Source organism: Papio anubis, chromosome 5 (genome assembly GCF_008728515.1).
Source record: "Papio anubis isolate 15944 chromosome 5, Panubis1.0, whole genome shotgun sequence".
Lineage (NCBI taxonomy): Eukaryota > Metazoa > Chordata > Mammalia > Primates > Cercopithecidae > Papio > Papio anubis.
In genome coordinates this window covers 31567443-31688749 of record NC_044980.1, presented here as the reverse complement: position 1 = coordinate 31688749, position 121307 = coordinate 31567443, and the positions used below count along the sequence as shown (strand labels likewise).

The 121307-nt window shown below is 40.2% G+C and overlaps 1 protein-coding gene across 6 annotated transcripts; it reads left to right on the top strand.

Annotated features, from left to right (window-relative positions):
- Positions 1 to 724: 724 nt before the first annotated feature.
- On the top strand, positions 725 to 89261 carry ZFR (zinc finger RNA binding protein). 6 transcript variants are annotated; one of them, XM_021939260.2, is made up of 21 exons: positions 990 to 1125; positions 1417 to 1516; positions 24386 to 24409; positions 25905 to 26187; positions 28206 to 28350; positions 30491 to 30709; positions 38197 to 38444; positions 41129 to 41320; positions 41832 to 42123; positions 45244 to 45440; positions 47788 to 47907; positions 49782 to 49927; positions 55361 to 55523; positions 57113 to 57318; positions 58090 to 58240; positions 60447 to 60588; positions 65962 to 66059; positions 66918 to 67013; positions 79720 to 79831; positions 79949 to 80046; positions 87653 to 89261. In XM_021939260.2, exons 1-21 carry the CDS (start codon positions 1089 to 1091, stop codon positions 87830 to 87832), a joined length of 3249 nt encoding a protein of 1082 aa, XP_021794952.2. In that variant the 5' UTR covers positions 990 to 1088; the 3' UTR covers positions 87833 to 89261. The 6 variants fall into 6 exon arrangements, 4 of the variants coding, with proteins under 4 accessions (XP_031521960.1, XP_021794952.2, XP_021794955.2 ...); XR_002522470.2 differs by lacking the exon at positions 65962 to 66059; XM_021939263.2 differs by lacking the exon at positions 41129 to 41320.
- Positions 89262 to 121307: the final 32046 nt, after the last annotated feature.

Below are 121307 nucleotides of genomic sequence, written 5' to 3'. Positions count from 1 at the left end.
TGGGAGCAAGTACTGTTATGTCCTTACCACGAAAGATCTGGCACGTGATCTGGTCTCGCTCTCACTTGACTCCAGCCAGACTGATCTCGCTCTTGAACATTCCTGCATCTGGACCCTTCTAGTTGCCGCTCTTCCTGCAGGCATCTCCCAGGCCTGTCCTTCTTCCTTCAAGTAGTCTCCTTAACCACACTCTACGTGAAATAGCACCTCCCTTATCCTTATTTTCCTTACTCTGCTTTATTTATGCTTGAAGCTCCAGTCACCATCAGACAGACTTTCTGTGTTTTGGCTACTGGCTGTTGTCTGACATATACCCGCTCCTAGAACGTAAACTCCACGGGAACAGGGACTTTGTTTTATTCCCTGCGGTATCTCCAGCACCTACAACAGTGAATGACACCCTGTTGGGTGACCGATATACGCCGGATGGCTCAGGGCGTGGGTGCAGGTCGGGGAAAGGGTATAGCAAGAGGTGTGTCCGGGAGGGATGTTTGGGGTGTGCTTTTAGTCCAACAAAAAAGCACTTTCTATCCTTTTTCTATTTCTCTCCTCTCCTTCTCCCTCCCTCCGCACTTCAGAGGTTGGAGAAAAGCTGCGGGAAAGCAGGAAATAAGGAAAAATCCTAAATTCTCCAGCTCGAATTCCAATGAAAAATTCATGAGCGAGGAAGACAGGGAGACAGAGAATAAATGCACACGCAAAAGTGAAGGAAACCAGTGGAAAGCAAGGAAAAAGGCGACAGACGTCACTCTCTCTGGTCACGCTCCCCGACTCCCCCGAGGCCGGGCGAGGCGCTCCTGGCACGCGCCCCAGTCGCCCGGCGGCCGCGCGGCGTCAGCACCACTTCAGAGAGGGCCAGGCCCCTCTTCCCCCGCGGGCTTACCCGCACCCGCACCGCCGAGGCCCCAGCAGCACGCGCCCAGGGCAGCCGCGAAGTCGGCGGGGACTACAGCTCCCAGGATGCCGAGCACGGGCGCGCCTGCGCAGTGCGGCCGGAGGCGGCGGTCTGTTCTCCGCTGAGGAGGAGCGGGGCAGAGGAGGGAGGCAGCGGGTGAGAGTTCAGAGTTCAGCAGCAGCAGCCCGAGCCCATGATTCCCATATGCCCTGTAGTTTCTTTTACCTATGGTGAGTCTAATGTGGCCCGCGAGGCCTCTGCCCGGCCCCCTCCCTGGCCCCGGGCAGCGGGGAGGCGCGGGGGTTGGGGCAGGCTCCGGGGAGGAGGCGGCGGCCGCCACCCGGGCGTGCGAGTGAGTGAGGGAGTGCGAGGCGGGAGGGGGAGGCGGCGCGGCCGCGGCCCAGGCCCCGCCAGGGCTGCTCTCACGGCGCCTCTCTCTCTCTCCCTGCGCTCCCTCGGCGTCTCGGCTTCTCTGCGTCTCTCCTCCCGCCATGGGACCCGACTCTCTGTGCCCGCCGCAGTGCCCAGCCGGCTGGGGGAAGATGCCAAAATGGCGACCGGCAACTACTTTGGATTCACCCACAGCGGGGCGGCGGCGGCGGCGGCTGCGGCCCAATATAGGTAACGGCACCCTGCCTTCTCCCTGCTCGCCCCTTGCTCGCCCCTCGGCCCGGATCCGGTCGACGCGACGCCCCCGCGTCCGCCCCCGGCCAGCCCAGAGCTCCGGCCCGCTGCAGGCCTGGCCCGGCCCAGCCCAGCCCCGCGGCCTCTCCCGCCCAGCCCCGCCTTGCCCGACCCGGCCCGCGGCGGGGAGCGGCCCCCAGTAGGGGGGAGGTAGAGACGGCGGAGGTGTAAGGACGTGGAGGCCGCAGGGCCCTTCGGCGGCCCCTTAACTAAAATGGCCTCCTGCGGCCGCCGAGCGGAGCCGCCACCGCCGCCCGGCAGGCCCCCCGGTCCCCGCCTCCGCGCGTCCAGCCCCCACCTCCCATCTTCTTCCCACTTGGAGAATGGAGAGGGTGGCCGAAGGGACCTCACGGGGAGTGCCGTGTCGCAGGTCCACTGGCTTCTCCTGCGACGCTTCTCTGCGTCGTCGCCTGGTGCTTCAACCCCCGGAGCCCAGATAACGTGTCGTTGTCTCGGGTACCTTCTCCTCCGTCTTGGGGCTTCTTCCCCAGACGCTCCATTGCTAGCGAGTCCTGCTGACAAACTGCGGGTGTCACTGCTTTCATCCGGTTCCTTTAGTTTTTCCTGCAACGAGAGAGGTTCACATACCAACCACCTGTACATTGTGTAGTTCTTAGACTGGAAAAGATGTGCGAAGTTTCTAGTGCTGGTAAATGAGTGCACAGCCTTGTTTGAGCTATGGAGTTTAGGCCCCAGGTGGGCCTGTCATTCTCCTTGCGGGGGTCTTTCCCCTGCGGGGAATGATGGGGAGGGAAGAAGATGAAAGTGAGATTGTACTGAGTCATTGTAATGCACCGGATGAAATCCCTACCTTAAGGGAAGCTCTCATTTCTGAAGTCTGTAGTTCGTTATACATCTTATCAAAGACAAACACATACACAACGCTGGATTTTTAAATTGTTACTTTTGAGTCAGTCTGAGACTTTCGGTTCAGGCCATAAGCGCACACGGCTCCTGCGTGATGTGCTTTTTATGTATATTAGATGTTGGTTAAACCCAGGCAGTTTTTTTCATCTGATTTTCTTCAGGAGGCACATTGTTTAATGGAAAGGGCATCATTGGGAGCCAGAAGACCCGAGTTCAGTCTCTTTTGCTCTTGATTTGTTGTTGTTGTTGTTGTTGTTGTCTCTTTTGCTCTTGATTTGTTGTTGTTGTTGTTGTTGAATAAATAATTTTTCTTACAGAGAAAGGGTATATCTCGAACTCTTGGGCTCAAGTCCTGCCTCAGTCTCCCAAAGTGCTAGGATTATAGGCATGAGCCACCACACCTGGCCTCTTTTGTTCTTGATTTTATGACATTGGGAACATCATATAGTTGGGTTTTCATTTCCATCATCTGTAAAACGAGATGCTGGGCAAACTGTCTTTTTGGGCTGAAACTTGTGGTTTTGAGAAACCAAGTTACTGTATTCCATGGCATCCTAAGATGCCATTTGTTGTAAAAGGTACCATTATTGTATGTAGTACTAAAAAAAAATGCTGCCACTTAAGACACTGCTTGAGACTCCATTAAGAGATGTCAAAATGTATAAATGTGCATCATATTGGTGAAACTAGCTTTTACTAATTGTTTAATGCTATGTGGCATTTTACAAGTGTTTTTTCATGAGGCCTGCATTCCAGAAAAAGCACCGAGATGACAAATTATAGCAAAATCTTGGAGCATTTCAAGTATTAGCAGATCTTTTGCTTATAGTTTTTGATAATTAAACAACTGAAAAAGTTTCAGCTACTTTGATGAAACTTTTTAGGGCTTTTAAAAAATTCAACAGCTTTTGGGGTACAAGTGGTTTTTGGTTACATGGATGAATTATATAGTGGTGAATTCTGAGATTTTAGTAGGGCTAATAATTTTCAAGGAGAGAAAAAAACTATCTTTTTCTGAGAAGAGATAGCTAATCAGCATCTGTGCCATAAATCTGCTGGCAAGTACTAGTGTTCCACCTAGAAAATATTGTATTTAACCATTAAAATTTTACTTGTTTTACTCAGGTTTTTTCTGTTTTCCTAATATGGGCTGAGTGATAAGATTTGTTGGATTACTAACTTTATTTACTGTAAAGTGGTGGGTTCTTTGTGGCACTTCTGAAATTTTTTTTTTCCTAAATGTAGACCTACAGATAGAAATGAAGGAAGGAAATGCTGATTTAAAGATAATAATTTTCTGATAAAATATGTGATTGTTTTATCCCAATATAGGGAACGGTGACAGAATTTGTTTCTAATAATTTTTTTTTTTTGGCCTTGAAACTCAAAGTTTAACAACAGTCCAGGTTACTAAATAGATTAAATGTACATCTGATGAGAAAAGACTAGTCTTTTGACATTACTTATATTGCTAAAACTTGGACACTCTTGTACATAAGGCCTTCTGTATAAACATAGTACATGAAAATATCGTTTGCATTTAATGGCAAGAAACCAGGCCCAATAATACTGGGAATTTTGGCAAGGAAGATGAATAACATTAATAACAAAAGCACATGCACAAAGTATGGTGGTGATGCTAATATTTCTTCCTGGCTGGAAATAATTATAATGGAACTTTTAGAGATGGAAGACCGAGGTCTGCTGTACTAATATTTTTTCAAATTTGAAAGATCTCAAACTCAGGAAAACCTTAAGTACAGTTCACGCCTGAAAACATATGAAGTTTTTTTTTTTTTTTTTCCCAGTCAAATTTGGATAGAAAATAGAGTATTCATGAAGGGCCAACTTTTTGTATTCGCAGGTTCCACAGGGCCTACTGTGGGACTTTATGTATGGAGTTTTGTATACATAGCGGTCCTGGAACCAATGCCCTGCTTATATTGAGGGATGACTGTATTTATGTGTGAATGATGTGATTTAATTGCTTCACCTATCACTGAATACAGATAAAGTAAGCATCCTACACCTAAATGTAATTCCAGAGGCCAGGCGCAGTGGCTCACGCTCATAATCCCAGCACATTGGGAGGCTAAGGCGGGTGGATCACCAAAGGTCAGGAGTACGAGACCAGCCTGACCAACATGGCGAAACCTGGTCTCTACTACTAAAAATACGAAAGTTAGCTGGGTATGGTGGCAGATGCCTGTAATCCCAGCTACGCCAGAGGTTGAGGCAGGAGAATCGCTTGAACCCAGGAGGTGGAGGTTGCAGTGAGCCGAGATTGCCGCCATTACACTCTGGCTGGGTGACAGAGACAGACTCCATCTCACAATAAAATAAAGTAATTCCAGCTCTTAGTTTTCTTGATTACAGCTCTGTAAGGTATTTGATTAAATTTATTTCAGATTTAGACTTTTTAGCTTGTTAATATTTGAAATTCATAATGGCACACTAAAGATCAGGTTCTTGAAGATGTTATAAAGAACTGTAATAGTGAATTTGTCAAGTATGGCTACTGGTAACTTGTAGATTAGTTACCATGTTTTTAATTTGTGTTAATGCACATTAGACAATTTTGTGGTAAGCATTTCTCAGTCTTTGTGTTCTAAGTCCCATAAACTATGGAATGTTTTTTTTTCCTATTCCGTATTTTTTGGTTTTTTTGTTTTTGTTTTTGAGACAGAGCCTCATTCTGTCACCCAGGCTGGAGTGCAATGGCGCGATCTTGGCTCACTGCAACCTCTGCCTCTCAGATTCAAGTGATTCTCCTGCCTCAGCCTCCTGAGTAGCTGGGATTACAGGCATGCGCCACCACGCCTCACTAGTTTATGTATTTTTAGTAGAGACAGAGTTTCACCATGTTGGCCAGGCTGGTCTCAAACTCCCAACCTCAGGTGCTCTGCCTGCCTCGGCCTCCCAAAGTGCTGGTATTACAGGCATGAGCCACCGCGCCTAGCCTTGTTTTGTATTTTTTTAAGTCAAGTAAATACGCCAGTTAAGTATTTTTATGTGTTTACATGTTTACGTTTCTGATAGTGTATTAATTTGAGGGTGCACAGGAGAAAGCAGATTTCAGACGTGGTGAAAATGTAAGGATGGCTTCATGGCCAGAAGGGTTAGGTAAATAACCTGTTAGAGTAGAGTACCTTTTTTGTTTGAGGAAATGTACTTACATAAATCTAGTTTTATTTTAAAATAAATCTTGGGGAAAGAACTATTATGACAGTTCTAAGGACTTTAGGGTAGCAAAGAATATGAGGAAAGATAATTCTCAGCAGAAAAAACTTCCTAATAATTTCATAGGATCAAAAATCATTTTTTCAAGTTCTTCATTGACAATGATAGAGAAGTTCTGATAGGAATTCTTCAGTTTTTGAGGAGAATTTGTGGCATATACATTTATAATAGCGTATGTAATAAACATTATAAAATAATCCATTATATCCCACAATTAATGGTACATTAACCCATTTCTTTGAGGGTGTTTTGTTTTGTTTTTTTAAAGACATGGTCTTGCTCTCTCACCTAGGCTGCAGTGTAGTGGTGATAATAGCTCACTGCAGTTTGGAACCCCTGAGCTCAAATGATCCTCCTGCGATGGGCTTCCAAGGTGCTGGAATTACAGGTGTGAGCCACTGTGCCCAGCCTCGTTGAGATTTGTAAACAGCCACTTTTTCTTTACTTATACTTTAGAAAAACCTTGGACATAGCAGTAAGTAGATTTTGACTATTGCTGGACCTTAAGCATCTGCCAGTCAAAAGAAGGCATCTCATCTAAGGATTTTGAGATGTCTTAGGGACTTCTGTTCCTAAAGGATGTGATAACTTGGGTAGGCTAACAGTAGCTTGGATAGGTTGATAAGCTAATGAGTTTTCCTTTTTTCCTTTTTCTTTTTTCCTTTTTATTTGAATGTAGTGTTAAGAATATTGTGTCTTGAATTTAGGAAAGAGTAAAAGTAACACTAGTAAGGCAGAAAAGGATTAAACACTGAGAAAGTAAAAAAACCAGGTGAACAGGTTTTTGAAACCAACCTTGGTGATGGAAATTTACTGGCTTTACAAAAAAAAGAAATACTGCAACGGCTAATAACATCAATCCTTCCATTGTTGAATCAGAGACCTTAGGATGTATACTGCATGGATAAGCTAGAAATAAGATAATTTTCTTTCCAAAAGGATTGTTACTATTACACTGATGATATAATGGCTATTACTCTTAATAGAGTAGGGTGAGCCAGAATATCCGTGTATAGAATAGGTATCTGCTTGAGTATGCTTTTGTAAACTGCCTTATAGTACACTATGAACAAAAGGACATAACTTTGGAACTAGATAGTTCGAATCCCCAGCTCCATCCCTTCAGGCACCCTCAACTTCTCTAAGACTTGGTTTCCTCACCTAACTTGACTTAAGTTTAAATATAAAATTTTCTAGCCTAGTGCCTGATTATCAGTAGGCATTCCTACCAATACTATTTCTGGTAGAGATTTAAGTAATAATAATTTAAGGGTTTTAGAAGGATTCCTTGGTTAATATCTATCGTATATTTATATAGAGAGTTTCATAATCTCACAGTAAAATGTTTTAAAAGTAAAACATTTGGGCCGGGCGCGGTGGCTCATCCCTGTAATCCCAGCACTTTGGGAGGCGAGGCGGGTAGATCACGAGGTCAGGAGATTGAGACCATCCTGGCTAACATGGTGAAAACCCATCTCTACTAAAAATACAAAAAAATTAACCAGATGTCATGGTGGGTGCCTGTAGTACCAGCTCCTGGGGAGGCTGAGGCAGAAGAATGGCATGAACCCAGGAGGCGGAGCTTGCAGTGAGCCGAGATCACGCCACTGCACTCCAGCCTGGGCAACAGAGCGAGACTCCGTCTCAAAAAAAAAAAAGGTAAAACATTTGGAGTCCTCATTACTAATAGAAAAAGAAGGAAAGTTTCTATTTACAGGTAACATGATTATTACGCTTGTCAGGCAAAAATGTGAGAACTAGTAAGAGTACAGCAAATTTTCTGGATCTACGATCAGGCAAAGGCCAGGTGCGGTGGATCACTCCTGTAATCCCAGCACTTTGGGAGGCCGAGGTGGGCAGATCACCTGAGGTCGGGAGTTTAAGACCAGCCTGACCAACATGGAGAAACCGTGTTTCTACTAAAATTAGGCAGGCGTGGTGGTGCATGCCTGTAATCCCAGCTACTCGGGAGGCTGAGGCAGGAGGCTGAGGCAGGAGAATCGCTTGAGAGCCAAGATCACACTATTGCACTCCAGACTGGGCGACCAGAGCGAAACTCCGTCTCAAAAAAAAAAAAAAAAAGAAAGAAAGAGTCAGGTAAAGTCAGTAGCATTCTTGTTTCATCAATATTGAATTAGATTATTAAATTTCAAATAAGTCCTGTTTATGTATAGCCACCAAACCTATTCAGTAAGCAGGAATAAAACAAATGAGATATTCAAAACACAGAGGAGAAAATGCAATAGGATAAAAAAGTCATAAAAGATGACAAAGATGGACTGTGTTCACGAGTGAAAAACCAATGCCATCAAATTATTATCTCCTAATCTCTGTATATTTAGTGTTACTGCAATAAAAATCTCATAGGATTTTTGCTATAACTTGATAAAGGGATTTTAATGTATATAGTGAGGAGAGTGATCAGCTAAAAATATCATGAAGGTCTTGCAAAAATAAGGAAGGACTTGTAATATCAGATACCAAAATATTATTAATAGAAAAATGTGATATTGGTACAGGGATAGACAAATAGATCATTGAATTAAAGTAGACATCCCAGAGATAGACATGCTTATATAGGTAGTTGGGTTAGAATATATATCTATCTGTTTAAATAGATGTGTATGTTAAAAAAAAAATCAGCTGCATTATTACTCAGAGACATAGATCATCAGGTTAATCAAAAGACCATTCAGGCTTTTAAATGTTGTAATTGATGAAGTATATTAGAATTATTTGGATGGATCTTTAGTCTGCTTATTAAAGGTACTTGTCTATTAATTGTCCATGACACCACTCTGTCAGAATACAGGATTAGAGTGATTGTTCTGAGTGTATCATTTCTTAGTATTTCATGAAAGCCATGTACAGTACAGCTTTTATTCATACAGAGATAAAATGAATGAAATAAACTTTGGGCTTTTTTGTTTTATTTGAATATTAGTCTTGTATATTAAAGTGCATTTGTAGGGAGTAATTCACTTATTTAATATTTTATGAGCATCTACAATATGCATAGTCCCTGCTCTCAGGGAGTTTATACTTCTGGGGTATGAGGGTGGAGACAGATGCATCTACAAATAACTACGCCATTATAATAAAGTTTAATGAAATACTAAAATGGGAAATTGGAGGATTTTGACTATGGAGTTTGAGGTAGACTTCGTGTTCTTTCATTCTGAAAATCAAGGGAATGTCATTTTAGACAAAGGAAAAGTATTGAGCCAAGACAAATATCTGGATTGCGTGATATAATAGAGACTGGTTTGGCTCTGAAGTCAGACTACCTGAGCTGAATCTGGCTCCTCCTATTACCTGCCATGTGACCTTGGGCAAACAGTCTCTTGTTAGTTTTTTGTCTATAAATTGAAGATAATAAATTTTCTTTGCCTCATGGGAAAACTGCACATGTAAGAGGATAGTTCAATGAAATGTCATAAACCCAATGTACCTGTGTAACTTGCACTTAAAACAAAAACAGAACATTATCAGTATCCCAGTAGGTTTTTACATTCTCCATTGTATTGTTTTGAGGATTCAGTATTATTTGTAAAGTGGACCTGGCAGTGACTCACACCTGTAACCCTAGCACTTTGGTTGGCCTAGGCGGGAGGATTTTAATCCCAGGAGTTTGAGACTAGTGTGAACAGCAAAGCGAGACTCCGTCTCTATTATTAATAAAAGAAAGAAGAGAAGAAAACATTATTTTTGAAGTGTTGAGAACAGTATCTGGCATATATTATATCCCCACCATTATTCAGTAGGTGGCTGGTGAATATGGATGAAAACAGAGAAAGTACAGTGCCTGGCATATATCAAGCATTCAGTAGACATGTTTTGAATTATTTATAGAAAAATAATACAACTGTGGGGCCGGGCACGGTGGTTCACACCTGTAATACCAGCACTTTGGGAGGCTGAGGCAGGCGGATCACGAGGTCAGAAGATCAAGACCATCCTGGCTGACACGGTGAAACCACGTCTCTACTAAAAATACAAAAAAAAAAAAATTAGGCAGGTGTGGTGGCGGGCTCCTGTAGTCCGAGCTACTCCGGAGGCTGAGGCAAGAGAATGGTATGAACCGGGGAGGTGGAGCTTGCAATGAGCCAAGATCGCACCACTGCACTCCAGCCTGGGCAACAGAGCGAGACTCCGTCTCAAAAAAAAAAAAAAAGGAATACAACTGTGGTTACCAGCTTTAAGGTAGGACCAGGGAAAGAAATAAATACTTGGTGAACAGAGAGCCAGGAAATTATAAAATTTAGGGTCATGAAAACCAAAAGATGATAGCGAGGTCATCAGCTTTAGAGATGCTGGATTAGGGATTTAGTACAGTTACCAAATTACTGGTGTAATTTTAATGAGTAGCCTTTATAGGGAAACTAGAATCTCATCACTTGGAGCTACAGAAAAAATAGCATAAAATTTTACTTAAAATAAGTTTGTAGTCTAGTGTTCACATAAATACTTAAGAATTCCAGAGGTCACATGGGCTTAAAGTATTGGGAAGCACTGTGATTGAAATCAATCAAATGAAAATAAATTTTCGGAATTCATATTTCTGGGAAAAGCTATAGTATAAAATACACTACTAGTACGGTAGTCAGCATTAAATGGGCAAGGCATGTGTTTGAAAATAGATTTGAAGAAATATGACACTTTTTTATGGGAGAAACAATAAAAGTGTTCAAACAATAACCATGTAGATGAAAGCAAAGAGTGCTGTGATTTATGAAAGTGGCTTTATAGCTTCTCTTACTTCCCCAATCCTGCCCATTCCCAGACCGTTTTATGCTATAAGCATAATGGTCTCTATGAAATGTAAATTTAATGATAACACTCTTCTGTTTAAGTTACTATCAGAATATCTGGTTATCCTAGTTTTATAATTAGAAGTCTGTAATGCTTCACCCACATTTATGAAATTCACACACATCTGATAATATTCGTAGTAAGCTTTTAAAATCTTGACAGTAAAAACTAAATTGACAGGTTAGCTTTTTTCCCATCTCACTCAGTGTGAATATTCATACCTTTCCTTGAAGAAATGTTAATACTTTTGAGAAATGATGAAGGATTTGTTTTTCGTGAGTATAAAAAGTTAAAGAGGTTGGATGTGGTGGTTCATGCCTGTAATCCCAGCATTTTGGGAGGCTGATGTGGGTGGATTGCTTGAGCCCAGGAATTCAAGACCAGCCTGACCTCAAGCAATCCACCCGCCTCTACAAAAGTTAGCCCCTGATCATGGTATACGCTTGTGGTCCCTGCTACTCAGAGGCTGAGGTGGAGCATCACTGGAGCCTGGGGAGGTCGAGGCTGCAGTGAGCCTTGATCAAGCCACTGCACTCCAGCCTGGGTGACAGAGTGAAACCCTATCTTTAAAAAAGAAAGAAGGAAAGTTATAGAGCACTTCATTTTAATTAATTTATGGTATCCGTCAGGGTTTATTGTACCCAATCAATAGTTTCTTTTTTGAGTAGTTCTAGTTAGAAGAATTGACATTCCATGACCTTTATTCTTTCTTAGAGGCCTTCCAAAGAGCAAAGAAAACATTCCCCTTCTTTTTCAAAATGGAATAAAATTCATCCTGTCTAGCAAGATTTACATCATGGGATCTTAAACATTTTGCTGTTTTATCATTTTATGAATTATTTCCTCTATCACGTATTCCCAACTATGTTAAAGACAAATATAATTGGAAAATGAAAGAATGTTGGAATCACCTACAAGGGTGGTACAGTAGTAAAATAACTGGATGATACTGCATTGCCCAAGTATCATATCTTCTTTCAAGAAGCTAAGAAGAAAGTAGAGATACTAATTTCATAGTTGGCTTTTAGTTTTCCTTCAACACAGTTGAGAATGCAGAATTGTTCATTCTCTGCCCATACCAGCAAAGGAGAAGAAAGTTGACACAGGAAAATGTTTCCCAGTTATCAGATATCATAAGATGAATGCCAAAAGCACCACTCTAGACTAATGATAATGTTGAAATTGTGTAAGCAAAAAATCTCGGTCTGCAAGTCTTCAGCTGATAATGTCCTACATGAATTTTTCAAACTCAATCAATAAATAATATATTTCTAAGGAATAAAAAAGAAATATGCCATTCTCATTCAGTTCGTCATTCACTAGAAGGGACTTCGTTATATAATATAATTGTGACAAGAACCAGAACATCCTATTTTGCTAAGCAGATACTTGGCATAATTCTTTCATCTTTTTGTTGTTGTTTTGAGACAAGGGTCTCGAACTCTAGCCCACTCTGGAGTGCAGTGGCACAATCTTGGCTCACTGCAGACCTCTGCCTCCCAGGCGCAAGTGATCCTCCCTCCTCAGCCTCCAAGCATGTGCCACCATGCCCAGCTTATTTTTGTAGAGATGGGGTTTTTGCCGTGTTGCCCAGGTTGGTCTCAAGCTCTTCGATTTAAGCAATCCACCTGCCTTGGCCTCCCAAAGTGCTGGGATTACAGGCCTGAACCACCATGCCTGGTGAATTCTTTCATCTTTTGTGAAGTTTGTGGAGTAAAATATACTTGATATGGTTCATTAGTGGACAAGTGCTGAAAACAGATGCTTTATACAAAAGTGATTGGAAAAAAGTAGTTGGTGTAGAAATGAGTTATTAGATTAAACATTCCAAATCTAAAATTGAAAATGTTTTGCAGTTATGGAGTAAAGAAGATGGCCATCTCTTTAACAAAATATGAGCCATCAGACGTTTCAGAAAAAAATTTTTATGGATTGTATTTTGACCCTGCAAGTGCAGGAAGAAGAACCAGAGGTAATGATGAACTGCAATAGAACATGTTAGAGATACATTTCAAATCTGGAGTCAGCATTTGTGAGATGGGCGTGTTCCAAGTTTGTGCATCAAAATTGAGCATTTAGCTGTGTTTAGAGAACATGGTCCATATACCTTTGAAATCAGGGCAATATGGAATAAAAATTTGGGCTTACTATAATTTTTTAACTACTGTAATTCTTATTTATAAAAGTTTCTAATAGTTCTTTTTCATTATGCTTTATTTTAATGGAAATTATTTGTTAAATGACTGTAATTAAAATAACTTGAAAGATCCAGTAGACGCAGATGGGAAATGGTGATAGCTGTCTCTCCTGGTGAGTTAAAGATTACAAGAAAATTAAGAACTTTCATACGACATTTAACCACCTCCCTCTCTTGTGGTCTACCATTCTCGTGAGTTGGTAGGAATTATAGGATAAGCTATCTTATTCTAGTTTTTAAGAAGAAAGCAAGCGACGGGGCACAGTGGTTCATGTCTGTACCCAGGACTTTGGGAGGCTGAGATGAGAAGATTACTTGAAGCTCAGGAGTTTGAGACCAGCCTCGGCAGCATAGCGAGACCTCATCTCTACAAAAAAAAAAAAAAAATTAGCCAGGCATGGTGGAGGGCACCTGTGGTCCCAGCTACTTAGAAGGCTGAGTTAGGAGGATCACTTGAGCTGGGGATGTTGAGGGTGCAGTGAGCTGTGATTGCACCACTGCACTCCTTCCTGGGCAACAGAGTGAAAAAATAAAAAGAAGAAATGGAGCCTAAATTTAAATTTCTTCTAAAATTCTATGGTAATAAAATTATTATTATTATAACGTTGTAAAGATAATGGGAGCATGACATTATAACATCAAGAATAAGGAGGCCGGGCGCGGTGGCTCAAGCCTGTAATCCCAGCACTTTGGGAGGCCGAGGCGGGTGGATCACGAGGTCAGGAGATCGAGATCATCCTGGCTAACATGGTGAAACCCCGTCTCTACTAAAAATACAAAAAACTAGCCGGGCGTGGTGGCGGGCGCCTGTAGTCCCAGCTACTCGGAGGCTGAGGCGGGAGAATGGCCTGAACCCGGGAGGTGGAGCTTGCAGTGAGCCGAGATCATGCCACTGCACTCCAGCCTGGGCGACACAGCAAGACTCCGTCTCAAAAAAAAAAAAAAAAAAAAAAAAAAAGAATAAGGAATAGCCAGGTGCTGTGGCTCACACCTGTAATCCCAACACTTTGGGAGACTGAAGGGAGAGGATTACTTGAGCTCAGGAGTTTGAGACCAGCAATATATAAAGAACTCTGAAAACTCAACAAAAGTCAAATAACCCAATTTAAAAATTGGCAAAAGACTTAAATAGAAACTTTACCAAAAATGACATACAGATGACCAAAAGGCATATGAAAAGACGCTCAACATCACTAATTATCAGAGAAATGCAAATCAAAACCACAATGAGCCATCACCTCACATTTAGTGAGCTATCACCTACATTATAGTAAACCCAAATTTTTATTCCGTATTGCCCTGAAGGATAAATGAACCATGTTCTCTAAATACAACTAACTGCTCAACTTTGATGCACAAACTTGCAGTGGCGAATCACAGCTCACTGCACTCTCAACATCCCCAGCTCAACATAGCGAGACCCCCATCTCTACAAAAAATTACCCGGGTTTGATGGCAGGTGCCTGTGGTTCCAGCTACTCAGGAGGCTGAGGTGGGTGGATCGCTTGAACCTGGGAGGTTGAGGCTGCAGTGAGCCACTTTTATACCACTGCCCTCCAGCCTGGGTGACAAAGTGAGACCCTGTGTCAAAAAAAAAAAATTGCTGGGCATGGTGGCACACATGTGTAGTCCCAGCTACTACTCGGGAGGCTGAGGTGGGAAGATCACCTGAGTCCAGTCTGCAGTGAGCCATGATCTTGCCACTGCAGTTACTGGGTAACAGTAAACCCTGTTGCATTAAAAACAAACAAAAAAAGGAATAATTAAAATTGCTTTGTCTTTGGGGTGATTCTGTGAGGAAGTTTGTCTTTTTTTTTTTTTTCAATGTTACACCAAATTTAAAGACATTTAAATGTCAGTAATTTCGTAGATACGTAAAATGTCACAATTTGACCTAGAAAAGTCCAACACTGTTGAGCATTAAACTTGGACTAAAGGGAAGGTCAGATTGTGTTTTGTGTGCCATGAAAAAGAAATGTTTCATCAGTTACTTTGCTGTTTTACCCAAAATTGAAACATGCACACACACAGTATGTTTTCTAAGGTACGAAAAGCACATCTAATGTGAGTAACAGAAGCTGTCTGTGTTTTCTTCAGATTTTTCCCACTTCATTCTTTATAACTGCAGAAATACAGTATTCTGTTTCTGCCTGGTAGTGGTTCCTCTAGAAATTTAACATGACTGTTTCACTTAGTCTAAAGTTAGTCATTAGTTTTATTCCCCTAACCAATAGACTTAAAATGCCTTAAACTTGATCAGTCCTCCTGATTTTGTGCTCTTGTTATACGATAGCTCAGATTTTTTTTTAACCCCATGACCAATTACTGTTGGACACAATTATTTGTTTTATATAGTGATTATTTGTTTTATCAGTGATTATTTAAGTTTACCTTCATATTTACCACTCTTTTTGCTCAACATTCATTCATTCTGAAATCATTTTTATTCTTAATTAAATCTTTGAGAATTTCCATTACTGTGAGTCTAAAAAACAGGTTTTTCTCTTTTTATCTTTTTTTGAGACAAGGTCTCACTGTGTTGCCCAGGCTGGAGTACAATGGTGCAATTTCAGCTCACTGCAGCTTCAACCTCCCGGACTTAAGCAATTCTCCCACCTCAGCCCTCTGAGTAGCTAGGATGACAGGCAAGCCACCATGCCTGGCTAATCTTTGTATTTTTTAGTAGACAGAGTGTCACTGTGATGCCCAGGCTGGTCTCAAACTCCTGGACTCAAGAGATCTGCCTGCAATAGCCTCCCAAAGTACTGGATTACAGGTGTGAGACACCACAACCAGCCTGAGATTTTTTTTCTTAATCTTAAAATATCTTTGATTCTCCCTCCTTGAATAGTCATCACTTAATCTCTGTAGGCAGTTTTTTCCCTCTGGCTGCTTATAAGAGTTTTTCTTTATCTTTCATGTTTATGGTTTCATTTAGATATATCTTAGTGTGAATTCTCGTTTGCTAGGGTTTCTTGGAGCTCCTGAATCTGAACATTGTTATCTTTCATTAATTTTAGGGAATCTCTGACATTCTTTTTCTATATTCTCTCCTAGTCTTTCTCTCCATTTGTAATTCCAATTAGATGTAAGTTACCACTTTTTATTTTATCTTGCAAGTATTTTAACCTCTTCAATATTTTTCATCTCTTCCTCTCTCTGTGCATTCTGGGTAATTTTTACAGATAATTTTCTTATTCACCAGTTTATTGCCAGCCATGTCTAATTAGTTATGCAATAACCTTTCTGAGTTCCTGACTATAATTTGTCAGTTGATTTAGTTTTAGAAGTTCATTTGGTTGTTTTTGACCCATCCATCTTGTTCCTTAGTCTGAGTTTTGACAATCTCTTTTACTTCAAGTGTGCTTACATTTTGTATCCAATAATTCTAATGCCTGTGGTCTTAAAATTTTTTTTTTTAATTCTGTAAATTTTTGCTTATAGTAGTGTATTTCGCTTGGGTTTTATCGTGATTTTTTTTTTTTTTTTTTTTTTTTGAAATAGGGTCTCGTTCTGTCACCTAGGCTACATCCCAGTCAGCGTCACCCAGGCTACACCACCCATGATTGCAGTGGTGCAGTCGTGGCTCATTGCAGCCTCAACCTCCTGGGCTCAAGCAGTTCTCCTGCCTCAGCCTTCAGGACCCCACCATACCTGGCTAATTAAGACAAAAAATTTTTTTTTTTAAAGGCAGGGCCTCCCTTTATTGACTAACCTAGTGTCAAACTCCTGGCCTCAAGTGATTCTCCCCCTTTGACCTCCCAAAATGCCAGGGTTACAAGCATGAGCTACTGCGCCCGGCCTCTTAGGATTTTTTTGATTGAGGTTTCCTGTTTGTTGGGATGTTATTTGCAGCATTTGCAGAAGAATATGTATTTTGTGCCACCTGGAAGCACTGTTAGCCTAGAGTTACACAGGTTGAGTATTTTCGGGTTAGACTTGCTCAACGGGTAAGTGTAATGCAAATATTCCAAAATCAGAAACGTCTGGTCCCATGCATTTCAGATAGTAGATAGTCAGTCTGAATTAAACTAACTTTTTGGTTGGGAATTTGCCTGGTCAGATAATGTAAATTCTAGAGCCCAAACCTAGGGGAAGACTGTCTTGTACCTAAGAACTGTCAGGAAAGTCTTTTCTCTTCTTCACCCATGCCTGGCTAATTTTTGTATTTTTTAGTAGAGACAGGGTTTTACCGTGTCTTGTGCCTAAGAACTGTCAGGAAAGTCTTTTCTGTTCTTTACCCAGAGCCAAGACTGAGCTAGGAAAAAGGTTCCTTACAGTTCTCTCTTAAAGATGGAAGAAGAGCACAATGGCTCAAGCCTGTAATCCCAGCACTTTGGGAGGCCGAAGCAGGCAGATCACGAGGTCAGGAGATCGAGACAGTCCTGGCTAACACGGTGAAACCCCATGTCTACTAAAAATACAAAAAAATTAGCTGGGCATGGTGGAGGGTCCCAGCTACTCAGGAGGCTGAGGCAGGAGAATGGCGTGAACCCGGGAGGCGGAGCTTGCAGTGAGCTGAGATTGTGACACTGGACTCCAGCCTGGGTGACAGAGCAAGACTTCGTCTCAAAAAAAAAAAGATGGAAGAAGACTTTTTTCTAATTCACTTACTGTGGTGGTTCGTTTGGGAGCCCCAGAGTTCTAAACTGTTGCTTCCCAATTCTTCCATGTCTCTGCTGACACAGAAAGTGATATTTGTACGGTAGCTTGCTGTACAAACTGAGAGATTGGAGTCTTGGATAAGGGATATTGCAGCTGCAGGCAACAGAATCGGGGCCTCCCTCAGGTCACTCATGCACTATGCATTCTCCCTGAGAACTAACACCAACATCTGGTGGGAATCTTTGCTTTTGTACTACTCAGAGTGTGGTAGGCAGAGTGATGCTGCTCTGTGACTTCTCTTGTTACTGCCTCATAAAAGGTATTTGTAGGATAATATAAGTCAGCCAATTGCTAAACATACTGTAATTGTTTGTTTTGAGACAGAGTCTCCCTCTTCACTCAGGTTGAAGTGTAGTGGTGCAGTCACAGCTCACTGAAGTCTCGAACTCCTCCTAGGCTCAAGTGATCCTCCTGTCTCAGCCTGTTGAGTAGCTGGGACTACAGGCATGTACCTACATGGTAGGCTAATTTCTTTTTTTTGAGACAGAATCTCGCTCTGTCACCCAGGCTGGAGTGCAGTGGCGCGATCTTGGCTCACTGCAACCTTTGCCTCCTGGGTTCAAGCGATTCTCCTGCCTCAGCACCCCGAGTAGCTGGGACTACAGGCATGTGCCACCATGCCTGGCTAATTTTTGTATTTTTAGTGGAGACAGGGTTTCATCATGTTGGCCAGACTGGTCTCGAACTCCTGACTTCTGGTGATCAGCCCACCTTGGCCTCCCACAGTGCTGGGATTATAGGTATGAACCACTGCACTTGGCCACACAGAGGTTTTTAATTTTGATGTAGTCTCATTTGTCTATTTTTAATTTTTTGCCTGTGCTTTTGGTGTCACATCCAATAAATCATTGCCAAATTTAATGTCATGAAGCTTTTTCCCCTGTGTTTTCTACTGAGTTGTGTTGTATAGTTTTAGCTGTTACATTTAGATCTTTCATCCATTTAGAGTTAATTTTTGTATATTTTGTGAGGTGAAGCTCCAGCTTTTTTCCTTTTCATGTGGATATCCAGTTTTCCTAACACCATTTGTTGAGAAGACAACTCATTGAATGGTCTTGGCATCCTTGTCAAAAATTATTTGACTGTATATGCAAGGCTGTATATCTGGGTCCTCTGTTGTATTTCATTGGTCTATATGTCTGTATGCCAGTACCACACTGTTTTGATTATTGTAGTTTGAAATTAGCGAGTGTGAGACTTCCAACTTTGTTCTAATATTTTAAGGTTGTTTTGGCTATTAGGGGTCTCCTGAGATTCCACAGGAATTTTAGGATAGATTTCTTTTCTGGCAAAAAAAAAAAAATCACTGGGATTTTTATAGGAATTGCATTGAATCTTTAGATCACTTTGGGTAGTATTAACATCTTAACAGTAGTTTGCCTTCTAATCCATAAACATGGGATGTCTTTCCATTTATTTGTGTCTTTAAATCTTTCAGCAGTGTTTTGTAGTTTTTAATATACACATTTTTCAACTCCTTGGCTAGGTTTATTCATAAGGTTTTTTGTTTTGTTTTGTTTTTTCGTTTTTCTTTTCTTTTCCTTGTTGTTTTTTGTTTTTTGTTTGTTTGTTTTTTTTTTTTTTTCGTTTTTTGAGACAGAGTCTTGCTGTGTTGCCCAGACTGGCATGATCACAGCCAGCTGCAGTCCTGACCTCCTGGGCTCAAGTAATCCTCCCATCTCAGCCACCCAAGTAGCTGGGACTACATGCACATGTCATCATGCCCTACTAATTTTTTTTTGTATTTTTTGTACAGATGAGGTCTCACTATATTGTCCTCCCACCGTAGCCTCCGAAAGTGCTAGGATTACAGGCGTGAGCCAGCCACAGTGCCTGGCCCAAGTTTTTTATTCTTTTTGATGCTATTGTAAGTGGAATTGTTTTCTTAATTGCCTGTGTATTGTTAACGTATAGGAATGCAACTGATTTTTGTATCCTATAACTTTGCTTATTTCATGTATTAGTTCTAACAGTTTTTTGTGGAGTGTTTAGTGTTGTCCATGTATAAAATGATGTCGTTTGTGAACAAATGGCTTGATCTTTTCAATTAGGATGCCCTCTTTTTTTTTGAAAGAGTGTTTCTTTGTTGTCCAAGCTGGAGTGCAGTGGCACAATCTCAGCTCACTGCAACCTCTGCCCCCTCGGTTTTTAAGCAGTTCTCATGCTTCAGCCTCCCAAGTAGCTGGGGCTACAGGTACATGCCAGAATATGTGGCTAATTTATTGTATCTTTATTAGAGACGGGGTTTCATTGAGTTGGCCAGGCTGGTCTCGAACTCCTGGACTGAAGTGATCCACCTGCCTTGGCCTCCCAAAGTGCTGTGATTACAGGCATGAGCCACCAGCACCTGGCCTAATTTGGATGCCTTTTGTTTTTCCTGCCTTATTGTTTTGGCTGGAACTTAAGTACTATGTTGAATAGAAGCAGTAAAAGCATGCAGCTTTGTCTTCTTCCTGATCTTAGAGGAAAAGCTTTCAGTGTGTCATCACTGAGTGTGAGGTTAGCTATGGGCGTTTCATAGTTTTTATTATATTGAGGTTATTTCCTTCAGTTCCTAGTTGGTTGAAGTTTTTTTTTTGTTTGTTTGTTTTTAATCGTAAAAGGATGTTGACTCTTGTCAAATGCTATTGAGATGATATTTGGGTTTTGTCCTTCCTTTTATTAATGTGTACTACATTGATTTATATGTTGAACTTGTCACTATATTTTAAACTGTTTAAGAAAACAAGTGTTGTAGGGAGTGGATGTGATGGATAAGAGCACATACACACTGGGGCCACACTGCTTAGGTTCTGGCTTTTGCTCTGCCACTTACTAGTGATTTCATGATATCTTGGGTTTAGATTAAATAATTTTCTGCTAGGTTTCTATTAATTATAAACCTTACTTTGCTGTAATTAGTAGTTTTTATCAATGAATTAAGCAATTTCATTTTCCTGTTGCATGATAGAAACTTTTTGTGTAAAGGGATAATAAATAGAGACCAAGAAAATGAATGGTGAATAACCATTATAGACTCCAGGTTAATGGTCTGCATCATGGAATGAAGATTCTCAAACTTTTGGGTTTCAGGATTCCTATAGCACTTCTAATTATTCAGAACCCCAGAGTTTTTGTTTATTTGGGTTCTATTGATATTTACTATATTAGAATTAGGCTTGGCGCAGTGGCTCACGCCTGTAATCCCAGCACTTTGGGAAGCCGAGGCGGGTGGATCACCTGAGGTCAGGAATTTGAGACCAGCCTGGCCAATGTGATGAAATCTGTCTCTACTAAAAATACAAAAATTAGCCAGAAGGTGGCAGCTGCCTGTAATCCCAGTTACTCAGGTGGCTGAGGCAGGGAGCACTGCTTGAACCCAGGAGGCGAAGGTTGCAGTGAGCTGAGATTGTGCCACTGCACTCCAGCCTGGGCAACAGAGTGAGACTCAAAACGAAAGAATAAAACTATTATACATTAAACAAAAATATGCTTATGAAAAATTAGTTTCAAAAACAGATGAGAGGCATTGTTTTACATTTTTGCAAATCTTTTTAATGTGTTAAATTAAGAATATTGATTCTAAAAATTTGCTTTTGCATTCAGACTGTTGCAGTAAATTATATACGAAGGCAGCGTCGCTTCACACCAGTGTATAATTAAAAAGAGAACAACCTTGTGTGGACCTCCTGAAAGAGTATCAGGAACCCTCAGGGGGGGTCCCTGGATCACATTGAAAACCACTGTTGTATACAAGTTAAAAACTCTGACTTTCAAAGCATTCTGGTTTTATTTCTTTTGGTACTAACCTCCACATCACTGAATAGTATTCCTCTTTTGCTATTTTGTAATTTATCAACTTTATGCATATATTTTTATTTCCTACAATCACAGTTTAGGACTACATTGCATATGCTCTCTTCTCATTTCTTCTCTTCCCAAATTCAGACTATGTCTGTTAATTTAGACAGTATACTCCATTTCTAGTTCCATCAAAGCTAGACAGTATATCAGTACTCTGTACCTTTTAAGAATTCTTGGAACTCTTGTGCTTCACTTCTCTTTCCCTACTTCACTCCCCAACTTAATGTATACTCTTATTTGTGATAACGTTTACATTATGTTCTATAATCATAGTTTATCTTCTCTAATTTAGGTTGATTCTAAAACTTTACAGCAAAAACTTTTATCAGTAGTAGTTATTGTGGAGCCTAGTACCATTCTATGATTATGATTTCTAATGTGTTCCATTTTACAATCCTATACCGCTTATTAGAAAATCTTCCTAGGCTCAAGTTCAAATGGATTTTTTCCTCTTTTTCATACCATACTGATTACTTAACTATAAAGGCTTTTACTGGGATCATGCCTTTCTTGAGCAGTTTACATTTCCTGAATTCATTCATTACCTTTTTTTTCTTAATCATGTTGTCATTTATTAAAATTTGTCTAGGCTCCCTGTCTACTGGCTCTGTGCCCAGTCCCCTGTTTTTCTGGATATCTTTCTCTGAGAGGCTTCTGTCATTCCTCTAATTCCAGTCTATACTCACTGCTCTCTGGGCCTGCTGCCACAGCTGCTGGCTGACCTAGGCTTTCATCTTTTTGCAGGATCCCGTGTTTTCTTGGTTTACTTTTTGTTTTAGATGGGATACATCTTCAGGTAGCTTGCTAAGAAAAGACGTTATAGTAGGTAAACTCCTTCCATCCTTGAATGGTTAAAAAAATCTTTATTCTGCCTCCATAGTTTGGCTGGGTACAAAATTCTACATTAGTAATCATTTTCCCTTGAATTTTGAAGATAATACCTTGTCTTCTAGCTCTAGTGTTACCAGTAAGAAGTCTAATTTTCATTTAGTTGCTGGTGCCCAGTTTTTCCCTCTCTGGAGACAGGATATTTTTGTCTTGAAAAGTAAAATACTATGTCTCTAGGTTTAGTTTTTTCACTCTGTTTTGCTCTCTGTGAGCTTTTTGAATTTGAAAACATGGTTCCCCTCAGGAGTGGGAAATTTTATTTCTTAATTTTTTTGATCTGTTTTTTTCTTTTCTGTCATTCCTTCAGGCTGTACATTGGGCCTCCTAGGCTTATCCTTTCTTTTACATTTTTCGTATATTTATCTTGTCAATTTCCCAACTGTATCTTCTCTTCTAGGTAGTATAAAGTTCTTGTTTTATAGATACAAATTTGAGTTTTCGAAAATTCTCATCTGTTGCCTTCATGTGTTCATTTCCCACATGGTCATTGTTGCATGTTTTGGCAGTTTATAATAGGCTTCCTTCAGATATGTGGTGATTTGTGTTGTCTGTTGATTTTTAAAAACTTTTTTTAAATTAAAAAAAATTTTTTTGAGACAGGGGTCTCACTCTGTTGTCCAGGCTGGAGTGCAGTGGTGTGATCTCAGCTCACTGCAACCTCTGCCTCCTGGGCTTAAGTGATCCTCCTGCCTCAGCCACCCAAATACCTGGGACTACAGATGCATGCCACCACACGCAGCTGATTTTTGTATTTTTTGTAGAGATGGAGTCTCAAACTGTGTTGCCAAGTGTGGTCTCAAACTCTAGATCCAGCCTTTTTGGCCTCCCAGAGTGTTGGGATTACAGGTATTCCGTGGCCAACTTGACTGTTATTTTTTAAGCAATAAGATTGCCTGGAAGTCTTGGAAGTCTTATTTTTTGTAGTGAGTCCCTGGCTCACTGGTTTTTTTTGTTTGTTTTGTTTGTTTGTTTGTTTGTTTGTTTTGTAAATAGGTAAGGAGCTGGCCATTTCTTGAGTAAGAATGTAGGGTGTGTGTACTCTGTAATAATTGCTTTACATACTTTGTTTTCCTGTTTCTCCTCAGGGAAAGTACTCTTCCATTTATATCTGATGCTTGAAGTGTTTCTTGGCTTCTTTTTCTTTTTCTTTTTTTTTTTTTTTTTTTTTTTTGAGACAGGTTGTACTCTGTCATCCAGGCTGGAGTGCAGTGGCACAATCATGGTTTACTGCAGCCTCAACCTCCTCTGCTCAAGTGATCCTCCCACCTCAGCCTTCTGACTAGCTAGGACTACAGGCACACACTACCATGTGTGGCTAATTTTTAAAAAATTTTCTGTAGAGATGGGGTCTTTCTACATTGCCCAGGCTGGTCTCAAACTCCTGACTTCAAGCAGTCCTCCTGCCTTGGTCTCCCAAAGTGCTGGGATTACAGGTGTCAGCTACCATGCTCAGCCTTTCTCATGCTTTTGGTAGAAGATAAGGTTCCAGTCCAGATAATGAGTAGGGATACAGAGCAGAGTTAGACAATGCCAGAGATGTGTAAATAGCAATTGCTAAATCCACTGGCATCTTTTTCATATGGTTCCTGGGACTGGTGACTGTATAATTTATTGTTCAAACTGAGACACATAGGAGAGTGAAAAGTACTAAAAGTAATAATTCCACCAGCAGTAGGCATTAACCAGAACATACAGTCATTCCTTCTTGAGTCTATGGACATTTAGGGTGAGGATCAGAGGCAGTATAAGAAATTGCCTGCCTGCCTAGTTGACTCAACATTCGCATCCTATTCCCACCTGCTTTTTGTCTAATAGGACATGTTTTGGGGACAGATACTAAATAAGGAGCAGTGGGATGAATAGAAAGTCTTTTATATAACCAAAATTACTCTTGAGTGGTATAGTCTGGATGTATTTAATCTTATCCTATTAGTAAATGTTAAATACACATTTCACAGACCTGTTGTATTTTAAAGTTTTTTTTTTTCAGTTCTAGGAATTTGAAAAAGTGTGACATGTTACTGTCATTTTCATACGGATATGGAGTTGTTCCTAGAAAATGTTATTCCCAAACAAGTTTTTCACTGTTTTAATGTAAACTTTTCTTTTCCTGTCATATTGGCATATATGTAGAAAGTGTTAGTTTTATATCAAAATATGGAAACCTCATCCAGATAGAAATTATACGAGTTTCTTTGGACTCTGTTCTAAGTTTTTTTGTTTTTTGTTTTTTGTTTTCTTTTTCATATTGGACTGAAATCTGCCACCCTGTAACTTCCAACTATTGGTTCTAGTTCTGTTCTCTGGAGCAGCATGGAGTAAGTGTCTTCTATTAGAAGGCATCTATCATCTTTTCTAGACTGAATTTCTCCAGGTGTCCTCCCCTTTTTATATGAAGTTAAAACCCATATTTCTGACCTTCACATTGATTCCCTTTGGAATCTTCTAATCTAATATAAACATCCTAGTTTATCAGTGTTTTCCATAATACAGTTAAAATATAGCCCCAAATTTTAATTCTATACTGTATTTCTATGGCACTATGCACACCAGTGCAGAATACCTTGCACTGTAGCCCGTTAATCAGAGACTGAGTTAATTAGTGTAGCTTCAACATTTTTTTTTCTTTTTCTTAGCTATTCTCAGTTGTCGGCTCATACTAAAATGTGGTCAGCTAAAACCTACCAGCTAAATAACTGTTGGGGCTGTCCTTTTTCTAGTAGGTGTTTCTGCCTTAGTAATATAGCTTTATCAAGTGGAATTGAGTGTATTATTCAGAAAACCTAGAACAAGAAATACACTTTTATATGTTAACATCTGTAGGCCTTTGGTTTTAGTGATACAGGCTTTCAATTTAAAAGTTAAAATAAACATATTGCTCTAAGAACTTTAGCTAGAAATTCATTTGATTGCTGTTTTGGAAAATGTTTTTGTCTTTGAGTTTTAAATGGTTTTAATTGCAAAGCATCTGACTTATGTCTTCTTTTACAAAGCATGCTGTTATATTTTTAGAAGTAACTTTGTATAATGAAATGCTCCCTGTAAGCTGGAACATGTATCTAAAATAATAGATATTCCATTGTAGGTTTTGTACCCTAGAACAGGACTTCTCAACCCTCAACACTATTGACATACTTTAAATAACTCTTTGTTATGCACGGCTGTCCTGTGCATTGTAGGATGTGTAACAGTATCCCTGGCCTCTGTCCACTAGATGCCAGTAGCTCACATATCACCACCACCTCTGCAGTTTGATCATCCAAAATATATGCAGATATGGCCATATGTCCCCTGGGGGAAAAATTCCCCCAATTGAATACCACTGTCCTGAAGCAACAGAAGTATTTTTTTAATCAGCTAGTCAGTAGTTTCTACCTTAAATTTCTTCTGTAATTGGGCTAGAATAGAATATTTTTCTTACAATTTCTTTGTAGAGATTTGTAAAACTACAACATAATAAAGAACTTTACATGTAACGAACACCGAAGTTCCTAATTTGGTCAGTTTTTTCTTTTCTTCCTATTACTGTTTTTTATTCTAGTTTTTAATTCCTATTAATGTGATACAATCTATGATGTGAAATGTGTGACTATATAATGTATTGAGATTAAAGAATGAAAATTACAGAGCAGTAATAAATATGATGTTGAATAGGAAGTTCATTGAGTTCAAATACTTGACCTTTTGTGGTCCAAGATTAAATTACTTAAAAATGTGCTTTTTATTTCAGTTGATAAATAGCTTTTAATTGAAGTTGATTAACTCCTGGATATTAAAATTGTATTATATTTATTCTTGTACTCCACAATGTAGCCAGCAGCCAGCTTCGGGTGTAGCCTATTCTCATCCAACTACAGTTGCTAGCTACACTGTCCATCAGGCTCCAGTAGCTGCTCACACAGTTACTGCCGCCTATGCACCAGCAGCCGCCACAGTTGCAGTTGCCAGGCCTGCTCCAGTAGCTGTTGCAGCTGCTGCAACAGCTGCTGCTTATGGAGGCTACCCCACTGCACACACAGCAACTGACTACGGTTATACTCAGAGACAACAAGAAGCACCACCACCACCACCCCCAGCTACTACACAAAACTACCAGGTAAGAAAACTACTAGTTTTGGTAGCCTTATCATGCGGATTTCTTTGTCCTCAGTGTATAATGTAATGCCCTAGCCATTGCTTCTCAAACTCGAGGCTTCCAAAATACACATGTACTGATAGAGAAAAGTAAATGAGTATTCCTTGGTAGTTGGGGACATACCAACCATTAAGATTCCTTGCTGACCTGGCGCGGTGGCTCACACCTGTAATCCCAGTACTTTGGGAGGCTGAGGCGGGCTGATCATCTGAGGTGAAGAGTTCAAGACCAGCGTGTCCAACATGGCAAAACCCCGTCTCTACTAAAAATACAAAAATCAGCCAGGTGCAGTGGTGCACACCTATAGTCCCAGCTGCTCGGGAGACCGCGGCACGAGAATCGCTTGAATCCAGGGGGCAGAGGATACAGTGAGCCAAGATCATGCCATTGTATTCCAGCCTGGGCGACAGAGCAAGACCCTGTCTCAAGAAAAAAATATATATATTCCTGGCAATGAGCTTTGTATTAATAATCCTTCTTCCCACCCCCCGTCTATTTGACTCTATTATTTATAGCTGTCTGTCAAAAACTTTTACATTAATTGCTAATTAAATATTTCATAGTTTACCCCACGTTTGTTTGTTTGTTACTGTTTTAACTGAAGACATAGAAAAGACTTCCCTTGTTTGTATTAGGGCATTATTCATCTGGAACACAGGTATGTCTCCTATTTTGAGAATATTTTGAGAACAGGACAAACATATTACATATTTTCTTCTTGAAACTTAGCAAAGGTGGAAGTTCTGTCCCCTTTACATTTATCCTGTAAAGATGTTCTTTTTTAATACACATTATAACAAAAATTGATCATGCTCTTATTCATCCAGTTGCCTCTTATTCAGTCTTACAGGAATTCTACATTCTCTTTATTATGTTTGAAAACAGTACTAGATTACTACTTGCTTTAATCTGTTTTTTTGCTTGTTTGCTTTCAGGATCTGTTTTTTAAACTTTGGTCTTTCTGAACTTTCCCTGGTTTTGCTATATTCTTTCTAAAGCATAGGAATTTATGCAGTAAAAAAAAAAATTGAAATGTAAATCAACAATATTAGTATTTGCTATTAATTTTAGGCAGGTTACTAAATGAAATTCCTTTTGAGGTGTGATTGTTTATGCTCAGAGACAGAATATAATAAATTTTGTTGTTTTTAATAGTGTCTGTGAAACCCAGTGTTTTCTGGTCCCTGCCTGCTTCTTCAGCCATTTCACCTACATACCTTTCTACCCCTCTTTACTTCATGAACTGCCAGAATTCACTCAGCTCACCTTGATCTTTCTTGAAAAAGAAATACTGAAAAGAAAGCTGGAGCAATTACAAAGCTTAGTAATGCAAGTGTTCTTTTGTAGTATTGTAGGATCCATCTTTAAGGCAAAACTGCCATACATTTTTTAATAAAATTAATTTTTTCTTAAGTATTATTTTGAAATGTTTTGGTGATTGTTCTGATTGTAAAAGTTAAACGTGCTGCTTGAAATGCTTTTGATATTATTTTTTTTTTTTTCTTTTTTTTGAGACAGAATCTTGCTCTGTTGCCCAGGCTGGAGTGCAGTGGCGTGATCTCAGCCCACTGCAAGCTCCATCTCCCGGGTTCCTGCCATTCTCCTACCTCAGCCTCCCAAGCAGCTGGGACTACAGGCGCCTGCCACCACGCCCTGCTAATTTTTTGTATTTTTAGTAGAGACGGGGTTTCACCGTGTTAGCCTGGATGGTCTTGATCTGCTGACCTTGTAATCTGCCTGCTTTGGCCTCCCAAAGTGCTGGGATTACAGGCTTGACCCACCACGCCCGGCCTTGATATTATTTTAATGAAGTACAAAATGAATCTTCTGTGTATTTAATTTGATTATTTTATGTTTAGGTCTGTCATGAAACTACGTATTTAGTGTTTTGTTTTCCTTTATTGCACTTTTATACAGTAAGTATATTTTTTCCTTCCTCTTGTCTCATAGCAAGATTTTCTTTCATTCCTTTTCTTTAGGATTCATACTCATATGTAAGGTCCACAGCTCCTGCTGTAGCTTATGATAGTAAGCAATACTACCAACAACCAACAGCAACTGCTGCTGCTGTAGCTGCCGCTGCCCAACCTCAGCCTTCTGTTGCTGAAACTTACTATCAGACAGGTGGGTTTTCTTAACTACATAGTTTCTTTGTAAACTATTGAAGTATATGACTTACTGTATTTTTTAATGAAGATAAGCTTTTGAGTGCATCTAAATTCGTATCACATCATCTTAAGAGGCAGGTTCTGGACATGTCCTACTAAATGCCTTAGAGTCACAATTCATAATCATGCCTTTCTCTCCTGGAAATGTACTCCATTTCTGGACTTTCAGCCCACAATTCCATTCCTGCTGAAATAAGGTGTACAAAAGAAGCTGTGATGATAACTTCTGAACACATTTTTATCTTTGCCAGAAATGCCCAGAATATATGATATTGCCAACAAACAGCCTTAGTAACCAGTAGAGACTCTTTAATGGGCCCATATTTTTAATTAATCTTCCTCTGATCTCTAATGACAGTTGGTTCTGTTATCAGCCACCAATCATGTTAAATACAGTATCTAGGAAGCGTTTTGTTTGCAAAGAAACCTGCGTATTTATAGACGTTAAAAGATGGATTTTTTTGAGAGAGAGAGATTTGATAATTTTTAAAACAAAGCTTTTGAAAAGTGGGCAATTCCTTCAATTTTTTTTTCCAAAGCTGTGAGGGTGTGGGTGGAGCCTTGGCTTGGAAGAGTAGAATTGGCTTCCAGTACTGGCTTTACTGCTAATGTGGGCAAGTGATTTTTTTCACCTCTCATATCTCTGTTATCTTATCTGTAAATGAAGTAGTTGACCCAAATTTCAGTAGGACCCCTTCTAGTTCTAAAATTTTATAAGTCCCTTAAAAGTGGTTTTAACATGTTTTGAATTATAGTGACTATCTGACTATTCCTGCGGTCTCTCTTTTTTTTTTTTTTTTTTTTTTTTTGAGGTGGAGTTTTACTCTTGTCGCCTAGGCTGGAGTGCAATGGTGCGATCTTGGTTCACCGCAACCTCGGCCTTCTGGGCTCACATAGTTCTCCTGCCTCAGCCTCCCGAGTAGCTGGGATTACAGGCCTGAGCCACCGTGCCCGGCCCTGTGGTCTCTTCTCTATTGATTTCTGTGTATAATAATCTATAGTAAACTTCCTGTTGAATTACCAAGCTTAAGTTGTGCTTGAGTGCTGAATTATCTAAGAGAAGATCTTGATTTAGTCTAACTCTGGTATTGACTCTGACTTTTGTAAGTTATTTAGCTCTTGGATATTAGTGTCATCTCTATAAAGTATTATCTTTTTGTGTTATGTGGATCAAATTTCATAAGCAGGTAAGTTCTGCTTGAGATAAAAATTCTACTTCGGAGGCTGAGGTGGGAGGATTGCTTGAGTCCGGGAGTTTGAAGTTGCAGTGAGCCATGATCACACCATCATAGTTCAGCCTGGGCAACAGAGTGGGACCCTGTCTCAAAAAAAAAAAAAAAAGTTCTAAGGTACCTTTACTTAACTGAACATAAAATGAGCTTAGCCCCTTGATTTTGGGCCTTTTTCATAAATAACATTTATGTCTAGTGATCATTTATAAGTGATTATTAATTTAGTGATAAGCCTTCTAAGACTCTTTCAGAATATACATTGTTTTGAGTATGTCAGGCAGCAAAGAAGTTCGACAGACATCAGTGGCAGCCATTTAGGAATAGCTGCATTCAAGTTACTGACATTTGAAAAATTATATAGTTCCTTATTAGATTGTAGTTCACTATGGAAAAATCAGTAAAAATGCAGTGAATGAACAAATTTCATATGATTAAACATTGAAGTTTTCACTGTGAATTGAAATATGTACATTGTAACTCATTCTATCCTGTTTCCAGTGTTAAACCTAACTGAAGTAGACTGACTAGCGCGCGCTTGCGTGCGCGCACACAGACACACACACACACCCCTTTTCAGAAAACCTTGTTTACTGGTAACACTGCTATTTCAGTTAGTTGTACATTTTGCCAAAATAATCATTTTGGAAATACATAGAAAGCATTTGGCAGAAGATAGTATATTAATTTATATATTCTGTTCATATTGGTAATAAGAGTTTTATACCTTTTGCTAAGGAGAAATTGCTGGCATAAAATTTATAGTTAATGATGGTTGTACCTATTCTTTCCAGCTTTTAAGGATACTGGTACAGTAAATATAGTGGCTTGCTCTTCTAATTTTCTGGTGTCTCTTTCCCACTTCAGCCCCTAAAGCAGGTTATAGCCAAGGTGCAACTCAGTATACTCAAGCCCAGCAAACTCGACAAGTGACAGCCATAAAACCAGCCACACCAAGTCCAGCTACTACTACTTTCTCCATCTATCCTGTATCCTCCACCGTACAGCCAGTAGCAGCTGCGGCTACTGTGGTGCCATCCTATACTCAGAGTGCTACTTACAGTACCACCGCAGTTACTTATTCTGGTAAGACTGATAAACTGTGTTTAAATGAGTAAACAAATTAGGAAGAGACTTAGTGGAAACTCTCTTGTCTATGAAATTACCTTACTCCCAATAATAGAAATTAAATTAATTCATAGACATAAATATAGGTACATAATGTGACTGTACTGTAAATTGTATGCTTTTTCTGGGGGTGGGGGTAAGAGAAGATCTTAGAATAATATAAATTGTTCTTGGGGAGTTTAAAGCTCATTATGAGTATGAGTCTTGGGCTTAGCATTGCAATTAAAGGAAGTAACACCCAGTGTTCTACAGGATTGTTTCCTGCTTTTCCAAATGAAATTGAAAACTCAAGATTAATACCCGGAGAATACCACAGACAAATTATTTGTTTATTTTGGCCCTCGAAGAGCTATTTCTTTATTATCAGAAATAATTCATCATGGAAATGTTGGGTAGCCCTTTCTAAACATCCATAAGATGGTGGTTATGTAACACACCTCTCTTGGAAGAACAGAGTAGCTTTATTTTTCTTCAATAATTATATATTTCTCCCAGAGAGGTACAATGGCTAAAACCTTATTGTGTCCACTGCTGTTGCCAATTTCTAGCTGAGGAAGTTTGCATTATCACAGTGATTAAGATCACACATTGCCTTTTTTGTAGACACTCAGCTTTTGTATTCCTCCCAGAAGATATGCTGTGAACGACTTTTTTATTTCTCAGGGATTTTTTGTCTCTTACTCTAGGGTGCTAGGGATACAATGATGAATTAGGCATGCATGGAGTGTTTGGGAACTGCAGTTCATTGTGGCTGGAATACAGGATATACATGGGGTAAATGTCAGTAGATGAGGTTAGAAGTGTCAGTATGTAAAGCCATGTGTGCTCTGTTATGGTGTGTGTCTTTATCTTGTGGGCAGAAAGCAGAGGCTATATTAAGAAATGGAGCGGTGTGAGCAGATTTGTAAGTTAACCAGACAACCACGTGGAAATGAATTGAATGAGGAGACGTTATCGTCTGAGAACTCTGGCTGGAGTGGTGAATGATGATGCTCATCATTCACCAGTATGAATGATGGTAGAAAGACATTTTATAATCTATTAAAGGCATAGTAGAGGAGATTCCTTATTTAGGAAAGAAATCTTTTGTTAAGATCTCAAGAAAATACTGAATTTATTATTCCTAGATCTGTCATTTAAGATTTCTCGGCCGGGCACGGTGGCTCACGCCTGTAATCCCAGCACTTTGGGAGGCTGAGATGGGTGGATCACGAGGTCAGGAGATCGAGACCATCCTGGCTAACACAGTGAAACCCCATCTCTACTAAAAAAAAAAAAAAAAATAGAAAAAATTAGCCGGATGTGGTGGCGGGCACCTGTAATCCCAGCTACTTGGGAAGCTGAGGCAGGAGAATGGCGTGAACCCAGGAGGCGGAGCTTGCAGTGAGCCAAGGCTGCGCCACTGCACTCCAGCCTAGGCAACAGAGCAAGACTGTGTCTCAAAAAAAAAAAAAGGATTTCTCAGATACGACTTATCTGTCTCTCCCTTTTTGGTTGACTAGTTATAATTGTAACTAGGATTATATTATTACAATGAAATCTGATTCGACACTTTTTTTTTTAAATGTCCACATTAGCTTCAACAAAATAGGAAGTTCCAGAGTAGCCTTTGCTATTCATTGTTTCTCTCTCACATGTGCTTCCTTTCCTTTCTTTTTTCTCTCTCTGGTTGCTTATACAGTATGAAGATAGTTTTTATTTACATAAGTAGTATATTATTATTTACAAATTAGAAACTATTTTTTTAGAAAGAGAAAAAATGTTAAACCACTAGATTTCTACTTCTAGACACTAATTGTCATTAACGTTTTAGTGCATATCTCTGTCTACTTTCCTTCCATGGAATATACATGTATAAATAACGGTTTATAAAAATGCATTTTTCTTACACGTGCTCTTCTGTAAACTGCTTTATTGTTACTGTGATTGCCTTTCGTGTCACTAAGTATAGATATATACCTTTAATGGTTTTTTCCCAACTTTTTATATCAGGTTTTTATTTTATTTATTTTTTTTTATTATTATTGTTTTTTTGAGGTAGAGTCTCACTCTGTCGCCTAGGCTGGAGTGCAGTGGCGTGCGCTCAGCTCACTGCAACCTCCGCCTCTCGGATTTAAGTGATTCTTCTGCCTCAGCCTCCCAAGTAGCTGGGACTATAGGCGTGCACCACCACGCCTGGCTAATTTTTGTATTTTTAGTAGAGACAGGGTTTCACCATGTTGGCCAGGCTGGTCTGGAACTCCTAACCTCAAGTGATCCACCCTTCTCAGCCTCACAAAGTGCTGGGATTACAGTACAGTCATGAGCCACCATGCCCGCCCCAGAAAATTTTAATTCTGCAGAAAAGTGGGAAAAAAAAGTTCCAATAACTACTTTTTATGCCATTCACCTAGGTTCACCAATTAATAATTTTTCAAATTTGCTTTATCTCTTCTTTCTCTTAAAGGCTATTTTCAAATGGCTCAGCAATATGTTTTATAAGCAATATGCTTTACAAGTTGTAGATGACATGGTACTTTGCCCTGAACTCTTCAGAAGGTATTTCTCAAGAATAAGGACATTCTTTTTATGTAGCCACAATGGCAACGTTATGAAAAGGAATTGAACGTGGATACTATACTGTTTAATACATAAATTTATCCAGTTGTCCAAAAATGTATTTTATGGCTGGGCTTTGTATGTATTTGGTGTATGTATGTTTGTGCTTGTGCTTTGTTTCGAAATTTAGAATCCAGTCAAGGATCATGGATTGTATTTGGTTGCCATTCTTTGTTAGCTTGCTTTAATGTAGAACAGTTCATTATTTTTATCTTCTCTCTCATGGTAGTGACATTTTTGAAGTGTTCAGGCCAGTTGTCTTGTAGAATGTCCCATATCTGGATTTATCTGATGATTTATGTTTAGATTCAGGTAACTTTTTAGACAAGAAAATTACTTGACCAGCCTTCCATTTCATCACATCAGAAGCATGTAATAAGTAATGTTCGTTTATTCCTTATTGATGCTGGCTTTACTGGTTAAAGCTGTGCCTATCAGATCTCTCCGTTACAGAGATACCTTTTTCCTTTGTAATGAACAAGTAATCTGTGGGCCTGTTGCTCAACTGTCTTTCACCCTGTGGTGGTAGATCCTTTGAAAACTGAACGAGTTTCTACAGTGGTAGTTGCAAAACCCTTTCACATTGATTCTTAGGCATTCTTCTCTAGAGTCCCCTCCTTCTACTTCTTTTGTTGTTGTTGCTATGAACTTGCTCATTTTTATTCAATGTACAGTCGTCCCTTATATCGATGGGAGATTGGTTCCAGAGCCCCGATTAATACCAAAATTTGTGGATGCTCAAGTCCCATATATAAAATGACATAATATTTATCTCTAACATACATCCTCTTAAATATGTTAAATTATCTCTAGATTACTCACAATACCTAATACCATGTAAGTGCTATATAAATGGTTGTTAAGCTGTACTGAGTTTAAGTAGCTGGGATTACAGGCATGTACCACCATACCTGGCTCATTTTTGTATTTTTAGTAAAGATAGGGTTTTGCCGTGGTGGCCAGACTGGTCTCAAACTCCTGACTTCAGGTGATCCACCTACCTCAGCCTCTCAAAAGTGCCGGGATTACAGGGATGAGCCACCGTACCAGCCTCCAAATATTTTCGGTTCATGGTTGATTGAATCCATGATCGCTGAACCGATGGATACAAAGAGCAACTATATTATAATCTGTTACTCTCATTTCTCTCTTTGAGGCTCACACAGTTTTAAAGTTGCCCAGTGGGATCCGCTCAAACCAGCTCCTGAGTCTTTTTGACATATTCTCATTCTTCTTTGAGCACATCTTTTCTTTTTGCCACTGAGGGTTATTACAGATACACTTTGAGCTTTCCCTGCCCTAGAGTCACAGTCAGCCATGTCACAAAGGAGCCATGACTTCTTGTAAATGCCAGGAGTATTTAGAAACGATTCTAATGGTCACAAAGTATTTTATTGTATGGATGTAATATATTTTAAAGTGTGTATTTGAGGACATTTAGTTGTGTATGAGACAGAAACTGGAAACAGCACTAGGTAGAATATCCTTACATGTAAAGATTTGTACATTTGCCCACTTGTTTCCCTAGGATAAATTTCTAGTTGTGGAACTGTTAAAGAGTATCTGCTTTTTAAAGACTATGTGATACACAGTCCAGAGTTGCCAAATCAGAGAAACCATTGTTAAGGCTTCTGAGTTCTATATCTGCAATTTTTGGCAGCTACAATTTTGGTCAGCTATTCTCTTTATCTTAATAAAATGAGTTCTGGAATATTGCTACCTACTAAATGATGACTTGTAGCATGATGAATTTACTACTGAAATGTTGTTTTTTGTTTGTTTGTTTGTTTCTGGTATCATACATTTAGAAGCTATATGCCAGCTATTCTAATATCATAGCTTACTAATGGATTTTTTTTTTTTTTTTTTTTTGAGACTAGGTCTCATTCCATCACCCAGGCTAGAGTGCAGTGGCACCATCCAGCTCACTGCAACCTCCACCTCAAGCAATCCTCCCACCTCAGCCTCCCAGATAGCTGGGACTGCAGACATGAGCCACCATGCCTGGTTAATTTTTTATTTTTGTATTTTTTGTAGAGATGGAGTTTTGGCATGTTGTACAGGCTGGTCTTGAACTCCTGAGCTCAAACAGTCTGCCCACCTCAGCCTCTTAAAGTGTTGGGATTACAGGTGTGAGCCACCACACCTGGCCTTGATAAACATTTTTAATGAAAGTACTTTTTTTGTTTTTTTGGAGACAGTGTCTTGCTCTGTCACCCAGGCTTGGAGTAGAGTGGCACAATCGCAGCTCACTGCAACCTCCACCTCCTGCACTCAAATGATCCATCCTGCCTCAGTGCACGCCACCACACCGGGCTAATTTTTTGTATTTTTAGTTGAGATGGGGTTTCACCACACTGCCTAGACTGGTCTTGAACTCCTGGGCTCAAGTGATCCACAAACCTGGCCTAGTAAAAGTACTTTTTAAATGACACTGTTTTAGTTTTCAAAAATTGTGCTTTTACTTAATTTATAGACACAGATTTCTTTTTTTTTTTCTTCTTTGAGACAGGGTCTCATTCTGTCACCCAGGCTGGAGTGCAGTGGCACTATCATGGTTTACCGCAGCCTCAACCTCCTACCTCAGCCACCTGAGTAGCTGAGACTACAGACGCACAACCGCGCTTGGCTAATTTTTGTATTTCTTTGTGGAGACGGGGTTTCGCCATGTTGCCCAGGCCAGACACAGCCTTATATTTGTTTTCCTACAATGCTTTTTACAGGAAACGTACATTTGTTTGCCAGTAGTTATAGGAGAATTTAAGATGCCCTTTAACAGAGTTCCAGAATCTTTAGCCCACCTTTCAGTGCATGCTTTGATTTATTTTTACAGCCAAGTAGTAAGTTACAATTAAACTTGACTTTTATTAGTTTTAAACTACCTATGTGCAAGTAGAGATTATTTTATGAATATTAAGCTTGGTGATTTTTATGGTTAAGTTAGCTCAGTGTTTAAAGGATCCTCCAATGTCTAAACCCGACTTTTCTCATATTTAAGGATAGTGATACTTGCCTTATAGATCTGTTCTAAAAACTACATTGTGTCTGGCACACTGCTTCCTGTATTGTGAACTCTTGATTTAAAAAAAAAAAAAAAAAAAAACTAGAAGACCTATTCTTTCAGCACTGTTGGCCTCTATTGTCCTTATTCTGCTTCATGTTTTCTTAATACATAATTCATAAAGTTACATTTCTGTGGCATTTGTGTAGTTTCTATATAGAAGAACTGAAGTCATTTGGAAAATGTCTGTTATAAAGATTTTATGTAAAAATCATGATCCTACTTGGTAATAAACCTAAAAACATCTTTATTATTTGTAATAGGACCATTTTGTGGTATTTCTCTATAGTAAAATTTAAACTATACATGTTTTTGCCTGTAAGCTTGAAAACATTTGGCTGTGAGCTTATGTTCTTTTATCACATTCGTAAGTAACAGAGGACATTTGTAGGACTGCCCAGTAGAGTTTATTGGTTTATAGAAATTTTCCTTTAAGCAATTATGTCAATTGCTTTCTCAGTTTTATCTGATCATGTATATGCTTTATCATTGATAGCTACCTGTTTCTATTTTCATTTCAGATGTTTTCTTGTCTATTATCACACTTTCTGTCTTAAAACTTTATATACTGCAATTCTGGTTTTCCATGCATTTTAGCTCCTACCATTCCAATTTATTTTTCCTTCCCTATGTGTATAGACATACCGGAGTTAGGGAGTCCTAAGTCTTTCAGTATTGCAGTCTGCATTTGAGAGACCAAAAAGTTTAGTTCTCTGTAAGCAGTTCTTCTGTGCTATTCTGTCAACTAGGGATCTCTCTCAAGCTTTATATCACTCTTTGCCCATCCATTACCACTTAAAGGAATAAGGAAACTTAACTGAAATATGGTGAATAGGCAGTCTACCAAATTTCCAGAGATCTTAGTTTAGAAATGGTCAGTTTACCAGTTTTCAGGATAGGCTTATAATGTAAAATCCACAGCTTTCAAATTTAAAATGTTCACAGATTTAAAAATCTGTAAATCACTGAACATAAACAACATGTATGCATTATATAAATAGCTTGCATAATGTACTTATTCAGTAGAGTCTCTGAACAATGGAAATAGGTAGAATTCATACATTTAGCCAGAAAACACAGTGCTTTTTCATCTTTTGGAAGATGAGAACCATTGTGTTGGTCCCTAATTCCTAAATCTCTTAACAGTTGTTCTATATTTTCATCTGAACTTCAGTTCCACATCACAAACTTCTGCTAAACTTTATTTACCTTGCCTCCCCAGACTAGCGTCTGTCAGCTTCTTGGTTCTAGCAGTTGCACAACCCATCAGTTGATCTCTGGGGCTCCAGATTTTAGTGTCATATTTGTATGTTTTCCTCTTCTTTTATCGCGTTTGTCCTCTTAGCTACCAAGCATGTCGAATCTTACTTTGATGAGTTTTTGTTTTTCCTATCTAGTATCCTACTTCAGATTCTTCCTCAAATCCAACACTTCCTAAATTTTGTTCACAGGATTTTATTCGGGGACATATTACCAGATTCTGTAAACAGACAAGTTTGTGAAACACACTATAACATCTCTCCAATTAAACTATAAGCTTCTTCAAGGCAGGGACCAAATTTGACACTGTCTTTATACCTCTATAACACCTGGCATGTGTTGAGTAAATACTAGTTGATTACTTTCTTAGAAGGAAAATAAGCTTTTTTGTGGTTCTGTGAGATATACGTTTGTTAATATGCACACGTAAATCTATCTTTATTGGCAGGATTAATTTAAATTTGTACATTTTAACTTGTCCTCCTATAAGTATGTAACATAATTTTTGTTTGATTTCATTTGTAAGGTACATCTTATTCAGGTTATGAAGCAGCAGTGTATTCAGCTGCATCCTCCTACTATCAACAGCAGCAGCAGCAACAGAAGCAGGCAGCAGCAGCAGCTGCTGCTGCTGCTGCAACAGCTGCCTGGACAGGGACCACCTTTACTAAAAAAGCACCATTCCAAAATAAACAACTGAAACCAAAACAGCCTCCCAAACCACCACAGATTCACTACTGTGATGTTTGTAAGATCAGCTGTGCTGGACCACAGGTATTTATGTTGTATGTTTTACCTTGAGTCTTCAGGTGTTATTAAGTGTAGTTGGTATTTTAACTCCTGAGCCTACAAAGAGGTTTACATTTTTTCCTGTTAGCTTTTAGCCAATGCATCTTTTAAAAGTTACTTGTATTGTGGCATGAGAATTTTCAGGAAAAAAAAAAAACTGTAAAGATGATTGTGAATGTAAATGATAAATAGGCAAATTGAGCTTTTTTTCCGGAAGGAGACTTTGCTCTTTAAAATTTAAATTTAGTTTAAAAGTTTTGTAGTCAGATTGCGACTTGGGTAAGATTGAATTTTTATTTCATTTCATTTTTAGCATCTATAACTTACTTGCCAGAGCTTTTATTCAAAATTCTTCAACTTAATATAACGGGTTACTGATAATCTATAATTTTCAGTATTGCATTTCTAATGAGACTGACTTTGATACATACTTTATGGCATGTTACTTTTTTCTGTAATCTCTTTCATAAGGAGAGTAGGAACTTCGGGAACAAGGAAGGTGTAAGGAAGCGTGTTTTTCAAAAATACCAACTAATGAGGCATGTAAATGTAAAACCCTTATTCCTTTTTCGGTATTGTATTGTTTCTGGTTGCTAAACGTTAAAATGGATGATTATGACATGATTCTATTTATTAAGATTAATGGATTCAACTCCCAGCCTTATTATTATGCTTAAGAGTGTTATTTTTATATTAAAATTTGGTAAACAGCTTGGCAGATAAAAGGCATGTTATTTGGAAACAACTAATTTTGACTCTCTACTAGTTTCTCCCAAGTTATATCCTTCTCTCATTTGCCCTACCTATGTAACATGTTTTTAACTTTACTGGATTAATTTTTTCTACTTCTGAATTTTGGGGAGTATTTTCAGTTACTAACATTCCCTGTGTTATACCAAATTACAGAACATTTTAATATATGTGGCTAGATATATAAAACCCTCTTTTCCCCTGTTTTGAGTATGGCAGGAAATAGTTTTGTTGTGGATTACATGGTTGGCAGGAGGTGATGGGAGGCAGGTGTGGCACAGGTGGGAAATGTTTGCAGGGACCTGTAAACATAAAAGGGAACAAGAATGGTGGGCGATCTTAGTATTTAAGGAGCATTTCCTACTCTGTGTTGACTGTTCAGAGGGGTTAGTGTCATGAGTGCCAGACTTGGACATAAGAAATTTATTACTTGGCTTATATGAAAGTATACAACGTGACACTTGGGTGATAGGTTAACAGCAGCAGGTGGAATGAGTGTGTATGAGGCTGGCTGGTTTTGCTGTGCTGGGTGGTTACAAAAAGAACAGGCCACAGGTATTTCTGCAAGTCATCAGTGCCTTAAGGGGGTGGTTAATGAACCTTAGCGAAAAATGTCATTGAGATTGAATTAGAGTTCTAGATGTATACATAAGAAGGAAAAGAATAAGTTGATTCAGCTTTTGGGGGCCAAGATTGCCGTCCTGGCTCTGCCACTAAGTTTGTAACCTTGGGCAATTTAGAGACCTGAACTTCTTTGGGCTTTTATTTCCTCGCTTTTCTGTAACAAGGACTTGCCTAAATAATTGAGGCTTAGACTGCTTGGTGGAGCTATTTCAGGCCACCGCAGATAATGAAAGGAAAGTCCCATCCAGCTCTGAAATTGTATGATGAACATATAATTTTATGCTAATTATTTGTCAGTTTACAACTGTCTTTTAAGAGGCAGTTTTAAAAAAGAGAGTTTGAGACCAGCCTGGGCAACATGGCAAAATCCCATCTTTACCAAAAATATGAAAAATGAGCTAGGCATGGTGGCAGGCACCTGTGGTCCCAGCTACTCAGGAGTCTAAGGTGGGAGGATCACATGAGCCTGGGAGGCAGAGATTGCAGTGACCCAAGATTGTGCCACTGCACTTAAGCCTGTGTAACAGTGAGACACATCTCAAAAATAAATAAATAAATAAATGTATGAGAGAGGAACCATTTGGTCCTACTCACGAAATTGTCTAGTTGTTCTTACTAATTTCCTCTCGTTTTAATTAACTGCCTTCCTCAATCATCTGCATTCACAATGATTTTTAATATATAATTTCACTATTTTGTTGGCTAATATTACTATAATACTATTTTTGCTTGCAAGTGTGTACAATATTGGCCCTTATGTATTTTAAGTAAGCTTTCTTTTAGGGGTCATGGATTCTAATACAGATTCTATGTCAAAACGTATTCTGAATTAGAAAAGTCAGTTTTATAAACATAGCTGTTTGTAAAGAATCTTGTTACCATACAGTAACTTTTCCTTTCTTCTGATGATACAGGCACATCTCCCCCGCCTCATCTTAACCCTGTGACTAAATATAATTTCTTTATGAAATGATCACCGTCTCTTATCATTCTCTGTCCAACATTTATATAAGCAACAAAAGATAAATTTTTAAAACTGAAAACCGTTGCCTTATATTATGGCTATGTATGAAGGTACTTTGTAACTCAGTGTTAGATAATATTCTTGATAAACAAGATACAGAGAACCATAAATATGTCACATATATAAGGAATGCCACATGCCCTTTTTCAATTTAAATTTGTTTTGGTCTCATTTTTAAACGAGTATTAGAGATTTCTTGAGAATTGAATAATCTTAAATTATGTATAAAGAAAATTAGTGAAGCAAAATGTTTGCTTTTTATTTGAAACAGACTTATAAAGAACATTTAGAAGGACAGAAACATAAAAAAAAAGAAGCTGCATTGAAAGCCTCACAAAATACCAGCAGCAGCAACAATTCTACTCGTGGGACTCAAAATCAGCTACGTTGTGAGCTCTGCGATGTGTCTTGTACAGGAGCAGATGCATATGCTGCCCACATTCGTGGTGCTAAGCATCAGAAAGTAGGTGTTTTTTTCCCACACACCCTTATGTCTTGATTCTGTTATCTTTTACTTTTTCAAAGGGAGTTAGATAAAGGTAACTTCAAATTTTGAAAACTTTTAAGTGCATTATAAGCCTTGCTTATGTGCTAATAATACCTAAAGGTGACATCAAATAATCATTGCTAAAAGAGGGAAAGACTGGAGACCTTTCTTTAAATTGAACTAAACCATTTGTTTCACTAACTGGGAATTGTCATGTGATTATTTTTAATGTAGCCAAGTCTGTTCATCTTTCTCTGCCTCCGTTTCCTCACCTAATAGTAGATGAAATACGTATCCATATTTGCTTCACAGAGATTACCTTGAAAGTAATGAGTTTTGTATATGTGTGTATATACAAAAACATATAGCAGAAAAAATACAACAAAGAAAAGCATGGTTTAGATTTTCATTTTATAATGTTCCAGGCAGACTTTTCAAAATCTACTATTTGAGTTTCCTGACAAATAAGTGTGCTTTTGTTTTATAGGTGGTTAAGTTACACACAAAACTTGGTAAACCCATTCCGTCAACAGAACCAAACGTTGTTAGCCAAGCTGCTTCTTCAACAGCTGTATCTGCTTCAAAGCCGACTGCCTCTCCTTCAAGCATTGCAGCAAACAATTGTACTGTGAATACATCATCAATTGCAACATCTTCAATGAAGGGTCTTACGACTACAGGAAACTCGTCTCTTAATAGCACATCTAACACTAAAGTATCAGCAGTGCCTACGAATATGGCTGCCAAGAAAACATCTACCCCCAAAATAAATTTTGTTGGCAAGTACTGATATTCTCTGTCCCTGCTGACTCTGTCAAAGTGGTGTTTCTCTATTGCAGCACTAACGCTTCTGCCTGTGTTCTTGGACCTGTCTCCTCCCTTCTCTCTAGGACCTTGTTTCTTCATATATCTGCCTCGTGTGTGTGTATTTTTAATATTTAGTCTATCGTCTACTGGTTTCTTCCCTTCAGTCATACAGATACATCTGTGTCTTAATCTAGTCATTTAAAAAAAAAAGATCTGCACACACAAAGACCCTTTCCCATTTCTGTAATCTTAAGGTAACCTGATTGGTTTTTTTGTTTGTTTGTTTGTTTAATTTTTGAGACGGAGCCCCCACTCTGTCACCAAGGCTGGAGTGCAGTAGCATGATCTTGGCTCACTGCAGCCTCAATCTCCAGGGCTCAAGTGATCCGCCCACCTCAGCCTCCTAAGTAGCTGTGACTATAGGCGTGCACCACCACACACAGCCAATTTTTTTTTTTTTGGTAGAGATGAGGTTTCACTATGTAGCCCAGACTGATCTCGAATTCTCCTGAGCTCAAGTGAGCTGCCCGCCTCAACTTCCAAAGTGCTTGGGTTATAAGCATGTACCACAACCCATGGCCCTGATTTTTTGTCTGCTTCTGTACTTCCTGCCCAATCCTCAGTCTGCTGTAGTGTTTCTACTCTACCTTTTTCTGAAGGTGCTTTCAGTAGTCACCAAAAACCTAATTGCCAATCCAGTGGCCAGTTCTCAGTTTCATCCTAGTGTCTCTCCTAATACTTGACACAGTTGACTGCTGTACCTTTAGGCTTAAGATACATCTCTGTCTCTCAATTATATGTCCACCCACCCCTTTCTCAGTTTTTGTTATTGGTTCTCCTGCCTATGTGTTCATTAAATGGTAGTGTTACTAAGATTATAACCCTGGCCCGCGTCTCACTGTTCGCCAGTCTTAATGGGTGATCTCATTCATTCCCATGTGGGCAGTGACTTTTAAATCTTTCCGGTGAATTCAAAACCCCCACCTGAGTTGGACAGCCACATTTTAAATATTCCCTGGTCATCTTCTATATGGCTGTGTAGATGCCTCCCGGTGTGTCTCATTCTAACCCATTAATTCATGAGAAGAGTACCATGAAATAATGTCATAAAATTGTCGATTTCTCAAGTGGAAAATTCACTAACATTATTTCTTCGTATTTATTGCCTCCTCCAGCTGTTTACCTAGTCGTCTTGTTTCTATCTCTATAGTATTTCTACAAAACCTGTCTTTTTCATTGCCATTACCTTGTTTTTTAGGCCTTAAAAGTCTCCTTGGAGCTTTATTTCTTACTGTACCCAATCTCAACATACTCTCCACACTCTTGTTATTTTATTAAAATACGTGTCTATTGTGTTAGTCTTCAGCTCAGCAGCCTTCCACTGTGATAGGATAAAATCTGTAGTCCTTATTTGTCATATAAGGCCCATCATTACCTGACCCGTGCCTACCTTTCCAGCCTCATAACTCATCCCTTCTACCTATGTAGTAATTCATATTGAATTACTGGCTCTTCCTTGAGTTTAGCATAGCCTTTTTCACACCATGTTTCTGTGCTTTTATGTACATGCTATTTTTTTCTTTTTAAACATCGTTCTTTTCTTTCTGACCAGTTCATATTCATTCTTCTTTCAAATCCCAGTTCAAATATCACACCCTTTGTGAAACCTTTCCTTACTGGATCATGTAAAAGGGCGGTGGCTCCTTTCTTCTAAATTTCCACAGTATTCAGTCCATAGTTATTGTAGTGCTTATCACATTGTATTATCGTTATTTGTATCGTCCCGTAAATTGGGCACTTGAAAGGCAGCTACATTGTCTTCTCTTTGCTGTATTACCAGAACTTAGTGCAGTATCGCAGATCTCGGCTCACTAGCATAGCTCCGCCTCCCGGGTTCACGCCATTCTCCTGCCTCAGCCTCCCGAGTAGCTGGGACTACAGGCGCCCACAACCGCGCCCGGCTAATTTTTTGTATTTTTAGTAGAGACGGGGTTTCACCGTGGTCTCGATCTCCTGACCTTGTGATCCGCCTGCCTCGGCCTCCCAAGAATATTTTTGAAAGAAAAGTTTAAAAGTAGGAGATTCACAATTAACATGGTATTCTCTTAGACAGTTACTTGAAGTGTTAAGTTTAATTGATGATAAAAATGAAAACTATCATTTATAGTCACTTCTGCATCAGTTTCTGAGGTTCTTCATACTTTCAGTTTAGAACAATAATAGAAAATCTTTTGTAAATAACTCTTAGTGTAAATTCATGTCTCATTTCAGTAGACAATAAGTTAGAGGAAATAAACAATGATAAAACCTAAATTGGTTCTATTTCCTTCCCTAGTGGGAAACTTTATTTGGACTAAGTTTGCAAAGAGATCTAATCATTGAACTTACCTTTTTTAAATTTTTCTAAATTGTAGGGCATGACCTAGACATTACCCCCGACTTTTTTTGGAGACAGGGTCTGTCCAGGTCTGGAGTGCAGTAATGCGATCTCAGCTCACTGCAACCTCTGCCTCTTAGGCTCAAGCAGTCCTCCCACCTCAGCCCCACAAGTAGCTAGGACTACAGGCATGCACCATTGCATCCAGCTAATTTTTGTAGTGACCAGGTTTTCCATGTTGCCCAGGCTGGTCTCAAACTTCTGGGCTCAAACTCCTGGGCTCAAGTGATCCTCCTACCTCTGCTTCCCACAGTGCTGGGTTCATAGGGCATAAGTCACCACACCCAACTGGAAGTTAGCACTTTTTAAAGGAATAAATACTACTCATTTCAGTCACTTGCCAAGGAACTCGGGCTACAAACATGAATTAGGCTTAGTCCTTACCATTTCAGGTACTTGCTATTCATTTTGAGGGGGGATGAGGAAGGTGTTGGGTGTTCCAAGATGGAAAAGAGAAAAATTCAGAAATGTATTCCACTAATAGGGTAAAAAAAGCCAAGTAGTTTATGTAGTTCTTCAAAATTCTCATCTGTTGTATGTCAGATAGGAGTTTTGACTATTAGCAGAAAAGAACTTTATCTGAAGTTTTCGTCTTATCAGGTATATATGTTTATACGAAATTAAAATTTGTTATAACTTTTTGATGCTTTTCTAGGTGGTAATAAGCTGCAGTCAACAGGAAATAAAACAGAAGACATAAAAGGAACTGAATGTGTTAAAAGTACTCCTGTCACTTCTGCTGTGCAGATTCCTGAAGTAAAGCAAGACACAGTGTCAGAACCAGTCACACCTGCATCTCTTGCTGCCTTACAGAGTGATGTGCAGCCAGTGGGCCATGATTATGTGGAGGAGGTAATTGATTTGAGAATACCATTGCTGTGAAATTGGATAAAGGGAAGAAGTGCGTTACAAGTGTGTTTTACACGTAAAAGTGAATATACTTTATTTTAGATTTAGCTTACTTAATGAAAGGATATTAAAGGAATCTTTGTTACAAGAAAGCATGTCCTTTAAGCCTGGCTAAGTGACATCACAATGATTTTTTTTGCTAACTTTTGTATTATTTTCCCTGTATATTGTCACTGTGGTGTGTAAAGTAACTTTCTATTTACCAGCAAGCATTCTTGTAATACATCCTTCAACTATCATAAAAGTTTAAAAGTTCTGAGAAGCAAAATTGTTGATGAAGAGAACCAATACATTTATTTTTGAATAGTCAGTTTTGTGATAAAATTAAGTTTGCTGATTTAACAGAATATATTCATTTGGTTTCACAAGTGGAGTAGAAGACTATTGCTGTTTTACAGGTAAAGTAAACTCAGTAAAATAAAGGAGTGAAGGGATATCAGAGCAGACTGGATAAATACCTGCTGTTAGCAGAAAGACATACAGTGGCATATGACTACTATTTACTTTGACTTTAGAGCATATATATCTTTCGAGCTTCAGTGTCGATATCTATAAAATTGGAATATTCCTTAACAAAGTTGTGAAGAGTAGATGCCATGGTATCTGGCATCTAGGAGGGGTTTTGTTTTTGTTTTTGTTTTTTGTTTGTTTGTTTTGAGACTTGTCGCTCAGGCTGGAGTGCAGTGACACAGTCATGGCTCACTGCACTTCTACCTCCTGGGTTCAAGCAACTCTCCTGCCTCAGCCTCCCAAGTAGCTGGGATTACAGGTGCATGCCACCACCCCCAGCTGATTTTTGTGTTTTTTTTTTAGTTGGTGGGGTTTCACTATGTTGGCCAGGCTGGTCTTGAACTCTGACCTCATGATCCACCCTCTCCAGCCTCCCAAAGTGCTGTGATTACAGGTGTGAGCCGCTGCACCTGGCCTAGTAGGTTTTAAATAAATATTTGTTCCTGCATCCTTTTTCCTATCAAGAAAAATTACATATTGATGGCCAGGCACTGTGGCTCACACCTGTAATTGTTGCACTTTGGGAGGCCAAGGTGGGTGGATCACTTGAGGCCAGGAGTTCAAGGCCAGTGGTTGTGCACCCCTGTAATCCTAACTACTCAGGAGGCTGAGGCACAAGAATCACTTGAACCTGGGAGATGGAGGTTGCAGTGAGCCGAGATCACACAACTGTACTCCAACCTGGGCGACAGTGTGAGACTCTGTATCACAAAAAAGAAAAGAAAACAAGAAAAAGAAAAATTGTATATTGAATTCTTTGTTTACAAGGTGGACAGCTGGGTTATGGAATTTATAAGTAGTTCAGAAATAATTCTGACTTTTAAGTTTCATCTCTTACAGGAGTAAGATTTGGTTATCTCAAAAAAGCTCTCAACCAAAACACCTTAATTTTTTATGATACTGTTTAATCCTAAACTTCAGAGAATTACACTCAGAACATTTCTTAAAGCTTGCACAATTTGAACTTAATATTCATAATAGAGTTCATAGTAAGACTCAAGTTTACTTGTCCTCCTATAACTGTTCAGTTAGAAAAAAATTCATCTTAATTTTCCATAAAGTTACATACTATAAAACCTTGGGCTTTGAGAAATTTTGTATACCAAAATAATGCTATTAATCATCTTTATCTTCATTTTCAAGAACAGTACTTGGCCAGCAGCAATTATTCAGTAACTATTAGAAAATTTAAGGCATCTGGCTACATTTAAATGTGAATGCTTACATATAGACAAAAATATTAAATTGAAAGATAGTTATAAGAGCCAATATATGCTACCACATCTTGCATACTAAAATTCCAACTTTTCATTCCTATTTCTACAGTTTCTATCCTTTTAAAAAGTAATAGGCCAGGCGCGGTGGCTCATGCCTGTAATCCCAGCACTTTGGGAGGCCAAGGTGAGCGGATCACGAGGTCAGGAGTTTGAGACCAGCCTGGCCAACATAGTGAAACCCTGTCTCTACTAAAAATAAAAAAAAAAATTAGCTGGGCATGGTGGTGCATGCCTGTAATCCCAGCTACTCGGGTGGCTGAGGCGGGAGAATCGCTTGAACCCAGGAGGCTGAGGTTGCAGTGAGCTGAGATCAAACCACTGCACTCCAGCATGGGTGACAGAGCAAGACTGCGTCTTGGGGAAAAAAAAAAAAAGTAGTACATATTGCCACTTCTTTCTAACTGTGTACAGCTTCATCAAATAATATGTGGGGGTTTATGAATGATATCATCTTCAACTATGACATTCCTGTTTTGATTCTTGAATTTTTTTTCCATGCCAAGGTACGAAACGATGAAGGAAAAGTAATTCGCTTCCATTGTAAATTATGTGAGTGCAGCTTTAATGATCCCAATGCTAAGGAGATGCACTTAAAAGGGCGAAGACACAGACTTCAATATAAAGTGAGTAAAATTTAAGCTATTACCTTCTTTAAAAAAAGAAAAAAAAAGAGCATTTTATATGCAAAATAAAGCATCTAAACACAACTTGCCAAGTCCATGATGTCCCATTCTAAGATTAGCATGTCATGTTGACAGACTCAGATGGATGTTTGGTTTTTATTTATCCATTTTTATACTTAAATAAGAATAACATTCTCATCAGTTTTAGTAATTGTGGCAAAACTGAAGCATTGCCTGGACCAAGCAATCATGTAAAGATAATTAATGTTTGAAAAAAGTCTCAACTCTTTATCCACCTTCTTCATGTTGGTAGAATTGCCACCAAAATGAACTTCGAGATGAGTTGATACGTTGGAAAATCCCTTCACTTATCTTAGCGTAGGAATTCTTCATTGAATACACTTCAAATGTTAAGATAAATCAGATACTGTATTTGAAGTTTTTTTTTTTTATTTTGAGACGGAGTCTCGCTCTGTAGCCAAGGCTGGAGTGCAGTGGCATGATCTCGGCTCACTGCAGCCTCTGCCTCCTGGGTCCCTGTTCAGGCAATTCTCCTGCTTCAGCCTCCCGAGTAGCTGGGATTTACAGGCATGTGCCCCTAGGCCCAGCTAATTTTTGTATGTTTAGTAGAGATGGGATTTCGCCATGTTGGCCAGTTTAGCTTGAACTCATGACCTCATGATCCACCCTCCTTGGCCTCCCAAAGTGCTGGGATTACATGCGTGAGCCACTGTGCCTGGCCTGTATTTGAAGTTTTTAACTAGGCTGGATTAATATACTAGATCCATGTTTTCTGTTTTAAACACAGAGGAGGTGAAAATTAAAACATTGTAAAAGGGTAGTGCTTAAATATGAAAAGAAACTTTTTAACCCCAACATAGACATTTAGAGTCATCTGTTTATAAACAGTTACAGTTGACCCTTGAACAACATGGAGGGCAGGGACCCCTCATGCAGTCATAAATTTGCCTATAACTTTTTTTTTTTTTTTGAAATGGGGCCTTGCTCTGATGCCCAGGCTGGAGTACAGTGACATGAACATGGCTTACTGCAACCTCCCGGGCTCCAGGTATCCTCCCACCGCAGCCTCCCAAGTAGCTGGGACTACAGGCATGTGCCACCATGCCTGGCTAACTTTTGTATTTTTCTAGAGAGGAGGTTTCACCATGTTGGCCAGGCTAGTCTCAAACTCCTGGCCTCAAGTGATCTGCCTGCCTTGGCCTCCCAAAGTGCTGGGATTCCAGGCTGCTTATAACTTTTGACTCCCTAAAAACTTCTAAAAACCTACTGTTGACCAGAAGCCTTACTGATAAAGTTATTGTTATATTAATACATATTTGGTATGTCATGTGTATCTTATATGTACTGTATTCTTAAAGTAAGCTAGAGAAAAGAAAATGTTATTAAGAAAATCAGTGAAAAAATATATTTACTATTCATTAACTGGAAGTGGGTCATCATATAAAGGTCTTCATCCTCATCATCTTCAAGTTGAGTAGGCTGAGGAAGAAGAGGGTTGGTCTTACTCTCTCAGGGGAGGCAGAGGCAGAAGAAACTCAGCAGCATAGATGTAAGTGTACTCATACACTTCAAACCCTTGTTGTTCAAGTGTTAAATGTAAAGTAAAATTAAATATCCATTAGTCTTTCTAAGGATTTCATGACTTTTTGTTGGTCAGCACTAAGTTATATAATTTTTATTAATGTATTTTGAATCTTTGATTCACCTTAATTATATTGATTTTACTCTGTAGTGAAACTAAAACTGAAACTAAAAGCCTCCATGATTAAAGAATATGTGTAATTGTATGATTAAAAATACACGTAGATTGTTTCGGGGCTGCTATTTTTTTAATATCTTATTTGTATTAATAGAAAAAAGTAAATCCAGATTTGCAAGTAGAAGTAAAGCCTAGTATTCGAGCAAGAAAGATTCAAGAAGAGAAAATGAGGAAGCAAATGCAGAAGGAGGAGTACTGGCGAAGGCGAGAAGAAGAAGAGCGTTGGAGAATGGAAATGAGGTAATACGTTTAACTTTTGATAGCCTCGTAAGTGGTTCAACCTTTCTTAAAAACTTAGCCATTCTGGGGATATGACTCCCATTCAAAGCAATCCAGATTTATTTACTTTCAATTTTCACTCAAGAAAGATCCTAGGTCTGGGAAAGACATACATTAAAATTGTTACTGGCTATACTAATATTTTACTGTGACCTTGGTATTAGAGTTACATGTTTAATTGGCATCTTTTATAAATTAAACATATGAAGAAATATTTCATTTTATAAGTAAGTGCCTCGGTTTCAAACAAGCAAAACAGACATACGTTACCTGATAGAAATATAAGATTTGATAGATTCTACACATTAATAATGTCAATTAAGAAACTTTAGTGGCTATAGGGAAGGAGAATTGAGAAAACATATTTCAAATATTTGTTTTTATACATATATACACATATAAAAAGATATAAAATAAATGTTAAGTTTTATTGAAATATATCTTCTAAACTTATACAGTTACAGAGTTGTGCAACAATCACCACAATCAATTTAAGACAGTTCATCACCCTCAAAAGAAATCACAAACCCATTAACAATAATTCTCCATGTGGCCGGGCGCGGTGGCTCAAGCCTGTAATCCCAGCACTTTGGGAGGCCGAGACGGGCGGATCACGAGGTCAGGAGAGCGAGACCATCCTGGCTAACACAGTGAAACCCCGTCTCTACTAAAAAATACAAAAAAACTAGCCTGGCGAGTTGGCGGGCGCCTGTAGTCCCAGCTACTCGGGAGGCTGAGGCAGGAGAATGGCGTGAACCCGGGAGGCGGAGCTTGCAGTGAGCTGAGATCGTGCCACTGCACTCCAGCCTGGGTGACAGAGCGAGACTTCGTCTCAAAAAAAAAATAAAAAAAATAAAAATAATTCTCCATGTGTCCCCCATACCTAGTATCTCCCCCAGCCCCAGCCCTAGACAACCTCTAACCTTTCTGTCTCTGTAGATTTGCCTATTCTGGAGATTTCATATAAATGGAGTCATATTAGGTTAATGCAAAAGTAATCGCGGTTTGTGCCAAATGGCGATTTGAATTAATAAATTCATTTGGTACAAACCGCGATTACTTTTGCATCAGCTTAATGCAGTCTTTTGTGTCTGGCATCGTTCGCTTAGCATAATGTTTTCATGGTTCATCCAGATCGTGGCATGTATCAGTATTCCATTTTCTTTTATGACTAAATGATGCTGAATAATACATCCTTATGTACCACATTTTGTGTTTTTGTTCATTAGTTGATGGACATGCAACTTGTTTCCACATTTTGGCTATTATGAATATTGCCACTGTGAATATTTTTGTACAACTTTTAAAATACAGTTTTAGCAGAAACATACCATATACATATTTTCATAATCCACTTTTTTCATTTACATATCTTCAACTTTAAAACTAAATTTGGATTTTGTTTTTCATAAGGACATAGTATTTTTTGTGCATATGTAAAATTTTCTTTATAACCAATCCTTGTTATTGTTTAGATATTTAGGTAGTTTCCAGTATTTCCTTATTATAATTATTAATATATTGACCCTCCTTGAGGCAGTTTTTTGTTTCTTTCACCAAGTATGTGAACCTATTGAGGCGATATCAGTGCATACATTATTGTTAGTTGCTGCTGATAATAGAATATTGGAAATAGAAATGTTTGAAGGATACTCACCTGTCTGCCTATACTGGATAGCATAACTCAGTGGTTCTCAGACTTTTTGGTCTCAGGATCCTTTATGCTCAGTTATTAAGGACTCCAAAGAGTCCTTATGTGGGTTGTATCTGTCAAGACTTACTGTATTAAAAATTAAAACTGGGCCGGGCGTGGTGGCTCAAGCCTGTAATCCCAGCACTTTGGGAGGCCGAGATGGGTGGATCACAAGGTCAGGAGATCGAGACCATCCTGGCTAACATGGTGAAACCCCATCTCTACTAAAAAATACAAAAAACTAGCCGGGCGAGGTGACGGGCGCCTGTAGTCCCAGCTACTCGGGAGGCTGAGGCAGGAGAATGGCGTGAACCCGGGAGGCGGAGCTTGCAGTGAGCTGAGATCCGGCCACTGCACTCCAGCCTGGGCGACAGAGCAAGACTCCGTCTCAAAAAAAAAAAAAAAAAAATTAAAACTGGCTGGGCACAGTTGCTCATGCCTGTAATCCCAGCATTTTGGGAGGGTGAAGCGGGTGGGTCACCTGAGGTCGGGAGTTCAAGACCAGCCTGACCAACATGGAGAAATTCCCATCTCTACTAAAAATACAAAATTAGCCAGCCGTGATGGTGCATGCCTGTAATCCCAGCTACTCAGGAAGCTGAGGCAGGAGACTCGCTTGAACCCAGGAGGAGGAGGTTGTGGTGAGGCAAGATCACGCCATTGTACTCCAGCCTGGGCAACAAGAGCGAAACTCCATCCCAAAAAAAACAAAATTAAAAACTAAGAAATTTAAATATTTATTAATTCATTTTAAAATGACATTTTATTTTTTGAAATATGGTTACATGTATATTTGTTTAAATATTACATGAAATATATTAAATCAAGAAAATACAGTAAAAAAATTAATAACTATTTCTTCCACAGAATAGTGGAAAGAGTTACGCTGTTTTCCATTTTTATACATCTCTTTAATGTCTAGTTTTAGAGAAGGCAGCAAGATTCTCATGTTTGCTTTTGTGTTCATATGTGGTGAATAACACATGTTGCCTCTGGATAATTTCACTGTACACTTTGAGAATGAAAAAGCAAATACGTGTCTTAGTATTTATTATGAAAATATGAAAATAATTTTTTTTTTTAAAAACAGAGTCTCACTCTTGCCCAGGCTGGAGTGCAATGGCACGATCTTGGCTCACTGCACCCTCTACCTCCTGGGTTTAAGTGATTCTCTTGCCTCAGCCTCCCAAGTAGTTGGGATTACAGGCACCTGCCACCACACCTGGCTGATTTTTGCATTTTTAGTAGGGATGGGGTTTCCACCAGGTTGACCAGGCTGGTCTCTAACTCCTAGCCTCAAGTGATCTGCCCGCCTCGGTCTCCCAAAGTGCTGGAATTACGTGTATGAGCCACCACGCCTGGCCTTATTGTAAAAATAATTTCAACCCCATGGATCTCCTGAAAGGGTCTCAGGGACCACTGGAGCCCTAGATCGCACCTAGAGAACCCCTGCTACAGCTTAATAAAATCTCTACCAATTAAATGTGATAGCCGTTTTGTTTCACTTTGAATTGTTTTCATGCTTGGCTGTTTATACTTCTTTTGTGGTAAATTGCTTGTTTTTTTTCTTACCTGTTGATTTGTACAGACATTTCTTACATTGTTATTAATCCTTTTTTATGGGTTACCTTTAAATAGTTTTTACTATTATGTATGTGTTGGTTTTGATTTTTATACATTTATCAGTTTTGTCCTTTATGAAGTTTCTGCCTTTGTAACATATTGGAAATTCTCCTCTATAGCTAGATTATACAGTGCTTTCCTCTTTCACCGATAATATCAACTATTTATTAAGCATCCACAATGTGCCAGGAACTGTATTAGGTAGTAAGCACAAATTGGTAAACAATGGATAAAGGTCCCTGCCCTCATTTGACTTAAACGTCGTTAGCAACAACAGTAAACTATTAGAAACTGGAATGAATAGGATTTTCCAGAACCTTTAAGCTATTTTATTCATTTTTTTCCTCAAAACCTAAATAACATAGATAGAAGAATGGTTTCTGTCAGTCCATAGTTGGTTGATCCTAAAAAGCACTGCTGGCTGGGCACGGTGGCTCACTGCCTGTAATCCCAGCACTTCGGGAGGCCAAGGCAGGCAATCACTTGAGCCCAGGAGTTTGAGACCAGCCTAGGCAACGTGACAAGACCCCATCTCTACAAAAAATAGGAAAATTAGCCAGGCATTGTGGTGCACGCCTGTATTCCTATCTGCTTGGGAGGCTGAGGTGGGAGGATCACCTAATCGTGGGAGGTCAAGGCTGTAGAGACCGGTGATCATGCCACTCACTGCACTGGGCAACAGAGTGGGACTCTGCCAATTTAAGAAAGAAAAAAAAAAGCACTGCTTATTCCCAACCTGAGGAAATTGGTAGTTTCTTTAATGGTAGTCAGGAAGCACACTTGTTTCTTTTGTTTTAACAGATTACTTTGTAGTCAAACCTTAACCTAATTGTTAACAGAATTTGCTGTAGACACATGGTTTCCCTTGGGAATTATTGGTATCCTAGTTTGAAGTTGAAAGTGAGGAAAGAACTGGAAGGGCAGAGGGGAGGAGATTGTAAAAAAAAAAAAAAAAAAAAAAAAAAGAATAGATTCTACAAATGTTGGTCAGTAAAGAAGAGGCTATACACTAGCTCCTCACATTCTGAGTTCAGCTCAAAGGTGTTATATTTGGTATGCATAGTATTTTGTAATCTGAACCAGCAATCATGAAGTTTCACAAAAATCCTGGTGACCTCAGCAATACAGCCTGTACAGCAGTCCCCCCTTGTCCAAGGGGGTTACGTTCCAAGACCTCCAGTGGATACCGAAAATCGCAGGTTGTACCAAACCCTGTATATACTATATGTTTTCCATCTGATAACAGTGATAGCTACTAAAGAACTCATAGGCTAGTAGGGTGTATACTGTGTGGATATGCTGGACAAAGGGATGATTCACAGGTGGGATGAAGCCGGACAACACAAGATTTCATCACACTGCTCAAAATGGCACAAGATTTAAAACCTATGAATCGTTTTTTTCTGAAACGTTCTGTTCAATATTTGTATGCCGTGGTTGACCATAGGTAACTGAAACCACAGCGATGAGGATGGTGGGGACTATTGTATTCCCTTATGGCAACAATTAATAGGAGCTGAGTTGCAGCAGCTATTATCTCTAGCCAGAACATGCTCTTTCTATTTTGCCATAATTCCGAACACCCTTAATGTGTCCCCAACAATGAGACTGACTATGATTTGCCATTTATTACTGCCTTGCACTGTTTTTCTTCATAGTAGAGACATAGGAAAGAGCATGTTTCTTTGAGGACATGAAGAAAATTCCCAAATGTGATATGTGCACTTCAGGTCATTTACTCACAGTGTTGGCCTGCCTCCTTTAGGTGGCATTGGGTTTCCAGTTCATACTTAAAGCAGGAGAGAGACTATAAGAAACTGAGGTTTCTGATGCCTGTTCTTTTTACTTTTTCCTCTGGCTGAAATTTTCTTCGGCTTTTCTCTTTGTTCTCTCATGCTCTCTTTTCTCTTTCATTTACTTTGCAATGAAAGCAAACATGGAAAATTAGATACATTTGGGAAGAAATTTTAGCTAGACTGATGTGGGTGGGGTTTTTTATTGCTTTTTATTGTCACTGTTGATGCAAGTTCTTGGGCTGTATTTTTCCTCATATGCTTATAATGTCATTTATGTTTCAGACGTTATGAAGAGGACATGTACTGGAGAAGAATGGAGGAAGAACAGCATCATTGGGATGATCGCCGCCGAATGCCTGATGGAGGTTATCCTCATGGTCCTCCAGGCCCATTAGGCCTTCTGGGAGTCCGACCAGGCATGCCTCCTCAGCCTCAGGGGCCTGCAGTGAGTATCCACATTGGTGATATAAGGGGTGAAAGTTTGACTGGTTCAGCATTAGAAGAAAACAATTTTGGAGGGGCTAATTTTTAGACTTAATACTTGTAATCTTGACAGTTTTTTTGAGACAGAGTCTTGCTCTGTCGCCCAGGCTGGAGTGCAATGGTGTGATCTCGGCTCACTGTATGCAACCTGCACTTCCCAGGTTCAAGCAATTCTCCTGCCTCAACCTCCCAAGTAACTGGGATTACAGGCGCTCACCACCACACCTGGCTAATTTTTGTATTTTTAGTGGAGACAGAGTTTCGCCATGTTGGCCAGGCTGGTCTTGAACTCCTGAGCTCAGGAGATCCATCCACCTGGGCCTCCCAAAATTCTGGGATTACAGGCATGAGCCACTGCACCCAACTTGATACAAGTTTTTAATGTGATTTAGGATCTTTCCTCCATTTTTTACAGGAAGGAAATATATGTTTCCTGTGTCTTCTGTATAAGGACCTCATAGAATTTCTGGGAATCTTTCTTATTTTCAGTATATGCTAAATGGGAACAGAGCTTTTTATGCCAACTGTTTTTTCACATGAGACTCTTGCCTTTGGTTTTCCTTACATTAGCAGGAACAACTAATTTTTTTTCTTGTTTCTTTTCTTATTTTTCCTCTGGAGTGCAGTGGCATGATCATAGCTCACCGCAGCCTCAGCTTCCCGAGTAGCTGGGACACAGGCATGAGTTGCTATACCTTTCAGGAACAACTGATGTCAAAGGCAACTGCTTTGTCTTTAGAGTTATTCTTACTGGTCTGGGTGCAGTGGCTCATGCCTATAACCCCAGTCTACTTTGGGAAGACCAAGGTGAAAGGATGGCTTGATGCCAGAAGTTCAAGACTAGCCTGGGCAACATGGTGAGACCCAGTGTCTATTTTTAATAAAAAGAAATGTATTCTTATTTTTCCATTACCAGTGGCTTAGAATCTTTTTTTCCTTCTTCCAGTTTTGACCATCTAAAACCTACTACTTCTAAATTGAGTGAAAGATAAGGGATAGATAAAATAGTTTAAGATAAGCCCCAGAGTTGATGTTATTAAGACTATAGGAAAAATCTGCATCTTGAGAGTTTGTGTTGTACAGAAGCTGGGTAAAAGGGACATCTTGTGTAAGTTCAGTCTACCAAAAACAAGATTTGTTTCTCTGTAGAGCAGTTACAAGAAAATAGACTTCTCTTCTTTAACCTATTCTCATTTATCTTTGCTCAGAGGGTTGACAGTTGTAAGACTTAAACTACTAAAAGCAAAGTTTCAGAATCACTGGTTTTTAAAGTTGAGTAAAGAGCATTTTCATAGCTTTAGGTTTATATGTATTATAATGTTACTTGTTTTGAGGCAAAGGCAAAGTGGGTATACATGCATGCATGCATACATACATATAGTCTTGATGGTATAACTTTCCATAGTTTGCATTTTCGTTTTTACTGAAATGGAAAAAGAAGATAAAACCTTTCTTATTGAGAAGATACAACAAATATGTATAGTTGAAAAATACCATTTGCTTTTGCTCAGGAAACATTTTTTTAAATTGAGCAACTTTGTTTCTCTGCAGCCCTTACGTCGTCCTGACTCATCTGACGACCGTTATGTAATGACAAAACATGCCACCATTTATCCAACTGAAGAAGAGTTACAGGCAGTTCAGAAAATTGTTTCTATTACTGAACGTGCCTTAAAACTAGTTTCAGACAGTTTGTCTGAACATGAGAAGAACAAGAACAAAGAGGGAGATGATAAAAAAGAGGGAGGTAAAGACAGGTGTGTTTTGAAAGTTATTTACCATATCTATAATTTTGTTTTTTCTTATGTGGACTTCTTACATTTGAAATATAGCTTATGACTGATAACTCTGGTGTGAGTTCTATGTATTTTAACCATGCCTGTGTTAGATATTTCGTGTATTCAGCTGCTACTTGCAAAAATAGAAATACACAGTTCCACAAACACATGTGGTCTCTAACCTTGTAATTGTACTCATTTTAAGTTTATATAAACTATTTTGAGTATTTCAAAGCAGCCATTATAGTTTTACAGTTGTATTCAGCTGCGATTTTTCTGTTTTGATTTATTTGTTGCTTCTGCCCCACACTCAGTCTTTGTTTTAATAACTATTCCCTTAAAGCACTGACAGTAAAGCATGAGTAAGCCTAAGCTTTAGCAATGTCTGTATATCAAGTTTGCATTATTAGCTGTAGCTTTTTATTTTCCTTTTACCATTTGAAAATATTTTTGTATTACATTAAACATGGCTCTTATTATTCTGACTTGTGAAATAAGAAACAGAAGTGTTAATGTCCATTGCTTTGCAGTTGTCTTTCTGTAAAGAACTTAGCTCTTTTTTTTTTTTTTTTTTTTTAATCCACATTGCTTAAATGAAGTATAGTTCTAAAAATGCTGGATGTCTTTCTACTGCAGTTGGTGGAAATTTTAATGGTATAAAAGTTATTTCACTTACTATTGTATGTTTACAGAATATTATGCTTCTGGTTAAGCAGAGAAATATCATAATATAATTTTATTTTACTGCAGAGCTTTGAAAGGAGTTTTGCGAGTGGGAGTATTGGCAAAAGGATTACTTCTCCGAGGAGATAGAAATGTCAACCTTGTTTTGCTGTGCTCAGAGAAACCTTCAAAGACATTATTAAGCCGTATTGCAGAAAACCTACCCAAACAGCTTGCTGTAAGTATTATGGAAATGTTAATTTTTACCCCTTGTCTGGTTCAGAAGTTTTTGGCAGGACTGACTGTGCTTCAGTTTAAACCTAAGCCAGCCTTTAAAATTTTGGCTTGACTTTCTGTATTGAGTTTTTTTGTTTGATTATGCAAACTGATGAAACTATTTTCTACTTCATCTTTTTTAGGTTTTATAGTGATTGTATTTGGCATGAAGCCATCTTGCTGATGTATTTAAAAATGTAAAATTGCAGCAAATGCCTTCCTTTTCTTGTTCTTTTTCCAAGACTTGAATCATAAGAAGGCAGTTGTTAGGACAAAGTGATTTTAAAAATAAAATCCCATGTGTAGCAAGGTTAAATTTTTTAAATTCATGAACCTCTTGTCTATTTGAATGCTTTTAATAAAATATAGTAACTAAAGTAGTCTTTCTGATTTGAATTTCCCCAGTTATATTGTGAATATTTTCAGTTTTCTGCATGTTTATAATGGTAGGAAATACTTCTCTTGTCTCCATCCAGCAAAACATGGCAATGCAAAACTAATAGAATATTTTATTTGGGTCCTACAAAAGCAAACTTTTTGTTAAGCTTAAATTTACAAAAATTTACAAAAATTTTATATAGGCCGGGCGCGGTGGCTCAAGCCTGTAATCCCAGCACTTTGGGAGGCCGAGGCGGGTGGATCACGAGGTCAGGAGATGGAGACTATCCTGGCTAACATGGTGAAACCCTGTCTCTACTAAAAATACAAAAAACTAGCCGGGCGTGGTGGCGGGCGCCTGTAGTCTCAGCTACTTGGGAGGCTGAGGCGGGAGAATGGCGTGAACCCGGGAGGCGGAGCTTGCAGTGAGCCAAGATCACGCCACTGCACTCCAGCCTGGGAGACACAGCGAGACTCCGTCTCAAAAAAAAAAAAAAAAAAAAAATTTTATATATTAGCCTTGTCAGAATGAGATTTAAAGTAGTGATTCCTTTAATAATTGAGGGTATAAAACTTGCAATTTAATGAAGCATTCTAAATTCAAGGAATCAGATTTCATTGGTAATGTGTGTTCTGCAGTAGTGAATTACAACAGTACCTTACTGTAGCAAAGCAGCCTATGACAAAAGGGACAGTGAAGCACACTATTAAACTTAAAACTCTGACAACTCTGGCACTTGCTGTTGCTTGTTTTATATTACTATTATTCCAGATGGGAAATTTTTTATTGTAGATGAGTCTTTTTTTAAATTATCAGGAGCCAGCAGAATTGGCTTTGTTGTGTGTTACTTCGTACTCCTGTTGAGGCTGCTAGGGCAATGAAGGGGGAAAAGAAAAGGTTTGGAGGCCTTGGAAGAATCATAGAATTTGCGATAAACATCTTGATCCTAATTGTGGTGCTTAGTAAAATTGCAAACCAGGGAATATGTCATAACTAAATAACTAACAGCCAGTTAAGCTAGAAGTGAAATACTCTTCAAGTGGATAAGCAAGTGAACTAAAATTAATTTATAGTTAATACTTACATAATACTATATTAAGTGCTTTATATAGTTGATTCATTTAATCTTCCAGCCACCCTATAGGTTAGGTACAATTATTTTCTCCATCTTACAGAAATAGATGCAGGGTAGTTAAATAATTTGTCTGTCATCGCATCACTGGTAAACTATTAGAACTAGGATTTAAACCTAGATACTATACTGTAAATACTGTATGTAGTTTTTGTAGAGTCTTCATTTGTTCATATAAAATGGAGCTAATGTGTCTACCAAATTACAGCAAATCCTGGTTTTTCTGGATATTGACTGAGACTTTCTGCTCCCTGATAAAATGAGGATTTCACAGAAAATGTACAATATGGCAATAGTTAAATTGTAGCTCCTTTTAAGGTCAGGTAGCTATTTTAGCTTCATTCAAATTATGCAAATATGTTATAAATATGACAGTGTTGCTTTTATCCAAGAATTTATCATCTAAGACATACGTATGTACAAATAACTCACAATACAAACAATGGTAAATATTCAACACAGCATTCTGAAAGTTGAAAGTAAGACTAATAATACTGGCATGTATGGCAGGGCTTCCTAGAAGGAGCAGTATATGATCTAGTCCTCATATAGAATGGTTAGGCTAGTGAGAGAGTGAAAGAGCCATAATGAAACTGCTTTTGTTTGTTAATACAACAGATCCAATCCAATTTGTTTCTTATAATCTTCATTACACAGGTTATAAGCCCTGAGAAGTATGACATAAAATGTGCTGTATCTGAAGCGGCAATAATTTTGAATTCATGTGTGGAACCCAAAATGCAAGTCACTATCACCCTGACATCTCCAATTATTCGAGAAGAGAACATGAGGGAAGGAGGTTGGAAAGCCATTAAACTTTTTACTTTCTATTAACTTTTTTTTTAATTTATCTACTCTTTAAGATGGTATTAAGCCCTAGAAGGCAACATGCTGGCATTACATGTGAATTTGATAGATTTGACTTATTTAGCAACCGGTTTTGCCTAAGTTAATTTCCCACAGAGTAAATGCTCTTTTTAGTGATGTATTTTTATATAAAACACTATGGTATGATTGATTTTCTTGATTTCTTTCTTTTCTTGCTAACCTCAGATTTCTGGAAAAAAACTTCAAAATTATTTTTACTGGCATAGTCAATGCATGAAAAAATGGTTTTAAAATGTTGCTAGTGACTAGGGGGACACAACTTTAACTTGGCATTAAGAAGTTTTTGCTCTTGCCTTGTCTTACAAAAAAGACAAGAGTTTTCACAAACAAAATTGGCTAAGTATTCATAACACATGTTTTTAAGAGGCATTTTTAGATATGTGATAGTGGATTTGGCTTGTCCTGTGGTAAATATTTCTAGTTCTCTGAGGTTGCTCTTTGGCTTGGAGCGCTTTCATAAATGCAGAACATCCTAATGCAGGAGGATTTGGACATTTGACCCTAATATCACACTTGAGATACTGAAAAATAAACTGTAAATGTAGATAGTGAGTCACAGCACAATTCAGGGTTTTTAAACTTAATTTACAACTATAGAATATGAAATCCTGCTGGTGCCAGCAATGTTGCTTTAGGGACTATTCTGTAACATTTTCAGAGCTTCAAAAGCTTTTAAGCTGAAAAGCATGATCAGTGTCTGCAGTATGTTGGTTCTGTTGTTTTATGGGTCAGATAAAATTTACTTTGTTTCCTTTCATGTTTTTATACATCTTGTTGAGTATGGAGTAACAGTCTACACTAATATTTCTTTGTGATACAGGTTGAGGAGGAAGAGGGTACTACATACTTAATATTAAAATTAATTTGTATAAAATAGCATCAGTAGTCTCTCAATTACTGTTTCTTTAAATTTGTTTTCTTAGAGCAATTTTTTTAAGACACTGGGCTTTTCACAACCCAGGAAAAGAACATTTTACCAAAAATGCCATTGGGAGATGTCTAATTTTACATACTTTGCATGTATACCATAATCAGATGATATTTATATCTTAAGCTTTGCATCTTAAATGAGTTTTGTGTAAAGGATTTTCTTATGTGAACATGAGTTTCTACTCAAGGTCTGGCCATGGGTGTCGCTGGAGAGACAGTTCCTGAGTCAATCTGGTCAGGTCATATACAGCATATGGGATTTCATAAAACTAATATGACATATTATAAATGTTTCTATATTTAGTGTAAAATTATAACCATTTAACTTTATTTCAGAATACATTTTGTTCAGTTATATTTATACTTAATTAAATTTGTACAGTATCAAGCCATTTTATGTTGTAAAAGTCTAAAGTGAATAGTATCATATTTGCAGTAAATTATTTGATAACCTATCCCTTCTAAAGGAAACAAAATTATATTTTTGTCTGACCCAGACTTGAGTTAGAATTATTGTTCTGAATTTCGTAAATATGACGAGGAAAATGGTCAGTCCAAAATGGAGAGATTTTGCTTCAAGACACTGAGCTGAAAAGTTGGATGTGTCAAAGTGTAGAAACATTGATAGTGTTCCTTGCTGCAGATAACTGCAGTAAACCATGTCTTTAGCTTCATTATGAAGATTGCTTCTTTCTTGCTGCAGAATAACGGTATGTATTCTCTCTCACTGCAGCTCCCAATGCTCTGTGTCTTAAAATCATTTAAAGCCTATAGCTTGCTTTGGGGAGTTAGTACAGGGGTTAAGGAAGGCTTTGCCGGAAGAACAATTGTGAATCATGAGAGTTACTACTTGTGCATTGTGTGGTAGCTTCTTTAATGCATAATGGTCCTTTTTAATACCAAAAATTATTTAATAAAGGAAATGATTACATTGTCCAAATAACTGTTAAACGCATGACAGATCTGTTTTATGATACTGTGTTTGACAGTTAAACATTAAGTAAACATTTAATTGACTTTAAGCTTGAAATGTTCAGAATGCTCTAACCCTTGCTACAGAATCTTTTCTGCAGCACGTTAAGTATTGTGTGTGTTTTTTCCCACCTGTAGCTTATCAGGCCCGGTCCAAAGCCTTCTAACAGAGGGGATTGATCCTGTCAGGGGTTGCTGCCAAGACATCGGAAGGATTTTTGACCAAGGTTTTCAAAAGCTCAGTGTCACATCTGCCATTTGATGAAGGAGGGATTTTGGATGCAGAGCCTGGCATTTATTGTCCTTTGTGTGACTGTTTTGTTTGTTTTGTCTTCGTCTCTTCTAGAATTGAGCAGTGTTCACACTAGTTTTTAAATGGTTGAGTGGGTTATATATTTTACATGACCATGTTAATTTGAATTAATATATTCCCATTAACATTTAATCATAAAATAGTGTGGACACAGCATGTCTTCTAATTGGTGATTAACCCCTTAAAATCTGTGAAATACATTCATGTAGAACAAGAATTAGCATTTTGTTTTTATAAATTAACTGGTTTTTGTTTTGCTTTGTTAACTGGGTGTTAGGCAACAAATACGATTTTAGCAGAATATATCTAAGGGGTTAATCTACTTGAAATAGAAAATGGGTACAAAAATCCACACTAAATTTAACAAAAATTTTCTACTTATAGCTGTATTTTGTTTTTAAATTGCAATAGGTATTAGCTGGGCGTGGTGGCAGGCGCCTGTAATCCCAGCTACTCGAGAGGCTGAGGCAGGAGAATTGCTTGAATCCGGGAGGTGTAGATTGCAGTGAGCCGAGATCATGCCATTGCACTCTGGCCTGGGCGACAAGAGTGAAACTCCATCTCAAAGAAAAAAAAAAATTGCAATAGGTGTCTTGGCATCTTTGAATTTATATCATAGATTAAAATTTCCAAAGTTATGAATGCTTATGTGCAAAACAAAATTTTCTTGCATATTGGAGGAAATAAAATTGTGAATTAACATTAGAAATTTAGAAACATTTTAGAAAGAGATTGCACATTGTCACCTATTTGTATTCTAGCTTTAGCAAATGTAAGTAAATAAGGGACATAGAAAGAGGTCCTTTAGCATGTTATGCTACTGCTTTGGGGAAGTCAGCTTTTTCTTTTTTGTGTGTGAGGGATTTTGTTTTGTTTTGCTTTGTTTTGTTTTGTTTTTGAGACAGTTGCTCTGTCACCCAGGCTGGAGTGCAGCAGTACAATCTCGGCTCACTGCAACCTCCACCTCCCAGGTTCAAGCAATTCTCATGCCTCAGCCTCCCAAGTAGCTGAATAGCTGGGACCACAGGCACATGCCATCACGCCCAGCTAATTTTTGTATTTTTGAGTAGAGATGGAGTTTCACCATGTTGGCCAGACTAGTCTCGAACTCCTGACCTCAGATGATCCACTTGCCTCAGCCTCCTAAAGTGCTAGGATTACAGGTGTGAGCCACTGCGCCTGGCCTTTTTTTCTTTTTTAAAACTTCATAGTTAGCTGTGCTTTCTTGTGTCCCTTTTCCTTATCTATTCCTAACAGACTAGTTCATTTCTTATGTTCAGGTTATTTCTAGGTTCAATAGTTGGTCTTACAAGTTTTGAAAGTACTAATATTTTTGTCTTGATAGCTTCTTTTTAGCACCAAATTCCTCTTTTAGTGTTTATTCTCAAAATGCCACACAGTTTTCCTTGATTATCTGTAAGTCTTTCCTCTAAATATATCTTCTGAAAAATCTGTGGACACAGATTTTCATCTGATTACTTGAGGAGTAAAAAACTAAGAAAAAGAAACCTTAGAGAATGGAATTCTGTCAGTTTCAAAATACGTTTTTTATATGTAATCTACTCAAAATAAGAACAAGTTACCTTTTAAGATACCTGAATGCTTATAATGAGGTATGAGTAACTTGACCAGAACTGCAACTAGTACTCTTAAGATAATTCACTTTTTCTTACTTTTATCGTGCATTTTTTCTTTTGTCCATATTCGTTTTATATACTCAATTATTAAACTGTATTCTAAATGCCTCATAATTTCCAAAGGACTATTATATTTAATAGATAATATAATTTTTCTATACTGAGAAAATATTCATACTATTTAAATCACTGAGAGCTGTGAGTTAGATTGGAATAATTGCCATTTGCTTATTAATAGCTTGATTAGCAGATTTGCTGTTAATATACACATTTTACAGATGTTTAGATGGATATAAAGATAGCCCTTTGTCTACTTTTATGAATGACTTATTAATGTAAAGTTAACTTCTTGTCCTGGTTTAGTTTCATATATTCTCAAGTTTTGTGTAGCTCATTTATGTTTTAATTAGCTTAAAGACCCTACACATCTATCATCACAGGATGCTGTTTGTTGCATCTTTTCCACTCTTAATTCTGTTTAACCATGCTAGTTCCTATTCCCTGTTCTGCTTGCCTATTGTTTCTCTTCTATCATTTTTTGAAATACTTTATGGGAACTTTAAATTTTAAAGGGCATTTCATACTCTGATAACTAAAATTTTCCTGTGGAAGGGAGAGCGTTAAACTTTTAGAAATGCCTGTTTTGGGCCGGGCACAGTGGCTCACGCCTGTAATCCTAGCACTTTGGGAGGCCGAGGCGGGCGGATCACTTGAGGTCAGGAGTTAAAAAACAGCCTGGCCAACATGGTGAAACCTCGTCTCTATTAAAAATACAAAAAATTAGCCGGGCGTGGTGGTGCACACCTGTAATCCCAGCTACTTGGGAGGTTGAGACAGGAGAATCGCTTGAACCCAGGAGGCAGAGATTGCAATGATCTGAGATCGTGCACTCCAGCCTGGGCAACAGAGCGACACTCTGTTTCAAAAAAAAAAAAAAAAAAAAAGAAATGCCTGTTTTGGGTTCTTCCTTTTTTTCTGTAACTACAACTATTAAGCATTCTATATTTATCATCAGTTCTTTGTTATATTAGCTCCGGAATAACTTAGGACCATTTAGAGTACTGAACAAACTCAGTAGTTTATTGTACATTCTCATTTATTAAGGTGGATTTTTGTGTTCCCTCTTGTCTTGTTGTCTTTGTGCTAGTGCACTGTGTCCAGTAATCTTCCCTTCAGTTTTCGTTTTGGTGGGTAGGGTTTATATTTCCAGAAAATGTTTATTATATTACTAAATTAAGAGTTTAAGTTAACCTTTCTTTTGTTCCTCACATTGGATTATGTAAATTTGTTGAAAATATCTCCGTGGGTATATTAAAGTGCTGACAAGCTCTCAAATGGCTCATGTGACACTGATGCTACCTTAAGGAAGTGTCTTGCTCACCTGGTCAAACACCCATTCCTCACTGCATTTTGCCAATTCAATCCATTTTAGATGTAACCTCGGGTATGGTGAAAGACCCACCGGACGTCTTGGACAGGCAAAAATGCCTTGACGCTCTGGCTGCTCTACGCCACGCTAAGTGGTTCCAGGTTCGGAACATCATTTTACTTTTTTCTTGTAGCCTTATGAGAGAGTAGTTCAGTACAACATGTTTAACTGTGCTTAAACATTTCAAAAGACTGCCCAAGCGATACTATTTTAAATATCAGAAAATATGTTAACATAGAAAGCTGGGTATGATGATCTGCATATTGCAGTTATTATTAATTTGACAATGAACCTAGGTTTGGGTAATGTTTTGTAGTTGGGGTTTTTTTATTTTTTATTTTTAGTGGCTATATTTAAAGTTGACTTGTTTAGGAACATCACATGTTTGTGTATATATATTATATTCCATAAGGCTGCAGATTAACTTTGCTTTAAATAATGGAATATGTGTTTAAAGCTTTGTGTATAGTTTTAAGATTTTTTTCCCCCTCTTTCTCTAAGTTAATAAGTGTAGGGAGTGAAAGGTGAGGAAGCAGCTGTTTGGTTTAGTGACTTTGCAGTCATGCAAAGGCACAGAAGGGAAACCAAACAGATTTCCTTAACCTTTCAGTCCCTAGACAAACTTTTTAGCTCTTTACTTTTTCTTTTATTTCTCATGTAGGCAGACTTTTTTTTTTTAAGTTTACTGTTTTAAATGAACACAGGTCAAGGTTCACAGGGGATCAAGAAATATTATTCTTGTATAATCTGTTTACTTTGACCTAAATACCAGCTTTTAAATACTAACCCTGGCATAAAATACTGCTGTAAATGGCAGCTCATTGAACCCAATTTTAAGTGTGATTGTTTTTGTTTTTATCTGAGCTTCCATTGAACGGTGGTATTTTAACTTTTTTTCATCAAGGGATATATTCAGTATTTCTAAGATTAATTCAATTGGTTTTTGTGTTGCTCTCAAGGCTAGAGCTAATGGTCTGCAGTCCTGTGTGATTATCATACGCATTCTTCGAGACCTCTGTCAGCGAGTTCCAACTTGGTCTGATTTTCCAAGCTGGGTAAGTAGTATGTAACTGTATAGTATAAAAACATATAGGAAATAATTCTGCAGTTTTTATCCTCTCAGTTTACATATGATTATCAGCCTTATTTGCATTTACTAAATATAGTTTTTCTCTTCAGATGAAAAGTCCTGGGGGAGTCTTAGAATGTTTAATTTTCTCAAATGTGATAAAGATTTTCATTGATGCTTCTTTTTGTGTTTTTTTTTCTTTTTGCCGTTTTCACAGTATTTTTTTAAAATATTACAGCATTTATTAGTTGGTTTTTACATATAATACACAAATGTATAAAGAAGACTGAAAAACTTAATTATCTTATGCAGGGACATTTTTTAAAATAGTTTATGTGCTTGGGAACTGTAAAAATTCAGAAATATATATAATTCAAAAATAATACAAAAAAATAGGAAATTCAGTAACACAGAAAGCTACAAAATAACCAAAAACCTTATTTAAAGGCAGATTATCTTAATCTCCTGTGATTTCTTCTAGGAGAAAAAAATTATACCTATTACAGTATATATTTCTATCTTTATGTACATTACCTTTAGAAACTCTGATTCCTGAAGAGCAAGAATTCAGATAGGGATTCATTAAAAAAAAAAAAAAAAAACCTATTGACTCCATAGTTGAATTAATGAGAGTGAATAGGCAAGATTACCTTAGTTCTCTCTTTTTTTTTTTAATCTCTTTTAACACAAGCATGGCCTTGCTATCACAGTTTAAAACTGTAGTTTAAAACTTTTAACAAAGCTCATCTTAGAGTTCTTTGAAAAGGCAGTCACATCTACTACATTCTTTCTATGGACATGCCATATTTTATTTAACTTATATTCATTTGATAGACATTTGGGTTTACAATCTTTTGCTATTAAATCCTTATTATACCTCATTGTATATATTGTCAAGCTTTTGAGGGCGAAATAAATTGCTAGGGCTGAAATTTCAAGGTCAAAGAACATGTACTAATTCTTCACCAGAAGGTTGGGTCATTGAAAATTTCAAAAAACTATTAGACTGATTATATTCTTTACACTCTCATAGGTCTGGGATATTATCACACTTCTTAGTTAACAATATGATAGGCAAAATATGGTGTTCGCCAAGCACAGTGGCACACGCCTGTAATCCCAACACTTTGGGAGGCCGAGTCGGGTGGATCACTGAGGTCAGGAGTTCAAGACTAGCCTGACCAACATAGTGAAACCCCATCTCTACTAATAATACAATTAGCTGGGCGTGGTGGCGGGTGCCTGTAATCCCAGCTACTCGGGAGGCTGAGGCAGGAGAATTGCTTGAACTCAAAGGGCAGAGGTTGCAGTGAGCCGAGGTCGCACCACTGCACTCCAGCCTGGGCGACAGAGTCTCAAAAAAAAAACTAATTTAAAAACTATGGATAGATAGATCAAAGATCAACCAGTCGTGGTCTAGTGGCTCATGCTTGTAATCCCATTATTTGAGAGGCCCGAGGCAGGAAGATCACTTGAATCCAGGAGTTGGAGACCAGCCTGGACAACAGGGTAAAACCCTTTCTCTAGAAAAGATGCAAAAATTAGCCAGGCATGGTGGCATGTGCTTGTGGTTTCAGCTACTGGAGAGACTGAAGTGGGAAGATCTGTTGAGCCCAGGTCAAGTCTACAGTGAGCCGTGACTGTGTGAGGGCACTCCAGCCTGGGTGACAGAATGAGACCTTATCTCTTTTTTTTTTTTCTTTGAGACATATCTACAAATGATATTTTGCCTTTCCAATACTTTTTTTTCTATTTTAATTAAAAAATAATTCTAGAGTAACAAATACGAAATAAAAGAAATACTGCTTGACATGTATGGTATGTTCCTGATTGTACTGAAAATGTTCTGGTCTATAAAGTATATTAAGCATAACGGTATATAGCCTTTTATTTGAGATATTTACTTGTCATGTTGAATTATCAGTCTTTTTCCAGTTTAAGTAAGTTTTGAATCAGTAAAGGAAGTTGAACTTTTATCACACAATTTTTTAAGTCTTATTAACATGAATGTATAGTTTTTCTCCTTCAACCTGTTAATACTGTGTAAATAGATTTCTTCATATTGAGCTACCTTTGCATTCTGGGAATGAGTCTTCATACATATGAGAAAAGTGTTTTAGTTTGTTTAGGAATTTCTCAGTGACATGAAATAAATATTTTAGGTTTTGTCTCTGTGCTCTTTGTCAAATTTAGAAGCAGTGATCATTAACTCTGTAAAAATAATTTAGAAGCTTTTCTTTAAACTCTGAAGCAGTTTTAGTAGCATCAAAACTTTGTTTCTTGAAAGTTTATAAAAATTGATATGACATCATCACTTCCCAATTCCTTTTAAGGGAATAGTGTTTTCTCAATTTCTTCTATTGTAATTAGTCTCTCTCTTGTGGTTAATTTTGGCAATTTATATTTCCCTTAAAAAAATCAACCCATTCAATAGAGTTACACTATTTTAGGATTTTTTTAAATGTTTTTGTATCTTTATTCTTTCTCTCTCTCTCTCTCTCTCTGGTTTGTTTGTTTTTGTTTTTTTGTTTGTTTTTTGCTTGTTTGTTTGCTTTTAATTCTTCTTTGTGTCATTGATTAGACTAGCCAGTAAAGCATTTGCCAGATGGGAGCAAAATTACAATGTGGGTGTTTTAGTATTTAGGGGTTTGGAATTTATTCGATTCTTAATAGATTTTAAATACAGTAATTTGTAGGCATTGTATAGCTTCAAATTTGTTTATTTATTTTATTTATTTTTGAAATGGAGTCTCTCGCTCTGTACCCCAGCCTGGAGTACAGCGGTGCTTTCTTGGCTCAATGCAACCTCCACCTCCTGAGTTCAAGCGATTCTCCTGCCTCAGCCTCCCACATAGCTGGGATTACAGGCATGCACCACCACGCCTGGCTGATGGTATTTTTAGTAGAGACGAGGTTTCACCATGTTGGCCAGGGTAGTGTAGAACTCCTGACCTCGAGTGATCTGCCCACCTCGGCCTCCCAAGGTGCTGGGATTACAGGCGTGAGCCACCGCGCCTGTCCCAAATTTTAAAAATGTATGGAAATACAAGCATTGTACGTCATCATCCTGCTTCCTGCTTTCTTAGACTTTGGTTCCCTCTACCCACCCAGGGTGTCCTTGAAGCTATCTCTGTTGTTGTAAGTCCACGTTTTGTTACTTGTATGAATAGACTCTCAAGACCACTGCGTCTGGGCCACTCTTGGTGTCTGGATTTTCAGCACTGCAGATTGGTCCTACCCAGGCCTTCTTTGAGTCACCCATGCACTTCACAGGGTGTTTTCTTCTTTGAGGGTGGAAAGCCATAAGAACTGAGAAGAAAAGAGAATGCACAGGTCGAAGGAATTGAAGGAGCATTGACCATGGCAGGGGAAATGATTGTGAAGAAAGTCAAAAGTGAAAAAAGCTGCTGGCTGATCTTTGAAATCATTTACATATAACAACAAATACATTAGTATTTTGGTACTTTTTTAAAACACCAAAATGTCAGTATTTTGACATTTAAAATTCGCTGCTCGTATTGTATTCTTTAGGCAGTGCTTTATCTGTTTTACTGCTTTTTTGTCTCCTCAAAATCAGCTCTATTGTAATCCTCATTAATAATTTATTACTTTATGAGTTTATCTTTCTATATTTATTTTCCTCAGGATTTTCTGTTATTATTTTACAAACTTCTTGAGTTGGATGCTTGATTCACTGATGTATTCTGTAGTTATAGAGGTTTTAAAGCTGCAATTTAAAGATGAACACAAAGTTTTGGCTGTATAGGTAATGCTTTGTAATTTGTTTTCATACTATCTTTAAGCCAACAGTAGTTTTGAGGGAATTTTATTTTCCCACCCTCTCCCTGAGACAGAGTGTTGCTCTGTCTCCCATGCTGGAGTGCAGTGGCTCGACCTCAGCTCACTGCAGCCTCCACTTGCCGGGTTCAAACAATTCTCCTGTCTTAGCATCCTGAGTAGCTGGGATTACAGGCATGCGCCACCACACCCGGCTAATTTTTGTATTTTTTTTTTAGAGATGGGGTTTCACCATGTTGGCCAGGCTGGTCTTGAACTCCTCACCTCATGATCTGCCTGCCTCAGCCTCCCAAAGTGCTGGGATTACAGGCGTGAGCTACGGCGCCCAGCCCAGGGAATTTTTATATTCTGCTTGGTTGAAGGAGGTTTGCTTTTGTTTTTGTAAATAATATCTAGTTTTTATGGCATTGTGATTCAAGAAATGTAGTCTGCTATTTGCAATTTTTTAATTTAACGTGTTTTTTTGTTGCCTAATATATGTTCAATTTTTATAAACTATGGTTATTTAAGAGATCTGCTCTCAACAAGGTATAATGTATACCTCTTAATTTTTGAACTTCATCAGTCATTTTGTTCCTTTTTTTTTTTTTTTTTTTTTTTTTGAGACCGAGTCTCACTGTGTCTAGAGTACAGAGGTACGATCTCAACTCACTGCAACCTCCATCTCCTGGGTTCAAGCGATTTTCCTGCCTCAGCCTTTCGAGTAGCTGGGATTACAAGGGCGCACCACCATGTCTAGATAATTTTTGTATTTTTAGTAGAGACGGGGTTTCACCATGTTGGCCAGGTTGGTCTCAAACTCTTGACTTCAAGTGATCTGCTCCCCTCGGCCTCCCAAAGTGCTTGGATTATAGGTGTGAGCCACTGTGCCCAGCCCTCAACTTCTTACTAAGTAAGCTGAGGGTGAGGAAGGAAGGTTGTTGTTGCTGTCTCCAGTGGCAGAGATGGAAGATAACACCCGTGTAAGTGGATCTGTGCAGTTCAAACTCAAGGGTCACCAAATAGAGTCCCACATATCTCCTGCCGTCACACATAACAACAGCCTCCCCGACACTAAAGTAGTGTGTTTGTTACAATTAATGAACCTACATTGACCTGTGACTATCACCCAGAGTCCCTACAGAGTAGATTTTTATCTCTAGTTTTTATGCTACGTTCCACACAAGTACAAAGATGTCATGCAAATCTGTTCTCACCTTTTTTGATAACTCTTCTTTTCCTTCCCCTGTGAGAGATGATTGGATGATTGCTTATGAAAAGGAGTAGGATTTGGCTACCCACAGCCTTGTTAGCAAATGTAGGCTGTATTCTCCTGTGTCTTTATCAGATAATACTGTGGCACTCCAAATGTGATGGATTTTATTGCCACCCCTTCAGTTTCAAGTTTCAACCCAAGAATGGACTCCTAGAGCTTTTGTCTTTGCAGGATTTGCTCCATTTGTTTCCTGAACCTATTTTACCATTTCCTTTCACTAACAATTTATATTCCCTGGAACCAAGAGAGCATTTGGGTATGTGAAGTTAATTTGAGGTTCTATGAAGTTGTTTTTTTTTTCCTACCTCTTATTCCTTTGGAAGATCTTACCTTTATTTTTTCTTTAATCTGCATTTTAGCCAAACGCATTTATTATTGGAAATAATTAGATGTGAATAATTACCATTTTTCTGCTCTTTCCTGATTTCTTCTGTTCTTTCCTGGTTTTCAACGTCTTCAGGATAGCAAATTCTAGTGTTTTTCTTTTCTCTACTGAGAGAGAAGATGGTCAGATGGAGTTTTTACTTTTAGGAAAATTTCTTCTGGAACTGCTTATAATGTGATTCATTTTACCTTTCTCCAAATTGAAAGTGATTGGTGAAATTTTGGGGATTTGTTGAATCAGCTGTCATCCCCACCCTCATCTCTCTGGAGAGCCAAGTTAGAGAGTTGCCTAAGCAGGGTAAACACTCTGTTCTTCAGGAATGTTCTCTGTCACTGGCCTTTTCCTCTGTTTGATTCAAGCTATTACGTTTTTTCTTGAAAGGCAGTAGTGTGTATATTGTATCATTTGTTTTTGAGACAGGGTCCCACTCTGTCACCTAAACTGGAGTGCAGTGGAGCAACCCTGGCTCACTGCAACTTTGAACTCCTGGGCTTAAGCATTCCTTCTGCCTGAACATTCCTAGGACCTGTGACGACAGGCACATGCCACCACACCTGACTAATGTCTTTATTTTTAGTAGAGATGAGATCTCACTATGTTGCCACATCTGGTCTTGAACTCCTGGGCTCAAGCGATCCTCTCACCACGGTCTTCCAAAGTGCTGGGATTATAGGCATGAGCCACCATGCCTGGCCCTAATATATTTCTTAATCATGTTTTGGAGGCAAGAGATCTTCAGGTTGGGTCTGTGCTATTGCCATAAACAGTAGTAACTTTTTTTCTTTTATCAAATAAATTTGAAATTCTTATGAACTGTATTATGTTTAATTTTATTTAGCATTCAGATTACTTACTTTGAACAAATCCTTAAGTAACAATACCTGCTTTTGTGGCCTTTCCTTTACCACTGCAATGAGGATTGAAAATGGTGTTCTGCCTTCAAATTAGTTGTTGTTTTGTCATGATTCCATGGTGATAAAATAAAGAAAATATAGGTAGAGTTCTGTTGTAATGTTGCTCTGACATCAGAATTGCTGTGTGCTATCTAAACCTTTACAATAGTATAATTGCAGTAACTTACAAAAGGCATGTAATTTTTTAAATGTTTATTACAGGCCTAGCACAACGGCTCCTACCTGTAGTCCCAGCACTTTAGGAAGCTGAGGTGGGAAGGTCACTTGAGGCCAGGAGTTCAAAACCAGCCTTATTTGTATAGCAAGACCCTATGTCTACAAAAGACAAACTTAAAAATTAGCCGGATGAGATGGCGCATACCTGTAGTCCCAGCTACTCAGGAGACTGAGGTCAGAGAATCACTTGAGCCCAGGAGTTTGAGGCTGCAGTGAACTATGATTGCACCACTGCACTTCAGCCTGGGTGGGAGGGCAAAACCATGTTTGTCTGTGTGTCTGTCTGTCTCTTTCTCTCTCTCTCTCTCTCTCTCTCTCTCCCCCCCCACCGCCCTCTGCCCCCCACCCCCTCTCCCTCCCTCTCTCTTACACACAACACACACACACACACACACACACAATGTTTATTATATATTTTATTTCTAAACAGTGTCTTATGATGAGTGTTTCAGCAAAAAAATCTGTTACTGAGGTGGGCACAGTGGCCCATGCCTGTAGTTCCAGGTACTCAAGAGACTGAGGCAAGAGGATCTTTTGAGGCCAGCCTGGGCACATAGCGAGACCCTATCTCAAAAAAAAACAAAATCTGCCACAGTACTGATGAAGGTTGAAAACAGTATGCTAAGTGCAAGAATCCAGGCACGCAAAAGGTCCCATGTTGCGTGATTCCATTTATATGAAATATCAAGAATATATAAATCCATAGAGACAAGTTGCTTAATGGGTAAGGGGGTTTACTTTGGGGTAATGGAAATGTTTTGGAACTTGATATGCACAACATAGTATAATAATGCTGCTGAATTACTCACTTTAAAATGTTTAATGTTATCTTTTTTGAGACAGAGTTTCACTCTGTCACTCGGGCTGGAGTGCAGTGGCATGATCATGACTAACTGCACCCTCGACTTCCCAGGTTAAGTGATCCTCCTAACTCAGCCTCCCACGTGCATAGGACTATAGGTGCATGCTACCATGCCTGGTTAGATTTTTTTTTTAATTTCTTGTAGAGGTAAGGTCTCACTATGTTGCCCAGCCTGGTCTGAAACCCCTGGATCCAAGGGATCCTCCCAACTTGGCCTCCAGAAGTGTTGGGTTTATAGGTGTGAGCCACCATGTTTGACCAGTTTTTTTGTTTCTTGTTTTAAGAATGATATATCAAATGTAAAGGAATCATTCTCAAAGAAAGGTGGAGAAAACTGCTGTAATTATTCTTCCTGCCCAAATACCAGTTGAAATACATTAACATTTCTTTTCACATATTTTACTGGCTTTCAGAGGTATTTGTAAGTAATACAGATTTTAGTGGTGGTGGTTTGTACTAGTAGTTCTCCTGGCTGTTGCTGATAGAACCAACAAAGAGTTGTAAAATGATAGGACACTGACATCGCAGGACAAAGAACAAACAGTCTCAGCTTACAAAAATATCCGCAAACGGCACATGAACTAACTCAGCCTTTAGATAACCCCTAACAAAAATCATCTATTTAACTGTATGCACACCCCCAAATCACTAAAAGCTGTAAGTAAACCTTTTCCCTGCAAGACGTGACCATTTTTAAGACTTTCATATATTTCACCATATAAAATAAAGTGCTGTGAGTAAATATATTACAAAAATGCAACAACCTGCAAATGGGCTTACAAATCAAAGTCTGTTGTGCATATATCAATAGTGATCCTTGTCAACTGGACTATGTAAGTGGCTTTTGTATATACAATTGCCTATTGTTATGGTATTCATAAAATCCTATTTTAAGAGCATAAACATCTTAATTTGTACAATGGGAATAATAGTCATATCTACCTTCAGAATGTGATAATAATGATTAGAATTGGTTAATACTTGTGAAGACTTAGAGCATCACTTAGCAAGGATAAGCACTCAGTAAGTGGTAGCTATAATGAAGAGGATAACTGCTACTACTATTATTCAGCCAGAACTCCTAGTGCTAGTGATTGTTTCTAGTTTGTTACAAATTAAGAGCTGGGCAGAATATTTTTTTGTGCTTTCGTTATGTAGTAGTAGCCCTATTGTAAATCTTAGTACTGCCATTGCTGGGCTAATTAATGTGTATCTTTGAAAATTTTGTGGCCAGGTGCAGTGGCTCACACCTGTAATCTTAGCACTTGGGGAGACTGAGGTGGGCAGATGACCTGAGGTTGAGAGTTTGAGACCAGCCTGACCAACATGGAGAAACTCCTATGTCTACTAAAAATACAAAATTAGCCGGGCGTGTGGTGGCTTATTCCTGTAATCCCAGCTACTTGGGAGGCGGAGGCAGGAGAATCGCTTGAACCGGGGAGGTGGAGGTTGCAGTGAGCTGAGATTGCGCCATTGCAGCCTGGACAACAAGAGTGAAACTCCGTCTCTTGTTGGGGGAAAAAAAGGTTTTGGTACAGTTTGTCACTTGTGCTTTAAAGGAAAATTTTACTGGTTTACACTCCCACCAATGAAAGTGCCTGTGTTACTGAAATCTCATCAAGTGGCTTTTTTGTGTTTTTAGTAGGGACAGGGTTTTGCCATGTTGGGCAGGCTGGTCTCAAACTCCTGACCCCAGGTGATCTTCCCACCTTGACCTCCCAGAGTGCTGGGATTACAGGCATGAGCCACCACACCCAGCCGGCTGCAGTGAATTATAATCACACCACTGCATTCCAGTCTAGGAAACAGAGTAAGACCCTGTCTCTCAAAAAATAAATAAAAAGCAAATATTACAGTGGAGTGCAGTGGCGTTCACTTGTAGTCTCAGCTACTGGGGAAACCGAGGTAGGATTACTTGAGCCCAGGAGTTCACGCTCAGCTGCAGTGTGCTGTGATCGTGCCTGCGAATAACTACTGCACTCCATCCTGGGCAACGTAGTGAGAATGTGTCTGTAAAAAAAAAATTAAAAATTTTTTTAAAGCAAATATTATAATCCTTGATTTTTTGAATCATTTAATATGGGGATCTTTTTCTATCTCCAGTTACAATAAATCTTAATAAGTTACTATCTTATATAATTATAGTTACCAAGACCCTTTACATTACAACCTGAAGTGTTGTAATCCTTAATTTGATTCTATTTATTTTTGATATTATCTTTTTACTTTTGAATTATATTCTTCCATTTTCATTGCTCTTTTAACTATAGATATCTGCTTGGAGAACAGCTGTGTTCTTTAGAAAATTAGTATGTTTTAATTGCTTACTTCACAGCAAATGGTGTCAGAGACAGGTAGTTTACTTAGTTTTATTGTGTGTGTTTAAGTATATTGACTTTTGTGTTCTATGAATAATTCATTTCTTGACTTTTAATTAATTTCTGCTTTTACCTGCTGATATAAATCAGAAATGCCTCATTCTTAAAAGTCAGTCAATACACAGATTTTGAAAAAGCTTTGAGTCACTTGAAACACATTTTTATGTCTTGACATACCTGAACTGTAGCTGATTATTTAATCTTCACTTTTCTCATAACATTTGCTAAAAGTACTCAGTAAAAATTTGAAGCATTTATCGAAAGTTGCATATTTTATGACTTCAATTTTGTGTTTTAATCACATCAGTATTTTGCTAATTATTACTCTTGGTTTATTTTATCACTGAATTGTCAGGATTAATTCTCATATTCTTTCCAAAATCATTCCATATCATAATCATTTACTAAGTATTTACAAAATTCTGGCTACTTGTACTAGGCAGGTGGATTCAAGATGAGTAACACTGACCTTATCCTCAAGGGTCACAGTCCTTTTGCGTCTTAAAATATTCCATACATAGGCCGGGCGTGGTGGCTCATGCCTGTAATCCCAGCACTTTGGGAGGCCGAAGCGTGTGGATCACGAGGTCAGGAGATTGAGACCGTCCTGGCTAACACGGTGAAACCCTGTCTCTACTGAAAATACAAAAAAATTAGCCGGGCGTGGTGGCGGGCACCTGTAGTCCCAGCTACTTGGGAGGCTGAGGCAGGAGAATGGCGTGAACCCGGGAGGCGGAGCTTACAGTGAGCCAAGATGGTGCCACTGCACTCCAGCCTGGGCGACAGAGCGAGACTCCGTCTCAAAAAAAATATTGCATACACATGCATATTCCATAAATATACATAGAGTTTTCTACATGACTGAAGCTTGTCCCTTAAAATATTAAAACTTCACTTTAAAATGAAAATCCATAAAAAATGAAAAATGTCGGCCGGGCGCGGTGGCTCAAGCCTGTAATCCCAGCACTTTGGGAGGCCGAGACGGGCGGATCACGAGGTCAGGAGATCGAGACCATCCTGGCTAACAAGGTGAAACCCCGTCTCTACTAAAAAAAATACAAAAAACTAGCCGGGCGAAGTGGCAGGCGCCTGTGGTCCCAGCTACTCGGGAGGCTGAGGCAGGAGAATGGCGTGAACCCGGGAGGCGGAGCTTGCAGTGAGCTGAGATCCGGCCACCGCACTCCAGCCTGGGCGACAGAGCCAGACTCAGTCTCAAAAAAAAAAAAAAAAAAAAAAAATGAAAAATGTCTTGAGGGTCTGTGTGCTGTGATGCCTGTGATGCAAAGGCTTTGGGAGGCCAAGGCAGTTGGTTTACATGAGTCCAGGAATCCAAAACCAGCCTGGACAGCATTGTGAGACTCCATCTCTGCATAAATTAGGCATGGTGGCTGCGCCTGTTGTCCCAGTCGTACAGTGGCAGGACAACAGCTCACTGCAACCTCAAGCTCTTGGGCTCAAGAGATCCTGAGTTGAGGTGGGAGGATCACTTGAGCCCAAGAGCTTGAGGCTGCAGTGAGCCATGGTCCTGTCACTTCATTCTAGCCTGGGTGACAGAACAAGACCCTTTCTCAAAACAAAAAAGAATCTTGAACATCTTCCTGCTTTCTTCAATGGAATAAACTGAGCTGTCTTAACTTTTTAAATTGTGACTTACATTTATCATTATTAATATCCATTATTTTCAGGTTTTTTCCAGTCATGCTGGAAGCTATCATTTATTTTTCATAACTGTTAATGTGTACTGTTTCTTCACATTGTCATCTCTTGAAATGTAAAGAGTCTAAGAAATGGCCTTGGAGTGAATAGGTTGACATAGTTTTTACCTCTGATAAGTCCATGAGCTTTTTTCGTGTGTAGCCAAAAGTATGGATTCTCATTCTCACTAATGTCTTTTCAGCTTTCATTATCATCTTAAGGATTTCATAGTGGTTCCAAACTAGTTTCTTTGAATTACTGTTAGTAGTCTTATTTAAACTTTAAGTAAAAGCTACAACATGGATAAACCTTAAATATTATGCTAAGTGAGAGAAGTCAAACACAAAGCCACGTATTACATGGTTCCACTTGTATAAAACGTCCAGAGTAGGCAAATCTGTATAAACTGGAAGTGATTTAGGGGTTGCCAAGGGCTAGAAGAAAGGGAGAATGGAGAATGACTACTAGTGGGTATGTGGTTTCTTTTGGAGATCATGAAAATGTTCTGGGATTAGGTAATGGTGATTATTGAACAACTTTGTGAATATGCTGAAAACTCCTGAATTGTACAGTTTAAAAGGGTGAATCTTATATGTGAATTATATCTCAATTTTAAAAAATCTAAATACAAATTTTTCCCATGAGACCCTTCAAAACACCACTCCCTGCATTGGGTTTTTGTTTTGTTTTTGTGTGTGTGAAGAGAGATGGTCTCACTCCATCACTCAGGCTGCTAGAGTGCAATGGCGCAATGTCAGCTTACTGCAGCCTCAACCTCCCAGGCTCAAGCGATCCTCCCGCCTCAGTCCCCCAAGTAGCTGGGGCCACCGGCACGTGCTACCACATCCAGCTAATTTTTGGGTGTTTTTTTTGTTTGTTTTTTTTTGGGTTTTTTTTGTTTTTTTTTTGTAGAGATGGGGTTTTGCCATCTTGCCCAGGCTGGTCTTTAACTCCTGAGCTCAGGCAATCTGCCTCCCAAAGTGTTGGGATTACAGATACGAGCCACTGTGCCCTGCCTATTCCTTAATTTTGAATGTTTTTACATTATATATGATATTTATTTTCTGTTTTTGTGACTTGTTCTATGTAGCTTTTTCAATCTTTAAAATTTTAGTTTGTCATTCTAGTGTTTGAAAATGAGTAATTCCTTTGGTAAGCTGTTAAACACATTTTTATGTTGTGCTTTTAGGCTATGGAGTTGTTAGTAGAGAAAGCAATCAGCAGTGCTTCTAGCCCTCAGAGCCCTGGGGATGCACTGAGAAGAGTTTTTGAGTGCATTTCTTCAGGGATTATCCTTAAAGGTAACTTTTACTTTGTTTCTAATGAAGTAAAATGAAGTTTACTCATTTGCTGGTTGAGTAATTTTTTTATAAGTGGACAATGCAGATGATTTCCTCTCCCTGTGATGATTGCTATAGGTAGTCCTGGACTTCTGGATCCTTGTGAAAAGGATCCCTTTGATACCTTGGCAACAATGACTGACCAGCAGCGTGAAGACATCACGTCCAGTGCACAGGTACTAGTATTCCTAAATCCAGAGCCCTATTGGGTTACTCCATTAAGGTTTTATTTTTCTGTTATTGTCTTAATGAATATTATAAGTCACTATATAATATTCATTCTTCTTCTTCTGTAGTAAGCAAGCCCTTAGAGAGAATATTAAAATAGCTTGCCCAAAACTAGATTTCACTAATAGAATTTAAAATTTTATTATTTAATTCTGTGGGCATTTCTAAGTGTATTATACAAATACAGCAATATTTTCAGTGTCTCATTAAATCTGGGTAATAGATTATATATCAAAATCAACAGAAATTCTTATGTCCTCTGGTTGTACAAAAGTAATTTGCTGTGGTGTTTATGGTCATTATTGTTATAATTTAACCTTTCCTGCCTCTGTCAAAGTAAATAAAAATGTTGGCCCTGGAGACAGACTCCCTGGATTTGATTACCAGCTCTGCCATCTCATCTGTAATATGGATATAAAAGCAATATATGTCTCAGACAGGATTGTTGAGGAGATTAAATGAGTTAATATGTGTAACCATCTTAGCACCTGGTATATGGAAGGATATTAAATGTTAGCTAGTATTATCATCATCTTATTAACCCTATTGAATAATTATGAAAAGGAAAAAAACATTGACCCCAATGAATGAATGGAAAAAAATTTTCCTTTGTTGATTCCAGAAATGTGCTGAGTAGGGGGAAAAAACATACTAGCCATGAACAGTAATCCACTCTAAGATGCTTGGGAGTTGTTGGATTTAAGATCTTCATTGGTTATCTTGAATAATTTGGAATTTGAAAGATGTCAGGATCAAAGTAAATTGTTATGCCAGAAATGGTATTGGGGGAGAGAGATTAGTAATAGAACATTATGAATATCTTACAGACTCACAACATGACCAAATTCTTATGCATTCGATGTTTTTATTTCTTTCATTTTATATTCTAGGGAAGAAGATAGTTGCCTTAAGTGTCTGTTCTTTCTCCCTTTAATACTTAAAGGAATTAGTTATAAATTTAAGGGAAAAGAAATTCAGGAGGAAACACACGAAAACTAACAAAATTCATCATTAAGAAGAATGCTTACTTTTCTAAAAATGTGACCTTAAAGAAAGTGGTCTGGTTTTAGGAGGACGTTTAGGAGAACATTTAGAAATCTTACTAAAAGTGAAGGAGTTACATAACATGTAATGCATTTATGTAGCACTCATGACAGAATAGTTGCATGAGAAGGAAAACAGTGTTTCCTACGAGTTAAGGATAGGAAGAAGGAATGGCATGGCTCTAAAGGGGGTCTTGTGGCAACAGAACAGTTAACCATCTTGATTGTGATGGTAGTTACATAAGGCGGCACGTGTGATAAAATTGCATCGAGCTATTATGCATGCACACATAAATTAGTGCATATATAACTGGTGAAATCTGAAGTACCAATGTCAATTTCAGTTTGTTTTTGGGGGGCCTGTAGTGCCCATGTTAATGTCCCTCTTCCTTCCTTTGTCTCTGGAGTGATTGCATATTTCCTTCCACAATGTCTGCCTTTATTCTTGTATGCCACTATATGTCTTTTCTCCAGTGATCCTTTTCAAGTTGCTTCTCCCAGATACAGCCTTTGTCATTTATTAAAATTCCTTCCTATAAGTAGGTATACATAGTTTAACATACCTTTAAAAGGGCAAAATTTATAGGGTTAATCATCCTTTCCCAAGAAGGAAATGGATTATAAAATAAACCTTTAATCCTCGATGATGATTAAAATTCCAAAATGTCTTTGTATGGGAATAATTTGTATCAATCTTCAAATTTAGTTTGATGCTAAATAATTGCTAGTAATATGGTAGAATTTTCTCTTTGTCAGACCTTAGAAATACCTACAAACTACACGCAGAACAAGAGATTGTAGGGTGCTCACTCAAACCTCAAATGCTATGTTGGTTTTACTTACTGGAGTATTCCTTCATTTAGAAACTCATAATATATTAGCATAGGCTGGGCTGGGTGCAGTGGCTTACGCCTGTAATCCCAGCACTTAAAGAGGTTGCGGCGGGCGAGCCACCTGAGGTTGGGAGTTCAAGACCAACGTGGCAAAACCCTGTCTCTACCAAAAATACAAGAATTAGCCGGGCGTGGTGGCATGAGTGCCTGTAGTCCCAGCTACTTGGAAGGCTAAGGCACGAGAATCGCTTGAACCCAGGAGACACAGGTTGCAGTGAGCTGAAATCGCACCATTGCACTCCAGGCTGGGCAACAGAGTGAGACTCCATCTCAAAACTAATAATAGTTTTATTATATATTATTATAAACAATAATAGGCTGATGCTTAGTAAGAATATCTCTGGTAAAAATATATAAATATTCATTATTATAGATGAGTTATCTTTAGATAATTTCTATTAATGTAGAAGAAAACCCTATTCTGTTATCTTTAGGAAGGACCTTTCATAAGTCTCTCTCAATAAAGAATTAGTATATTATGATAAATAATAGTAAATTATGACAATAAATATTCGTAGTTCTCACTTAAGTAGAGAAACACTCAGTACTGGCAAAAGTCCCTAATAATTGTAGACTAAGTAGAATGCTGTATCAAGTCCTGACTGCAGATGACTTTGAGACTTTCAGGATTTTCCAAGCAGGTGTATGAGCCAGAATTCTTAGGAACTAGAATTATCTAACTTAGGGGAAAAGTTTTGGAGCAATAAATTCCCATGTGGATGACTACAACCAGTAACTATCCTTTATCTCAAAATCAGAGCAGGGATTTAAAATAGTGTGAACAACAGTCACTTTGAAAAACAGGTTAGGGCCAGGCACAATGGCTCACGCCTGTAATCTCAACACGTTGGGAGGCTGAGGCAAGAGGATCGGTTGAGCCCATGAATTCAAGAAAGACCTGGCAACATAGCATAACCATATATCTATAAAAAAATGTTTAATTAGCTCTGGGCATGGTGGCATGCACCTGTGATCCCAGCTACTTAGGAGGCTTGAGGTGGGAGGATCACTTAAGCCCAGGAAGTTGAAGGTTCAGTGAGCAATGGCTCATGCCTGTAATCCGAACACTTTGCAAGGCCGAGGTGGGAGGATCTCTTGAGCCCAGGAGTGCATTACCAGCCTGAGCAACATAGCAAGACCTCATCACTTAAAAAAAGGAAAAGAAAAACAGGTTAGCAGCTCCTCAGTAAGTTAAACATGGATTGCTATATGCCTCAGCAACTCTTTGATACCTGGATATATACTCAACTGAAAAAAATATGTCCCCGCAAAAACTCGTACACAAATGTTCAAAACAGCATTATGTGTGATAGTCAAAAAGTAGCAACAACCTAAATGTCTATCAATTGATGAATGGGTAAATAAACAAATACAGTCACACATTAGAATATTATTCAGCCAGCCATTAAAAGAAATAAAAGTACTGACACATGCTATGATGTGAATGAACCGTAAAAAGTTTATCCTCATTATCTCATTTATATGAAATACTCGTAATAGGCAATGGTAGTTCTTAGGACCTGAGGATAGAGGGGTTGGGAGTAACTGCTGTTGGGCTTGGGGTTTCCATTTAGGGTAATGAAAATGTTCTAGGATAAGATAATAGTGATAGTTGAGTAACTTTGTAAGTATTCTGAAAACTTCTGAATTTTACATTTTAAAGGCGTACATTTTAAAGGTATGTGAATTTTACCAGGAAAAGAGTCTAGTTACATTGAAGGCTATAACTATGTAGAGAAAGTTGCTGTTTAATCAAGTGACTGTAACATTTCCTTGAATTAGGTTAAGTGGGTATATCCCTAGAAATGGAGGGATAGATTAAATCATGTCTCTGAAGTCCTCCTAGTTTCAAGATTTTAAGAAATCTTTTGAAATTGGTGCCAAAGATATTCTTACATAGACATGGTCATGTAGTGAAAAATTATTTTTATTCATGAAGTAACAAGGAATTTATTTTCTTTCTTTCTTTTTTTTTTTTTTTTTTTTTTCTTGAGGCGGAGTCTCGCTCTGTCACCCAGGCTGGAGTGCAATGGCACGATCTCAGCTCACCTCCACCTCCTGAGTTCAAGCGGTTTTCCTGCCTCAGCCTCCTGAGTAGCTGGGATTACAGGCACGCGCCACCACCCCCCGGATAATTTTTGTATTTTTAGTAGAGACCGGATTTCACCATGTTGGCCGGGCTGCTGTCGAGCTCCTGACCTCGTGATCACCTTGGTCTCCCAAAGTGCTGGAATTACAGGCGTGAGCCACCGCACCCGGTCAAGGATTTTCTTTACTGATCATAGTGATTTCAGTCATACACAATGTTTCTGTACTGATGCAAATATTTTTTTGTGTTCTAAGGAAGGAATCTTTTGGCATTGGCTACTATTAGGGAGCAACTTACACTCATTGAAAACCAGCTGCAGTATCAGTACATTTTTAAGATTGCATAGTGAATGGCACATTCTTCTGGCTGAAAGTAAACAACCCATTAAATAGATGTTAGCATGTCTTTAAACTTTAGGGCAGGGGTATCCAGTCTTTTGGCTTCCCTGGGCCACATTGTAGGAAGAATTGTCTTGGGCCATGCATAAAATACACTAACACTAGTAATAGCTGATGGGCTAAAAAGAAAAAAAATCTCATAATGTTTTTAAAAAGTTTATGAATTTGTGTTGGGCCACATTCAACGCTGAGGGCCACAGATTGGACAAACTTGCTTTAGGGGTTTTTTGGTTTTGTTTGTGCTGTTTATTGAGACAGTCTCACTCTGTCACACAGGCTGTAGTGCAGTGGCACCATCTGGGCCCACTGCAGCCTCAACCTCCCTGTCTCACACCATCCTGCCTCAGCCTTGCAAGTAGTTGGAATCACAGGTGTGTGACACCATGCCCAGCTAATTATTTGTAGAGACAGGGTCTCCCTGTGTTTCCCAGGCTGGGCTCAAGTGATCTTACCCCCTCCACCTCCCGAAGTGCTTAGCCACCATGCCTGGCTAAGCTTTAGAATTTTAATAAATTTATTTTAATAAATTTTAATAAAAGAAAAAAGTAAAAACACAAGATAAGATGATATGATTCAGTGCCAAAGTTTGCCTTCCCTTCCCTTATCTTGGAAAACAATAGGCTCTTTTTGACTCTCAGTTCTGCTGATAGTTCAATATGCCCTTCAGCCAAGAGCATTAATTAACATTTGATCTGAACTTTCCCATCTCCCTTTTTTTTTTTTAATTTAAAAAAAGTTAATTACAATTTCAGAGGGAGAAGAGGATAGAACTTTAAAAATTGATTAAAATTTTCTTTTTTTTTTTTCTTTTTCTTTCTTTTTTGTTTTTTTGAGGTGGAGTCTCACTCTGTCCACTCAGGCTGGAGTGCAACCGCCTCCCAAGTAGCTGGGACTACAGGCACCCGCCACCACGCCTGGCGAATTTTTTGTATTTTTAGTAGAGACAGGGTTTCACCGTGTTAGCCAGGATGGTCTGGATCTCCTGACCGCGTGAGCCACCACGCCCGGCCTTAAATTTTCCTTTTTTTATTTTTTGAGACAGAGTCTCTCTCTGTCACCCAGGCTAGATTGCAGTGGCACAATTTTGACTCTCACTGCAACCTCTGCCTCCCAGGTTCAAGCAATACTCCTGCCTCAGCCTCCCGAGTAGCTGGGACTACAGGTGCACGCCACCATACCCGACTAATGTTTGTGTTTTTAGTAGAGATGGGGTTACACCATGTTGGCCAGGCTGGTCTCAAACTCCTGACTTAAGTGATCGGCCCACCGTGGCCTCCCAAAGTGCTGAGATTACAGGCATGAGCCTCCACACTCAGCCGTTTTAATTTTCATTTGAAATTGGAAATACAAGAGAATTGCTAAGAAAAGTTCAACTCTACCAGATAGCAAAACATCCTAGAAAGCAACAGAAATGTAAACAATGTAGTTATGGCACAGAAGTAGACAGATAAACCTTTGGAATGGAAGAGCCTTGAAGTAAACCATTAGATATAAGGGAATTAATGTATGACAGACCTGATGCTTCAAATCAGTGGGAAAAGATGAATCATCAGCAAAGTGGTATTGAGATAACTGGCTAATCATCTAAGGAAAACACTGAACTATACATATATACAAGTAAATACCAAATGACTTAAGGAGCCACACATAAATTATCAAAGTATTAAGAAAAATAATTTTCACATAGGCAAGATCTTTTTAAGAAGTCTGTAAATACAGGAAGCCATGAAGGATATTATTGGAAATTTCATGTGGTATCTTTAAGCTTAAGCAAATGAGCCAGTAAAAATATGCTGCACCTCACTGATTGATTAAAAAATACAACTTGGCTGGCCCTGGTGGCTCACACCTGTAATCCCAGCACTTTGGGAGGCCGAGGCAGGCAGATCTCCTGAGGTCAGGAGTTCAAGACCAGCATGGGCAACATGGTGAAACCCCATCTCTACTAAAAATACAAAAGTTAGCCTGGAGTGGTGGCACACGCCTGTAATCCCAGCTACTTTGGAGGATGAGGCAGGAGAATCGCTTGAACCCGAGAGGTGGAGGTTGCAGTGAGCCGAGATAGCGCCACTGCACTCCAACCTGGGCAACAGAGCAAGACTCTATCTCAAAAATAAATAAAAAAATAAATACAAGGTATAGCCAGGCATGAAGGCATATACCTGTAATGTTGGCAGGTGCGCAGAGTTTGAGACCAGCCTGGGCAACATGGCGAAAATACCCCATCTCTGTGGAAAATACAAAAATGAGCCAGATGTGTTGGTGTGAGCCTGTGTTCCTGGCTACTTGGGAGGCTGAGTGAGATCTGAGCTCAGGGAGGTCGAGGTTGCAGTGAGCTGTGATGGCACCACAGCACTCCAGCCTGGGCGACAGAGTGAGACCCTGTCTCAAAACTGTTGTAAATAACAATTAGATACTGTTTTGCCCATCATACTTGTGAGAATATTTTTCCGTTTATAGTATCCAGAAGGGGGAAGCAGACTTGCATACATATTACTAGTGGATATATTAATCAGTATAAACTTGGGGGAGCTTCATTTGTTAGTATTCACCATTTTTATATGTTTAGCGGTCCCACTGATTAATAAAAGTTCTTTCTCCAGGACTTGTCACGTAAGTGCACAGAAACATCTTAAAACAGGCACTCATTGTAATACAGTAATGAAAATACTGAAACCAGCCTAGGGTTTACCAGTAGAAAATTAGGTAAATAAGTTTGGTACATCCACATGAGTATAATTACAGTTCTTAAATTGTATGCTGTCTACCAAATGCCTAGGAAGGCCATCAGCAACCATTCTGTTAAAGCAGGTAGCTGCCATTTTTCTTTGTTTTCAACATCCTGCTTGTTTCTTTGATGTCACTTCTCATAATTTTTGTAATTTCGTGTGTGTTAAAGATTTTTTTTTTTTTACTTAATGTTTAAGAAAACAAAATGGCATGCACACAGAAAAGCTAGGAAATAAAAACATGAGAACATACAGATTATTTCAGTTGTATAAGTAATTCCTTTAAATGTCTCTTTCATTACACATGCTTTTTTATGTTGCATTTGGAGGGAGGTAAATGTAGTAAGTATTGCTACTTGGGGTTTTTCAGTTAACTCAAAATTCTGACTCTTTTTGTTGCAGTTTGCATTGAGACTCCTTGCATTCCGCCAGATACACAAAGTTCTAGGCATGGATCCATTACCGCAAATGAGCCAACGTTTTAACATCCACAACAACAGGAAACGAAGAAGGGATAGTGATGGAGTTGATGGATTTGAAGCTGAGGGGAAAAAAGACAAAAAAGATTATGATAACTTTTAAAAAGTGTCTGTAAATCTTCAGTGTTAAAAAAACAGGTGCCCATTCGTTGGCTGTTTTTCATTCATAATAATGTCTACATTGAAAAATTTATCAAGAATTTAAAGGATTTCATGGAAGAACCAAGTTTTTCTATGACATTAAAAAATGTACGGTGTTAGGTATTATTTGAATGGAAAGACACCCAAAAAAAAAAAAAAAAAAAGTGCTCCGACTAGGGGGAAAACAGTAGTTCTGATTTTTTTCCCATTATTTTGATTTTGTTTTCTGGTTGCCCTAGCTTCCCCCCCTATTTTTGTGTCTTTTATTAACTAGTGCGTTGTCTTATTAAATCTTCACTGTATTTAATGCAGGATTTGTGCTTCAGTTGCTCTGTGTATTTTGATATTTTTATTTAGAGGTTTTGTTTGCTTTTTGACACTAGTTGTAAGTTACTTTGTGTTATAGATGATATCCTTTACCCCATCTTAATATTTTACAGCAGTACGTTTTTTTGTAACGTGAGACTGCAGAGTTTGTTTTTCTATATGTGAAGGATTACAACACAAAAAGTTATCCTGCCATTCGAGTGCTCAGAACTGAATGTTTCTGCAGATCTTGTGGCATTTGTCTCTAGTGTGATATATAAAGGTGTAATTAAGACAGATTTCTGTTAATCTAATCAAGTTGGCTGTTAGTTGTGCATTAGCAGTATAAAAGCTAATATATACTATATGGTCTTGCAACAGTTTTAAAGCTTCTGCATAATAATAAAAATGCATGACATTTTTGTTTTTAATAGACTTTTAAAATTATAATTTTAGGTTTAACACGTAGATCTTTGTACAGTTGACTTTTTGACATAGCAAGGCCAAAAATAACTTTCTGAATATTTTTTTCTTGTGTATAAGTGGAAAGGGCATTTTTCACATATAAGTGGGCTAACCAATATTTTCAAAAGAACTTTATCATTGTGCAACTAACAACAGTAACTAGCCCTTAATTATGGTGACAGTTCCTTATTGGTGTGTGTGAGATTACTCTAGCAGCTATTTACAGTATAACACAGATGATCTTCTCCACACACCCCATCACCCAGATAATTTACAGTTCTGTTAACAGTGAGGTTGATAAAGTATTACTGATAAAAAATTAAAATTAAGATTATCTAAGGAAAAAAACAGAAAATTATTTGGTGTGGCCATCTTACATGCTTATGTCTCCTACACAAAGCTAAATATTCTAGCAGTGATGTAATGAAAAATTACATCTTACTGTTGATGTATGTATGCTCTGGTACACAGATGTCATTTTGTTGTCACAGCACTACAGTGAAATACACAAAAAATGAAATTCATATAATGACTTAAATGTATTATATGTTAGAATTGACAACATAAACTACTTTTGCTTTGAAATGATGTATGCTTCAGTAAAATCATATTCAAATTTATTGAGTACTACATCTTGTTATTCCTGACAAATGTTTGTTGCCTAAGCACATAATTTTCAGAAAATTTTGTAATTCAATACTATATTGGCTTAATTTCTTTCTAGGGTCAGAATCTTCCCCCAAAGTCTTAGAGGGCCAGGAAACCATTGGAGACCACAAGGGAAACAGAACAGGAGACTCAGCCTTTTCTCCCGGATTCGTAACATATAGATTATCTAATCTAAAAATCTGAAAAGATCAAAATCTGAAACTTCTTGAGGGCCTACATGACGTTCAAAGGAAATACTCATTGGACCATTTCCGATTTTCAGATTAGGGATACTCAACTGATATAAATATTCCAAAATCCAAAACAGTTCTGGTCCCAAGCATTTCAGCTAAGATATACTCAACCTGTACTGTCTGTTTAACTTGGACAAAACTTTTTTTCCCTTTTTAAATTTTTCTGGGTCTCATTTTACTCTTCTTTAGAGTTTTGTTTCTCACAGTTCTCTTGGAAGAATGCTGACCTGGCACGATGGCTCACACCTGTAATCCTAACACTTTTGGAAGCCGAGGCAGGCAGATCTGCTTGAGCTCGGGAGTTTGAGACCAGCCTGGGCAACATGACAAAACCGTGCCTCTACTGAAAGTACAAAAATACTGGCTGAGCGTGGTGGCACATGCCTGTAGTCTCAGCTGCTCGGGAGGCTGAGGCAGAAGGATTGCTTGAGCCTGGGAGGTCAAGGCTGCAGTGAGATCACGCCACTGCACTCCAGCCTGAGGGACAGAGTGAGATCCTGTCTTGAAAAAAAAAAAGGAATGGGAACTGACCTTTACTACATGTTGATTCTAGACCTTTACTACACATTGATTCTAGGCACCATGCTAGGTTTTTTTAATATATTTTCGCATTTAAATCCCATTTAAAACTACCATAAATAAATTGTAGGCAGTATACGTCGTAATTTTTTAGATGAAGAAACAAGCCCAGAATGGCTAAGTGAAGATTATACACCTTACGTCACTGTTTAAGTGACAGTTTCAAAGTTCATGGTCAGCACTTTGCCAGGCTGCTTCCTTCACCCTGCGATTACGTACTAAAGATGTTTTCAGCCCATCTGGGACCAAAATTTTGCGTTTGGTTTGAGTGTCTTCATCCAAAAATACAATTGGTACCATTTAAATTTTTTACTAAAATAATTATTTCTGTGTTTTTTACATAGCTTGTTTTCATAGCTGTTGCTAGACCCACATTAGTTATATGAAAGAGTAACTTGGATTGAATATTCCTTAGTATCCTCTGCTTTGACAGTTCTTTTGTTTTGTTGTTTTGTTTTTTGAGACAGGGTCACGCTGTGTCCCCCAGGCTGGAATGCAGTAGCATGATTGTAGTTCACAGCAGCCTCGAACTCCTGGGCTCAAGCAATTCTCCTGCTTAAGCCTCCCAAGTAGCTAGGACTACAGGTGTGCGCCACTACACCCAGCTTTTTTTTTGTAGAAATGGAGGCCTTGCTATATTGCCCAGGCTGGTCTTGAACTTGTAGTCTTAAGCAGTCCTTACCCACCTTGGCCTCCCAAAGCACTGGGATTACAGGCATGAGCCACCACACCTGGCCTGATTTTTTTGTTGTTGTTTGAGACAGTTTCACTCTTGTCACCCAGGTTGGAGTTGAGTGGCGCTATCGTGGCTCACTGCAACCTCCGCCTTTCAGGTTCAAGTGATTCTCGTGCCTCAGCCTCCCAAGTAGCTGATATTACAGATGTGCACCACCACACCTGGCTAATTTTTGTATTTTTTGTAGTGACAGGGTTTTGCCATGTTGGGCAGGCTGGTCTTGTGAACTCCTGGCCTCAAGTGATCCACCTGCCTTGTTCTTCCAAAGTGCTGGGATTACAGGCTGGCCTGATTTTTTTTAAGTCAACAGTATTGTAAGTAATTTTTCTGCTTCCTGAAAAAAGCAGAAGTCTTGTTTTTGCATGGTCATTACATTATTATGTGTTACGAATTTATAAGCAGTTCCTTTAGAGGAGCCACCATTTTTTGAATTTGACAAAGCCATTTTATTTAAAAAAATTTCCCAATAAAGGACAAATACTGGCTGGGCGCGGTGGCTCATGCCTGTAATCTCAGCACTCTAGGAGGCCAAGGTGGGCGGATCACCTGAGGTCAGGAGTTCAATGCCAGCCTGGCCATGGTGAAACCCTGTGTCTACTAAAAATACAAAAATTAGACGGGCGTGGTGGTGTGCACCTGTAATCCCAGCTACTCGGGAGGCTGAGGCAGGAGAATTGCTTGAACCCGGGAGGTGGAGGTTGCAGTGAGCCGAGATCATGCCACTGCACTCCAGCCTGGGCAACAAGAGTAAAATTCCGTCTCAAAAAAAAAAAAAAGCACGAAGGACAAATACACAAAGATGATAATGTTCATAGCAGTGGGCTGAAACTTGATTGTTCATGAGTCATCTGACGAACATTCTAAAAGTTAAGATTTCCAGTCAGGCATGCCTGTAATCCTAACAGTTTGGGAGGCCAAGGCAGGCAGATTGCTTGAGCCCAAGAGTTCAAGACTAGCCTGGAAAACGTGCAAAACCCTGTTCTAAAAAGTTAAGAGTTCTAAACCCCAACTGCAGAGATTCTTACCGAGACAGGCCAGAAAAGCCTGAGAATCTGCCGTTTAAGATGACTTTATATTAGGTAATTTATTTGAATGGGTGGTTCATACACATGATACTTAAAAAGTTGACAGGTATAAAGTGGTACATAGCATAAAGCAAGTAGTTTCGTTTACCTTACCTTCCAATTATGTTATTTCCCTTCCAAGAGGGAGTGTTGGCTCTTTGTGTGTCCTTCCACAGATGATCACTGTATGTGTTAGCATGAATGGATGCATCGTGTTTGTTGTTTACAAAAATGATAGCATACTGTGTATGATCTACACCTTGCTGCTTTTTATTTAATGTGTCTAGGAGTCTTGGAGGTTATTATGTATCAGTACACATAGAGAAACTGCATTTTTAACAATTACTATAGGATTGTTCCAAATTAGATTTTTTTTTTTTTCTTAAATTTTTTTTTTTTTTTTTTTTTTTGAGACGGAGTCTCGGTCTGCCGCCCAGGCTGGAGTGCAGTGGCCGGATCTCGGCTCACTGCAAGCTCCGCCTCCCGGGTTTACGCCATTCTCCTGCCTCAGCCTCCCGAGTAGCTGGGACTACAGGCGCCCGCCACCTCGCCCGGCTAGTTTTTTGTATTTTTCAGTAGAGACGGGGTTTCACCGTGTTAGCCAAGATGGTCTCGATCTCCTGACCTCGTGATCCGCCCGTCTCGGCCTCCCAAAGTGCTGGGATTACAGGCTTGAGCCACCGCGCCCGGCCTTTTTTCTTAAATTTTATGTGGGAGACCACGCCATTGCACTCCAGCCTGGGCAACAAGAGCAAATAATCCATCACAAAAAAAAGAAAAGCCGGGCACGGTGGCTCACGTCTATAATCTCAGCACCTTGGGAGGCTGAGGCGGGTGGATCTCCTGAGGTCAGGAGTTTGAGACCAGTCTGGCCGACATGGTGAAACCCCATCTCTACTAAAGATACAAAAATTAGCCGGACGTGGTGGCAGGCACCTGTAATCCCAGCTACTCAGGAGGCTGAGGCAGGAGAATGACATGAACCCAGGAAGCGGAGCCTTCAAGAAGCCAAAGACGGGCCACTGCACTCCAGCCTGGGTGACAGAGCAAGACTCCATCTCAAAAAAAAAAAAGCCAGGCCACGGTGGCTCACACCTGAAATCTCAACACTTTGGGAGGCTGAGGCGGGCAGATGACAAGGTCAGGAGTTCGAGACCAGCCTGACCAACATGGTGAAACCCCGTCTCTACTAAAGATACAAAAATTAGCCGGCTGTGGTGACACACACCACTAATCCCAGCTACTCGGAAGGCTGAGACAGGAGAAAGCTTGAACCCAGCAGATGAAGGTTGCAGTGAGCTGAGATCGCACCACTGCACTCCAGCCTGGGCGACAGGGCGAGACTCCATCTAAAAAAATTTTTTTTAAATGTACATGGTTCTGATACAAATTGTGGATCATGCTTTAATAAATGCTGTATAGCAATGACCATAATGTACTCTACAGTGCAAAACTAAACTATATTTTAAATTTAGGGTATTAAGGGTATTTTGTTATCAGCCAAATTGTGTATATGTAGTTATCAATATGTTAATTGGAACATTAAGCAAATCGTAATATCCCCATTCCCTAAGGAATTTTATTGATTACCTGTAGTCTAGATAATTTTAGTCTTCCTTTATCTTGCTTAGTGTAATAATATTGGGTGTAAAATAAAATCTGGACATATGAAACAGTTATATTACTAACTTAAAGTCTGATTTTTTTTTTTTTTTTTTTTTTTTTGAGAGAGTTTTGCTGTGTCCCCCAAGCTGGAGTGCAGTGGTGCAATCATGGCTCACTGCAACCTCCACCTCCCAGGTTCAAGCCATTCTCCTGCTTCAGCCTCCCAAGTAGCTGGAGTTACAGGCAGGTGCCACCACGCCTGGCTGATTTTTGTATTTTTAGTAGAGACAGGGTTTCACCATGTTGTCCAGGCTGGTCTCCAGCTCCTGACCTCAAGTGATCTGCCGGCCTTGGCCTCCCAAAGTGCTGGGATTACAGGTGTGAACCATGATGCCTGGCCTGAAACATATTTTTTAACATTAATTAAGCTGATTCTATGTTAAATACAAAGCTAATATATTCACCTCATTCTAATATAATCCCAAGTGAGACATGCTACTTAATATTAAAGAAATTGGGTCTTTAGTTTGGAAAGGACTATCCAGTTTAGCAACAAACCTAATGTGAAAGCCTTTTTCTAAAAAAAGGAAGCAACCTATTGAATAAAAGTATGAAAAGGTGATTAAATTGATTGTAGGAACTGATTACTCTAAAAATACATGAAGATTAAGAGTTCAGGCTGAGTACACTGGCTCATGCCTGTAATCTCGACACTTTGGGAGGCCCAGTCGGGCAGATCACCTGAGGTCAGGAGTTCGAGAACAGCCTGGCCACCATGACAAAACCTTGTCTCTACTAAAAATACAAAAATTAGCCAGCGTGGTGGTGCATGCCTGTAGGCCCAGCTACTCGGGACGCTGAGGGAAGAGAATCTCTTTAACCAAGGGGGTGGAGGTTGCAGTGAGCCAAGATCATGCCACTGCACTCCAGCCTGGGCAACAGAGCAAGACTCCATCTCAAAAAAAGAAAAATAAAAATGAGAAAACTTGATAACACAGGGCTTGTGTTTCTACATGGTAAGAATTAGCTAAAGCTGAGAGTAGGAGCCACTCCCTTTAGAAGATAAATTTTAGACAAAACCTGTTCTGAACAGTTTACCACAGCCTCCATCATTTCCTATTTGTCTACCAGGCTAACCCTGTTGGCATTTGATTTTATTATATCTCAGACCCCAGACATTTTACCTATGTGTTCTTCCAATTTAAACATGGAACCATATCTGTTAAGCTTGGGAACAATCTCTAGTTATTTTCAGTTCTAAATTTTTAAATTCTGTAATCAGGTATTTCCTATACATTAGGATATTTAATGCTCCTCCACTTAATGTAACAGCCACAGAGAAACACTTGATGCACTTTCTTCACTGATTTTTTTCAAAAGAAATATCAGGAAGGCCTGAAATTTAAGCAAGCTATAACCTTAAGGAAATCCATCCTTTCATTGGAGAGACCAAATCCATTTACCTTTTGAAAATCTCAGTCACATTGGAGTAGCCTGCCTTTCATCCTGTCTGCTCTCTGGACTAAGAGAAAGAGGTAGAAGAAAGGGCACTGGGAGTTGAAGAAAAAGAAAACATGGATGAACTAAAAGGAAAATAAGATGTTTCTAGATGACAAAATTTTTATTGTATTGTTACTGAAAAGGGGTCCCAATTTCTTGAATCTCACGCAAGAAAGAATTCGGGGCAAGTCCATAGAGTAAGGTAAAAACAAGTTTATTAGGAAAGTAAAGGAATAAAGAATGGCTACTCCATAGGCAGAGCAGCAACCTGGGCTGTTCAACTGCTTATACTTACTGTTACTTCTTGATTATATGCTAAACAAAGGGTGGATTATTCATGAGTCTTCTGGGAAAGGGGTGAGCAATTCCTGGAACTGAGGGTTTCTTCCCTTTTTAGACCATGTAGTGTAACTTCCTGACATTGCCATGGCATTTGTAAACTGTCATGGTGCTGGTAGGAGTGCCTTTTAGCATGCTAATGCATTATAATTGACGTATAATGAGCAGTGAGGATGACCAAAGGTCACTTTCATCACCATCTTGGTTTTGGTAGGATTTGGCCAGCTTCTTTACTGCATGCTGTTTTATCAGCAAGGTCTTTGTTACCTGTATCTTGTGCCAACCTCCTGTCTCTTCCTGTGACTACAAATACCTAACCTCCTGAAAATGCAGGCCCAGAGGTCTCAGCCTTATTTTACCCAGCTTCTATTCAAGATGGAGTTGCTCTAGTTTGAATGCCTCTGACATATTTCCCCTCTCCCTTTTATAAGAAAACCCTTAATCCTGAGTTCTAGAGGGACAAAGCTCCATCTTCTGTAACTTCTTCAGGGTGAATAAGGGCAATGATATTCCTGCCTAACAAATTAGGATCTCTTGTATTTGTGGTAGAGAGGCATTCAGTCAGAAAGCATCAGTGTGGTGAGGGCCATTCACAAATTTGAGTTCCAACAAAAGGTGACATCTAGAAGATTAATAAGTGTTCAATTTAAGAAACCATTCAGTAAGCTTATCCTGCACTCCTACACAAAGAATACAACAGCAATATATTCCACAACAGTAAAGCAAAATAAGTAAAATTATCCCAAGTAAACTAAATAGAAGGCTTTCCATGAACTGGGCAACTGTTGGAACCAAGCTGATACAGGGTCGCCAACTGATTCCAATATGTGCCTAGAATTGGAATACTTATCCAGACTTTTTTACGGTACCCGTCCATCTCTCTTGTTTCTTCTAAGCTGTAGCCAAAGATCACTGGTTGGTTCACAGGAATAAGCAGTCGGTCTAAATTGCAGAAAAATAAAAAACTTAAAAACTACTAGAATCTAATCACAGGTGTACCATAGTTCTTGAAACATAATTTTTTCACTTTCCAGTCTCCCATTTTTACTAAAGACAAATCATACTAAGACGGGTTTGCTTGCAAAAATAAGCTTTTTTTGAAAAGATAAATCAGGTAGAGAGAAAACAAATATACTCCAAATTTTGTTCACGGGAATATACTTTACTCAATTGTTAAAAGCTGTAAATAGTTCAAAAGAAAAGTTGCCTTGACTCTGGAAAAACAAAACAAAGGGTTACCAACATTTTAAGCAAAAGGTTAAAAAAAAAAAAAAAAAGATTACTTCCGTCTTCTATTAGTTCAGTACATGTAGTTAACTCCTGTTGATACTCATGAACATTTCAACTCTCCATGAGAGTCCTATTTTTCCTCTATTCTAATGTCACAATCTTCAAAGTTGTCAGAAACCTGCATTCAACTTTTTGAAGAGGATTAAAACAAAACAACAATAGTCTGTGGATGACAAAAACTCTTAGAACAGTCATAATTTAAGCCACAGTGGATTAGGAATTTTGGTTACCTCTGTGGCACACAATAATTTTACATAACAATTATGATTATTAATAACATACACTAAGTCATATCAGAATTTTAGGAGTTTCCCATAATTTTGGAATGCATACCAATAATGTACTTATACAAATATAGTTCAAAGAAAGCTACCATTTCATATTTGGCAATGCTTCCTATTTTTATACCAAATAAGTCAGTTTCACCTTTGCATTAATGTACTGTTAATGTTAAGCCCAATTCTATTTTTTTTTTTTTTTGAGATGGAGTCTTGCTCTGTTCCCCAGGCTGGAGTGCTGGAGTGCAGTGATGCGATCTTGGCTCACTGCAAGCTCCGCCTCCCGGGTTCATGCCATTCTCCTGCCTCAGCCTCCCGAGTAGCTGGGACTACAGGGGCCCGCCACTATGCCCGGCTAATTTTTTGTATTTTTTAGTAGAGACAGGGTTTCACCATGTTAGCCAGGATGGTCTCGATCTCCTGACCTCGTGATCCACCCACCTGGGCCACCCAGAGGGCTGGGATTACAGGCATGAGCCACCGCGCCCGGCCAGGCCCAATTCTTAATAAAACCTTGGCTGGGCACGGTGGCTCATGCATGTAATCCCAGCACTTTGGGAGGGATCCTGGCTAACATGGTGAAACCCCATCTCCACTAAAAATACAAAAAATTAGCCGGGCGTGGTGGTGGATGCCTGTAGTCCCAGCTACTCAGGAGGCTGAGGCAGGAGAATGACGTGAACCCAGGAGGCAGAGCTTGCAGTGAGCAGAGATCACACCACTGCACTTCAGCCTGGGCCTGGGTGACAAAGCAAGACTCCATCTCAAAAAATATGTGTATGTATATATATACATATATACACACACACACATATATATATATATTTTTTTTTTTTACCAAAACCACATTTCACTATTCTTACACACCTTGCATGTAAAACAGTTTTTACTTCCCGAAAATTACTTAAGTCATGTGAACTAAAAGACATAACACTTTTTACTTTTCTGACAAAATATTTTAATTTAGCTCTCATTTTACAAGCCAATTAATCAAAGCTCTTTCATATATAAACATCACACACAACACATATAAATAAGCAGACAGAAGAAGACCCAGTAGTTGTAAGATTTTTGATTTGCAAGTTTCTTTTTCTCCTTTTTTTTTTTTTTTTTTTTTGAGACAGAGTCTTGCTCTGTCACCAGGCTGGAATGCAATGGCACAATCTTGGCTCACTGCAGCCTCCACCTCCCGGGTTCAAGTGATTCTCCTGCCTCAGCCTCTCAAGTAGCTGGGATTACAGGCACACGCCAACACGCCCAGCTAATTCTTGTATTTTCAGTAGAGATGGGTTTCACCATGTTGGCCAGGATGGTCTTGATCTTTTGACCTCATGATCTGACCACCTTGGTTACCCAAAGTGCTGGGATTATAGGTGTGAGCCACTGTGCTCGACCTTTTTTTTGAGACAGAGTCTCGCTCTGTTCCCAGGCTGGAGTGCAGTGGCACCATCTCAGCTCACTGCAACCTTTACCTCCCAACTTCAAGCGATTCTCATGCCCCAGCCTCCTGAGTAGCTGGAATTACAGGTACGCGCCACCATGCCTGGCTAATTTTTTTTTTTTTTCTTTGAGACAGAGTTCTGCTCTGTTGCCAGGCTGGAGAGCAGTAGTGCAATCTCAGCTCACTGCAACCTCCACCTCCCAGGTTCAAGCAATTCTCCAACCTTAGCCTCCCAAGCAGCTAGGACTACAGGCATGTGCCACTACTCCAAGCTAATTTTTGTATTTTTAGTAGAGACATGGTTTCATCATGTTGGCCAGGCTGGTCTCAATCTCCTGACCTCATGATCTGCCTGCCTCAGCCTGCCAAAGTGCTGGGATTACAGGCATGAGCCACCGCGCCTGGCCAATTTTTTGTATTTTTAGTAGAGACAAGGTTTCACCATGTTGGCCAGGCTGGTCTCAAACTCCTGGCCTTAAATGATCTACCTGCCTTGGCCTCCCAAAGTGCTAGGATTACTGGTATAAGCCACCTCACCCAGCCTCATTTGCCAGTTTCTTCATTGGATTATGGGCTTCAGGGTAGAGCCCTTGGAGGGGAAGTCCAGGAAAGCATACAGTTTCTATGACATGCACAGCTGGAAGACAAAAGCATATCCCCAAAATGAAGGGTCCCATTTTTATACTGAATCCTGGATCCCCAAAAGAGAAACGCAACAGAACAAGACAGTGCAAAGATTTTAGCATGCATTTCTTTGAGTCTCACTCTGTCGCCCAGGCTGGATTGCAGTAGCATGACTTCAGCTCACTGCAACCTCCACCTCCCAGGTTCAAGCAATTCTCATGCCTTAGTAACTGAGATTACAGGCGTGCACCACCATGCCTGGCTAATTTTTGTATTTTTAGTAGAGATGGCATTTTACCGTGTTGGCCAGGCTGGTCTCCAACTCTTGACCTCAAGCAATCTGCCTGCCTTGGCTTCCCAAAGTGCTACAATTAGCAGGTGTGAGCCACCACACTTGGCAACTTACATTTCATTGCAAAACAATCCAAAGCCAATTAGCCCATTCCCCATGGGAGTCTTATCTCTCAGTGTTGGCGGTGGGATACTGCCCTACCTTCCAGGTGGCCAAGAGCATGCTTCTCTAATCCAAATGTACAAAGAGCTGAGTATCCTCCCATAACTGCCATTAGCCATTCCCAAAGTAAATGTCCTACCTAGCTATTACACAGCAAAGCACTCTCATAAAATAATTTCTGATACCCCCCAAAATAAAAAACGACAGATAATACAATGCAAAGCAGAACAGAGCCTTAGATTTTGAAAAGGATCTATTCACTTCTAATTCCTGCGATCTCATGAGGAAAACAGATGTTTTTCCCAAAGCAGGGTCCGTAGTGCCTCCTCTGTTTTTCCCAAGGAGTCCCAGACTGTTACAGCTTGAATAAGCTGACTTTTATCCATAGAGCTCTTAAAAAAAAAAGAGAGAGAGAGAAAAAAAGTCCTTTTAAATATCTTACTGCCCGAATTTAGCCAGACCAACCTGCCAATATTTCTGGCTTTTGAATTTTACCAAAAGTCACCTCACAGGTTACAGCATTGGGCAGTTTCCATTACTCTTTCCAGAAGGGGCTTAGAGCAATCAATTTTGAGCTTGCAATGGCTTTTAACTGCTCACGATAATTTTTAGAGCTTACTATGACATGAATTCCAAATTTGTGGTCCACTGAACGGCAGAGACCAAAAGAAAGTACTGCCACGTGGTTACAAACTCAAGCCACTCAGAGTGGGGTGGAATGATCCTCTGACCAGGAATTTCAACATGTGGTCTCTGGGTAAGATCAAAGAGTGGACAGTTGCCCTGAGTAATAGAAAAAATAGAGAAAGGGAAAAAAGCATTTCCTGCAGCAGGGTGGGGAAGGCAAGGTCAGAGAAACACCCACCCACTGCAGCAACACTGAATCAAGTCAGGCAGCCACTTGTCACTAGCAAAGAGATCTTCTCTAGCATCCCATTAGCTCTCAAGTTTCCCTCTTTGGGAAGAAAAAGGTTCTCTATGTCCCGTGATCCTGAACATGCCTAGTCCCATCACCCATAGGTGTCACTTCCCTTTTTTGTCTATAAATCTTCCACCACTTGGCTGTGCTGGAGTCTCTCTGAATCTGCTGTGATTCTACCTGATGGGTTATTTAAACATTTATAAGGAGATTTCCTTCAATCGTCATTTTCAATACATGTTTTCTGGTTATATAAAAGCTTTCCCATACAAGAGGACTGATCTTATAACACTAAATTATTATGCCACAGTATATTTTCACCAGGTAAAGAAAACTTTTTATGGCTCACTGAGGACAATCAACTCCTTCACAATCTAGAACCCAAAGATTGGTTCTTCTGAGAATATCAAAGAAAGACCCTCCTTGCCATTGAGGACTAAGCTCTGATTTTTTTTATCTTGCCCAAATTCTCATCCAAGGGATCTGAGGAGTCATGCCCTACAAACCATAAATTCTCATCAGATGGGTTTTATTTAACCCTATATATCGTGACTAACTTTCCAACCTGACTCTGGCATTACAAGACAAACAAGAAAATCAAAATATTGTACCCCAAAACATGTTTATTTGCCATATCTTGAAATGGCCCTGAAAATCTGTCCTTTGTGGGGGAAAATTTGCGTCTGTAAAGAATCACTATTAATATAGCTAAACTTTTTTCTTCCAGGCCCTCCCAATCCTAAAGAGATTAACTGAAAGTCTAGCACCTTTTAAAGATCTGAATAGGAAACACTTGTCATCTATTGTCTCTAAGGGCAGCCACTATAAGACTTCAAAAGAACCTTGGTCTTCACAATCTTTTATCTTAACCTGAACATTTCTTTTCTACTGATCCTAGGTCTTTAGACAAACTCAACCAATTGTTAACCAGAAAATGTTTAAATTTACCTATAGCCTGGAAGCCCCCCGCTTTGAGTTGTCCCACCTTTCTGGATCAAACCAATGTATTTCTTAAATGTATTTAATTGATGTCTCATGCCTCCCTAAAATGTATGAAACCAAGCTGCTCCCCGACCACCTTGGGCACATGTTCTCAGGACCTCCTGAAGGCTGTGCACAGGCCATGGTCACTCATATTTGGCTCAGAATAAATCTTTTCAAATATTTTACAGAGTTAGACTCTTTTCATTGACACCATCTACACTGCAACAAAACTTCAAGACCTTGAACTTTGAGTTTATAATCTCACAACTGAGAAGATTTCCTCCACACTCTCAGAACTGTACACTCATTAGAACCCTGAAGGTAAAACTAACCAGGGAAATTTCTCCCCAGAAAAAGATGAAATCCTTGATGTAAACAACTTTTCCCAAGATCACAGATCAAGACTTCTATCATGAGACTCTTATCTTTGAATACTTTTTCCTTGTTTATGCCTCTGTGAACAATAGAAATGAAAAGGGGGTCTGTTATGCACACTTATGGGATATACATTTATTTGTAAATGACTTTACAGCCAGCCTTATACACAGATAACCTTATACCTTGGTAGATAAAAGATAAAGACCCAAGGTAGGTGAAAAATTTTAATGGTACATATGTTGCCTCATTATCAGTCAGAAACAGAACATTGATTCACTCCTGTCAATCCATATCATGGGTTAAAGATAACATTGCCAAGAGGCCTTCACTCTTCTAAAAATACAACATTTGTTAGGTTCTTTTTCCATGGTTTGGAATAAAAGAAACAATGATTAGAAATCTATCCCTTATGATAGGCTCTATAACGAGTTCTACTGTAAAGAGTATAGTTACCCAACAGAGTTTAAACTCTCTTGTAAAAGTTATACTAAATTGTAGAACTGACTAAATAGGAAAGTATCTGTATGGCTACTGGCACTTGTGGACTATACAGAAATACATTAAATGTAAATTACCAAAATTCAGTTGTAGGGAATTAATGAAAAGACCACTTAGATGAGTAGACTCTTCATGTAACTCATTCTTTGATCTATTTGATTTTAGCTGGTTTCATTTATAGAGACCCTGAATAAAGAACATACTCCAAACTTTTGGTATTATCCTCCCAGTAGTCATAATAATAGTCTCCCTGGTAGATTGTATTCTCTCAAAGGTTTTAAATGTTTACATACAGCCATCTCTAAAATGTCAAATAGTCTCTCTTCAACTGGAATGACAAAAACTGAAAGAAGTGGCCATGAGGACACTGTAACCTATGAATGACATACTGAGATCAGAAACGCAAAATGGTAGTAACTGAGAGTGACACTGAGGCCCTAAATTGTGGTCACACTCTCACCTAAGTGAGAACCTGACCACAAAGGGGGAATTTTTAAACAAAATTATGGGAGGCCATTGTTTTGGACTGAACTCATACACTAGACCCCAAACAGACCAAACTAAACAAAAATGGAGTCACTCATGCTAAATGTGACATAATCAAACTAAAATTTAAAGGAAACACATAAACACTAAACCAGAACACACCAGGTTTTGTTTTTCTTCTAAAACCAGGAATTTTCAACATAAGGAGGTACCCTCTACTCAGTCCTTGCTCCTACCTTTGCAAAATTCACTGTTCTCTTTCCCAGTGGGTTTCAAAATAAAATAAATACATTCACGATGGTGATAGTGATATCAATGACTAAAGTTTTAGTCAATCTCTTAAAATTGAGAAAATGACCAAAAGGAGGGAATTGTTAAAGCAAACTAAATATGACCTGAGAAGGACTCCATACTTCTATATTTGAGTCCTTGCGGACGTACTGTTACCTAGCTTAATAGATAGACAAGATTGAAAATCTAATTCAGGAGCATGAGTGCTTGTAACATTAGCTGAGTCTTGGCCAATTCCAGTGGCCACACTTCAACCCCTCATAGACTGCTGCATGTTCAAACTGTGTTCAAATAAGACAAACGCCAACCTATAACCATTCCAGCTGCTGCTTTTTTTTTTTTTTGATAGAGTCTTGCTCTGTTGCCCAGGCTGGAGTGCAGTGGCACAATTTCTGCTCACTGCAAGCTCTGCCTCCCAGGTTCACACCGTTCTCCTGCCTCAGCCTCCCGAGTAGCTGGGACTACAGGTGCCCGCCACCATGACCGGCTAATTTTTTGTATATTTAGTAGAGACGGGGTTTCACTGTGTTAGCCAGGATGGTCTCAATCTCCTGACCTTGTGATCCACCTGCCTTGGCCTCCCAAAGTGCTGGGATTACAGGATTACAGGCCTCCCAAAGTGCTGAGGCCCCGCGCCTGGCCCAGTCCAGCTGTTTCTGTCCTTCACTTCCCATTCGTGTATGTCATTTCCCTTTTATTGTCTATAAATCTTTTCCCACCACTTGGCTGTGCTGGAGTCTCTCTGAATCTACTGTAATTCTGGGAGCTGCCCAATTTGCAAATTGTTTTTTGCTCAATTAAACTCTTTTAAATTTAATTCCGCTGAAGTTTTTCTTTTAACAGTGTACAGAATTATACATTCCTATATATTTACTGAAGCATTATTGGCAAGTGTGCAGCATTAACAGCAATTGAAATTGTCCCATAAGGACTTTAATGAAATACAGCACAACCATCTAAATTAATATATAGACCAGTAACTCAAAAGGGGAGTGCTGGCTGGGTGTGGTGGCTCACACTTGTAATCCCAGCACTTTGGGAGACTAAGGGAGGATCACTTGAGCCCAGGAGTTTGAGACCAGCCTGGGGACACAGTGAGATGTCATCTCTGCAAAAAATTTTAAAAGTTATCTGGGCATGGTGGTATGAATGTGTAGTCCTAATTACTGGGGGACTGAGGTGTGAGGATCCCTTGAGCCTGAGAGGTCGGGGCTGCAGTGAGTCATGATTGTACCACTGCACTCCAGCCTGGGTGACAGAGTGAGGCCCTGTGTATATATTAATTAATTAATTAAAGAGGAGTGTCTCATTTTTAAATATCACTCCTTTTTCAACCCCTGTTACTCATGAGAAGTGTCAACTCCTCAGGAACGTGAGGTCAGGAAAAGACAAAATAACCATGTAGGAGAAAAACACATGAAGAAATCTACTTTATAATGTTTGATGAAAAAAAATGAGGTCATAAAACCAGGTATAGGTTGGGCGCGGTGGCTCACGCCTGTAATCCCAATACTTTGAGAGGTCAAAGTGGGTGGATTGCTTGAGATCAGGAGTTTCAGATCAGCCTGGCCAACATGGCAAAACCCTGTCTCTATTAAAAATAAAAAAATTAGCCGGGTGTGGTGGCGTATGCCTGTAATTCCAGCTACTCAGGGGGCTGAGGCAGGAGAATTGCTTGAACCTGGGAGGCAGATGTTTCAGTGAGCCAAGTTCGCACCAGTGCACGCCAGCCTGGGCGACAGAGCCAGACTCCATCTCAAAACAAACAAACAAGCAGGTGTAAATCATTATTCTTTTTTGTTTGAATAGATACGAATATACATATAGACCACTTTTCCCCAAAATATTCTCGTGGTTACCCTGTGTAGTATGATTATGGCTTGTTTTGTTTCGGGTTTTGATTTCTATTTGATTAAAATTGCTAATTTCTAGTTTCTAGTATTTCTGTGATTATTTTTCCTACTTAATAGTGAATTAATTACTTAATAATTCTTAAATAATGACAACTTAATAATTCTCTTTTTTTTTAAGCTGTAAGCTTGGCATGGTAGTGCATGCCTATAAGGCCCATCCACTCGGAAGGCTTAGGCAGGAGGATGGCTTGAGGCCAGGAGTTCAAGACCAGCCTGGGCAACATAGTGAGACATTGTCTCAAAATAAAATATAAAATAAAATTTAAATTTAAAAGGTGTAAAAAATATCCTAAGGACAAATCGCAAATTTTTTAGCATGGTATTCAAAGCCCCATCAACTGTGGCTCCAACCTGTCCTTCTCGTCTTGTCTTTGACTTCTCCCTGTGTTATAACCAACAGTAATCTCCCGAGCAAAGTCCTTGCTCTCACCTCCCCATATATGTGCATGTCCTGCTTTCTCTCCGAGTTCAGCCTCACAGACCTTTGTGAGATGCTTCTTCTCTGACCGAGTGTGACAGGCTCTTTCCTTTGGGATGGGGAAAGGTCCTGGTGACATGAAGAGACCAGTAAAAAAGTAGAACAGAGCTTTCTAAAATGAATGGATTACTTCTCTGCCCTTTTGTGGTTCCAAACTGAGTTTCTCTCGTTATTTGCTTTTCAGTTGATGTCATCTCATGTGAGGTGAGAAAATAAATGGACTCCCCACCGCCCTGCCCCCTTTCTGGGCTCCCAGTTCAGCTAAGCCATAAAACTTCTTTTCAGACAACTTAAACGTGTGTAAGACATTTGCAGCATCTGAGGTTGCCTTGTTTGGTGCTGTACTTGGCCCCTCTCAGAACCCATTCCAGAGGCCAGGTGAGTGAATGGTGAATAGACTCCAGTGTTCTGGAGGGAGGTAGGGGGACAGGGAAATGGCTGATCATGAACAATGCCCGAGCAGAAAAGTTACTCTGTAAAATACGGAGATGTTTCTTTGCAGCTTAACAATTTCTATTCCTTATGTTCTCTTTTTTACCTTTGGAAAAAGGATTTTTTTAAAATGTGTTTGATTACATTTTAAACCTGAGACAGATGACCTTTTCAAATATTAAACAGTGGGCCTTTCACAACCTCTGGGTTCTTTTACAGCCACCTGAACAATAAGCCTTTCAGCTCTTCAGTGAGTGGGAACGGTTAGCCAAGCTCAAAACAGGTCTGACTGCACTTGGAGCAAAGATCAAATATCTCAGCAGGGAGGCACGCCTGGCCTGTTTTTATTTGAGAAGGTTTTCCCAGCCCCTAAGTCAGCAACAGCTTCCTTCTTTCTAAGATCATTAGGCTCCAAACCCCAGCAGCCCTCCTCTGTGGAAAAGAGGTGTCCTCTCATTGTTCTTCCAGATTTTCACACCCTATTCAGCCCTGAACAAAACTTGGAAGGAAGAGAAGATTGTCTCAGTGTCATCTTCCTTCAACTTGAAGAACAGACAGCCTGGTGGTTCTCACCTTTCCCTGATCAGCTCAGCCCAACCAGAAATTCTCAGATCTAAACGTAATGCTTTCATCTCAGGTAAAATCCAGAAGGAAGAACAGATTGTGTTTATTTGTGATGCACAGCCTTTCTTTGATTGAATGACATGTAAAGCATTTAATTGTGTCAATCTTAGTAATCTGAGACATCAACGAGCTTCTTCATTCCTCCCTCCTGGATGGAGATCATCCCTAAGTCAGATGCCTGTACTTGACCTCTATTATCCTGGAATGAGTCAAGAGAAATTTAAATGGGGAACACAACAGGTTTTTCTGGCTGCTACTTCCCTCGCCCACAGCCCAACTCTCCTTCGCTCCCAACATGACCGCGCACACATACACATACACGCGCCATGAGGGCTCTGAGCCAGGAGAGAGACAAGTCTGGAAAGAGCAGAGGGAGAAGGAGGTGGTGTCGTTGCACTTACCCCCTCCCCACAGTTTGCCTACCATTTGGGGGATATGAGAGAAGAACGGGCCTGAGTCCTGCACCTCTGTCTGCGAGTTTTGTAGCTGGTGGACCTGCTGACCAACTCCCTCGACCCTGCCACATACGCGCACACACACACACTTGCATGCACACACACACACGCACACATGTGCACACATGCACACGCATGGTATAGAGTGGTTGAAATGGAGCCGTGGCCTTTCCAGGTGCTGCAGAGCTTGTCTCTATGTCTTCCAAGTTTTCCACAGCCCTCAAGTAAGACACAGCAAGTAATTAGGAGAGAGAGCCAAGGTGTGACTGGGAGGCCGCCCCACAAAGGAAATGGGCACACCAGTTCAAGGACATGGCATAAGCCAGCCAAAGGGTGAGAAAGGACTTAGCTGCATCTCTGAGGAATCACCGAGCCAGCGAGCTGCACAGGAGCAGGAAGGAGTGACGGCAGGCCCGAGTTAGCACCCTCTGAGCCAAGCACCTTCCCTGCCAAGGCACAGACAAGCCCAGCCCTGGGACCCAAGTCAGGGAGATGGGCAACCCCACCCATCCCACCTCAGATAGAGGCTCTGTGCACTCCTAGAGCCTTCAGTTCAGCCCAGAGGGGAGAGGGAGGAAAACAGAGAGAGGAGAGGAGCTGGAAATGAACTGGTTCATAAGGCCCGGATTGACAAAGAAAAAGCTCAGAAATAACTGCATTCAGTTGCCTGCATCAGACCTCTTGGCTTAGAATCGGAGTTCAGAAGTCACATGGTCAGAGTGTGTGTCAGGGTGGCACTGACCAGCACTGTGATCCTGGGCGAGTTGTTTTACTTCTCCAGGCCCTGTGACCCAGCCTTCAAAATGAGTTTTCTCCCAGCCCTGGGAGTGTACAGTTCTATAGCTCCCAGGGCGGCCCGCAGCTGGCTCAGGCCGAGCTTCTACTCCATGCCTCGTGGTTGTGGGCCCAGAGGAGGCCTGGCGACAGAGGGCAGGGAAGGACCGGGCCCAGCCTCCTTTGTCATTTTCCTTTATCCTGTGCAGCTACATGGGAGAATTTCCCAGTCTGTGCTGAGAATACCTCCCTTGTCCCCACTTTTGAAATCGTCCTGTAGAGGGCACAGTGTCCTCATCCTGGCGGCTTCCATGGTTAGTCAAGTCCTGAAGGCTTTTCTGTCCATCTGCTGATCTACACAAAGCACTGAGGATGGCACTTTGGGAACAGGCATATCAGGGAGCACAGGAGGCGCCTTTGACTGTGAGGAGCTCACAGTAGCTCTCAAGAAGAAAAGACACGGACCTATTCCAGTCAACCAGAGACATATTCACGTGGACAGGCTAAGATAGCAAACAGATTCTAGATGCTTAAGAATTCAGAAGGAGGCCAAGCATGGTGGCTCAGGCCTGTAATCCCAGCACTTTGGGAGGCCGAGGCGGGCGGATCACCTGAGGTCAGGAGTTCAAGACCAGCCTGGCCAACATGGTAAAACCCCGTCTCTACAAAAATACAAAAAGTAGTCGAGCATGATGGCGGGTGCCTGTAATCCCAGCTACTCGGGAGGCTGAGGCAGGGGAATCGCTTGAACACGCAAGGCAGAGGTTGCAGTGAGCTGAGATCATGCCACTGCACTCCAGCCTGAGCGACAAGACTCTGTCTCAATTAAAAAAAAAAAAAAAAAAATTCGGAAAGAGGATTGGACACAGTGGCTCACGCCTGTAATCCCAGTACTTTGGGAGGCCAAGGCGGGTGGGTTGCTTGAGGCCAGGAGTTCGAGACCAGCCTGGCCAACATGGTAAAACCCTGTGTCTGCTAAAAATACAAAAATTAGCTAGGTGTGGTGGTGCACATCTGTAATCCCAGCTACTTGGGAGGCTGAGGTGGGAGGATCACTTAAACCTGGGAGGCAGAGGTTGCAGTGAGCCGAGATCATGCCACTGCACTCCAGCCTGGGCAACAGAGCGAGACTCCATCTTAAAAAAAAAAAAAAAAAAAGAATTCAGAAAAAGTCTAACTCTAGAGCATTTCCAGCAGTCTCTAACGAAGATATTAAAAGAGCTGGTAGCACTGGGAGTAGACCTTTTGGATGGGATGACTTGGTGACCCACACCCAGACAGGCAGAAACAGAAAAAGGTAAATTCTTGGTAAAAGCTCTTGTTTTTATGTTAAAATTTAGATTATTTTAATTCCTACTATAAAATGGCTAATATTATCTTACACGATTTTCACCTCAGTTTAAAAAAGCTACATTGAGACAGCAAAAAATATTAATTTATTTATTGTCGGGGCTAGCTAATAATTCTCATGGCTCAAAATCCAAAAGTTAAAAAAGGGCATACATTTTCGTTTCCAATAATTTCTCCAAACATCCAGTTTCCTTTGTTTGTTTGTTTGTTTGAGAGAGAGGCTCACTCTATCACCCAGGCTAGAGTGTAGTAGTGTGATCTAAGCTCATTGCAACCTCCACCTCCTGGGCTCAAGCAGTCCTCCCACCCCAGCCTCCCAAGTAGCTAGGACTACAAGCATGTGCCACCATGCCGGGCTAATTTTTGTATTTTTTGTAGAGACAGGGTTTCACAATGTTGGCCAGACTGGTCTTGAACTTCTTTTTTGTTTGTTTTTTTAGACAGAGTCTCACTCTGTCTCTCAGGCTGGAGTGCAGTGGTGCAATCTCAGCTCTCTGCAACCTCCACCTTCCAGGTTCACAACATTCTCCTGTCTCAGCCTTCCGAGTAGCTGGGACTACAGGTGCCCGCTACCACACCCGGCTAATTTTTTCTATTTTTAGTAGAGACGGGGTTTCACTGTGTTAGCCAGGATGGTCTCAATCTCCTGACCTTATGTTCTACCTGCCTCAGCCTCCCAAAGTGCTGGGATTACAGGCGTGAGCCACCACGCCTGGCCTCGTCTTGAACTTCTGAGCTCAAGCGATCCACCCACCTCAGCCTCCCAAAGTGCTGGGACTACAGGCGTGAGCCACCATGGCTGGCCCAGTTTCCCTTTCTAAAAGCAGTGAATGTCATAGTTCCCTTTGTATCTATCCAAAGATGTTCTATGCAAATATGAAGAGATAGGTACCACTGTGGGAGGCCAAGGTGGGAGGATCACCTGAGGTCAGGAGTTCGAGACTAGCCTGGCCAACATGGTGAAACCCCGTCTCTACTGAAAAATACAAAAATTAGCCAGGCGTGGTGGTGAGTGCCTGTAATCCCAGCTACTTGGAAGGTTGAGACAGGAGAATCATTTGAACCTGGGAGGTGAAGGTTGCAGTGAGCCAAGATCGTGCCATTGCACTCCAATCTGGGCAACAGAGTGAGACTCTGTCTCAAAAAAAAACAAAAACAAAACCGAGATAGACATGTAGTCTATAATCTACCCGTTTTTACAAACGCATACTGCTCTGCACCTTGCTTTAATCACTCACTACATCTTGGCTCTCATATCATATAGGTCAACACTCTAAATACTTTATACTTATTAACTCATTCAATCCTGTGAAGTAGTTGCCGTTATCATCCTCACAACCATCATTTTTATAGGTGAGAAAATTGAGGTCCAAGAAGATAAATGCATCATTAAGGGTCACATATTTAGTAATTGGTGGAGGCAGGACTTGAACCTGGGCAATCTGAATCCAGAATATCTGCCTTCAACCATGAAACTTTACAACCTTTACACAGGTATATCTGTAGGCTAAACTGTCAGAAGTTGAAGCCCTGAGACGATTTATTTATTTATGTATTTATTTTTGAGACAGAGTCTTGCTCTGTCGCCCAGGCTGGAGTGCAGTGGCCCAATCTCAGCTCACTACAACCTCAGCCTCCTGGGTTCAAGCGATTCTCCTGCCTCAGCCTCCCAAATACCTGGGATTACAGGCACACGCCACCACACCTGGCTAATTTTTATGTTGTCCAGGCTGGTCTCAAACTCCTCACCTCAAGTGTTTCCCCCAACCTTGGCTTCCCAAAGTGCTGGTATTACAGGCATGAGCCACTGCTCCGGGCCGTGAGACAATTTTTGATGGACATTGCAAAACTACCTTTCCTCTTGCCCTGTCAGTTGACACTCACACCCTAATGGATGAGAGTCCTCATTTCTCCAGTCCTCACTGAGGGCTCACTTAATATTTTAGTGTCAGTGGTTGGTTAGGTGCTCGTGATAAAGGAGACCATCCCTGCTCTTGAAAACTTCCAGTCTTATTAGGAGAGGCTAAAAGGTGAGTCACAGTGACCACTGGTAACCCCTACTTAATGAATAAACCAACCAGGTCATTAACTGGTGCTTTGAAGAAGGCAGAATATAGATCACAAAGAGTAGGCTCCTCAAGTCGCCGACCATGCGACCAGCTTAGGTTGTGTGTTTTGTGAAATAGCAAAAAAATAAAACAAACAAAAATCAATAAATCACCACAAAGTCTTCCCAGCAGGCCCTCATATTACGACACCACAAGATTAAGAACAATCCAAATGCTTTTTCATCCAGGTCTGCTCCTCTCCATTTTCAGAGGAAGGCTGAAAGACCCTTTGTTGCAGTAAGAGGCTAAGAAATTTTCTAGTTCCAGTGAAAGAAGAGAGAAGGCTACAGACACTAGACCATTTGCTAAAGGTGAATTTTGGCAAGAGGCATTTTAGTCCTTGAATATATATACAAATTATATATACATAAAAACAGGTCCTAGTTTGTATCCACTTAAAAGCGCAGGCAGGAGGTCCCGTGCAGTGGCTCACGCCTATGATCTCTACACTTTGGGAAGCCAAGGTCAACAGATTGCTTGAGCCTAGGAGTTTGAGACCAGCCTGGCCAACATGCTGAAACCCTGTCTCTATAAAAATTAAAAGAAAAGAAAACTGCAGGTCTAACCAGGGTGATAGAGTTTTGGTTTCTGGTTTTTTTTTTTCTTTTCTTTCTTTTTTCTTTTTTTTTTTTTTGAGATGGAGTTTTGCTCTTGTTGCCCAGGATGGAGTGCAATGGCACAATCTCGGCTCACCACAACCTCCACCTCCCAAGTTCAAGCGATTCTCCTGCCTCAGCCTCCTGAGTAGCTGGGATTACAGGCATGAGCCACCACACCCAGCTAATTTTTGTATTTTTAGTAGAGACAGGGTTTCTCCATGTTGGTCAGGCTGGTCTTGAACTCCCGACCTCAGGTGATCCACCTGCCTCAGTCTCCCAAAGTGCTGGGATTACAGGCGTGAGCCACCGCACCCACCTAGAGTTTTAATTCCTGCTTCTGTGCTGAGTCAGTCACTGACCTCTCTGCTTTTCATCTAGTGAATGCCATTTCACTCACTCAGGTGAAAATATTTGTTAAATTCCTGCTATGTGCTAGGCACCTGTTAGATACATATGAGTAAGACACACAAAAAGGCTGCTTCAAGTGACTCCCAATAGTAGGAAATGCAACTGGCTATGCTTCAACCATCTGCCACAGTACAATGCTCTCCCCCACAGCTGGGAGCGTGCTGTTGCCTGTCAGTGTTAGTTGTCCATGGGAAGAAATGGGGCTGCCTTTGGTCTGGCATACATTTCTATGTGAGCTAAGATTTGCTCCTATTTATAATTCTCCAAGAAAGCTTAGGGAAGCATTAGGAGAAAGAAATGTTCATGAAGTATTTTGTGTAAAGTAAAATATTTCAAAGTCTAGGGGCTTCCATCTGTGTTTATGAATAGATGGAAAATTATTTGACCTCAGCATACAGGAATTTGTCAATCAGTTTGGAGACTCTCCCAAGGAGATTTGACCTCACACCCTAAAGACCAAGTGAAAATATGCTGATAGTTGGAGAACCTTAAAAGCAAGATGGAAAATAAATAATTAAATAAATAAATAAATAAATTTTAAAAAGCAAGATGGAAGCAGATTTTAGCTTGTCCTCTGTACTCATTCCTTTTCTGCTCTTTAAAGAAAGTGTGGGAGCCAGGCGCCCTGGCTCATGCCTGTAATCCCAGCACCTTGGGAGGCTGAAGCGGGTGGAACACCTTACGTCAGGAGTTCAAGACCAGCCTGGACAATGTGGTGAAACCCCGTCTCTACTAAAAATACAAAAATTAGGGGGGCGTAGCGGCGCATGCCTGTTATCTTGGCTACTCGGGAGGCTGAGGCAGGGGAATGGCTTAAACCCAGGAGGCAGAGGTGGTAGTGAGCCGAGATTGAGATCGCGCTGCTGCACTCCAGCCTGGGCAACAGAGCAAGTCTCCGTCTCAAAAAAGAAAAACAAACAAACAACAACAACAACAACAAAAGCATAAGTTTTCATTACTGCATCAAAACTGATTCTGGAAGTGAAATGGGAAAAGTTCCCTTGTCTCCCTCGAAGTACATGCGATGGGGGTGTGGCTGGTCTCTTTGGTACCCCACTGCTCAAACCCCTAGGGGGAGCATGCAGATAGGCAGGCTATGGGGCTCCGACCCCGCGACAGTGCCTAGGGGTGAATGCTTACAGCTCCTGAAGCCCTGGTGGGCATGTGTTACAGGGTGCTCCTTTAGTTTAGCCGTCCATAAGTGGCTTGCGCAGTCAGCTCAGTTAGACCCCCTGCCTTATCGCAAGGACAGACGGCTTTCTGTATCCCAGGGTTTCTTGCCTTGGTGTACCAGAAGAATCAGATCACAGGTAGGCTTTGAGAATGAGCGCAAGGTTTTATTGAGTGGAAATAACTCTCAGAAGACGGGGGAGCCAGAAGGGGATGAAGTGGGAAGGTGGTTTTTCCCTGGCGTCTGGCCACTCAGTGGCCTGGGCTGTCCTCTGACCGCCCCTGTCAAACCCCGCGTTATGCGGGCTGATGGCTTGCTGGCTTGCCGGCGTCTGTCGGTGTGCTCTTACGCGGATGCGTTCCTCTCAGCGTCCAGCCGCTTTTGTTTTCTTCCACTGGTGTGTTTCTCTCGATGTCCAGCCACTTTTTTTTTTTTTTTTTTTTTTAGACAAGAGTCTCACTCTGTGGCTCAGGCTGGAGGGCAGTGGCCCGATCTCGGCTCACTGAAACCTCCGCCTCCCGCGTTCACACCATTCTACTGCCTCAGCCTCCCGAGTAGCTGGGACTATGGGCGCCCGCCACCACGCCTGGCTAATTTTTTTGTATTTTTAGTAGAGCTGGGGTTTCACCATATTGGCCAGGCCGGTCGGATCTCCTGACCTTGTGATCCGCCTGCCTCGGCTTCCCAAAGTGCTGGGATTAGGGGTGTGAGCCGCCAAGCCCGGCCGATGTCCATCCACTTATGTGCAAGCTCACTAGGATCTTGGGGCTTTTACAGGCACAGGACGTGGGCATGGCGGGCCAGGGTGATCTTGGGAAATGCAACATTTGGGCACAAAAACAGAAATGCCTGTCCTCACCTACGTCCATGGGCACAGGCCCAGGGTGGAGCCCTCACAAGCATGCCTTAGTCCATTCCTACTGCTCTACCAAAATGCCTTCGACCGGGAATTTATAAATATTGGTAATTTATTGGCTGGGCGCTGTGGCTCACGCCTGTAATACCAGCACTTTGGGAGGCCTAGGTGGGTGGATTACTTGAGGTCAGGAGTTTGAGACCATCCTGGCCAACATGGTGAAACCCCCTCTCTACTAAAAATACAAAAATTAGCTGGGTGTGGTGGTGGGCACCTGTAGTCCCAGCTACTCGGAAGGCTGAGGCAGGAGAATAGCTTGAACCCTGGAGGCAGAGGTTGCACTGAGCTGAGATGGCGCCACAGCCCTCCAGCCTGGGACAGAGAGAGACTCCGTCTCAAAAAACAAAAGAAAAGAAAAGAAATTTATTTCACGTTGTTCTGGAAGCTGAAACTCCATGATCAAGGTGCCAGCAGATTTGGTGTCTGGTAAGGGATGCTCTGCTTCTGAAACTGGCCCAAATGTCCTATAAAACTGATGTTTATGGTTTCTTTGAATAAACATAGAAATTGCTCTTCTCAGTCTTTTTTTTTTTTTTTTTTTTTTTTTTTTTTTTGAGACACAGGATCTCTCTGTTGCCCAGGCTGAAGGCTGAAGTGCTGAAGTGCAGTGGCACGATCATGGCTCACTGCAGCCTTGATCTCCCAGGCTCAAGTGATCCTCCCACCTCAGCCTCCAGAGTAGCCAGGACTATAGGTATGTGCCACCATGCCTGGCTATTTTTTGTATTTTTCTAAAGAAGGGGTTGTACCATGTTGTTTGGACTGGTCTTAAACTCCTGCCTTGGATCTGCCTGCCTTGGCCTCCCAAAGTGCTGGGATTATAGGCCTGAGCCACGGCATGGCCACATCCTCCCAGTCTTAAAACTTGAGAAAGTTACATTTGTCTTATCTGAGTTCCTTTCTCAGGAAACCAACCATCAGTCCTCCCAGACAGTAACAAGGAACTGAAACTTACCAGATCACCACATCTGGACAATGAGATGCCAAACTCCTCACCTATCATGATTGCCTAACTGACCACTTGCTTCCTCTTGACCAACTTCTTTTTCTTACCCCTCCCTAATTCCTATTTTCCCACACGTGGTCACATTTTTTCCCCACTATGTAAGCCCCTAATTTTAGTTGGTCAGGGACATAGATTTGAGACTGATCTCCCTCTCCTTGGCTGCAGCACCTGAAAAAGTCTTCTTACCTGGCAATACTCATTGTCTGAGTGATTGACTTTCTGTGCTCCAAGCAACAGAACCTAGAGCAAACCCCTGGCATTTTGGTAACACTTCAAGCTTGGTGCCTTCTTGCTGTGTCCTCACATGACTGAAGGCAAGGCAACCCTCTGGGTCCTCTTCTATAATGGCACGAATCCCATCCCTGAGGGCTCTGCTGTCACGATTTAATCACCTCCTAAAGGCCCACCTCTTTTGTTTGTTTGTTTGTTTAATTGAGACAGAGTTTCACTCTTGTCGCCCAGGCTGGAGTGCAGTGGCACGATCTCAGCTCACTGCAACCTCCGCCTCCCGGGTTTAAGTAATTATCCTGCCTCAGCCTCCCGAGTAGCTGGGATTACAGACACCTGCCACCATGCCCAGCTAATTTTTGTATTTTTGGGTTGGCCAGGCTGGTCTCAAACTCCTGACCTCAGGTGATCCGCCTGCCTCGACCTCCCAAAGTGCTGGGATTACAGGTGTGAGCCACCGTACCCAGCCAGAACCACCTCTTAATGCTATCATATTGGCAATTAAATTCCAGCATATCAATTTTGGGAAGGACACATTCAGACCATAGCAAAGCAGCTGGTCTTTCAGTCTTTAAAAACTTTCCTCACTTGTTAGCTATAGTTTTCTGGAAGTGTATGGATCCAGTAGTAGTGTTGATGGCAGCAGCGGGCCATCTGGAGCAGCCGCTGCCATCACACCAGCTGGGACTGGGGGCAGTACAGGCAGTGGCAGCAGGAGTGGCTGTGAGAGTAGCAGTGGTGGCAGCAGGACCCCTGTGTCCCTGAGGCAGCCGACTGTGCTCCCCCACCCTCATACAGCCAGGCAGAACCCACTCCCAGGCCCGGAGCCTCCACTGCTCTGGCCCCTGGCCCCGTGTTGCCACTCTCACCTGCCACCACCACGAGGAGGGTGTGGGGAGGAGGCAGACAGTTCCCAGAGCCTGCCCCTAGGAGCACCCCCACCACGCCAAAGCCTGCTGCCCACTGGCCAGGGAGCAGCATGGTCAGGTATAGAGGGGCAGGCAGAGAGGGGCCCTAAGGTAGAGCTGGGCCCGGGGTGGTGCTGCACTCTAGGGAGCTGGCAGGAGCCAGAAGCAGGCAGGAGCCCCACCCTCCCAGGAGTGGCTGCAGCCACCCAGGTTGCAGCTGCGGACCCAGGCATTTCTGCACTTTTGGCGGCCCAGGAAGGCCCGCCTTTCCCCTGCAGGTTTGGGGGTGTCTGCTCCTGCTTCCTGGCCTCTCCTTGTTGTTGGCATACCCTCTGATCATGGGGTGGAGTTGAGGCTGAGCGTGGGCGCTGTCACAGCCCAGCCAGGTGTGCACACTCTTGAAGCAGCACTGACACACCAGCCCCCTGCCGCCTCGGCCCCCTCCAGACTTTGGGTACTGACAAGCATGAGAGGCCAAGAGGGTGCTGAGGAGAGCCTGGGACTGGCCTGCAGGCACCCCTTGGCATGAACAGCCTGGTCACCATGAACAGCAGCAGGAGGCAGGCAGGTTGATGGGCAGAAAGGGGTTGGTCCCTGGTGAAGCCCCACTTTCAAACCAGGGAGGGCCTGAAGTCTGGGGACTGGGCCACCAGACCCCTGGACCAGAGGGGGAACTTGTGGTGCTTTTTCCTGGGCCCGCCCATGGCCTACTACGGACCAGTCAGCCTGCACTTCCTCTCCTCTGAGGCCCATAAAAACCCCCGGACTCAGCCAGACTGCAGCAGAGGATGGAGAAATGATGGGAAATCACAGGACGACCAGCTGCAGGAGAAGCTTTTCTCTCTGCTGAGAGCTAGACATTCATTGGATGACCTGCACAGCAAAGAGGAGCTGCCCTGTCTGCTGAGAGCTAAACACTCATCGGGACACCCTGGCTATGGAGAGGAGCTGCCCACTAAGGATCTACTCTGAGCTATTTTATTGCTCAATAAAGCTTCTCTTTGCCTTGCTCACCCTCCACTTCTCTGTGTACCTCATTCTTCCTGGATGCAGGACAAGAACCTGGGACCCGCCTGTCAGGCCTCTGAGCCCAAGTTAAGCCATCATATCCCCTGTGACCTGCACGTATACATCCAGATGGCCTGAAGTAACTGAAGACCCACAAAAGAAGTGAAAATAGCCTTAACTGATGACATTACACCATTGTGATTTGTTCCAGCCCCACCCTAACTGATACGATAAAGTCTCCCCCGCCCTTAAGAAGGTACTTTGTAATATTCTCCCCCTCCCTTAAGAATGTACTTTGTACGCCTATCCCAAACCTATAAGAACTAATGATAATCCCACCACCCTTTGCTGACTCCTTTTTCAGACTCAGCCCGCCTGCACCCAGGTGAAATAAACAGCCTTGTTGCTCACACAAAGTCTGTTGATGGTCTCTTCTCATGGACACATATGACATTTGGTGCCGAAGACCCGGGACAGGAGGACTCCTTCGGGAGGACCGGTCCCCTGTCCTCACCATCACTCCGTGAGGAGCTCCACCTACGACCTCGGGTCCTCAGACCAACCAGCCCAAGGAACATCTCACCAATTTCAAATCAGGTAAGTGGTCTTTTCACTCTCTTCTCCAGCCTTTCTTGCTACCCTTCAATCTCCCTCTCTCACTACCATTCGATCTCCCTGTCCTTCCGATTCCAGTTCTTTTTCCTCTCTAGTAGAAACAAAGGAGACACATTTTATCCGTGGACCCAAAACTCTGGTGCCGGTCACAGGCTCGGGAAGACAGGCTTCCCTTGGTGTTTGATCACTGCAGGGACGCCTGCCTGATTATTCACCCACATTTCTTTGGTGTCTGATCACCCCGGGAACGCCTGCCTTGGTCGTTCACCCACATTCCCTTGGTGGCAAGTCAACTGTGGGGACGCTTGCTTTGGCTGCTCACCCACCCCTTTCTCTATGTCTCTACCTTTCTCTTTAAACGTACCTCCTTCACTATGGGCAATCTTCCTCCCTCCATTCCCCCTTCTTCTCCCTTAGCCTGTGTTCTCAAGAACTTAAAACCTCTTCAACTCACACCTGACCTAAAACTTAAACGCCTTATTTTCTTCTACAATACCACTTGGCCCCAATACAAACTTGACAGTAGCTCCAAGTGGCCAGAGAATAGCACTTTTGATTTGTCTATCCTACAAGATCTAGATCATTTTTGACGAAAAATGGGCAAAAGTTCTGAGGTGCCTGATATTCAGGCATTCTTTTACACATTGGTCCCTCCCTAGTCTCTGCTCCCAATGCAACTCGTCCCAAATCTTTCTTCTTTCTCTCCTGTCTGTTCCTTCAATCTCCACTCCAAGCTCTGAGTCCTTTGAATCCTTCTTTTCTACAGACTCATCTGATCTCTCCCCTTCTCCCCAGGCTGCTCCTCACCAGGCCAAGCCAGGTCCCAATTCTTTCTCAGCCTCTGCTCCCCTGCCCTATAATCCTTCTATCACCTCCCCTCCCCACACCCGGTCTGGCTTACAGTTTCATTCCGTGACTAGCCCTCCCCCACCTGCCCAACAATTTCCTCTTAAAGAGGTGGCTGGAGCTAAAGGCGTAGTCAAGGTTAATGTTCCTTTTTCTTCATCGGACCTCTCCCAAATCAGTTAGCGTTTAGGCTCTTTTTCATCAAATATAAAAACCCAGCCTAGTCCATGGCCCATTTAGCAACAACCCTTAGACATTTTACCGCCCTAGACCCAGAGGGGCCAGAAGGCCCTCTTATTCTCAATATGCATTTTATTAACCAATCCCCTCCCAACGTTAGAAAAAGCTCCAAAAATTAGATTCCAGCCCTCAAACCCCACAACAGGACTTAATTAACCTCACCTTCAAGGTGTACAATAATAGAGTAGAGGCAACGTATCTCTGAGTTGCAATTACTTGCCTCCACTGTGCAGGAAACCCCAGCCACATCTCCAGCACACAAGAACTTCAAAACGCCTGAACCACAGCAGCCAGGTGTTACTCCAGGACTGCCTGCCCCAGGATCTTGCTGCAAGTGCCAGAAATCTGGCCACTGGGCCAAGGAATGCCTGCAGCCTGGGATTCCTTCTAAGCTGTGTCCCATCTGTATGAGACCCCACTGGAAATCGGACTGTTCAACTCGCTTGGTAGCCACTCCCAGAGCCCCTGGAGCTCTGGCTCAAGGCTCTCTGACTGACTCCTTCCCAGATCTTCTCGGCTTAGCGGCTGAAGACTGACACTGCCCGATCGCCTCAGAAGCCTACAGGACCATCACAGATGCTTTGGGTAACTCTTACAGTGGAGGGTAAGTCCGTCCCCTTCTTAATCAATACGGAGACTACCCACTCCACATTACCTTCTTTTCAAGGGCATGTTTCCCTTGCCTCCATAACTATTGTGGGTATTGATGGCCAGGCTTCTAAAACTCTTAAAACTCCCCAACCCTGATGCCAACTTGGACAACATTCTTTTATGCACTCCTTTTTAGTTATCCCCACCTGCCCAGCTCCCTTATTAGGTCGAGACATTTTAACTAAATTATCCACTTCCCTGACTATTCCTAGGCTGTAGCCACACCTCATTGCCACCCTTTTCCCCAGTTCAAAGCCTCCTTCACATCCTCCCCTTGTATCTTCCCACCTTAATCCACAAGTATAGGACACCTCTACTCCTTCCTTGGCAACCAATCATATACCCCTTACCATCCCATTAAAACCTAATCACCCTTACCCTGCTCAACACCAATATCCCATCCCACAGCATGCTTTAAAAGGATTAAAGCCTGTTATCACTCGCCTGTTACAGCATGGCCTGTTAAAACCTATAAACTCTCCTTACAATTCCCCCATTTTACCTGTCCAAAAACAAGACAAGTCTTACAGGTTAGTTCAGGATCTGTGCCTTATCAGCAAAATTGTCTTGCCTATCCACCCCGTGGGCCAAACCCATATACTCTCCTATCCTGAATACCTCCCTCTACAACCCATTCTGTTCTAGATAAACCTAGCGAACCCCATAAATCCTAAATACTTTCCCCACTCCCCTTTCCATTCCTTAAAAAACAGTCCTAAAAGCTCTCCCACACTAGCTCTCCCTAACTCATCCCAACCTTTTTCATTACATACAGCCAAAGTGCAGGGCTGTGTGGTCAGAATTCTTACACAAGAGCCAGGACCGTGCCCTGTAGCCTTTCTGTCCAAATAACTTGACCTTACTCTTTTAGTCTAGTCCTCATGTCTGTGTGTGGCAGCTGCCGCTGCTTTAATACTTTTAGAGGCCTTCAAAATCACAAACTATGCTCAACTCTCTCTATACAGTTCTCATAACTTCCAAAATCTATTTTCTTCCTCACACCTGATGCATATACTTTCTGCCCTCTGGCTCCTTCAGCTATACTCACTCTTTGTTGAGTCTCCCACAATTACCACTGTTCCTGGCCTGGACTTCAATCCAGCCTCCCACATTTTTCCTGATACTACAGCTGACCCCCATGACTGTATCTTTCTGATCCACCTGGCATTCACTCCATTTCCCCATATTACCTTCTTTCCTGTTCCTCACCCTGGTCACACTTGGTTTATTGATGGCAGTTGCACCAGGTCTAATCACCACTCACCAGCAAAGGCAGGCTATGCTATAGTATCTTCCACATCTATCATTGAGGCTACCACTCTGCCCCTCTTCACTACCTCTCAACAAGCTGAACTAATTGCCTTAATTCGGGCCCTCACTCTTGCAAAGGGACTATGCGTCAATATTTATACTGACTCTAAATATGCCTTCCATATCCTGCACCACCATGCTGTTATATGGGCAGAAAGAAATTTCCCCACTACACAAGAGTCCTCCATCATTAATGCCTCCTTAATAAAAACTCTTGTTAAAGCTGCTTTATGTCCAAAGGAAGCTGGAGTCATTCA

What these genes read in the sequence shown, in the direction of transcription:
- ZFR (XM_021939260.2), top strand. Translation starts at nt 1,089, where the DNA reads ATGATTCCCATATGCCCTGTAGTTTCTTTTACCTATG. An exon ending in CACCGCAGTTACTTATTCTG is followed by an intron (nt 30,710 to 38,196) that starts GTAAGACTGATA and finishes TTCATTTGTAAG; the next exon opens with GTACATCTTATTCAGGTTAT. An exon ending in CCCCAAAATAAATTTTGTTG is followed by an intron (nt 42,124 to 45,243) that starts GCAAGTACTGAT and finishes ATGCTTTTCTAG; the next exon opens with GTGGTAATAAGCTGCAGTCA.